Below are 131,273 nucleotides of genomic sequence, written 5' to 3'. Positions count from 1 at the left end.
TATGATAACCTATTTAGAAACATTTTTAGGAGAATCAGCGAAAGTTCTATGGGAACAATGGGTAGAAAATAACCCTAACCTTTATGAAGAATTGAAAAGAGCAGGCAGCAACCCAAATAATTTTGCAAACATAATATCAAACATCATAATAGCAGAAGACCCAGAATTAGGTTATTCTACATTACAAAATGAAAAGCTAAGAGAAATAGAAAAGTTAACATTAACAAAATGGAAAGGTATAAAGGAATTTTCGCAACATTATTTATATAATGCTACTACCGCAAAGCAAGGTTATAACAAGGGAGTAGTTGAACGTTATTTTAATAAATTACCTGATCCCTTAGGGAGCATGATTTTTGAAGAGTATAAAAAAGAAACTGAAGGGGCAGTTATCAATATATCTCAAGCCATAACTTTTGTTTTCAAACAACTGAAGAAAATATGCACGAATATACAAGCACAAAGATCCATGAAACACTCAGATTATAATTTTTGCAATAAAATAGTCCAAATACCATTAACCTATGGGGAAGAAAGGCACAAGAATAGAAGATATTATAAACCTCAACGAAAGAATAATAATAATTACAAAACCAAGAAAAGATATTTTCTAAGACGATCAGATAATAAACCTCCATTTTTACATAAGAGGAACGTAAGACGTTATAATCCTAGGAAAAATTACGACAAGACATGTAGATGTTTCATATGCAATTCACCTGACCACCTAAGTAGGACTTGCCCTAATAAAGATCAGAAAAGATATTCTAGTAAATATGAAGAACAAGAAAGAGTTTTAATAATAGATAGTGTAAATGAAAATATATTAGTTTGCGATGATGAAATCAAAGATGATGAGTCAATATACTCAATCATAAAAACTGATGAGATTGAAAACAATGAGGCTGACTGCGAGTCAAGTAATGATGAAATAGATCTAATAGACGAATTAGCGGGTCTAACAATAGAATTGATGGATCAAGCAAGTTGTGGTCATGATTGGATTAGAGGAAAGGGGGATTACAATATAAAATGTGCTTTTTGTATATACTACCCAAGTCAAGAAAATAGAGCTACATGCAGCATATGTTTAAAACAAGCATGTTTTGAATGCTTGAAAGCAAAAAAGCAAAAATGGAGAAAAGAGCTAGAGCTAGAACCAGATGAAAGGATAATGTCCAGCAGAGTAAGAACATTAGAAAACAGAGTGAATAAATTAGAAGTAGAACTAGAAGATCTTAAATCCAAAATAGACAATATAGATTTGAAAGAAGATAAGTTCATAGAAAATACTGAATACCAAGAGCAAACTATAGCGTTAAAAGATAGTAGAGGAGACAAGATAATCCAGTTAAAAGATGCTATAACAAACTTTGGAAATAAGTATATTGTTAAGTTACCATTTAAAGAAATATTAGGAATAAGAATTCCAGTAAAGGTAAAACTAAGACCAAATATCACCTATAAAATATTGACATTAGTAGACACGGGATGCAAAAAAATATTATTCATGATAAATACTTTGTAAAATGTCCCGAAATAGTACATACGATAGATGCTAAAAAAGCAGAGACATCCACTGATATGTCAGGAATAAAGAAGATCCATAACCAGTTAGCATACAATATTGAGGTATTAATAAATGGCACGGAATACATAATAGATGAAATTACAATACGAGACCTATCTATGATAAACGATGATATGATAATTGGATTAAGGTTTTTACAACATTCTTTACAAACCACAATCATACATGAACAAGGTATCACATTTATCCCACACCAAGACAATCTCCCATATATCTCAGAAGTGCGAAAGCGTGGTGGAATGCAACACCAAAAAATTATCAATCTTGATCTTGAAAATGAAAATCTTGAAGATAGTAATATAGAAGAAAACGAGCCTGATACAATCTTAGAAGAATATTACATAACAAATTTTTGTGTAGAATGCATAGGATTACAATCTTTTGCGCCAAACTGGTACAGAGACATAAAATCTAAAAAGGATATAGAGAAGATTGTACAAAGATTGGAAGATATCCAAATAATTGGAGAAATACCAATGAAATATTGGGATAAGAACTCTATTGTATGTAAAACTAACATAATAAACCCGGATTATATAATCAAAACATGCCCTATAGAAGCCACTCCGAAAGATATAGAAGAATTTAAAATGCATGTTGAGGAGTTATTGAAATTAGGGGCAATAAGGAAAAGTAGAAGTCCACACAGATCAACGGCTTTTATAGTAAGAAATCATTCTGAAATAGTAAGGGGAAAATCGCGGATGGTAATAAATTATAAAAGGCTAAATGATAATACTGTGGATGATGCATATAATATTCCAAATAAACAAGAATGGATTAATAGGATTCAAGGTAGCAGATACTTTTCAAAGTTTGATTTAAAAGCCGGATTCTGGCAAGTCAAGATGGCAGAAGAATCTATAGAATGGACAGCATTCACATGTCCTCAAGGACATTTTGAATTGCTTGTTATGCCTCTAGGCTTAAAAAATGCTCCTGCATTATTTCAGAGAAAAATGCAAAATATTTTTAATGAAAATCAAGAGTTTATATTAGTCTATATAGATTTAATATTCTCAAAAACCTATAAGAAACATATTGCTCATCTTGAAATATTTTTTAGAAAAGTTGAACAAAACGGATTAATATTATCTAAAAAGAAAATGGAAATTTGTAAAGAAAAAATAAATTTCCTTGGACATGAGATAGGAGAAGGTAAAATATATTTACAAGAGCATATTGCAAAGAAAATCTTACAATTCCCTGACCTCATGAATGAAAGAAAGGTTCTACAACAATTCTTAGGGATTGTAAACTATGCAAGAAACTATATAGATAATCTTGCTAAGCTTGTTGGGCCACTATATGCGAAGTTAAGAAAGAATGGTCAAAAGTATTTTAATTCTGAAGATATAAAATTAGTAAAATTGATAAAGGAAAAGGTTAAGGACTTAAAACCATTAGAATTACCTTTAGATGATAATTATTTTATTATCGAAACGGATGCCTCTAAAGAAGGATGGGGCGCTATATTAAAACAAAAACCTAATAAATATTCACCAAAAACAGAAGAAAAAATATGCAGGTATGCTTCAGGAAGTTACAAGCTAAAGACTGTAAATAATACTAATAGGGAATATTAGCAATAATATATGCAATAAATTCTTTCCGATTATATTTAGGATTAAGAGAATTTACAGTTAGAACAGACTGTGAAGCAATATGTTGATATTATAATCAAATCAATAGTAAGAAGAGTTCTACTAGAAGATGGGTTTTGTTTGAAGATATTATTACTGGAAATGGTTATAAAGTTATTTTTGAGCATATAAAAGGAAAGGATAATAAGTTGCCTGACCTATTTTCTCGATCATCTATTTTGCAGGTATGAAGAGATTCATGAATTTTAGCGGGTTTGAATCTTTCAGTTTTGGAGCTGAAAATAAGCTTAGAATATTTCCGCCAAATTCATATAAATTTAAGCCCAAGGATCATATAATCCTAGATGAAGTCCAAGAATGCATACTAGATAATTTCTGGTATCAATATAATAATAAACGAGAAGAGAAGGGATATATGCTTTCAATATTAAACAGTCTTGCTGAATATTTTCATATGATAAATGAATTACTGCCTACATCAGAGAATCCCGAGGTAATAGAGCAGAAGCCAATATATGTGGTATATGATGGCAAGGTACCGGGAATATATATATATCATTTGAAGAAATATTGACTCAAAAAATTGAAACAAAATTGACAGGAGGAATGTCATGGAAAAAATATGCAAATATTGATGAAGCTTTAAATCAAGCTCGAAAAATTTTGGGAGTAAATTATTATATAGAACCAGCTACAAAGGATTATATTCAGAAATTTAAAAGAGCAAAGAATAAAAAAATGACAACAGCAGCACCTTGTAAAATTATAAAAGAAGAAGGATCTTCAAAAAAGCCTATATATAAAGAATGTTTGTTGAAAGATGTAGATCCTTTGGATGGGTCATATATAGATTGGAAACTTGAAGAAAAATTTGAATCAATATCACCATAATGGAAGATAGAAATAAAAGAAGAAATTCTAAAAGAATTAAGAAAAGAGATGAATGATAAATTCGAAGAAATGAAGAAAGCATATGATGAAAGATTTAAAATTCCACTCTCGGATGAAGATATAATGGATATTGCTGGACATGGGCAAAATCCAAAATAAAAAGTATGTGTATAAATGTATTGATAAGTAATATCAATAATTGAGGCGTAGAAGACCCATGCATACAATACAGAAGACGATATATCTGAAGACACCAATAATCGAAGGCATTCAGATGAAGACGAAGACACCAATAAGTGAAGGCACTCAGGCAGAAGCAAACGAAAGATATTTTCACGTGGGTTCACGTGGAAACAAACGAAAAACACCTTCACGTGGGCTCACATGATTTTCACGCTCTGGTAGACGGCAGACGAATAAATTCCAGGGCTATGTGATTCCTGGCTATGATCTAGGCAAATTTAAATAAGGAGGAAAGAGCCCTCTTGTGGCTATAAAAGGCAACTTCAAGGACCAGACACGACCACCAGCCTTCAAGCATCCTCCAGAGTAGAGCGAGAGCATCCAGAGCACTCTCTCATTCCTAGTAATAGTCCACTTGTAAAATAGGCTATATTGAAGAAGGAAGTTGTGCTACTACCTCTGTAAGGTAATCCTCCGTTTGTAAGTAAGATTTTGGGGTTTCCGAAAGGGAAAACCATTTGTAAGAGATTTTAGGGTTCCCGAAAGGGAAAACCATTTGTAAGCTATGCTTATGAAAATGAAGTAGTGTTATCTTTGAAAATCCCTTGGTCTTCTAGTTTGTCTATATGAGATGAGTTTTTATGCTATGTACCCTATAGGAGAAACCTCTTCGATAGTTCTCAGGTAATCTCTGTATCTGGCATAACCATAATAGGAGAAGTGTTCCCTTCGGGTGGAACTACCTGGGGTGATGATATAAACTTATCACATATATACATGACTAGGATATCCAGGGAAAGGTTTGCTACTTCTGAAATAAGCTAGCAATAAGAATGGTGAGTACCGGGTAGGATTTTTACAACTATTGTGCAACTGGCTGATTTGTTGGTCTCGTCAACCTGCAAAGATCCTGATTAGCATCACTAAATACCACTTAATCAAAAGAGGTCACTTTCAATATTGAATATTCTATTATTGTTACTATTCGAAATAGTGTGCTAATAAAAATTAATCAACTCTTTACTGTTCACGCAGTGTGCAAACATTACTAAATAGTACCTAAATAGTACTAAATAGTATCTGAATAGTACCTCTGGAATAAAGAATTGCACACGAAATAGTATCTGAATAGTATTTCCAGAGGACTAGTTATTTCTATATCCTTACACCGTTTTGCACTTATATTGCGTGTCATTATCCTTTTGGTGAATAGTAACTCAAATTTGATTTGAATAGTAAAATACAATCGGTGTAAGGATATAGAAATAACTAGTCCTCTGGAAATACTATTCAGATACTATTTCGTATGCAATTCTTTATTCAAGAGGTACTATTCAGATACTATTTAGTACTATTTAGTAATGTTTGCACACCGCGTGAACAGTAAAGAGTTGATTAGTTTTTATTAACACACTATTTTGAATAGTAACAATATAGAATATTCAATATTGAAAGTGACCTCTTTTGATTCAATGGTATTTAGTGATGCTAATCAGGTGTATATATATATATGTATATATATATGTATATATATGTATATATATGTGTGTGTGTGTGTATATATATATACACGGCGAGGATATTCTGCGTCTATACGTAGTTACTATTCGCACTACGTGCATCCCATAGTTACAACCGAAACACTGTAAGTTACAACTTGTTAGTTAAACCAGTTACAACTTGTTAGTTAAACCAGTTACAACTTCACGTCTAGAAATGCATAATTGCAACACGAGAAGCTAACACTGTGAGTTACAACTTATTATTTGCACTGCACACATCCCCCAGTTACAACTCGAAACACTGTGAATTACAACTTGTTAGGTAGATCAGTTACAACTTCACGTCCAGAAATGCATAATTGCAACACGAGAAGCTAACACTGTGAGTTACAACTTGTTATTTGTCCTGCGCATATCCCCCAGTTACAACTCGAAACACTGTGAGTTATAACTTGTTAGGTAGACCAGTTACAACTTTACATCCATAAATACATAATTACAACACGAGAAGCTAACACTGTGAGTTATAACTTGTTATTCGTATTGTGCACATCCCCAGTTACAATCCGAAACACTGTGAGTTACAACCTAAAATACTATGAATTACAATTTATAGGACGTACACAAATATAAACTACAGTGAGTATACTGCAAAATATACCTACAGTATATATATATATATATATATCCCCTTAATTTCAATTAATTTATCTACATTTTGCACTAAATTGGAGTGGTTGCCTAGTACTAGTACAGCTGCAGAGAATGGCTTGACTTAAATGGCGTGGGGAAGAAGTCTCTGTGGACACCCACATTTTTGCAAGGACAAAGAAGCAGGAGCATGGGTCCACCGCTGCTGCAGTTGACGTTGACCTGGATGGACTCCACAACAATTTAGCAAGACACCATAATAATCACATGTTAGTTACATGCGTACGCGTTTAGAAAAAAATATGGAGTTGTTGTAATGTTTAAGGAAACAAACAAACAAACAAGGAATTGAAAAAAAGAAACGAGAAATAAACAAGGAATATTTCCCTCAAAAGTTTGACATGTCTCCGGTCTTCAACCTAACATGGTGAAGAACGCAGTTATCAATGTAAGATGTGTTGTAGCCTGCTGCTGCGAAGGAAGAAGAGATTTTATTGGATCAGTTTCCTTAAACATTACTAAGGGCATAACACGGTGTACATTTTACTAAATATCATCTTCATTTGTTCATGCTGAATAGATAGATAACCAAACAAAGTGTTATTTATAAATATAGTATTGAGGTGATCTTTAACTCGCAAATATGACAAGCTAGAAATAAATATGGATGGTGAGCTCTGCTTTTGGTGGTGGTATCTTTGACTCGCCTTCCACCTTGACCCACCCTTCAGTGCTCTGTGGCCACCAATACCATTATTTTGTTTTCTTCTCCTTGTTTGTTTGCTACCCTTTCTTCTCCTCCTCTTTTCTTGCTCTCTGATCTTTATTTGTTTATTACTCGAGTCATTTTGTAATAATTATTGTGATCCCTTTTTCCTGGTCATATTTAGTTGTAATTGGAGAAATTACTGGTCAATTTGTATCGTTTAATGCTCCTGTTCAGCTGTTCGGACGCGGTAAAATTTCCTCACTTGATTGCAAGTTACTACCAGCTGGAGTTGTTACTTCAAAAGGTAACTAGCAAGTTACAATCTCCCATTTTGTTTCTTGATTCGACTTCGGTCTTTGCATGTGTCATGTGTCAATGGCCGTAGATTAATGCTCTTCTTCTAAAAAAAAATGTGTGTGCTAGTTTAATTTATGCTAGCTCAATTATCAGCACAATTATCTGTGTCATGTGTCAATGTCATGTGCACTTTTAACACAAACAAGTTTGCAATATCTCTCCTGTTATCAAAAGAGAAAAATATAATATATGCATCTCTTTTTTTATCCCCATATATACTTAATTCTTTGATGTACAATTTGCAACAAATTGAAGTAGCTGTCTAGTGGTACAACTGCAGAGAATGGTTTGACTTCAATTGCGAGGAAAAATGTTTGCGTGGAGACCCACTTTTTTGCTAGGACAAAGAAGCACGAGCATGGGTCCAGATCTGAGTAATAAAAGCATAGCAACTGCTCCTGCGGTTGACGTTGGCCTGGATGGACTCCACAGCACAATAATCAAATGGTAGTTACAAGCATTTAGAGAAAAAAAAATGGAGCTGTTGTATAGGACTTCCTTCGGTCAAAAATACATGATGTTTTGGACATGATACGATCTCAAAATATGTATATTTATCACTATTTTTTTATTATAATATATTTAGAGATCTAATATATTCATGAGATTATGAAAGTATCTTTCAAGATAAATCTATTAATATAATTGTTATGTTTTTAAACTAAGTATTTTAAAAGTTATTGATAGTTTAAGTTTTAAAAATTTGACTAGATCTTATTTAAAATATCAAGTATTTGTGATCGGATCAGAGTGGGTATATGATTAGACAACAAACCAACCGGGAATATTTCCCATAGGTGAAGAAATCCGGAGTCCAATCCATGAAGCTCTTACTGCTTGCAGATGCAAAGAAAGAATAGACTATATTGATAAGTTTTCGTGAGCTTTTATAAGGCCATGTTTGGAGAGTGAATTAGGATCGAATTATTAGGGAACTTGAAAGAGGGCATGTTTGGAGAGTGAATTAGGATCGAATTCTTAGGGAACTCGAAAGATTCGTCGAACAATCCTCCGCATACAAACAAGTCCCAACATAGAAGACTGTAATTATTTTTCTCCCTTTGCAAACTTTTACAGTCATTTTCTTTATGTAAGTATATCCTAGTAGATATACTTGCAACACGTGGTGAAAAAGAAAAAAGTGTGTAAAATGCACAAGAAATACACATATGCATGTCTCTCTTTTTCTTATACTATCAATCATTTAAGGCTACCTTATTCTTTCCCCCTCCAATCACAAATACTTACGTTTTAATAATATAGTCAAACTTTTAAACTTTGACTATCAATAACTTTCACAATTTTTTATTTGAAACAGAAAAGTCAAATGTGTAGATTTATCTTCAAACATATTTTCGTAATAACATAAATTTATTTGATTTTATTAATATATTCTGGTAAAAATAATGATCGAAGACACGTCTTGGTAACCACATCATCTCCTAAAAGTATTTTCGACCGGAGGGGTACGTGTTTAATTTGTAGCGCAAATTTTCATAGAAAATATCGGCCGGTTTGGCCGGAGCTGTGGAGGGGATCAAGTGCAGAATGACGTGCTGCTCCACGATTGTGGAAATTTAACAACGGCCATGTCATTTTCATTTCGTCCATGTGAAATGACTTGCACTTTTTTAGATCGATCCCAAGCAACAAAATATTTCCTAGCCCGCATAACCAGTTAACCACACGATAAACAATCGAGTGATTTTCTTCTTCTTTTTGTCCTCGTGGGGTCCACCGGGCGTACACGACGACCTCTCTCCCTCTCTCTCATCGTGAGTCGTGACCTGTGAGTTGCCCGTTCCTGGGGCCCGCGCATCGTGCCGGCCACGCCAGCACGACAGCCCCGGCCCGACCCGACCCAACGACGCTGACGAGGCTCTCTCTCGCTCTCTCTGGGCGGTGGTTAATTTTGGACTGCCAGTATTGACTTGACTAGCCTCCTTGCAAAAGAAGAAAAAATAATAAAAGAAGAGAAAGGATACACGGTGATGATCTTTCTTTCGGAGAAAAATAAGCATCCGCTCGACGTCATGCATCGCATCCTTGAGAAATAAATATATGCCACGAGTGGTCCCTCTCCTGTTTGGGTCTAGATTTAGTAATTACTAGCAACAATGTTATCTATACGTGATACCAATAATATTAGAATGAAAACAAAAAAATTCATGAAAAAATAATTGAAAAATAAAAAGCTGAGGATGCATGCTATAGGTAGAATGAAATAATAATATATTAATATTTTTTAATACTAATAACGTCTTTTAATTGCAGATTTTTAAACTGATTGGAAGTTTTCAAACAATTAAGAAGGGATGAGATGGGGGATTAACTTTGATCGTGTAAATTTTGCAGTGGTGATCATTTAGATCTAACGTAAACTCGTCCATTTTATAAGAATATATATATATATATATATATATAGTTAAAAATTGAGCTAAATTCGTAAGGACCCTATATCGATTGCCCTCTTCTAAATAGATTATCCATGTATTTAGGCTTGAAAATGCGGTGGATATTTTTCGCTCCATATCTAAAAAAAAGGATACGACTGGTCTTATTCGAATACAGATATGGATATTTTTGGATCAGTTACGGATATTCCTTATCCGGATAAGGATACGGGAACAGAAACATTTTTTTTACCCGAATACGGATACGGAAGCAGATATTTGGTCAGATCCAAAACAGATAATATCCGTTTTCAGTTTTTCAGATTCAAAACTTAAAGATAACAAGATTCAAATGACTATATTTTTAAACTATAAGTCTGATTTACAATCTGACGGTATCATTACTATCCTTGTAATTAAATCTACAAAACAAGATCCCATTTGGCTATATTTTGATAGGAAAATTTTTATATGACAAGTGGGCCCTACACGTCATACTCTCAATTGCCTCAAATTTTGGTATGGTTGCAATATAAATTTATGCATAATTTAAGGAGTTTTTATCATTTGATAGAAATTCAAATCCGTATTTGTATTCTATTCGTATTTGCACCATATTTGTTTTCGATACTATTCGTATTTTTTCGTATTCGGGATTCCCGTATTAGTTTTTGTTTCCAATTAAAAATAAGAATAAAGATATAGAATAACCATTATCTTTCCGTATCCGATCCATTTTCACCCCTCCATGTGTTTGACTCACATAAAAAAACATTATCCCTTTTGCGGGTGGTGCACACCGTTGCCTTTAATTTATGTCTATTAGTACTGTTTCCTTAATGAGTATAATAGCTCTATAGTTCCTTTTTCTAATGGATGTTCTTTTTTAATGTATTTTGACCAGTGTTTTAAAGAAATAATATAGTATTACCAATCGGAGTACATAAGAATTGATATAGATGAACAGACTAGGGTAAGCACGCCCCAGCCCATCTCAACCCAATTCTGCACTTCTAAGCCTACCTTGATAAGCATCGTAGCTCAATGGGCCGGCCCATGCCCACAATCCTTAAAAGTGTTGACTCACCATTTGGATGCCTATTTGTGACTAGAGTGAGTATCTCCTTCATACGGTCTACATCAAACAAAGTTTATCACGATTATTTGCAATCAAATACGTCTTGGTTTCATGATTTGCTATTGAATAAGTCGTGTTTCACTCCATACCATCCGGATTTCAAATGTCTTGCGAGTGAAAAGAATTGAAACCCTGATTTGTAGACCACGTCCCGCCTTTGTAGAAAGATTATGTACTATTTAGGGTGTTCTGGTAGCTAGGTGGCCACACAAAAGACCGGATTCAGCAAGTTATACGAAGGGAATATATACTGCATTGCAAATCATGGTTTGTCAGCATGCATGCATATTGCCTAAACAACTCAAAAAAAAGAGGGACCAAGTCAAAGGTTGCCTCCATCGTCCAAGACTTGGCGCCAAGCAAGTGCATCTCCCTCCTCTCCTCTCCTCCTGCCTCTGCCTCTGCCTCCTGTTCTCTGTCCTACGCTATCTCTCTCCTCCCTAGCGCGTTTCTCTCCCCTCCTCTCCTGCAACAAACGCCTCATCTCGATCTCCTCCATCTCCATCTATCTCTCGTGCATTGCACAGGGAAAGGAACAAAGAAGCACGCAGCCATGGTGATACCTCCTCCTCCTCTGCATCCCCTCCCTCATATGCATGCATGCTCTGCTTCTTGATCAACGTGGGTGGGTTAATTAGTAGATCATCTCAGGTCATGCGAATGATGATGCCTGCAGGCGAATTCTGCGTCTGGTCTTGCGGTGAGCGACGAGTGCAAGGTGAAGTTCCGGGAGCTGAAGGCGCGGCGGAGCTTCCGGTTCATCGTGTTCAAGATCGACGAGAAGGCGATGGAGATCCAGGTGGAGCGCCTCGGGGAGACAAGCCAAGGGTACGGCGACTTCACCCACAGCCTCCCCGCCGACGAGTGCCGCTACGCCATCTACGACCTCGACTTCGTCACCGTCGAGAACTGCCAGAAAAGCAAGATCTTCTTCTTCTCATGGTGCGTACGTGTGCATCTCTCTCTCTCTCTCTCTCTCTCTCTCTCTCTCTCTCTCTCTCTCTCTCTCTCTCCCACAATACAAATCCCACAAAATCCCACAAAATTTTTTATGAAATTCCATGATTTTTATCATAATTTGCGTATATACTTCTTTTATGTATAAAAAAGAGTATATAGCAAAAATGAAAGGCTAACATTGAATTTTTTTCTTACAACTCATATTGGAGTATCTTAGAATTAGTATTAGAGTATACTAAAAATGATAAAAGAGTATAAAGTGTTTGTTTAGATGGTATATTGTATGTGGGAGTACATACTCCTAGGAGTATAGAATAGGTGTCATATATATATATATATGTGTGTGGGGTAAATGTACGTATCCTACTCACATGCACGCACGCACGCAATGTACGTAGGTCCCCTGACACGGCAAGGACTCGGAGCAAGATGCTGTACGCGAGCTCCAAGGACAGGTTCAGACGGGAGCTGGACGGCATCCAGTGCGAGATCCAGGCCACCGACCCCAGCGAGATGAGCCTCGACATCGTCAAAAGCCGAACCAACTGATTATCATCCATCACCACCACCACCAAGGCACCAACAACAAGAAAAGCAGCTTCAATATAATTCGCATGCATCTCAGACCCACCCATTACTGATTAATTAATTGCCCATGAACTAGTTTATTCAATTCGGACTAAATTTTCTTTCCCTACCATATACTTTGAGATGCTTTTCCTGATTGTTCCTTCCATGTTCCTTTTTTAACTCCTACTCGTTCAATTCTTTGTAACGATGGAGCATATATGGATGCAACTTGCTGGGCATATAAGAATGCATTTTGTTCGTGTGACATAGAAGATATTTTTATATTGGAATAGCGAATTCCATTAAAAAGCCATGCAAGTGAAAAGTCGGTGAAGCTCCTTCCTGAGGAGAAGAAAAAATGGTACCAACTAGCAAAGGTCAACCATATTCTTTATGGTGATAATAATATACACTATTTTCATATGATTGCAAATGACAAATATAAAAAACTACGTATCTTCAGCCTTAATTAGGATGAAGGAACAATTGAAGGAAAAACATAGTTACAAAAATACATAACAAAATACTACAAAGATTTATTCAGGCCACCTGAGATAAATCAGTTCCGTGAGGGAATCATGGAACGATGACATCTCCCAGATAACCAATATCAAAAATGACATACTCATAGCTTCTTTCACAGAAAAGGAAGTACGGGACGCCATGTTCCAAATGGAATATAATAAAGCCCCCGGCTTTGATGGTTTCCCTACGAAGTTTTATCAAATATTCTGGGACGTTATCAAAGAAAATTTGATGATATTGTTCCATGAGCTACACCCTGGAAGTCTTCAATTACAAAGTATCAACTTTGGGGCAATTACTCTCTTACCAAAAGTTAGAGAAGCATGTCACATTCAACAGTATAGCCCAATTAGCCTATTGAATGTCAGATTCAAAATTTTCACAAAGGTGACCACAAATCACATAAATAGTGTGGCATACCATTTAATCTACACCACCCAAACAACTTTTATGCGTGGTTATAATATCCTAGAATGGGTCGTAATTTTACACATTTATTCATGAACTCCATAAAAAAACTACATAGGGTTGTATTAAAAATAGATTTTGAGAAAGCTTATCATAAAGTCAAGTGGTCTTTTTACTTCAATGTCTTCAGATGAAAGAATTCTCATCTAAATAGTATTCATGGGTGGAGTAATTCATCACTGGAGGGAGTGTAGTAGTCAAAATAAATGATTCTATTGGTGGATATTTCCAAACTAAAAAAAGATTATGTCAGGGAGATCCTCTATCTCTGATATTATTTAACATTGTCGCGAACATGTTAGCTGTCTTGATAGAGAGCAAAAAGCGTTTGTTGGATTGGGGGGGGGGGGGGGGTAGTGCCACACCTTATTCAGGATGATCATGGAACATGATCTGGAAAAGGCAAAAAACTTGAAGCTGTTGATATGTGCATTTGAACAACTATTTGGTGAATTGAATTGTTCTATTTTGGTGAAGCATTGGATAATGCGAATCAATATGAAGAATTCTTCGGGTGTGCCAAGGGAGAGCTCCCTCTGCACTATTTGGGAATTCCGATTCACTATTGCAAGCTTTGAAACTTGGACTTGAAAGGAGTAGAGGAACAACTTGAAATGAGGTTGAGTAGCAGGATGGGAAAGTACTTATCAATGCGAGGTAGACTGGTCCTTCTAAACTCAGTTCTCAATAACCTCCTGACAAACATGATGTCCTTTTTCTTAATTCTACGTGAGGTACTTAAATGACTGGACTACTTTCATTCCAGATTCTACTAACAAAGTGACAGTCACAAAAAGAAGTATCGTCTTGCAAAATGAAGTGTTGTGTGCCAACCTAAAGATAATGGTGGCTTAGGGATACAAGATCTTGATGTTCAAAATAACTTGTTAATATGTAAATGGCCATACAAACATTTAATAGAAGACGGTGTATAGCAGAACATATTACAAAATAAATATTTGGGATCATCATAAGTACAATGGAAGCTAGGTGACTCACATTTTTGGGTAGGATTGATGAAGGTGAAGCGACATTTACTACGCTTTGGTACCTTCAACATCAATAATGATACTCAAATAAGATTTTGGGAAGATACATGGCTAGGAATTTCATCTTTGAGCAACCAATATCCTTGCCTATACAACATAATTCAAAACAAACAAGATATAGTTGTTCACGTATTACAATCTCACCCACCAAACATTTCATTCAGGTGGAACTTGATAGGATCAAAACTGATAGTGTCGAACGATTTGCTCCCTCGCCTTATCAACATCAATTTGATACAATAACCTGATGAATTCCGTTAGAAATTGAACAAATATGGAAAATTCTCAGTTAATTTGCTATACCGGGCTCTTATGCGCAGGGATATACCAATAATGAATAGGGAATTATGGAAACTAAAAGTACCTCTAAAATAAAAGTTTTCTTATAGTACTTACACAAAGGTGTACTTCTAACAAAATATAATCTAATGACAAGACAATGGAAAGTAGTCAAAAATGTTGCTTTTGTCACAAAAATGAGATGATTAGGCATCTATTTTTTTATTGTCGTTTTGCGAGATCTGCATAGTTTATCATTCAAGTGGCTTCGAACCTTTACCTATTGAGTAATGTTCCAAATATGTTTGGTAACTGACTTAATGCTCTTAGTAAGCATTGTAAAGCCAAAGTAATGGTAGCCGCGACGGTTTTTTGTTGGTCATTGTGGTTATGCAGAAATAACATTATCTTTAATAATAGAAAAATTAACTCTCCTTTACAGGTTATTTATACATATACGCTGTGGCTATGTACATTGGCGGTGCCGCAACGGCAGGAGGACCAACATATGGTGACATTGGCATGTACTACTCTGGAGTAGACGGGTCACGGATATCTTTACTTGGTTTGGGTGATAGTCTAAGCATTGGATTGAAGCTTCACAATAGTCTATGAGTTGTATCATTTTGTTACTTATAACCTCTTTTTGCTACTTACGATGGTATTTTTCTTCTTCTCATTTTTAAGCTGTGCGCATCTGAGCTATGTAGAAAGCAAAAGTGAACTCTTAATTGTTGTATCACCTTGATATAACTATAAGAGCCACTAAAACTTTCTTTATCGAAAAAATGAGATCATCGGCCACCAAAGCCTCAATGCCAGGCGGCGTTCCATCCAAATTAAGGACAATATTTTGAGGATAATTATAACATATCACAGCTAGAGTATGTGATACTCTATCACATCCTCTTGGACAGAAATTTACTAAAAACATAATAAAATTAAGAATGAATGATATGCTTTAGCTCACAAATAGTCACATATAATGTCTCCCGCCTTCGCCAGCCTGAGAGAACCACTCTTTTTTTTAAAGACCTGAAACGGCTTTTATTAATTAAGGAGGAGAAAGTTTAGACAACATGTAAGGTACATACTACAAACACACTCGAACCGAGCATTCAGCTGGTTTCACCAGACAGAAGCTCTACAACTCGGCCTAGATGCTATGAGGGATTACTCAATAGAGAAACATGCAAATAGAGCTAGAACAACTAGGACTTGAACATATGACTATAGGAGCTAACTCTGTGGAATGACCATCGCTGGCAGTAAGGAAGCCAAATCTAATGACCCATAGTCGGGCCTCCTCCTGTATTTCGGACATGATACTGCTTACCTTTTTTCTCTTTTGTTGAAGACGTGATTGTTTTGTTCCTTCCACACATCCTATACAGCAAGAATGCAAAGCGAGCGAATTTCCTTTGTTGTCTGGTCTGATGCGCACTGAGTGAGTGATCTGTACCAATCTGCTTTGCTTGACCCAGGTGACCTTGTGGACCAATTACACGACATAAGACTAGGGTGCTGCACCCAAGATGCAACCTTGTGCCAAATTTCCTGTGTAATTACATATCCCATAAACAGGTGATCCACCGTCTCAAGGTTTCACAAGCACAACTATCAGAAGTAGTAGTTCGGCCAACCATGTTGTTGTAAATGATCGGCAATCCAAATACGTCTTTGGAGGACTAACCAGAGGAAGAACTTACATCAGGGAGGAGCCCATGGCCACTATACTAAGATGTCCATCTCGGTCAACACGGTGCCTTTGAACTGGAGGAGGTATGCCGATCAGGTGGAGTATTCCCCGAAAGTAGTACACATCCAAGTGATCGTGTCCGGAATAGCAGCACTCATATTCAAGTGAACAGATTGTAGGAGGGTCCAAAAATCAACATAGTTAGCTTAGAGAGAAGTGGTAAGGTTATGATCCAGATCATGAATCCATCTATCAACCGTGAGAGCATTAGCCACTGTATGATTTTTGTGCCTACTATGTTGGTAAAGGGAGGGGAACAGAAAAGCCAATGATGAGCCCCTCAACCTGCTGGACATCCAGAAGGAAGCCTTCTTACCATTGCCGAGCTGGATTGAAGTGGCAGCGTTAAAGAGAGCAATGTCATCCGAGCCAACCGGTAGCTGCATGCCTTTCCAAGGGCGCATAGGCTACATCCACTCAAACCAGAGCCAACAGAGGCAAAGTGCACGGGCAAAAAATTCCAGGTTTGTGATCCCCAGGCCACCGTACGAAGTGGGACAGTAGGCGCGAGACCAATTCACTTTGCACTTGCCACCTGTGAGCTGTTGATCGCCCACCCAAAGGAAGCGACATCATGCCTTGTCCAAATCCTTTATGAATTGTTTTGGTGGCTGGAGCACCGTTAGAAGATAGGTGGGCAGTGAACTAAGGACGATGCGTACAAGCTCACGCCTGCCAGCCGGTGTAAGCAACCTTCCTCTTTGATCAGCTGTAAGAGGGCAAGGTGAACTCGGCCAAGGGTGTGAGGCAGTCCTAGGTAGGTAATCGGAAAAGGTGCCCGAACACCAGGGAAATGCTCAAGCATTGCCTCCATATCAAGGCCTTGGCATCAGATGGTGGACACTCGCTCTTACTGAGATTGATGTGCAGGCTGGTAGCTCCTCCAAAGCAGCGCATAATATCCATCATCATAGTAATGTCATGTTTGTTTAGGTCGTGAACACAACTGCATCGTCGGCATATAGAGACAACCGTAGTCTAGCATGCTACCCACGTAGAGGAGTGAGGGCTCGTGCCTCTATTGCCAGCTCAAAAAGGCGCTACAGAGTATCTATGGCGAGAATGAATAGCTAGGGGGATAAGGGATCGCCTTGTCGTAGCCCTCGCATATGTTGGATTTCTGGATCGAGGACTCCATTGAGTAGGACGGAGGAAGTCGAGGATGAGAAGAGAACAGGTAGCTAGTTTCTCCACGTTGCACTAAAGCCCCTATGCTAAAGGAGCTCAAACATGTATTCCCAGGATATCGTGTCGAAAACCTTTAAAATGTCCAACTTGAAAAGGCATGCTGGAGTGCGGCTTTGATTGTAGGCACGCGCCAGATTACGCACATACAAGAAATTGTCTTTGATGCACCTGCGCTTTATAAAAGCACTTTGCGAGTAGGTGAAAGGACAATGATGTCACCTAGAGGGGGTGAATAGGCATTTTTACAAAAATTCATTCCCTTTTACTGTTGATCTAAACTTGCAGCGGAAAATAAACTAACGGATTTTTCACAAGTGAAAATCCTAAATATGTTAGGCTCAACTAGTGCACAATAACCTTAAATAAGTGTGAAGGTTACAATACTGGGTGACAAAGATTACTCAAATCTAGCAAAAGATATGCAAGAAAACATTAATTGAAAATTTCTGAAAACACTATTCACCAGAAGACTCCAGGTTGACCTGGATACTCCGTGTTCAGAGTTCATTATACAGTATCCAAAGTTTCCGGGTTAAATCTAGAACCTCCGGGTTCAACAGAGAATGAACTCAAAACTGAAATTAAACAGCATCTAAAAGGTTCTAGCTCAAACCAAGTGAAGTCGTGTGTTGCAAGTGATGATTCGAAGTAGATCCATAAAGAACCTACAATCAAATGCACACGAACAAGTAGATCGAGCAAAATGCACAAATATTAAGCAAAAATACAAGAACATGAAAACAAGAGAGGAGACATGTGATTTGTTTTCCAAAGTTTGGACACCTCCTCTAGAGGTTCCTATGTCTCCATTGAGGGGCTCAGTCACACATGAGCTGGGTCTCTCTTAACCATTTTCCTCGCCAAGCTAGGTCACACTTGAGCTTGGGTTTCCACTCTTGATTTCTTTCCTTCCAGAGGCGAAATCGAAGTCTTTACAAACTTCCCACGGCACATGACAACCTTGAGTGCTCGCCGGCGACGCCTAGCCACCTAGGATCTCTAAGCTCCAACGGTAACAAATGCTTCACGCACTTCTTGCCGATGAACTCAAGTGCTCAAGAATATAGTTTAACTCACTTACACTCAATCTTTCAATCTCTCAACCCAACTCGCTTTTCTTCTCAAAGCACACACTAGATTAGAGTGGGGAGTTCTTTTGGCTCTAGAACATTTTTCTTTCTTGCCCAAGCAGCAGCAACAAAGAATAGGGGTGAGAGGTTATATATATTCAACCCCCAAAAACTAGCCGTTACACACCTTTTTTGTACTGACCTGAAGTATCCGGGTCAACCCGGAGTCTCCGGGTTGGCACTAGAACACGTAACCGAGAGCCTTGGCCGGAGTACAACGTGGAGGGTCCGGAACCCATAGTATCCGGGTGAAACACTTAGGCCCTAACAGAACACTCAGCTTGGAACCCCACCCGAAGATTCTGGACACTTGGAGTAGCCGGGTCAACCCGGAGTATCCAAGTTTAGCACAGTTGGCTCTTTGAAAAACGGCGATAACTTTTAATCTCGAAATCCAATTTCAACGATTTTAAACTTTATGGAAAGCTTATTCAGAGATCTACACATCCTAACTAAATTTATGACCTCAAACATATTGGATCAAACTAGGAACACTCCAAAACCAAATTCGGATACTTCCACACTTTCCACACCGGGCTCCTTAAGCTAACTCTCACTTTGGGTTGGTGTCACGTCCTGAATTCTTAATAACGCAATTAAGCATAATCATGCATGCAAAGAATTATTTTTAATTTTGCGTAATGGTAATTTGGAATGCTAATGCACTTCGTTAAAAGTTAATTGGATGAGAGAAAAGAAATACAGGAGGGAAAAGAATGAAATTCGCAGTCAAAACGGACCCTTTTCTCTAAAACATGGGCCCCATATGTGGGCCAACCACCCAACCACTCAAGTGGGCACCCCCACTGCTCTCTCTCTCTCTCTCCTCCCTCACTCCCCACACCTCCACCTTGCAGCTGCCACTGCAGCTCACCCCCGCCCTCTCACTCCCCTCTCTAGCTCTCTCACTCTCACTTGGATTTCTCTCTCTAGGAGCAAGGCCAAGATATGCATATGGTACCATTGCATTCTCTAGCTCGTGAGCTGCTCATATATCCAATTCATTTTCGTTTTCCCGAAGGATTCGAGCCGATTTTGATAATTTTTGGTGATTAGGGTTGAAACGTGAAGAACACCGGAATTCTTCGTCTCCCAAGCGTTTCCTCCATTCACCAGTGGTCACCTAACTCCACAAGCATCTTGGGTAAGTCCCTTAGGCTTCCCATGGCATGAATTCGTGATTTGGGTGGTCAATTTTGAATTGGAGAAAAGTTCGTGAGTTTTGAAGTTTTGGACCAAAATGAAGATTTAGATGAGATTTGAGTTGGGAATCGAGTTGCTAGGTTGATGAGTGAATTCTAGACTCCATAAACCATCTCAAACATGTTCCCCTTTGGATTGGAGAGGATTGCAAATCGATTTGGCAAAGTTTTTCCCCAAAATGGAGCTTTTCTGGAAAGTCCGGAAGTTCCGGACAATTTCCCAGAAGTTCCGCAGTCCGGAACTTCCGTAGAAATTCATGGATCTTCTGCAAAAGTCCGGAACTTCCGCAGAAATCTTCGGAACTTCCGCAGTTACAATTCATCAGGTGGTCCGAAAGTTGTAAAATTCATAATAAATTCTCTGTAGCTCCAAATATTATAAAACCAATTTTGTTGGTTTCATGATAACCTAATCTACCTACTAAAAATAAAAATGTCCCCAGCCATGAAAGAGTTAATTAACTTTCTAAGGTAAACTAATTAGGTTAAGGCTTCATTAATTCACCGTTGGTTCTTTGCGAGTCCAAAATTGATGAATCAAATTTTGCTAGTTTCCTTATGACTTGTTCTATCTAGGAAAAATGTTTTCAGCCATTATATGCATATTGTGGCATATATTTGCACTTCATTCATACTCATTGCATTGCACACATTTATCCTTTTTAGAGAACGCCAATCCGTCGATCCCGAAGGCTGAGGGCGATCCCGACGCGCTCCACCTATTTGAGCCAGTGCATCAAGGCAAGCAACTAAGCATATTAATCTATCTTGTGTAATTGGATAAGTCTAAAATTGATGAAATATGCTTATGTATGTACGCATGTTTAGTGAGTCAGTATTGGGTACCAATGGGTAGAATCTATGCCGATTGCATTCTTCTACTTTGAATACTTGTGTATTTACATTCCTTGTAGCCTTGAGATGTTGTCAATGTCTAGGTATGAGTTTGACTTATATGCTTAGCCATGCTTAGGTTATTTGGTAGAAGTCGAACGACGGCGCATCCCGTTGTTCGCGAGCATAGGACCTTCTTATGATTACATACACTTGTTGAGGTTGAGATGGTTGTATGAGTGGTGAGTATGAGATAAGGTGTGGGCGGTGCTAGGAGGTGTTTTGTCTTGCCCGGATGTGGAGTTCCCCTGGGTAGGTCGGTAGAGGAAACTAGACACCGTAGATCGCTTTACGCCGGTTAAGCATCGATCGTCGATGTTGTTGGCTTTAGCACTTACCTTACTCATCACATGCCGATCTAATGGTAAGGCGAGCTAAATACCTTCGCAACTGTGGCTTTTTGGGCGTGGACATCGATGGTGTGAGCGGGCAAGCTTATAGTTGTACTAGTTTGCTCCGGGAGTAGTTCTAGTACTGCCACTCCGAGCGATACATGATCCAAACAATTGGGGGTGGTTGGGAAAGGTTGTCATGAGTACCCCTTGTGTGCACTTTGGCTGGTGGCACAAGCTGTATGGTCCTCGGATCGTGTAGGTCCAAGAGTATCCCCCTGCAAGGTGTATAAACGGTTCGAACTGCCGCGCTCTCGGTCGTGAGCATGCTTCTGTCCATCTCCATCGGTCGTAGAGTTTCGAGTACGGTTTGTGGTTCGGTATGTGGGAGATGGTGATGTTGGTTCTTGTTACTTATTGATACACATGTTGGCTACAGTTACACTTGTTCAGTTGTTAGTTGCAAGGTAGTTTTCATATGTTTTGGTTAAGTTTCAGTCGCTTACACATATATCTAGGATGCTTAGTGCATATATTTTACCTAACCTATGGTTTATCCTTGCTAATGATTAATGCATAATCCTTGGAGTCGAGCTAAGTATATGTGCTCTGTATGGTTTAAGTCTTGCGAGTACCTTCGTACCTATGCCTGCGCTTTCAAGTACTCCTGCTGCTGGGGAAGAGACTGTTTTTGGCTACTTCGTTCCTGCTGATCAGGGTGGTGGGCAAGAGTAGTGCATCCTACTCTGAAGGTGGTGTGTTGAGATGGTGCCTAAGGTCATGTGGCGCCGTTCTCTTTTGTTGTTCCTAAGTTTAACTTTCCGCTGCATAGTTCTTTTGTAGTTAGGAGTTGAGGGGTTCTGTCTCCTCCTAGCTCGCTTTTGTTGTAAATTGTTGAAATCAGTTGCATGCTTAATACTTGTAATATAAATGTTTATTACCCGCTCTTTATTAAGCTATGTTGTGATGTATATGTTGGAAGACATGTGTTCCGATCCTTGGGCACAAAACACGTGCCGGGACTACCGGAGCGGTATTCTGTTTAATCGCTGAAGTCATGATCATGTCAGTGATCGACTTAGTTATTAATTAGAATATTGTTTGGACGGTTCCTCACAGTTTGTTAGAAAACTCTTGAGCACTGAGACACGACAAATAGCTCATGTTGCATCCCTCTTAATTGTGTGGTATACCTATACTCAATTTCAAAGATAAAACACGTTTGAATCACATTGAGCCTTTGAATAGCTTCAAGTAGCGCTTCTTTCCTTCAAACTTAGAGGGTTGCCAACTTTTATATCATTGTCACTCCATCTCTTCTTGATTTTTCATGTGATTGATGTGAATCACTGGTAGCTTCACATGACCTCGCACGGTATAGGCACAAAGCCTTCACTCGCTCTTCACCACTACCTTGGTCCTTCGGCGCCAAGTTATTTGCTTGCCCTTCACCACCGGATGATACATCGCAGTCGAGTCTTGCTTGCCCTTCATCGTCTTACCATAGAAAACCACTTTATATTCGACATATTCAATAAATTCACTTTGCCATATATGGAGTCCAATCTTGTTCTTCACTCTTGGCATATAGAATATCTCAACTCAACTCATGCTTTCTTATGGATCCTAACTCCAACTCACTCTCAAGCACAAATCACATAGGTTAGTCTATAAAACTCAATTGACAACTTTTATACCTTAAATTACTTGATCTACACAAGTAACTTATTAGCCTTCATGCATATTATCAATCTTATTGAGCTTCTCCTTGTTCTCATGAGCATTACCTAGCATCACTTAGAGCTCATTCATCTTAATGCACTTTCAGTTTCCCCATTTACTTAGAGTCATGCATATCTCTCCTCCATGCATCACCTATGGAACAACCAACTAACAATTCTCAACAACGTTGTTAGTCCATAGATAGTGCCATTAATTACAAAACCATATATAAGGGTTATATGCACTTTCAATCTCCCCTATTTTGGTAATTGGTGACAATCTCACTAGATGATTATATTTGAAAAATTTAAAGTTCTAAGTATATATATAATCCGAAGATTAATATATACAAAGAACAAGTTTTAGAAACATCAAACATCACAAAGATATTTGAGGTTACCAAAAACTAGTTTTACTAGCATCAAACACCAGAAAGGTTTTGATGTAGTAGTACTAAACATGAATAAAGCAAACTCACCCATAATCTATGCATGTGTGAATGAATCTTGAATATCATTGCATATATTGTTTATCTCAAATTTCGGACGAAGTTTCTTTTATACATATGAATCAAGTATGACTAATTATATATCAAGATAAAAAATGAATATGCTCATGCAAAGCAAAACTTTTTCAGAAAGGTTTCATGGATGTGCTTTTGAAACTCCCCCAATTGACATCTATATTACAAACATAAGGGATTACAAATTCTCCCCCATAAGCAAAAATCTCTTACAAAATATAACATCTAGTCCAAATTCTCCCCCAAGGTAAAATTGGTAAGAACTATAGAGGACTCACCAAAAGAGAAATTTTCTTCAAAATACGCTAGTTCTATCCCACAAAAGGAATCATCGAAATCTAGTGCAAGACCATATATAGTGTAAGCTCCTCATGATGTGTATTTCTCATAATTTGAGTTAAACCAAATACACTTATCTAATTATGGCTCATGTGATGAAATCAAGCTATACAATAGGTCAAAGGGGGTTTAAATAGATGCCAAATGAGATTTCGAAAAGAAATACCAATTTAAACTTCAAAAGATATCAATTAAATACTGACAAAAGATACCAATTGAAAATCAAAGCATAAGAACAAAGAACTAGGCTCAAATTTAACATAACAAAATAGTTGACATTATAACGAATATCTCGTAAGCATATATGTTCAATAGAGCCAATCAAACCGCACTAAAAACAAAATTTCATCAATATTGCATATAGGAGCAACTCAAGCATTTGATATCGATTCTTTTGCATATTTAGGATTGGATGAATCATAAACATGATTATAGAGATCCTATAAAAATATGCTACTTCGAATTGCTCATAGTTGCAATATAGAGATTTTTAAACATTTGCATGAAAAACAAATTTTCGTAAGTCATTTTCATGCTATGATGCAATCTACATAAGATTGAATCTTTAAAATTAAATGCATGAATTAAGAACAAACTATTTGATCTCGGTAGCTTGTTCATCTCGGTAACTTGTTCATCCTTGCTTGGCATTATTTTGATATGATCCTTCCTTTTGATTCCAATTGAAGTTGAAGGAGATGATCTTCTTTATAGATACCAATTGAAAGGTAAATATCATCTTCATGAATTCCAATTGAAATGATCTTCTACTTGAAAGGACTTCCATTATGATTAATCTAAGCATCCAATGCATCTTCATTGTACCTAAACTCATTTAAGTACAATTTAGTCCCCAAACTCATTGGGTCCGAAGAGGTTAGCAAAACTCACCATATAGAGCAAACTATACAATAAACTTGTGCATATTGATATGACATGGAAATGATAACAATTGAAGTTCGTACTAATAAATCGCTACCAATTGAAAATATATACCGAATGAAGGTATATAACAATTGAAATTAAATGAAAGCTATATGCACATTTTAGACAATAAAAGCACTTGGGAGAGGCTTACTCTAAATGTAGGATCAAAGAAAGCAAACATGCTATAGATTTTATTATTTAGGTCAAACAAGCATACTCGTCACTTTCAAGATTCGATAAAGATACAATTTGGACAAAAAAAAAGCATATGAGACTTAAAGATACCAAATGAAAGACAAATATCAAAAATTTGTCCAAATTACATCTAAGACCAAAGTATCAACAAATGATCATTCACAAAGTTAAACAAATGAATTACGTGAAGATTAAGGATATAGAGACATGAAGAAGTTCCAAACATGCTAAAAACATATCTCAAGCGAGTATATTAAACATGATACAAGTATTGAGATAACAAGCTTCTATGAACTCCAAGAGGAAAGTTTCCTTGAATAAACCAATATTCCTAACATAAGAGTTAGATAAAATCCTTCACAAAGAAAGAAGTTGCAAAGAAGCAAAAATTGAAACAAAGATGATCAACAAGAATTACCATTGTATTACTACCCATTGTAAGACAACAATGGTATGTAGAGATTTCACAAGTCGGTAATTGCAATAAGGCATGGATCAACTTTCTTTCAAGAAGTATGAGAAGAAGGATTTTAGAAATTAAACATCATGCTTCAAACATATTCTTTACAAAGTCAACTATTATAAGTAAACATATAAAAACCATAGTTAATTTGATCCGAATGAGAAATAATTCAAAATAAAATCTTGAGATTAAAATATCACTAGAGAAGTATCAAGAATCTCAAGTTTCAATTTAAGATCAAATATGGATTGATTAATAGATTCTTGCACAATTGAGCTTTATATGAGCTTGACATACCACATAGAAACTAGATAAACAATGATATCAATTCTAAGTGGTATTGCTCAAATACTCACACTTTATGAGTATTTAAGATGCACAAAGTATAATACTCCCCCATAATGTGGTATTCCATTAATTTCTCTAAAATAGCCAAAATAGAATTTAATAAGACGGATAAGATCAAATAAGGCTCCAAAACTACAATCAACATATGAATGTGCAATGCATCCTACACATACTAGTTATATGATTTACACATACTAATTAGTAAAAAAGCTAGATGCACTAGAAAAAAATTCATAGCACACTTAGCAAGCAATCAAGACATGTATGAATATGAAATATAGACATGATAAGATTGCAATAAGGTCTACACATGCTAGGATAAGCACAAGCTCTAAACAAGCATAGATACACAACCTATATATACAAAGAGCTAGAAACTTTCAGAATCCGGAGTTTCCGAATATAACCCAGAACTTCCGAGTTCTGGAGCACTCGGATATTTCACCCTAACCTGGAATCTCTGAGTTCTAGAGCACTCGGATATTCCGGCCTGACCCGGAAGCTCCGAGTTCTGGAGCACTCCAGAAAACTGTATAGAACAAAAATCTAACACAATGAACAAGAATATGAATTTAAGGCATTGTGATAGAATGTTACCTTCATATAATGACATTGGATAGATAGTAAATATATTTCCATATAACTTGACTCTTTAAACAATTAGATAGCTCTTCAAATAAATAGCTAAGTCTCCAATCCCAATTCTCATTGACAACCTTGAGGATATTCATTTCACAAAGAGACTAAACACAAATTTTACTTGAAAAAATATTAGTCTCAAAGCACAAAATATAGGATGAGCTCCCCCTAAATATGTGCATCCAAGTACTTGAATTACTTGTAACATACACATAGTTCATTCAAGAATTTAGAGCAGTTTACCTTATATTTTGAGTTAAGGCACAAAATAAATTTACAAAGGAAATACTTGTGCCAAGAATAAACTTACAACCATCAGATCATGTAGATTAGTTCATCTTTCATAGCCATCACTAAGTCCAAATCCTCTAATATTTCTTTTACCTTATATAGCTCACAAAGACACAAAAGGTAAAATTCACAAGAGATTGTAACTTGAGATTTTAGCAATTACCATTCCTTTTTCAAATGTCTTTTTGAACATCATTGACGAAGTGGTCTCTTGGACACTTGATGAGATTTTGACAAAGCACTTGAGGTGGAGGTCCAATTCTAACTTCTTTCTTCATCTCAATATACCTCCAACCTTCTGCAGATTTTGGAACTTCCGAATTTAGCCTAGAATGTCCGGTTTACAAAGACCAGAACTTCCAGATTCAATCCAGAATATCCAGATTATCCAAAAAGCTAAGATGCTTGGGGTTTTCATGAGTCTTGATCTTTTCTTGATATTTTTCCTGATGATCACCACCAAGTATTTATTGTATGCATCACTCATAAGACTTTGCTCTAGAGAGCATTATTAAACGCATCACTTTATAAGAATATAGACATTTAAGCAAAAACTACCTAGTCAACTTTAAGTGTTCACAATCACAAAAATATTGTGAACGACGCACACCTACACAAGGTTAAGGAGGCTAGATATTTGAAAGTAGGTACTTGTTACCGAGATGTTGTTGGTTTTTGATGTTGGATTAATAATCTTCATACTTGACGCTCTTTCCACAAATGATGAGAAATATAACTTGAAAGGAAACTTGATATGAGAAGTGCAAGAAAATTCTTCTCAAGTGAGCCAAGTCTGCAATACATCTCAGAGTACCTATTTAGCAAATTAGGCACTTTGTAGTACCCAAACTATGTTGGATCCTTTAAGGTTAGTCATGAGAGACTTAGGCATTCAAATGGCCCTTACATTAACATGAGGTGAACTAATCACCTTAGCGACACAAGTACCACTCTTAACCTTCCTAAGCAAATATTAATCATTATTGGAAGAGTTAGACTTAGGAATGTTACCCTTAGGACAATTTTTACCAAAATATCCCTTGGTCCGACAAATGTAGCAAATACGGTGCATGTCCTTACAAGATGTCTTCTCATCTTGCTTCTTGCTTGCTTCCTTGCCGATGAACCTCTTCCTAGATGATATAAGACCTTCATTGTTCATGTAGAGGCATGATGCAACTTCATGTTCCTTCTCATTGCACCCATAGAACTTCCTCTTGCTTCTTCTTGCTTTCTTGTTTGGAAGTGTGGTCTTGTCATCAATCTTGTTGGAACACATAGAGGCATAGTGTCCCATGATTGAGCACTTAAAGCACTTGACATGAGCTATCTTCTTAACTTGGCTCTTGCTTATGTCCTTCTCTTCCTTCTGTAAAGAGCAATTTCTCACATGGTGACCCTCCTTCTTGCACTTGATCTTGACATTGTTGGACTTGTTCTTCTTGTTAAATTTTACTTTAAATCCATGATCATTGTGCTTCTCATTTTTACCTACATAATCCCAGTCACATATAGTGCTCAGGTAAACATTTGCATGAGAGCAACAAGGGTTAGCACAAGGCAATTCAATATGAACTGGTGAGCATGTGCACTTGTGCATGTAGGGTCGGTAGGATTTTACCATTGTTACTATAGCATATAGGCCCATGGGTATGTTGTAAGTGTTTTGGTGATTAATGACAACTGTATCATTGTGACTAATAATTTATTTTGAAGGGAATAAAAAATCTTAGTTCACAATGATAAGTGGATATTCTTGGTCCCTAAGGAGATTAAATGGTCGATCAAAGGACATGTGCATCAAGATTGAGGATCTTCTAGTTCTAAGTGTCAGAAAGGAGATGAAAGACACGTAGAGTAGTATAGGTTCTATTTTCTTAGTCTTTTGACCATCCTATAAAGAGGGGCTAAGAGTGATAGCTTGACCTAGTTGAGTCTAGACTTGGTTTGATGCACACTTGTGAAACTCTAGCACTAGGTAGCTCATAGAAGCCCATGATTGAGATGTTGAGAAGGTAGAGCTCAAGATAAGGCTGAATTGGACGAGCTTAAAGTTTTTTCAGCGCACCGGATGATCCGGTCCTGCTAGAAGTGATCTTACGGGAGCTTTATTTGCACAAGTCAGAGAATCATCCTATATGTTCAGTATGATCCGGTGTTCAATTCATGTACCACCGGATGTTTATTTTTTGCTGACACGTGTCCAAAAATTTTAGAAGTGTTACACCGGATGGTCTGGTGTTAGTGTGGTGAAATCACCGGACTAATTTCAGCACAAGTGAACTTGCTCAGAAAAATGAAGTTGAACTCACCGGATGATCCGGTGATTGAAGTGTGGGATCACCGGACTAATTTCTTCAGAGGCAAATTGAAGATGGTATACTCACCGGATGGTCTGATGTGTTGATTGGAGACTACATCGGAGTAATATTTTCAGAGAGGGGTGTTTCGGGTGTTTTGAATTGAAACTACTCACCGGATGGTCCGGTGAGAGTCATATATGTACACCAGAGTATTTTCTTCAAATGAGCCTTTGATAGCAGAAGCAGCTCAACCCATCGGATAGTCTGGTGTTGGCTTGATGGGAGTCACTGGACTAATATTTCCAGAAAGGGTTACAACGGGTAGTTTTGGCTAGGTTACACTCATAGGATAGTACAATGTTGAGTGTGTGTTCACCGGATGGATACACCGGACTATTAATAGTACAATAGCTAATGACAGCTGGCACAGTGGAGGATTGAAGTTAGAACTCACCGGATTGTCCGATGTGAGTAAAGAGATACTCACCGGATCATCCGGTGTTAACAGAAAAAGTAGGTGGTTAGGAAACGGCTATGATTTGAATCTCTAGCCTATAAATACCCCTCCACTTGGTTTCATTCTGTTTGCTAGCGACCCAGAGAAGCTCATACACTGTGTGTGTCATCTAGAAGCAAGAGAGAGCACTTGAGTTGATTTATAAGTCCCTAATTGAAGATTAAGGATTTTATTAGTGCTTGAAGAGTAGCAAATGTGCATCTAACCGTAGTCTAGGCTTGATCTTGGTCAAGTGAAACTATTGGCTTGTTACTCTTGGTGGTTGGCAACACCTTGCCGGTCTTGGTGATTGGAGGTCTTCTCGGTGAGCTCTTGGAGTTCTTGTGGGAGCCTCGGAAAGAACTATGTACTTGGTTTGATGCCCGCCAATCCGGAAATGGATAAGTGGCAATCATGAGGGAGCACTTGAGTCTTGATGACTCAAGGGGAGCGATATCCTTGGTGAATTCTCCAACGAGGACTAGGGGGAGTGCCAACTCCTCAATACCCCGGGAAAAAAATCCGTGTTCTCTTGTTCATCTCTTTACTATTCTGCAATTTAATTTGAGCATTTATATTCTTGCAAGCTTTCAAATTCCACATTTTCTTAGTGTATTTGCTTGCTTATTTTGTTGCCCTCTCCTAGCTTGTTCGTGTAGTCGCATTTCCTTTCTTCTAGGCTAAGGTTGCTATTTATTCTAGATTTCAGTAGAATTTTTTAATTACCCAATTCACCCCCCCCCCCCCCCCCCTTGGCCCATTCGATCCTTTCAGTTACTATAACCTTATGAGTTATTTCTAGCATGGCATGTGAGTCCACAAGATTTTTATGAGAGTACACAAGTTTATCATGATTTTCTTGCAAATCCACATGCTTGCTCGTGAGCTCTTCAAGTTGAGCCTTTGGCTCAATATTTTCTTTCTCCAAAAGATGCTATATAAGAATTAGAGTTGGTAGCACAAGCATCATCAATATGAGAAATAGTGGATTTGTCTTTAGATAAAATATTTCAATTAGGACATGATTTTTCTAAATCCACTAGAGGCATAAAATCTAATTTATTAATCAAAGAAATATGCTTAACTTTAAGATCTCCATAAAGATTAGATAAAGAATTATGGGATTCTTGAAGTTTTTCATATTTCACATTTAAGGCCTTAAGCTCTTTAATTTTCTCAATGAGAAATTCCTCTTGCCTCTTGAGGCTTTCCTCATGGTCTTGTATTATGTGCACAAGTTTGATCATTTTAGGTATATCATTTTTGCTCAAAATACCAAACCCGAGCTCATCACTATCACTAGCACTAGAACTAGAATTAGCATTATTAATCTCACTTACCGATTTTTTTTTACCTTTTGCCATTAGGCACAATCGAGAATCGGTGTGAGGGGATGAGCACCTTAAAGAAGTGGATGCTTCACTTCCAAGTTGAGGACAATCCATGCTATGATGTTCGTGTTGGTGACAAATGTAGCAAGCTTGACTTGTCCTTTATCTTCTCCTAAATGAAGCTTTCTTGTTGATTTTTATTGTAGCTTTTCCACCTAGGATTTGTCTCCCATAGACTTCTATTTCCTTCAAAAATGTTAGTCTCATAAGTACTTAGTGGAAATAGATGCTTCGCTATGAGGACAAAGAACAATATCATCATGATAAATAGACATTTTTACACTAGATGATATGCAAGAGTTATCAACACTAGTAGATATAGAAATTTCATCGCAGGTGTTGTTAAAGTCCAAAGGAGGGATTGGACAATTGCTAATCCCACTCACCATTTTATTACCTTGCTCGGAGTAGTATGTTGGTGAGGTGGTTTGCGCGGCAAGACCACTTCGGTCGATGGAGGAAATAATTTGAGGCTCTTCATGATGTGTTGATGAAGTTGAGCAATCCTCGAATGATGCCTCCAAAAGAAGTTCTTTTCCATCACATTTGGAATTGTCATATCTTTCTTTGAGAGTAGTCCAAATGAGATGAGTATCCTCAAGCAGCATGATTGTGTCAAAAACATCTTCACTCAAAGCATTGAATAAAGTATTAGTAGCTTGAGCATTAAGATGTATGCATTTATCTTCCTATTTGGGTGCTAGCAAGGTGTAACTAGGAGGAGAAAAGCTTACATCTACAACTCGCTCTATTTAAGGACCTATTGCCCTAAAGATATTAAGCATACAAGTACTACACTCAAAGTAATTAGAACCATCTAATAGGAGTGCCTCTATGTGTACTAATCCAATAGTTGACATATTTACTCTCTATACGGTAAAGCCCTAAAAAGACAGACTTGGCTCTGATACCAATTGAAAGGATAATGATGTTGCATAGAGCAGGGTGAATAGGCATATTTACAAAAATTTGTCCCCTTTTACCGTTGGCCCAAACTTGCAGTGGAAAATAAACTAACGGATTTTTTACAAGTGAAAATCCTAAATATACTAGGCTCAACTACTGCACAATCACCTTAAATAAGTGTGGAGGTTACAATCCTGGGGTGACAAAGATTACTCAAATCTAGCAAAAGATATGCAAGAAAATATTAATTGAAAAATCCTAAAACCACGGTTCACCGGAGACTCCTGGTTGGCCCGGATACTCCGGGTTCAGAGATGATTGTACAGTATCCAGAGTTTTCGGGTTAAATCCAAAACCTCAGGATTCAACAAAGAATGAACTCGAAATTGAAATTAAACAGCGCCTAAAAGGTTCTAGCTCAAACCAAGTCAAATTGTGTGTTCCAAGTGATGATTCCAAGTAGATCCATGAAGAACCTACAATCAAATGCACACGAACATGTAGATCGAGCAAAATACACAAATATTCAGCAAGAACATAAGAACATGAAAACAAGAGAGGAGACACGCGATTTGTTTCCCAAAGTTCGGACACCTTCTCTAGAGATTCCTACGTCTCCATTGAGGGCTCGGTCACACTTGAGCCGGGTCTCTCTTAACCCTTTTCCTCGCCAAGATCAGTCACACTTGAGCTTGGGTTTCTACGCTTCATTTCTTCCCTTCTGGAGATGAAATTGAAGCCTTTACAAACTTTCTGTGGCACACCACAACATTGGGTGTTCGCTGGCGACACTTAGCCGCCTAGGAGCTCTAAGCTCCAAGAGTAACAAACGTTACGCGAACTTCTTGCCGATTAACTCAAGTGCTCAAGAATATAGTTTAGCTCACTTGCACTCGATCTTTCAATCTCTCAACTCAACTCAACTCACTTTTCTTCTCAAATCACACACTAGATTGGAGTGGGGAAGAGTTCTTTTGGCTCTAGAATTTCTTTCTTTCGTTCCCAAGCAGTAGCAACACAGAATGGGGGTGACAAGGCATATATACTTAATCCCCAAAAACTAGCTGTTACACATCTTTTTCTATTGACCCAGAGTATCCCGGTCACCCCAAAGTCTCTGAGTTGGCACTAAAATGCGTAACCGAGAGCCCTAGCCAGAGTACAACTCGGAGGGTCCAGAATCCGGAGTCTCTAGGTCAACCTGGAGTATCTGAGTGAAACACTTAGGCTCTAACAGACCACTCGGCTCCGAACCTCACCCGGAGACTTCGGACAACCCAAAGTATCCGAGTCAACCCGGAGTATCCGAGTTCACCACAGCTGACCCTCTAAAAAACGACGATAACTTTTGATCCCGAAATCCAATTTCAACAATTTTGGACTCTATGGAAAGCTTATTAAGAGGGATACACATCCCAACTAAATTCATGACCTCAAATATTATTTATAAAATTAGGAACACTCCAAAACCAAATTCGGACACTTCCACACTTTCCGCACTAGGCCCCTTAAGCTAACTCTCACTTCAGGTTGGTTAGAAAACTCTTGAGCACTGAGACATGACAAATAACTCACATTGCATCCCTCTTAATAGTGTGGCATATCTATACTCAATTTCAAAAATAAAACACGTTTGAATCACCTTGAACCTTTGAATACCTTCAAGTACCGCTTCTTTACTTCAAACTTAGAGGATTGCCAACTTTTATATCTTTGTCACTATCTCTTCTTGGTTCTTCATGTGATTGATGTGAATCACTAGTAGCTTCACATGACCTCGCACGGTATAGGCGCAAAGCTTTCACTCGCTCTTCACCATCGCCTTGGTCCTTCGGTGCCAAGCCATTTGCTTGCCCTTCACCATCGAATGGTCCATCGTAGCCGAGTCTTGCTTTCCCTTCACCGTCTTTCCATAAAAAGCCACTTTGTATTCAACATCTTCAATAAATTCATTTTATCATATATGGAGTTCAATCTTGTTATTCACTCTTGGCATACAGAATATCTCAACTCAACTCATGCCTTCTTATGGATCCTAACCCCAACTCACTCTCAAGCACAAAGTACATAGGTTAGTCCATAAAACTCAATTGACAACCTTTATACCTTAAGTTACTTGATCCCCACAAGTAACTTATTAGACTTCATGCATATTGTTAATCTTATTTAGCTTCTCCTTCTCCTCATGAGCATTACCTAGCATCACTAAGAGCTCATTCATCTTGATGCACTTTCAATTTCTCCATTTACCTAGAGCTCGTGCATATATCTCCTCCATCCATCACCTATGGAATAACCTACTAACAATTCTCAAGAACATTGTTAGTCCATAGGTGTGAGGAACCGTCAAAACAATATTCTAATTAATCACCAGGAGGATCATTATCCATAATCACAACCTCGATGATTAACCAGAATATCATCTCGGTAGTCTCGGCATGTGTTTTCTGCCCAAGGATCGGAACACATGCCTTCCAACATGTACATCACAACATAGCTTAATAAAAGTGAGTAATAAACATTTATATTGCAAGTATTAAGCATGCAACTGATTTCAACAATTTACAACAAAACCGAGCTAGGAGGAGACAAAACCCCTCAACACCTAACCACAAAAGAACTACGCAGCGGAAAGTTAAACTTAGGAACAACAAAAGAGAATGGTGCCACATGCCCTTAGGCACCGTCTCAACACGCCACCTTCAGAGTAGGATGCACTACTCTTGCCCGCCACCCTGATCGGCAGGAACGAAGTAGCCAAAAACAGTCTCTTCCCCAGCAGCAGGAGTACCTGAAAGCGCAGGCATGAGTACGAAGGACTCGCAAGACTTAAACCATATAGAGCACATATACATAGCTCGACTCCAAGGATTATGCATTGATCATTAGCAAGGATGAACCACAGGTTAGGTAAAACATATGCACTAAGCATCCTAGACATATGTGTGAGCGACTGAAACATAACAAAAACATATGAGAACCACCCTGCAACTAGCAACTGAATGAAAGTAACTATAAACAACATGTATATCAATAAGTAACAAGTACCAACATCACCATCTCCCACATACTGAACCATAAACCATACTCAAAACTCTACGACCGACGCAGATGGACAGAAGTATGCTCATGACCGAGAGCGCGGCAGTTCGAACCATTTATACACCCTACAGGGGGATACTCCTGGACCCACACGACACAAGGACCATACAGCTTGTGCCACCGGCCAAAGTGCACACAAGGGGTACTCGTGACAACCTTTCCCAACTAGCCCCAACCGTTTGGATCATGCATCGCTCGGCGCGGCAGTACTAGAACTACTCCCGGAGCAAACTAGTACCGCTACAAGCCCGCCCGCTCACACCGTCAATGTCCAAGCCCAAAAAGCCACAACTGCGAAGGTATTCGGCTCGCCTTACCACTAGATCGTCATGTGGTGAGTAAGGTAAGTGCTAAAGCCAACAACATCGATGATCGGTGCTTAACCGGCGCAAGGCGGTCTACGGTGTCTGGTTTCCTCTACAGACCTACCCAGGGGAACTCCACATCCGGGCAAGACAAAACATCATCCTAGCACCACCCACACCTCGTCTCATACTCACCACTCATACAACCGTCTCAACCTCAACAAGTGTATGTAATCATAAGAAGGTCCTATGCTCTCGAAAAACGGGATGCGCCGTCGTTCGACTTCTACCGAATGACCTAAGCATGGCTAAGCATATAAGTCAAACTCATACCTAGACGTTGACAACGTCTCAAGGCTACAAGGAATGTAAATACACAAGTATTCAAGGTAGAAGAATGCAATCGGCATAGGTTCTACCCATTGGAACCCGACACTGACTCACTAAACATGCATACGTACATAAGTATATTTCATTAGTTTAAAACATATCCAATTACACGAGAGGGATCAATATGCTTAGTTGCTTGCCTGGATGCACTAGCTCAAATAGGTGGGGCGCCTCGGGATCGCCCTCGGCCTCCGGGATCGACGGATCGGTGATCTCTAAAAAGGATCAACGCGTGCAATGCAATGAGTATGAATGAAGTGAAAAAAGTATGCCACAAAGCTTAACAACATGCTAGAAGTATAAGATATGCAAATCAATGCAATACTAAATGATCTAAACGAAAACCGGAAAATAATAGTCATCCGGAGTATCCGGATTGGTTCAGAGTATCCGGGCTCGGACCCTCCGGAAGAGGTGCTCAGTTGCTGCCTTTTTATTTGACTAGCCCGGAGTATCTGGGTGAATCCAGAATGTCCGAGTTCCGGAGTATCCGAGCCATCCTCCGGTGAAGGCTCTCGATTAGCACTATTCTAACTTGACTCGGAACCTCCGGGTTGGTCCGGACTATCCGGGATATACCGGACACTCCGAGTGAGGTTCCGAACGAAGCTCTTGGCTACACGACCACACAGTTACCTGGAGACTTTGGGTTTGTCCGGATAATCCGAGCGATACAGACTTGGGTTCTTCATGATTTTTCCCTCCAGTGATTTGACTCATTTTACAAATCTGTGCTACACAAACGTGCATATGCCCTATCCAAAAGGTTCTAAACCAATCTTGCACCCTAAACCCTAACCAATTTTGAACACAATTCAACGGACAACTTCTGTTGAACCCGGAGTATCCGGGTGAGTCCGGAGTATCCGAGTCAGCCCAGAAAAGTTGTTCTCGAGTGGATTTTTGGTTTATTTGAGTTGCGATATTTTCCAAGCCTAAAAAAACATGTTAGGGATAGTCTAAGGGTACTAGAACTTACTCATCAACTAGCAACACGACTCTAGAGCTTATTTTCGACCAAAATTTCATTTTTGCTCAAAAAGCTCAAGAACGCCAAGAACTTCAAGAACTACTCATTTCTTCCATGAAAATGAAAATGAATTGGATAGATGAGTAGCTCATGATCTAGAGAATGCAATGGTACCACATGCATACCTTGAATCCTCCACTTGAGCTCGGATTTTAGAAGAAAAGAGAGAGTGCTAGAGTGCTTGAGTGGGAGAGGGAGAGAGGGAGGGCTGCTGCTGCAGCAGCTTGGGGGAAATGTGGGGAGTGAGAAGAGGAGAGAGAGAGGGTAGGTGGGGTACTGCCCACTTGAGAAAGGGAGTGGGTGAGGTGTGGGGCCACATGTGGGGCCCACATGTTAGAGAAAAATTAGTATTTCTAATGCAATTTCCATTATTTTCTCCCCTAATTTTCTCTCTCTTACCCAATTGATTTTTAATGAAGTGCATTAGCGCTCCAAATCACCATTACGCAAAATTAAGCATAATGCTTAAGAAACATGATTTTGCTTAAATGCATGATTAAGAATTTGGGACGTTACAATAGGTACTGTCAATAATTACCAAAACCACACATAAGGGCTAGATGCACTTTCAGTAGGAAATCAAATGGTCAATGTGTGTTGAGACACGGAGGGCCAGCACCTTGGAAACCAATTTTTGCAAAAGAATGGATGAGGCTTATTGGCCTATAGTCTTTCGGTTGAATTGGCACATCCTTCTTTGGGATCAAAACGATAGTGGCCTTATTGATTCACGGTAGAGTAGATGTGTGAAGGCTGTGCAGGCTATTGAAGGCATTGAGAACCTCTTGTTTGATGATTATCCAACAATGCTTAAAGAAGGATGCTATGAAGCCATTTGGGCCTCGCGCTTTCTCCACCAGAAGCTGCACAATGGCTGTCACAATTTCTGTCTCAGAGAAGGGTTCGTCCAGATGAGCAGAAGCTGCGTCATCAAGCTTGGATTGGCCAAGACACTCCCAGTCAAGGGAGAATTGGCAAATTTCTTTAGTGACCAAAATGTCGTGGAAATAATGGTGGAGCTTGGCCTCCTTATCTTCATGAGCATAGACACAACTTCCATCAATTTTGGTGAGAGCAAAGATCTAGTTCTGCAAGCGACGTGTGTTTGCTCGCAAGTGAAAGAAGTGTGTGCAAGCATTGCCTGCTTTCAACCAAGTTAAATGTGAGCTTTGGCAACGTCTGGCTTGTTGTACACTAGTGAGCCCGAGGATACAAAGCTTAAGGTTTTTCTGCAATTTGCGCTCATCGTCCGAGAGTACCCTCTCCTCTTGCGTAATATCAATTTGTAGGATAACCTCTTCCGCAATATGCAATTGTTGGTTAGCCCGACCAAAAAGTGATTTACTCCATTGTCAGAGGGCCTTCGTTGTGGTTAGCATCTTCGCCCGCAGCACGACCATGTCCTGACCCTCCGCTGGCTTGTCACATGCTCCTTAACCGTTTCTAAGAGACCTGGCACCTTGACCTAAAATTCCTCAAACTTGAAAGTGGCTAGTTTCGGTGGGCTCTTTTGCTCAGCAAGGAGGACAGTGATCAGAGATCGATCAGGAGAGGGCCTGCAAGGACTGTGTTAGAAAAAGAAGGTCTCAATCCGCATTGTAAAAGATACGATCCAAACGAACCATAGTTGGACTCTCTCGCTCGTTGGACCAGGTGTATTTACGGTTGTGAAGCGCGATTGCCAGGAGTTCCGCTGTGTCCAAGGTTGCTCGGAATTTCCCCATAAGACGCCAGTTCAAATTGAGGTTGTTTTTGTCTTTAGCTTCATAGATTAGATTGAAGTCACCCATGATCATCCATGGTGTCACAGTCGAAGGCTTCAGCGACTACGTTTCATCCAAAAATTCTTGTTTCTCTGAGTCCTCCAAAGGACCGTAAGTAGTTGTAAGCTGGAAGGGAGCGTTGGACGCCGAAGAGCAACTGTTGCTGTGATTTAGAATTTTCTGATAGAGGGACTCGATAGTGTCACAAGGACACTATACCAGTCAAGCAACAACCCATCGCTGGTACCATCTGTCAGCAGATAAAGGAAGTCCAACAATCTATTGCCGAGAAAATCGCGGGCCAAATGTTGATCAACATTCGTTAACTTGGTTTCCTACAATGCGACAATATTTGGTCGAGCTAAATTTAGCACATCCAGGACAGCTTCATGCCGAGCTGGGTTGTCGAGACCCCGGACATTCCAAATCAGAGTAGAGAGATTTGCCTTATTCATCTATAACGAAACAGAACAACCAAAATGCAACTAGCAACCGACCAGCAAGGATACAAGGGCACAGTATTGACCAGCAACCATCCCCATGCACTTGTAAGGAGACATGCATGCAAGGGAAACGAACATCTGGCCACTTCATGAACCAGCAACAACCATGCAACTGACCACAGGTACACACGCCGAAACACATAGCCTGGAGAAGGGTAGCACCACTAGACCTTAATGAAGGCCAACCCAAAAACATGCCCTACCAGAATCTGACCACATTGTCGAACACATACATCACAAAAGGACTGAGCATGCTTAAACTGACGGAACACACACTAGTAGGTACTGGGAGAAGCCAAGACATAGGCACAGCAGAGCGACTGAAGACAGGGCGCTAGAGTTCAGGCCGTCGCCTCTGAGGCTACTTCAACGGCTTCAGTCGAGTCCACTAGAGCCATGGAAGCCTTAAGTACCATCTCAGTGTCAAGGCTGGTGATCTTTTGAATTGCCTGAATCACCATGGGTGGGAGTTTGTCCTTGTACATGTTGAGGTAGGCCTCCACCACCTGTTTGCCAATCGGTTCGCTAGTGCACACCATGCCGAGCTCACGGATGAGGCGATGCTGTGCCTGACACATCACCGAAATGGAGGAGGCGTTCTTCTTCAGGCACGCGCTGAATCTTGACGCTACCGTGGTGGTTGCTCTAGAGCGACGTTGTGGTCTTGTCGAGGACAGCGCTGGGAGCAGGGGCATTGAGGCAGGAGTGAAGGTTTACTCTAGGAAGCTATGCTGACTAGAGCCACCTTCAGCATCGAAAGCATCCTCGGCCTGCCCCTGCAGAGCGTGCAATGGAGCAGGGCCATTGTCACTAGTGCAGACTCGAGGACCAGTAAGATCTGGTGGAAGATCATCAATCACCATGGCCACCTGCAACAGAGTCGAAGCTGGCATGATGTTTGGGGAAGCTGAAAAGATGTCAGAGTGCGGAAGTAGCTCCATTGGTCCTGCAAGCATGGGCATAAGACAACACTCATCTAACATTGGGTCAAAACTAGCGACTGAGGGATGCTCCAACTTGGTAAGCACGACCAACTCGTCTAGCAGAGGAGAGGAGATGGACCTTTTCTGTTCACATGTATCATGGCCTAGAAAAGTGGCAATGGGCGAGGCAAAGCAGACTTTCCGTGAACCAGACGTCACTGAGCGGCCCTCAAGCTCTGTCGGTTGTTAACCGAGCTACGGCAAGGAGATAGAGATCTGTGTCGACGTTGTCTGTAGCTGTCCTAGCGACGACATTGATAACCCCGGTCAACGTGGCCCCTGACAAAGTCTGTCGAGTCCTGGCATGGCCTGGAGAGACAGGACCAGAGGGAGTGGCTGCGGTGTCTTCGTGTACCCTACCTTGGCTGATCATAGCTCCAGTCTAGAACACGCTCCCAGCGCCTCAAGGTGCTCGGTCCCCGCAACGGGTTGTCGGTGAGGAAGGCCAGGTCATGGACCACCTCTAGGTGGATGAAGCACAGGTAAGTTTGGCCCTTTTTGGGCCCGGTTGGAACGTCCTACCGGATTTCCACTTGAGGGAGAGGAATGTCAACGAAAGGCAGCTCCCGATCACAGTCCATAATGGAGAGCTAGACGATCTTGGGGATCTGGGACGTGTTCTTGCACCACACCCAGAGGTCGTAGGTTCGAGTTCTCTCTCCCTTCTGCGTGAGTGCTCTTCAACGTAATGGATGGTTGAAATGTACGAGATGTTGCCTAGAGGAGGGGTGAATAGGCGATTCCTAAAATTTAAAAACTTGACAGCGGATTACTGGATCCGGATACTCCGGGTTATTCAGAACCCAGATACTCCAGCCTTATTTGGATAGTTCAAATTATACAGAAAAACGAAACTAAACAACTGTTGAGTAAATCTAAGTGATTCTAAAGGTTACCACAGGTTCTAAAGGAGGTCTAAGTACCTTATCACCAACACCCTGCAGTCACAAGCACACAAACAAGTAGATGGGGAAAATCCCGAAATATTAACTAAAACATGTAAATGTGCAACAAAATGAAGTGGACAAGAATTTGTTCCCGAAGTTCGGCCACTTCACAAAGAGGTGCCTACATCTCCGTTGAGGAGCTCACAAAGAGCTGGGTCTTTCCCAACCCTTTCCTCTCCCAAGCGACCACAAAGATCAAGCGAGGCTTCTTACTCAAATCAACGAGGGTAATACAAACTTCCTGGGGCACTCCACAAATTTGAGTGCTCTTCGGGTGACGCCTTACCGTCTAGGAGCTCACAGCTCCAAGAGAAAAGAATGCGAATCAAAAGCTCGTTGATGACCTCAAGTGCTCAAGAGTGGAATTTTTGCTTTCTAGCACTCAAACTCACTTCCCAAAACCTAATCTCTAAATCTTGCACAAATTTGAGCTCTAGAGGAGTTAGGAGAGCTATTGAATGGCTTTGAAAGTATTTGTCCACGAGTTGGTTCAGCAGCAACCCAACAAAGGGGGTGAGGGGTATTTATAGCTCACATAAAAAAAACTAGCTGTTACAGTCTATTTTGAATTGACCCGGAGTATCCGGGTTCACCCAGAGACTCCGGGTAACACACGATGACTCGCGCAAATACACTGTCCGGAGCCTCTCTGGAGGGTCCGGAGACATCAAAACCTAGAGTATCCGGGCTAACCCGTAGACTCCGGGTTAAGCACTTAAGGCCTACCTGAGACTCTCTGGCGGAGTCTCACTCGGAGACTCCGGCCACGAACAGAACACCGGAGTATCCGGGCTAACCCGGAGACTCCGAGTTAAGCACACAAGGCTTACCCGAGACTCTCTCGCGGAGTCTCACTCAGAGACTCCAGCCACAACCAGAACACCGGAGTATCCGAGCTAACCCGGAGACTCCGGGTTAAGCACACAGGGCTTACCTAAGACTCTCTGTTGGAGTCTCACTCGGAGGCTTCGGCCACAAACAGAACCCTGGAGTATCCGGGTTCACCCACAGACTCCGGGTTGAGTTTCTTAAACTCAAACCGAGACTCTCTGGCGGAGTCTCACTCGGAGACTTTGGCCGACTGAACAAAGTCCGGAGTATCCAGGTTCACCCAGAGACTCCGGGCACAGACAACAAAAACTATTTTCCGGTATCCGTGAGTGATTGTATCTCTCATCTTTTGGTCCTAAACGGATATTTTGAGCACTGAGACATCTTCAAGACTATCAACATGCATCCCTCTTGATAGTACGGCTATCCTTAATTCAAATTCAAAATAAAATAAATTTAAACCTATTGAGTAACTATACGTCGCTTTTTTCTTCTTTTTGAGGGACGCCAATATCTCTTATCTTAACCAATGGAACTTAAAATCTATTCATAAACTCAGCAAACCATTAGTCCCTTAATTGTTTGTCATCAATAAGCCAAAACCCACATAGGGGGCCTAGATGCACTTTCAATGGTGCACTACTTGTCGATGATCTATGCAGCGATCTCCTCGAGGAAGGAGTGGGTTGGGAGGCCCTCGAGCCTCAGACAAACGTGAAAGTCGAAGTGAGTACCCTCCGCGTAACTTCGCTTGGTCCAGTTGGCGAGGCAGAAGTCTCTCCCACAGTATAGCAAACCATGGGAAGAGACAACTTGATCATGCTTATGACTGTTGTTGAAGATGACGAGGAAGTCCTCTAGGTGGTGCTTGACCACCTAGCACTCGTGAACAACAACACCAAACTCCACTGCAAGTGTGTCGATGATATGGGACTCATCCGAGTCTGGCTGTAGCAAAAATGGCCCTATTAGACAATGATTGTGATTTTGGTGATTAATGACAATATAGTCATTGGGACTAACATGTTTGTCAAGAATATATATTAGTAGGCCTCATGGATACAATACATCAAGAAGCTACTACAGCTGGGATAAAGTTTGATTGAATTAGAGAAGTCCTAGGATAATTGACCTCACCGGATAGTCCGATGCAGTAGAGTTTGCACTCACCGAAGCATTGTGCACAGAGGCTGATAGCCTCACCGAGTAGTCTGGTGCTCTGTGTGTTGAACTCACCGGAGTATTTCTAACAAGGGGGAGAAGGCTGAGGACCTCATCGTATAGTCCGGTGATCTGCACTGGGTAGCACCGGAGCATTTCTTGCAGAGAAGAATGTGAGTGCAAAAGACCGAAGATCAACCCACCGGAAGATCTGGTGTTTGGTTTGTGCACACTGGAGTATGGCACCAGAGCATTTCTTGCAAAGAAGAATGTGAGTGCAGAAGGCTGAAGATCAACCCACCGGAAGGTCCGGTGCTTGATTTGTGCACACCGAAGTATAGCACCAGAGCGTTTCTTGCAGAGGCGACTTCAAGTGTTGAAGAATGAAGAACAACCAACCGAAAGGTCTGGTGCTCTCAAGATCAATGCACCGGAGCATTTTACACAGAGAAAAAGTGGCACGGTCTAGCTCAAGATAACTCACCGGAAGGTCTGGTGATATATTTGAAGGCACATCGGAATGTCCGGTGTCCATAGAGGCTTTGAGTGGAGTTCCAATGGATAGTTTCTGAGTTCGTACTCACCGGATGATCCAGTGTTAGTACTACTGTTCTCACCGGATCATCCGGTGTTAACAGCTTTTCTGGGTCGTTAGGAAAATGGCTAGTTGGCGGGTTTGAGGCTATAAATACCCCTCCACTCAATCATTTGATATGTGACATGTTGCTGGAGTCTAGATAAAGTTCATACATACTTGAGAAACATGTAAGTCACCAAAGTGTTTAAAGTGATCATCCAAGGCAATTAAGCACATGATTAGAGAGTGTTTAATGCTTATAGGCCTAGAGTGAGTTGTAGCTAGGTGTTGCAGCTTGAAAAAGAGATCAATGAGTGATCCTAGCTTGTACCGAGTGGTACGTCGATGCATTGGAGTCTTGGTGACTCACCGGTATCTTGGCTTTAGTGGCTCAAGCTTGTTGACCCTCCGACTTGGTGTGGAGCAGCGGTAATACACATGTACGGGGACGCGGAGATCTTTACCTTGGTGGCTTAAGCTCCAAAGTGATTACGACGGCAAGTGACCGGAAGAGAGGCTAATGGTGGGACCTTGCCTTAGTGGCTTGGTGGCTCATCGTGCTTGAGACATTGTCTTGGTGACTTGATAGCTCAAGAGTCGTGACTGGAAGAGACTTGGCGACCAGGATCATATCCTTTATGGAGCTCCAACGTGGACTAGAGGTGGCATACATGCTATCGATATCACGGGATAAAAATCTCTTGTGCCGAGTTTGTCTCTCTATCTTATTTACGTCTCCGCATTTACTTACTTGTAATTTACCTTGCTAGAGTAGGTTATAATCCTCTTAAGTGGTAGAGTAGATACACTAGATAAACCTAGAGCACATTTAGATAGAAATTGAGATACATTTATCTTGTGAAGTTTTTGGAGCCGAATAGTTTCTAAGTATCCTAATTTACCCCCCCCCTAGGACGTCACCGTTCCTTACACTGGCCTGGTCCCGGCCAGCCAAAACACTACCACGCGGTCACAGAGCTTCTCCATCCTTTAGTTCACTGCGCCCATCGCGGAGATAGACATCTCAGCATCAAGTGGTCTGGCTGCCGGGTCACCAAGGAAGGCTGCCATAGCAGCATGGTCACCTGGGGCTTGGGAGGAGGAGTTTCCTAACATAGCTTCTTTGTAAGATGACCAAGGCTGAGATTTGGCCAGGTTGGCTGTGGGCAAAGGTGCATGAGGGGGCGTGGAGAGGAGCGGACTGAGAGAGGAGGAGCTTTAGCTGAAGATTTGCTACGGCACTCAAAGGATCGGTGACCGGACCACTTGGATTTCAACACTGAGGAGGGTCACGGTAAGAAGCAACTTTGTGGTCCAGGGAGAGGCAATTGAGGCACCTCCCTTGGGCTCTCCTTAAGAAGGCCTTCTTCCTCCGCAGTCTATCTTTTGCAAAGATAGAGGAATCCACCAGAGAACAGGGCAATGAATGAGCCCTAGATTTTCTCCACCAATGCTGCGATCGGACCAAACACCACCCCTCATCAATGGCTTATTTGACATTGCCTCGAGCCCCACGAGTGAAAGTAGCTGAGGATTTCGCATTGGAGCAAGCCGAGATGTTAGACTGACCCCCAGGTTGGTTCGGTTGGAGGAAGCCTATGCCGCTTGAATGCTGGGAGCAGAAGGCACTGCACTATATCTCTTGTTTGTTGGCACTTGACGACACGCTTGAATGCAGGGAGCGAAAGGCGTTGCACTGCATCTCTTGTTGTTGGCACTGGAAAACTGAGGGCACCCTGTAGTGATGGCGAATTGAAGGAGAGGAAGATCTTGAGGTAGATCCAGCTTCTTGGCAGCAGTAACTCCATCCTGTCACCTTAGGGAAGAGTTCCCCGCCGAGAAAACATTGATGGAGGGTCTTTCCAGAGAGGAGGACTGTTGCGAGATAGCTGGATGACCTAAGGGTGAGGCGACAGAGCCGCACAACACACTGGGAGCAGAAAAGCCGACCAAGGGGGCTCCATGACCTGTAGCAAGCAGATCCAACGTGCCAGAGATCGAGCTGTTTGGACTTGAAGGAAAGGGCACCAAATTGCCATGGGAAGTCAGGAGCTCTTGTGGAAATTGGTGGATTAGAGGGGGAAAGCACGAAACGACTGGATTAGAGGTGGATCTAGTCTGAGGGAGGTGTGAATTTGGGGCCAAAGGTGGAGGGGGCAGAGGAGTCACCCCATGGTCGCCAGAGAGAGGCAACGGCTCCATACCACTTTGAGAGAATCACTCTCAATTGCTAATTTAAGCATTGTTGAATCCTTTCCGTCACCACATGAACCACACCGCTTTCAATTGCATCTTTGATACCTGCCATACACGCCATTGCCTCAGCTTGGAAAGCATCTCAAACTTTTGAAGCAATGAGATATACTAACGTTGCTCCTCTTGTGAACAATTTTGTATAATACTTTAAACAAGGGTGGAAACTCTACGCCATTTCCTTAATATAGACAAGAGGATATAATCACCAACCCGAAATAGGGGACGCACCTCATAAACACTGCAACAATAAAGAACGACAACACAACAACACTGCAGATACCACAAACCACCGAATTGTCCAAGGGCACCAAATGGTACAAAAGGCAGAGGAAATGAAAAAAAAAAAACCAGAGAGAGATCAAAACTATGTCTTTACTAGGTATGGGGTACGGCGCAGTTTAGAACCCCCTCCTCCAGCGCCTTTCTGTATGCTGACTACTCCATTTCACAACATTTGTCAACAGTCATCATGAGCTATCAAGAAGGCATTAAGTCTAACAAAAAAGTTCATGCGAAACAATTATTCGTCGTCCTGTTTTGGTATCTTGAATCATGATGCTGGGACGAGCATCACCTGACACTTGAAAATGTTTGAATTGTATGATTTCCCATTTCAAATCTGGGAGATACGACCAACGGTAAACAAATATGCATCCAGATATAGCAAAAAAAAAAAAAACAGTATACCCACCCCGCCTCTTGATACAGCAATCTAATTAATGCTCAATGCAGGCATTAAGCTAGACTCTGTACTTCATATACCAACGGAACATAAGGCGATCATAGCACCGATGTACAGAAATGCCAATTTTTCAGTGGCAGAATGAAGAAATAAAGGTTGGCAATCCAAAATTCTCTTCTGCCAAATGTTCATCAAATAGCTGCATTTACACTTCTTGCCCAAGAAAATGCGGGACAAAACAGCTACTGCCCGGACACGAGGCCTGTATACAGGATTATCAGTACTTTCTCATCAATAAGAGACAGGTACATGCTGTCTCAACAACAACAACATAGCCTTTTGTCCCAAGCGAGTTGGAGTAAGCTAGAAATGTAACCCAACGGTACATGCTATCTCAAAGCAATTTTATTTGGATGATATCTTTCTACATACTTCTACATACACTAACCTACAGCATACTGAGCATAATATTATACAACTATGGTTGCTATACAAACCAGTGGGAACAAAATAAACAAAAAAGCGCTTATTACAGGAACCAAGAGTGTTTTGACACCCAGGCTCGTGTTTAACTATACAGCCCTTTCATATAAGCTTTGCCAGTAAACATCATAGTTATATGTTGTATCGCCAACTTATCTACTATTGCATCAGCAGGAGATTATTCACAGTAGCATTTATATTGTTCGTCCTCATCAAATCCTACAGTGAGAAATGAGAATGAACAAGGAAAAGCATCAGTACATGTCAAAATCACAAGAATAACAACCAGAGTTGTGCTAAACAGACATGTATGTACCTCTATAATTAGCTCGTCAGGGATGTGAGGTAAAACTTCCCGTACTCTATCTACCATGGTGAGTACCTCCGAAATACTTCCATTTCTAGCTCCTGCAGTGCCTCGGAGCCGCAATCCAGCACCAGATGCACTATCAGACATCGCAGAAGATGATGGAACAAGCGAGGACCCAGCCACTGGCTCAGGCCATAGGTTCCAGGTGGCATCAGCATGCCCATAATTGTCGGTCACAGAAGCCAACTGCCTCATCATCATCTGAACTCCAGTAAGACCTACTGATCTCACTGCAGTAGAGGAACTGGGATCGTCCATCCCAGGGTTTGACCATGGTGGAACCCAGCTAGCATCAAGACCAGCACCTCTGCATCACCCGGAAGGAACAATTAAGGAATCAAAGGTTGACACCTGTCATAACTCATAACCCTCAACTAAGTAGGTTATCATAGTATGATCAAAAGACAGTACTTCTTCTATCAATGATGCAAAATCAACCATATTTTCCAAGACATTTGAGTGAACATGTTAACTAGAGATCTCATCGATTGTATTTTCGCTAATGGGGACACCAGAACCCTGGTCACCGACGAATTTCCCTTTTTAAAACTATGGTAAGTTGCAGATTGCAGTATGCCCTGGTAAAGTAACTGCTAAGGTAACTAACGGCTGTTCACATCATTATCAAGGTGAATACAGTTAACATACAAAATAAGATGATAGAACGATCCAAGTTCATCGATGCATACCTCCAAACAGCATCTGAAGGGTTCTGCTGTCCAATGGGATGTTCATTACCAGGAACCCTCTGCTGATTCAACCCCATATTAAGCTGTTCCGCAATTCGCTGAACATTTGCTACCTCGGTGGTCGTAGCCCTCGTATGTACTTCAGATGACAGAAAGAGTGGTCTTCGACAAGTTGGACAAGAGTAACCTTCCATTAGTCCTTGATCCAACCTACACATATCAACGTACAACAACAACAACAAAGCCTTTTAGTCACTAAGCAAGTTGGAGTAGGCTAAGATGAAACCTACAAGATCCAATTAAAAAGATGATGAGAAAATAACAATAATAATAAAGGTACTAGTAATAGTAAAACATAGTAAAAGTAATAACGATACAAGAAAACCGATACATAAGTTATGGTTCTGGTACGTGGATTGCTACCTTCCATGTGCTTTTATCCATAGATAGTTCTTTGGAGATATTCCATTCCTTCAAGTTTCTTTACAAACTTATCCCATGTAAGGTTTAGTCGACCCTTGTCTCTCTTTACATTATCAACACGCCTTAGTACCCCTCTATGCACAAGTGACTCTGGAGACCTCCATTAGATATGTCCAAACCATCTCAACCAATGTTGGACAAGCTTTCTACAATTGGTGCTACTCCTCCCCTATCACGTATATCATCATTTCAAATCTGATCATTTCTTGTATGACCACAAATCCATCGCAACATATGCATCTCTACTACACTTAACTGTTAGACATGTCACCTTTTAGTTGACCAACATTCTACACCATACAACATAACGGGTCAAATCACTGTCCTATAGATGTTACCTTTAGGTTTTGTGGCACCCTCTTGTCAAAGAGGATACTAGAAGCTCAGGCCCATTTCATCTATCCAGTTTTGATTCTATAGCTAACATCTTCATCAATATCACCATCCCCCTGTAACGTCAATCCCAAATATCAAAATGTATCCTTATTGAGAACCACCACTCCACCAAGGCTAACATCTTCATCAATATCACTATCCCTCCGTAACGTCAATACCAAGTATCAAAAGGTATCCTTATTGAGAACCACCACTCCACCAAGACTAACATCTTACCCCCATGCCTAATAGCACTGAAATCGCCCCTCATGTACTCAGTTTTGGTCGTACTAAATCTAAAACATTTCGATTCTAAAGTCTGTCTCCACAACTCCAATTTCCTATTAACCCCTACTATCATACTCTCATCAACTAGCACTACATCATCAGCAAGGGATATCTCCTTGTATGTCCCTTGTGACCTCATCCATCACCAAATCAAATAAATAAGGGTTCAAAGCTAACCCTTGGTGTAGTCCTATTTTAATCGAAAAGTCATCAATGTTACCATCACTTGTCTGAACCATAGTCACAGGGGTCGAGGTTGATGCCGCAACCTAGGACACCAGGACATTGACCCAATTTGAGGGTCAGGGTCGATGCCGCGACCCGCGAACCTAGGACGTCGACCTAATTCGAGGGTCAAGGTCAAACAGGGTCAACGTCCTGAATTTGGATGGGTCACCGCACCATTGCCGATGGCGACAAGGTAGAGCGGGAGCCCCTTGAGGACGAGGACGTCGTCATCGTAGTCGCCACTGGGGAAGTGGTCGAGGAGCGCGACAATGTGGTGGAAGAGACGGCGAGGAGGGCATCAGCCTCGCAACAGGCGCTGACGGCATCGTGGACCTCCTTGAGCACAATTGCGGCACCGTCGGAGCAGAAGTGCCCTCAGTAGACGTCGGTGTAGGAGCTGAATCCAACGTGGCCGAGGATCCTTGGGGTCACATACCGTGTTGCGAATTGTCGTCCCGAAGAAGTATACCTCATTCGTACCACACTTTGGATAGGTGTCGACCCGCGTCCCGTGATCTAGTTTCTCAACTTGGATTTCTGGTGACTAGTCTGAACACTTGTCACAACATTATTGTGCATATCCTTGATGACGGTAATGTACTTTGTTGAAACTTTGTGTTTCTCCAAGACCCACCACATGACATTCATCGTTATTTTGTCGGAAATCTTCTCCAAGTTGATGAATACTACGTGCAAGTCCTTTTGTTCTCTGTATCTCTCCATAAGTTGCCTTGTCAAGAAAATCACTTCCATAGCCGATCTCCAAGGCATGAAAACAAATTGGTTTTTGGTAATACCCGTCATTCTTCTTAGGTGATGCTCAATAACTCTCACATAGTTCATTGTATGGCTCATCAACTTAATTACACGGTAATTAGTACAGCTTTGAATATCTCCCTTATTCTTGAAGATTGGTACTAATATACTTTTTTTTTTCAGGCATCTTGTTTGACCGAAAAATGAGGTTGAAGAACTTAGTTAGCCATACTATCATTGTCTCCAAGACAACTCCACACCTCACACAAGGCCCCACCTTGACTTGCCATCATGGCTACACTCTTTTCATCAAAGCAACTCTTCTTAAGAAGACCCCTTGGTCCCCCCTTCATCAGCTCTTTGATAGGGATACTATAACCTAGGTCCCTAAACCTAACAGGGAGCGCATTCGCACATAGATAGGATCGGCACACATCAACTGATATCTTGATTTGTTAGAAATTGGACTGGTAAAGAAATTTCTGGATGAGTTACGTAAATACCTAAAAGATGGAAGTTCCATTTTCCCAGAATGTATCCTAATTTTTGGCCTTTTTCTTTTTTAGGGATAGGAAAATCTCGGGGCTGATTGCAAAAGATATCTGAACAGAAAGATAGATCCATCCATCTATCCAGATATCCTGGGGATACTATTAGGGCCTATTGTCTTGCCTCCTTTCATCCTTTCTAAAGCTTTCTTGACCTCAGTTCCTGAATCCTTCGTACAAATCGTTTGTTGGTATCATCAAAAGAGTCATCCAGCTCAATGGTAGAGCTCTCATTCTCCCCATTGATACCACATACACATATCAATGTAATTAAGAGAAAATCAAAAGGAAGATGCAATTTATGGTAGATAACACATACTCCCTCTGATTGCAAAGGTAGGTCGTTTTAGCCTCCTCAACTATTCTCTAAATATAAGTCATTCTCGAACTTCTATGCACTTTTCTCTCTTTTTTCCCTTCTTGTCCTTGTTTAATAAATGCTACTACTCTCACATATGAATGAGTTATCTTTTCCAATGCAAAATAAATAAAGGGCAACAAGGTCATTTGATCTACTTTCTTAATCCTTGTGCACAAATCTAAAACGACCTACATTTGCAATCGGAGGGAGTACATTTGATGCTACGACATATAGAACTCTTAAGCCAATGTTCTGTTCTTTACAGGCTAATCCTCCAACATTGCTCTTTCTCATAGTCATAGCTAAAGCTACTACATTTTTCCCCCTGTTATTATACGTACAAATTCCAAACTCACTTTGATAAAGATCATCCAACTTATTCTCAAATATGCCCAGCTCAGAAATATTAGTGCTCATTCAAATTATGCAACGTCCTACCCCGACAAATATTGGCTAGAATTGGGTCACCAATGTTTTGGCAATACAATTCATGCCCCTAGTTGTGTCAATATTTTCGCAGGAATTGAAAGGGATGACAAAGAAATTCATGGGTAAGCCAAAACTTTGGTAGCAAACCAAGCTAAAACCGAATACACTAGACATGACCGATTTTCAAAAGGGAAAGTTGGAGTATGCAACCAAACACACCCTGGAAGGTTTTCCTTCTTCACACACAGATACCATTATAGCAAGCTTAAATCCACAGCCGAATTAGGGCACTAGTCTAAGCTAATTTGGACATCATAACATCAGCTCACCAATTAATATGAACATATGTATTCACAGCTATGGTGGTACTTCCACATGCAAGCAGTAGGAGCAACATTTCGAGATAACATAGAATACTGAATCGAAAGGTTTCGTTTGTAAGAATATGAGCTACGAACTGTACGGCAGGCTATCAAGTGAATTGCGCTACAGTAAAAGAAAGTCAGGACATACCAAGATCGCAAGCAAGCTAGATGAAATAGATGGTTGCAGGACAACTTTTTAGCTCGAGCCATTGGTCCCTACAAGTTGTAGGAGCAACTAAAAATTCAGATACAAAAGCAATCACGAACCACTGTGATTCTTAATATCTAGGAAATTATTTACCCTGCAGATGGCACACTCATCATCATAAGCGCAAATTTCATCATATGTAGCATCTGGAAGTGCTCCATCAAGTGAACTAAGTGCCTTCCGTAACTTGATGTAAGTCTTAATGCGCTTCAAAAATGAAACTATAAGAGCCTGTAATTGTTTTAAAAGAATAAAATCAGTACATCAACTAAATGTTTTTCATGTAAAGCTCAAAACATAATCAACAAGTGCAGGTCTCACTTACACGCAAGTTCAATAAGAGAACTGCATCAACCAGATGAAACACCATACCACGGAGCCAAAAGATCATTGAGTAATGACCAAGTGACATCAACAAACTTATCAAATCAATGGCAAAACTGAAATTCCTGATAAGCTTTCCTCTCCATTCAGAAAAAGATCCTGCAGTTCCGAAGTATGATTAGGTCCTGGAGATGAAATAGAAAGACTTCAACAAGGGCATGGGCTCGATGTTTCAAAAAGAAGTGCAACACAGTTCCTTTGGAAATGGTAAGTCCTTTGGAGCAAGAAGTGGTGAGTCGCCAAGGGTGTGGAGAGGGGATTAAAAAAACAAAACAAGTATCAGATGTGCGAATGAAACCACTGTTTTTTTACTCACTCCAGTCACTCAAGTAACGTGTTTGCCATATATTTGTAAAATCTAATAAATTAAATCGTATGAAACTATCTTTTAGACAAATGTACTCAGTATTTTCAAAGGCAATCTAAATTTCCAAAAGATGTTGGTTGAAGTATAAACAGATTGACTAAATGCATTCTACGACATCACCTTTCTCTAGAGGTAGAATTCGTCTCTAGGTTACTACATTCAGCAACAAATCAACCAAAGAATTGTGCTTGCACCACATTTGTCAACTAACTGTAGTAACTGAGTCATCAGCTAATCAGAGATGAGGAAATAGTCGCTTATCACCTGCTGCTTGCTTATAAGATTTTTGGAAATCAAGAAAGTCTGCACCGCTGTCCATTAGATGTCGCTGCCAAATGTCAAACAACTGAAACCCATGCACCATGATAGACTGCCCAAAAAAACTATGTGAGATAAGGCATGATAAGATTGAGAAATACCAATCACATGCAGATAAGCATACAATGTAGTTTTTAGTTCACAGTTTATCTCTGCTACTTAAAAAATATTGATTTGGTGGTCATGGTACAATCTACCGCCTCCACCTTGGAGGATTTTGTGCCTTGATGTGCATGCATGAGTTATGGAGGATCCTCTGTGGAGGATGTGATTATCTGCACACGGTTATAATCATGAGGCTTATAATACTAGTCTTTATGGTTTGGTGACCGGTTGGAAGCTTTACAGTAATTTCTAGATTTAAAGATAATTATTTGTGAATGTCTATAGGTCAGCGAAAGAGTTTAAGATTATTACAATTATTTATTTGAGATCCGTAGATGCACACAGGGACCCACCTAATATTAACAAAAATCAAGCTTCCAGGCTAAATGATCAAAGAAAAGAACTCAAGGAGTGATAATTCTGACAACCCTGGTTGAATTACCTGCAGCGTCTCAAAGGCAATACTAAGTGGCTCAAAGAACAGGAGGCAAAATAATTTGGAATTACAGGAGCTGCAGAACCCTACACAGAACCTCATCCTGGAGAGAGAAGTTAGATAAATAAAGTAAGTACTGAGTCCATTGAATAGAAAAAATATCATTCTTGAATAAATTGGCCTATAAAAGCTTGTAAATATACCAAATGTATAGCAATAGGAAATATCAAATATGGTAATCTCAACATGAAAAATTGTCTATCAAGTAACTGCATTACTTTCTGGGTCATTGGGTCGACCCAAAACTCACTCATTTGAACTAAAGATGCACTTCCACCTACTTAAAGTGGGAAAGTAAATGAACTAAAGCAGTGATGTTATGGGCGTGAGCCATGGGAAGTCACTTAAGGGGCAGCAACTGCAAGGAGGTTAGGATAGATTAATTCTCAATTTGTTAGGCTATTATCTTATCTAGAGTTTGTTATTCAAGTTGTTAGAGTTAAGCCTACATAAGACACACGGTTGCTATCCCCTGTAATCAAGCAAAGAAGAATTAATGTAAGTCTCCCCGATGGTCTAATCCCCTCCCTAGCAGCTAACACCCGGCTATCCTCTCGGCGGTGTTTACCCCCCTAATGATCCTAGGATCATAACATCTAGTATCAGATTTGCCAAGGATCCCTTCCCATGGCTTTCTGTTGCCAATCAATCTGCGCCACCGCTGGTTTCGCCGTCGCCATCCCCATGGGCGACGCCACCGAAGCCAACCGTGACGCGGCCAACATCAACGCTGATTTCTACTGCCAGGATCACAGAGCCTAAGTCATGGTTGGATCCGAAACTCAAAGACATGTGCCACAAGTTGAAGATGATCATCTCAGAAAAGGAGACTGCAAAGCGTGCAGTGGCGGCCATCACTAAGGAAGAAATATTAAAGATATTGAAGGAGATAGATGCCTAGCTAGATCGCATATTGGGGCCGTTGCAATCGCCACTGCTAGTGGCAGTGTCACAGCAGTCTGCCACTGCGCTATCGGAGTCCACCATGGTAGACATGGCGTTGTCAGTGCCTGCCACGGTGTTGCTGACGTTTGCCGCACTACAGCCAAAGCTTGCAACGGCGACAACAGTACTGTCGGAATCCGCTACCATGTTGCAGGCAGCCATGGTGCCGCCGAGCCTTCCGCAGCCTTGACAATGTCTGCCTCGCTGCCGGCCAAAGCCATGTCTGCAGCAGTGCGGAGCGCGGCGAACGTGCAAAAGATCACAACGACGTCATGCTCCTACCTCCACCAATGCACGATGTGGCAAGGACATTGCTGCTGTCCCATGTTGGTTTCTCAAACCATTGGCTACCTCTTCAACATCACATAGCATGAAGGGTCCACCACAGCTCGAGGACGTGCTGTCTTGCAAAGAGGGAGAAGTTATGGGTGTGAGCCACTGTAAGTCACATAAGGAGCAGCAGCCGCAAGGAGCTTCGGATAGATTAATTCTCAATTTATTAGGTTATTATCTTATCTAGAGTTTGTTCGGATAGATTAATTCTCAATTTATTAGGTTATTATCCTATCTAGAGTTTGTTAATCAAGTTGTTGGAGTTAGGCCTATATAAGACACACAACTGTTATCCCTTGTAATCAAGTAAAGAAGAATTAATCTAAGTCTCTCCAATAGTCTAATCCCTTCACTAGCAGCCGATATCCCCCGGCTATCCTCTCGGCAGTGTTTATCCGCCTAATGATCTTAGGATCATAACAACTGATCCAGAACTACCCATTGGGTACCCAATCACATCCCTATTATACAAGAAATAAAAAGGATTTTGCATTAATGCATGATTATGCTAGTTATGAAATATTAAAGGGTGTGTACTGCTTAAACAGATATATCTTTAATTGAAAAAATTAATCATGAATTGCTTCGCATGCAACCAATACGGATTACCTTGTGCATATCACATGCTGTGCGACGTACTATATGCAAGTTATACAGGACACAGGTTGCTTATTTGATTGCTGTTTTTTTTGTTCAACTGAGTTCTACATGATACATATAATACTACCAACAACGGTTCTATTCCTGAACACTGGACAAATCCCAGAACTCACTAGCAGGCCAGTTTCCACACCACTAAGGTGCCTTTTTTCCTTATATATTCTCCTTGTGTTTTCTACACCTTTTCTGTTTAGCTCAACCTTCAAACAACATTAGTTCTTAAACTCAATTAAAAAAGCCTCTAAAATAGTCGAAACTGTCATCATTATGAATCCCCAGTACCCATAGGGTTTCCTCTTTCCAGTTCTAGATGGTAACCAGCAGGTTACCCCAGGATTTGGGACCCAGCTCTTTGCAGTAACATCGATATTCACAAATTCCAATCTAACATAGGAAGTAAGATATAAACAAAACCAAAGAACTAAACTGTAAATTGCTATTTGCTAGTTCTGACAGGCTATGCATGTATGAAAAATATATTGTACTGCACTCGCTGTCCATTGAAACAATGATAAGCAAAGCAAATAAAAGATTGATGGGCAACACTTCTGTAAAATAAGTGGCTAAATGCAGAAAAAACCGGGACTATTACCATAGCAGATCAGCTGATAAAACCAGCAGCAATGCAGAGTACACACGAAAATATTTTGATGGAGTTGCTGAAGGAGAAATATTGAGCTGCTCAAGACGTTCTCTGACCAATGATTGAAACATCTGGATGTGACATACATTTCAGTTAATGTGCTGGGTAGAATTTAAACAAGCAGAAGTTGCACACAATACCTTCAGTGAACAAAGAAAGAGCAACCAAGTTGACCAAAGGATCATTTGTTGAGAACTAGGAGGCACAACCAGTGGGAGAAAAGTTCCCTGTAACACAACGTAGATTCATCACATCACAAAAGACGTCCTTGTAATTTAGTCCAATTGCAAACCACAAGCACATAAATAAATGAATAAATACATTTCTAATTTATTTATTAAAAAAGGATGACAACAAAGCTAACAAAAGGTATCCGAAGGGTCACTGTAGCTTTAGATTAGGAGTTGTGGGGTATAAAGAATTTAAGAACAGTTGTTAAGACTTAAGATCGATCACCCTCATTAATTATAGGAGATGGGTACATCACATGTAGAACATTAGGAGGGCCTTTAGCAGTCTAGAACAATCAGTTGAACATTTTCTGATTAATCAGCAACCAAACCCATTTAGTCATCATAAAAGCTCGGTTTTTACTCTTTTGTTACAACGTCTTGGTTCATAGCATGAACTATGAACATAATTAATGCAAGGTGTCAACTGACCACATTATAAACATGGACCTTCCAATATTAGAAGTACAAAATAGTAATCAATTTTTTTAAAAGGAAAAAATTAAAAAAATTGAAAGGAAAAATAGTAATCAAATTATAACTGGTATTTCAAATGGCAATATGATCTAAACAAAAACTTAAAAAATGCACAGTGATGATAACATCATCAAGAGTCTTGACTCTTGACAAGTAAGTTATTTTGAATAAATTGTAAATCAGACAAGGTTTTGTTATACTACCGATACACACACTATTAGGAACGCACAAATGTGCTGCTGAATTTTATTTCGTCACAAAAGTAAAAGTTCATTATCCTGCTGCTTGAATCTCACTAGGGCATTAGATGAAAGTGACATCATTTTAAACATACTGAAATGGTTGTAGGAAGTGATTTCGGCATAGTATATAAATGTAATGTTAAACTTCTGTGCAGAAGACTACAAGGTTAAGTAGAACAGGTTGGTTAGCAGGAAGATTACTGGAAGCGGTAAAAACATTCAACTAAACCATTGCAAGAAATTTTCTTACAAATCCAAAAGAGAATAAAATTTAGGGAGACAGAAACTACCTTGTAAATTACATAGTTAATGATGTGCTCCAACACTTTCCTGGTCTCTAAAGAAGTTAGCTGAACAAAAAATAGAGTCTGCGCAGAATAAAAAAAATTAACACTGGTGCATTGTCAACAATGAGAACACAGAAATATGTTTGATATATAGCTAAGTTGCAGCATCCACATGAAATATGTACAGAGGTTTTTTGCATTACTGAAATAACTAAAAGAAAGATGTCCAAATGCTCAGTTTTACGTCAAAGTCTGCTTAATATGAAATAAACTTAAATCACGAAAGGCCTAAAGAGGAGATAGGTTATGCTGCATCAAACAACTGATGCTCCATTTTTTTGTTTTTACTTTACTCCCGCTTTCCTGAAAGGCCGGATTAGTGGTTTTGTCCTAACTCCTAATATAGCAATATGTAGCATACCACTGTTTGTTTGGTAATCACTATAAGACTCTACTCGGCTTATCTAGTATGGTGGGCCAGAAGTTAACCTTCTTTATGAAATGAGAATTAAAAAAAAAAGCAGTTTACGTCGTACACCATACAGCATACATGGCAGAAGAGCTTACCAACATAGAAAATGCTTTTATTGAACTAGAATAGAAATCAAAATCATCCCTCTTGGAGGCATTTTCATATTGTAGAATGCAAATTGTAAATAATTGAGCGAGCCAGTGCTAAAGTGTAGTGGGCACTAATTTGTAGGAGGAGGGTAGCGGAGATCATAGTCGAAGGAGGTTGTAAGGCATGGCTTGGGGTCCTTCCTGCGTCCCGTGGTGGACGCTGTAAGGAGGCGAGGAGATGGCGGCGTGCGGCTGGAGGTGGTGGAGTGTGGTACCGTTCATTATGCAATGTCTCTTTTCTTTCTTAATTCCAAAGGATACAATACCTCCCATTATATAGAGAGGACTCAACTTTGAATACCAAGCAAACTACTATCTCTTTCCTAATTTAAATCCAAACTATTCCTTATCTATAGATAAATTATTCCTATTTAAAAGATACTTATTTCCTAATCTGAAAATGACTTGATGATGACTTGATCTTGACACAGTGGCTGCCAGCCCTAGGGTGCCCGCGAACCACACACGGTGGAGGTCAGCGGCAGCCCTAGCCCTGGCTGGTGCCGCCTCTCTACTGGGCCGGCCGAACAGGCTCATATGGGCCTAACCCATGACATAAAGTTACAAAGTTTAATAGGATCACTCCATAGCGATTACGAAAAAATCTTCCAACAGGTGAATTATAAGCCCTACAATAATGTGTCTTTAAGCAAGACACCTACCAAAGCTGATATTTAGAGGTCTTTCATAGAAATTCTTACATGAAAACTCAAAAGACCCGGCAAATGAATCTGAGGGGAACACGAGTATTAACTTTGTTCTTACTCTCTAAGAACCACTGAGCAACATAATGTGGCCACAGAGGTAGAAGTACAAAAGCATCCTCTGAGAGTACATAACAGAATGGCAGGTAAGATTCATGCTATTACTGCTATACATCCTTCCTGACAATCCAGTCCACTACGGCACACCATTTGATATCAAAGTACTGCCTTAAGCTTAACATTTACATCAACATTTCTATCCGGGGGTGTGACCGGGGGCCGGGGGCCGGCGGCGGCGGCGGCAGCACCGGCGGTGAGGCCCGGCCTTAAGGCGTTGGAGGAGGACCAAGATGCTCCCACTTGAGGCGGTGCGCCGACCAGCGATGACCGGAATCAGGACGACGCCCAACTTGAGTGGCAGCAGGAGAGGGCTCACGGTGCGAGCTCTGTGAGACGGCGCAAGCGAAGGGAGCTATGGAGCTGGCTTTCTTGGGCCTCCGTAGAGCTCACTGAGGCGATGATTCGGACGACGACGCGTTGAGACGACCGGCGACGACGGGTGACGCGGCGTCGGCAGGCGCTGGTAGGCAGCTCTTCTCGGCCAGTCGCAGCTCAAACCGGCGGCACGGGCGGGCTCCTGGCACCACGTAGATGGTGCCAGAGGAAGGAATCAGGCGGCAGCACGTCCTAACGGCCCGACGACGACAAGCGGCGATGGCGCAAGCAGCGCTACGGTGACGGCTCTCCTCGTCCGTGCGCAGCCCAAATAGATGCTTCGGGGAGCATCACGAAGTCCTGGAGGTGGTGTAGCCGAGAGGAATCCGCCGGATTCGCTTTGGGGAGGTGCGGCGGCCACAAAAGGGCGGCGGTGTTGGAGATGGGCGGCGACGCTAGAGGAGATGGACGGCGCGTGGGGCTTCTCGGGTCAAGCAGGGCTGCGCGAGCCTGCTGCGCCAGAGTTGCGCATGGACGAGCGACGTGGCGAGCGACAGCACCGGCTGGCTGAGCGGCGCGTGCGAATAGTAGAGGGCACTGCACAGACGGCGGCAGGGTGCACGAGCGGCTAAGCACGGGCGGCAGCGCACGAGACGGCGATGAGCGGCGACGGGCGCATGGGCGTGGCAGCGAAGAGAAGGGAGCTCAGCGGCGGCTTCTCGGCCGAGCAGCCGGTGGGGCTCGCGGACGGCTCGGAGCCCGGCGAGCTCAATGGCAGCGTGCGGGACGGCTCGCGTGAATAGTGGGACCGGGTGGCATTTGAGAGTGAACACCCGATAAGGTGGCATTTGGGAGTGGACCACTCGGTAGGGTGGTAAAAAAGTTAATTCCCCACCTCCATGAGCTCCATCAGTACAACCCTCCATTCGAACCCGCAGCAGCATCAATAGCACGCAGGTAGGCTCCCACAGGGGGAAGGAGAAGAGAAACCGAGGCAATCACCTTGAGCGCGAGAACGAGGACGAGGAACACCTGCGCCGCCAGATTCGCCAGCAGCGCGACGGTCACCCGCGACCGCAGCACGGCCGCGATCCAGTCGCCGCCCCCGCCCACCCGGGCCTCATCGTCGAGGAGCGACGCCGCCCACCACTGCAGCGCGGCCACGCTGGCCGCCGCGGAGGCGGCCGCGACGTAGAGGTAGTTCACCGCCGCCATGCGCGGCGCATCGGCGTCGGGGCCGGCGCGGGGACCGAGCCGAGCCGAACCCTAGCCCCGACCGAGGCGGGCGTCACGTTTTGGCGCGTCAGAGGGAAGTACCGGGGCCTTTGCTTGGGCCGCGCGCCTCCGGCTTTATTCGCGTGGGGTAGGAGAGGGGAGGGGCGGAGGCGATAACGCGACGGCGAGGGCGGCGCCGTGACGAGAACGCGACGGGGAGGAGGAGGGGGGCAGAATAATTGCGGCAGCAGGGGGGATATTTTGGATCAGATTAATTGTAGTGTAGAATAGATTAAGGTAGCAGTATTTATTTGACGGGGTTTAATCTGGGAAATTTACACTGTTTGTTCCTCCAAATTATAATTAATTACGGTCAGGGGCTTGGTTATGTTCTGAAGTAGGTACAGCACTACGGTGTACTGTAATAATTAAGTAGATAGAGGTGGTTTGCGTAAAGCGGCTGCTTCTGGAAGGAGTTATCGGTACGGCGGCCTCGTGCTACGCCTGCGCGCGGGTGCGGGGCCGTGGAGGTAGTTGACGCCAGGCGGGCCCGGTTCATCAGTGGGTACCGGAAATGGTGGGTTACGTTCGGTCCACGGGGGAGGTGGGGCAGGCGCGGTCGCGAGTCGTGGCCCGGCCAGGGTCGCCGCGCGCCGACACGGGCGGTGTTGCGCGCCTCCGCTCTGTCAGGATTTTTTTTTTATTTCGGTCCCCTTTGTCAGGGCTCTTTTTCTGGCTAATGGATAAGGAAGGGGCATTTGAATAGTCCATGACCGACCGCATCATTGCCTAACATTCAATTTGTCAATAGCTCCTCTAAGTTTCATCCAACTTGTTTAGATCCTCTTTGTTTCAGCTGTAGATTGTGAAAAGCAGCTTATAGATTGTGGATTGTAAGAAGCTGGATTGTAAAATCTGGATTGTAAAAAGCTGGATTGTAGATTGTTAGAATCTGGTGGAAGGCAGATTGCTGTATTGTTACAATCTGTATGTTGGATTGTAACAATTCAGCTTTTTCAACCAGCTGTTTGTTTCAGCTTTTGGATTGTGATCAGAATCCAGCTTTTACAATCCAGCCGTTTGTTTCAGCTTTTGGATTTTGATCACAATTCAGCTTTTATAATCTGAAACAAACAGGGCCTTAGACTAGTGGACAATTGTTTGGTATAAGTCAACTGTACCTTGGGCACTGGATTATCTAAGATTGTTTAGAATTGAAAAATGATGTCACATGTTACCCATTTCAAATTTGAATTTAGAAATACATAAAATTTTCTCAAAAGGGTTTAATTTCTCATGCCTCCTAGATTTAACTGAAATCTATGAGTTGTTGATGACAAATGAAGCAGCTACCGGTGAGGTTAGAGGTGTTGGGCTTTGATTATAGGGTTTTCTATGATCCCCAAGCTTAGAAGGAAGGCCTAGGGTGACAGGATGGGCCGACGGTGGTGGCAGGCGTAGGGGTGGGACGATGAGATGGTGGGGACACCACCGGTCACGAGTGGCATTAGATAGCCAAATAGGTAGTGTCGAGGCGAGGGTGTAGCGATGCCGCATTAGCGCGAGAGAGACGTGTAGTGGGCATGCCGTTGGAGACAGAAGGAGGCTGACGGGTGGGGGCGAGCGTAGCTACACTAGAGAAAAAGAGAGAAGATCAGCGGCTACTGGAGGTTGAAGATGATCTTTGAGTCGTCCGACTTAGATCAGTCGCCTGAAGAGAAGCCCAATTTCAGGCAGTTGAAGGATATGAGGTCCCTTAATTTCTACCTACCAAAGCCACCAAAGCATACCCCCGTGAGCTTCTTAGGCCCTGCTTGTTTGGCTAGAGATTGTGGATTGTGACTTTACAATCTCTAACACAAACAAACAGGCAACTTCTTACCATAGATTGTAGTAATCTGGATTCTAAATTGTCATAATCCACTAATCCATCTCCCACTAGGTTGCAGCAGATTGTAAACTGTGAAATAGCCATTATGCCCATCATAGTTTCAAGAAAATTACTTCCCCCTTCCACCCCACTGGTCGCCCCCCTCCCTGCGTAACCCGACCAGTCGATGGCTCTTCTCCCTTCGCTGCTCCTCTCTCCCAAACCCTAGCCGCCACTGCCGCCAACGCGATGATGTGGAACTCTAACTCCAACAATGGAGGATCTATGGCATGGGCTACAGCGGGAGGCGACGTGACACCAGTGTCGCGCCCTGTCGCGGTCGTGTCACGTCCCAAATTCTTAATCACGCATTTAAGCAAAATCATGCTTCTTAAGCATTATGCTTAATTTTGCGTAATGGTAATTCAGAACGCTAATACACTTCGTTAAAGGTCAATTGGATGAGAGAAGAAAATTTGGGAGAGAAAAGACTTGAATTCGCAGTCAAAATTGACTCTTTTCTCTAATACATGGGCCCCACACCTCACCCACTCCCTCTCTCAAGTGGGCAGCACCCCACCTGCCCTCTCTCTCTCCTCCTCTCACTCCCCACGTCCCCACCCAAGCTGCAGCAACAACAGCTCCCTCTCTCACTCTCTCACTCAAGCTCACTCTCTCTTTTCTCCCAAAATCCGAGCTCAAGTGGAGGATTCAAGGTATGCATGTGGTACCATTGCATTCTCTAGCTCATGAGCTACTTATCTATCAAATCCATTTTCGTTTTCGTGGAAGAATCAAGTAGTTCTTGAAGTTCTTAGCGCTCTTGAGCTTTTTGAAGTAAAAATAGAGTTTTGGTCAAAAATGAGCTCTAGAGTCGTGTTGCTAGTTGATGAGTAAGTCCAGGATCCTTGAACTATCCCTAACATGTTCCCTTTAGGCTTGAAAAGGATTACAACTTGAATCAACCAAAAATCCACTCGAGAACAGCTTTTCTAGGTTGACCCGGATATTTCGGACTCACCCGGAGACTCCGGGTTCAGCAGAAATAGTCTGTTGAATTGTGTTCAAAATTGGTTAGTGTTTAGGGTGCGAGATTGGTTTAGAATCTTTTAGATGGGGCATATGCACGTTTGTGTAGTAAAGATTTGTAAAGTGAGTCAAATCACCCGAGGGAAAAGTCGTGAAGAACCCAAGTCTATATCACTCGGATAATCCGGTCAAACCCGGAGACTCCGGGTAGTTACATTGTCGAGTAGCCGAGAGCTTCGTTCGAAGCCTCACTCGGAGTGTCCGGCACATCCCGGATAGTCCGGACCAACCCGGAGGTTCTGGGTTAAGTTAGAGTAGTGGCTAACCGAGAGTCTTCACTGGAGGATGGTCTGGATACTCCGAACCCGGATATTCCGGATTCACCCGAATACTCCGGGCCTATCAAATAAAAAGCAGCAACCAAGCGCCTCTACCAGAAGTTCACCCGGATGGTCCGAACCCGGATACTCCGAATCAATCCGGATACTCCGTATGACTGTTATTTTTCGGATTTCATTTAGATTGTTTAGTATTGCATTGATTCGCATATCTTATACTTCTAGCATGTTGTTAAGCTTTGTGGCATGCCTTTTTACACTTCATTCATACTCATTGCATTGCACGCATTGATCCTTTTTAAAGAGGGCCGATCCGTTGATCTCGAAGGCCCAGGGCGATCTCGGCGCGCCCCACCTATTTGAGCCAGTGCATCCAGGTAAGCAACTAAGCATATTGATCCCTCTTGTGTAATTGGATAAGTCTAAAATTGATGGAATATGCTTATATATGTATGCATGTTTAGTGAGTCAGTGTCGGGTACCAATGGGTAGAACCTATGTCAATTGCATTCTTCTACTTTGAATACTTGGGTATTTACATTCCTTGTAGCCTTGAGATGTTGTCAATCTCTAGGTATGAGTTTGACTTATATGTTTAGCCATACTTAGGTCATTCGGTACAAGTCGAAGGGTGGCACATACCGTTGTTCGCGAGCATAGGACCTTCTTATGATTACATATACTTGTTGAGTTTGAGATGGTTGTATGAGTGGTAAGTATGAGACGAGGTGTGGGCGGTGCTAGGAGGTGTTTTGTCTTGCCCGGATGTAGAGTTCCCCTGGGTAGGTCGGTAGAGGAAACTGGACATCGTAGACCGCTTTGTGCTGGTTAAGCACCGATCATCGGTGTTGTTGGCTTTAGCACTTACCTTACTCACCACATACCGATTTAATGGTAAGGCAAGCGGAATACCTTCGCAGCTGTGGTTGTTTGGGCGTGGACATCGACGGTGTGAGCGGGCGGGCTTGTAGAGGTACTAGTTTGCTCTTGGAGTAGTTCTAGTATCGCCGCGCTGAGCGATGCATGATCCAAAAGGTTGGGGTTGGTTGGAAAAGGTTTTCACGAGTACCCCCTTGTGTGCACTTTGGCCTGTGGCACAAGTTGAATGGTCCTCGTGTCGTGTGGGTCCAGGAGTATCCCCCTGCAATGTGTATAAACAATTTGAACTGCTGCGCTCTCGGTCATGAGCATACTTCTATCTATCTGTATCGGTCGTAGAGTTTCGAGTATGGTTTGTGGTTTGGTATGTGGGAGATGGTGATATTGGTTTTGGTTACTTATTGATACACATGTTGGTTACAGTTACATTTGTTCAATTGTTAGTTGCAGGGTAATTTTCATATATTTTGGTTAAGTTTCAGTCGCTCACACATATGTCTAGGATGATTAGTGCATGTTTTATCTAACATGTGGCTCATCCTTGCTAATGATCAATGCATAATTCTTGGAGTCGAGCTATGTATATGTGCTCTATATGGTTTAAGTTTTGCGAGTACCTTCGTACTCATGCCTGCGCTTTTAGGTACTCCTGTTGCTGGGGAAGAGGCTGTTTTTAGCTACTTTGTGCCTATCGATCTTGGTGGCGGGCAAGAGTAGTGCATCATACTCTAAAGGTGACGTGTTGAGACGGTGTCTAAGGGCATGTGGCGCCGTTCTCTTTTATTGTTCATAAGTTTAACTTTCCGCTGCGTAGTTCTTTTGGGGTTAGGGGTTGAGGGGTTTTGTCTCCTCCTAGCTCACTTTTGTTATAAATTATTGAAATCAGTTGCATGCTTAATACTTGTAATATAAATATTTATTACTCGCTCTTTGTTAAGCTATGTTGTGATGTACATATTGGAAGGCATGTGTTTCGATCCTTGGGCACAAAACACGTGCGGGATTACCGGAGCGGTATTCTGTTTAATCGTTGAAGTCATGATCGTGTCAGTGATCGACTTAGTGATTAATTATAATACTGTTTGGACGGTTCCCCACAGGTCGCTGGCAAGGAGGGCTCCCCTGACGGCACCGCATCCACCACCGAAGAGGGTGGCGGGATGGGTAGAGCGAGGAGCCTAACAAACGATGACCTGGAGGAGCTCAAGGGGTACATGGATCTAGGGTTCGGCTTCAGCTACCACGAGATCCCCGAGCTCTGTAGCACGCTCCCCACACTCAAGCTATGCTACTCTATGAGCCAGCGGTTCCTGGACGAGCACCAGCAGCTAAGCAAGACTGAGGAGACTTTGGCGGTGCCGGCCTCGCCGTCACAGCCCATTGCCACCAATGGGAAGATCTCCAGCCCTAGTAAGCACCAACTGTTCAACCTGTGCTTGTTGATGATTAGCTGTTCTTGATTTCCGATGTGGACAAAAAAGCAAATATTTGAAGATCCTATGAACCTTAGCAAAAACTCATTTCTTGATTCATGCCAATCTTGTAGAAATCAGTCCAAAAATTTTCTAAAACAATAATTGAACAATTTGATGATTTGTTCAGCCTACTCTAGAAACCAGTCCAGAAATTTTCTAAAACAATAATTGAACAATTTGATGATTTGTTCAGCCTACTCTGCTCTTCGATGGCTTCAAGCTCATGTGTTATTCAACATGTTGTTGTAGGGGACAGCCCGGATGAGGTTAAGGTGAGGCTCAAGTACTGGGCACAGGCGGTAGCGTGCACCGTGAAGCTCTGCCGCTAAGCAATGGCAGCATCATTAATGTAATCACAGGAAGATGAAGAAAGGACCTCATTCTGCTGGTTCATCTGCTGAAGTTACAGGAATCGCGACAACGGATTGGATTGATCATCAATGAATACAAGAGCAAGCAATCTATCAAGTTGCCAGGAAATCACATCACATCAAATCATCATCATCACCATGATCATTAGAAGCATACGCACATGTCATTTTGTCGGATCATGTAGACATCACTCGGAAATCTTGGAGAGTCATGTGGAAGCAAAGAGGAATGTAGATGAAGAGGAGGGATTCAAGGTATAGCAATAAATTGCACCAACAGTTCCTAATTTTCTACTCACATGTACTCAAGTTTGCTACTATGTATTTCTTAAATTTTATTTATGCATTTTCGTATTCATGCACAAATATTCAAGTTTGCATGAATAATATATCTTTTCATTTTTTTATTTATGAATTTTATTATTTCAAAATGAACCACAAGTCCAATCGAATGTTAAACATGTCAAAAAAATAAACAGTCCACCCAAAATAGTTGAGGGCATTACACACTATTGACATCCAAATGTAGCAATCCACTCACATTATAACCCAGGTTGTCAAATAACTTCAGATTGGAACAATCTAAAAGCTGTTTTCCACAATCTCTAGCTGAACAAACAAGACCTTACTTTTTGCTGTATTGAGTATTTGGCTTCTTAAAACGGACAAATCCATCACAAGCTAGATATCTAGTCCATAGATTGCCTTTTTAGAATTGACAGCCCCTTTCTTTTGCAATTTTTTCTATAGATTAGGAAATCTGTCATATGTTACTATTGTCTATTTTGTTATTCCTCTCTAGTTAGATATTACTTTGGCAAGATCTCACCACTAGTCTCTCTTGGGATTCCTTGCCGCCATGATCACTTCGGAACTTGAGCCAGCAAGCCAATGGTCTCCATGTCCCCATACATGCTTCTCATTGCCTCTCCACACCAAGTCAGAGTGTCAACAAGCTTGCCGACGAGTCACCAAGACTCCAAAATATTGGCGTACCACTTGGTACAAGGTTGGATCACTCCTTGATCCACTCTCTAGCCAGCAATCACCTAGCAACACTCTCTCTATGCCTATAAGCACTAATCACTCACTAATCTTGTGCTTAATCGCCTTAAATAATCACATTAAGTACTTTGGTAGCTTAGATGTCTTCTTAAGTGCGTATGAGCTTCTTCTAGAATCCAACAGCATGCCCTCCTTCGAATGACTGAGTGGAGGAGTATTTATAACCTCAAACATGCGTACTAGCTGTTAACTCAATGGCTCATAAAAATTGTTAACACCGGATGATTCAATAAAAACAATATACTAACACCGGATCACCCGGTGAGTATACTCTCGCAAACTAGCCGTTGGAACCCCACTCAAGCCTCTGTGAACACCAAACACTTCGGTGTATATTTCGTCTCCATCACTGGACTATCCGGTGAGTTATTCTGAGCCAACTGCATCCTCTCTGTGTAAATTGCTCCGGTGTTAGCATTTAGTGCACATCACTTCATCACCAGACTATCCGATGTCTTGAACTTCGTTATGCCTCTTTGCATTGTTCGCTGTCCGGTGTATTTTTCGGTGTAGCCTTGCTTCATCACCGGACCTTCCGGCGTGTTGATCTTCAATCTTCCACGATTGCAACCTTCTATGGTGGAAACGTTCCGGTGTGTATCTTCCTCTGATCACCGGATTATCCAATGGGTTGTTTCATTCAGCCTTCTGGACAAAAACACTCTGGTGTTGCCATACTTCGCACCGGATTAGCCTTCATTCTTCAGCATGACACCCTTCTCGAGAAGAATTGCTCCAGTGAGCACACTTACTGATCATCGGACCTTCCGATGAGGTCTTCAGACCTCTCTCCCTTTGTCAAATATGCTCCGGCAAGTTCAACACACAGAGCACTGGACCATCCGGTGAGGCAAATCTTCCTAAGGCTTCTCTAACTTAGTCCAATTTTATCCCGGCTGCGGTGGCTTGTTTATGTATTGCATCCATGAGACTTACTAATATATATTCTTGACAAACATATTAGCCTCAATGACTATATTGTTATTAATCACTAAAATCATAATCATAATCTAATACAGTTATTTTCGTTACATTGTCCTATGTAGGTGTTAGTATTTTTCTTTGATTTGGATAGGTCTGAACAGCAGATAGGTCCCATATGGAAGTCTCTCCCTATTAGTGGATATAGAAAAAGGGAGCTAAAAGGTGTTGTGCAGGCTGGGAGACTTAACTAGATGGGTATGGGTGATAGGAAAATGCTAAAGTAGCAATGTGTTGCACAATGAGAACTCAAATATATGTCTTACATGTGGGCCCTAAAGCAAACAATAATATTTGAACTACTATCTCCATTTCTATTAGTTGGTATTAAGTGAAATTCTAACGTAAGAAAGACATGGTTACCACATGTGGGCCATCAACTAAATTTCTTTGTATAATTAATACATGCAATTTATTTTGCTAATCAGGTTTATTTTATTTATTAATTAGCTGGTGCTCACATTTGAGCCCCGATGTGATTCCGGATGTTGATCCCACCATTTGATTTTGCAAAAAGCCATAACTTGTAGAGGCAAATATGCCATTTTTGTGTTTTTGCTTTCCCCTTTTGCTACAGTAAAGAGAAGGTGACTTCTCACTCATGTTTTCGCTGGTGATCTACGATGGTCCCCCTCGCCTTTGATAGCTCTGGCGTTCACACCAAAGTCATGAGGAGAGGGGGATCCCGATCTCGCTGTGCAATTTCTGTATAGGCAGCTTGTAGTTCTACTATAAGTTGTAGTGTGTTGTCTTTGTTGAAATATGTGCGATATAAATAGCATATATATACATATTCCTCTAAGAAGATAATAAAAACAGTAGATCAAATATAACAAAGACAAGAATATAAAATACATGTCTTTCATACCATAAGCACTGAGAAGGTAAACCATAAATAAAATCTGAATTGAACTAGATGACATATTCATATGGCTCTCAGATTGTTCATATCAGCTGGCTCCAGATCAATAAAGATCTGCTCCCAAGATGACCTCTAAATCATATCACTAATTAAGCTAGAATATGAGATCACACCTAGATGACAACCTTGATATACAATTTCACAAATTCCTGACTAGAACAGCAAGTATATCTTTACTGAAAATCAGAATTCAGCACATAGCCGGCATCATGCCTTCTCAGAACTAATTAACAAAACTTTAAAACCTTTCTGCACAAGGGACAGAAAGTAATCTAGAATCTATTCCAAGCTGCTGAATGCTGAGCAATCTCCACAATGTGCTGAATTCAGAAATACATGCTACTCAAGTCCAGGAGTGAAAACTAACAGGCAGTGACAGATAACTCAAGCAAAATCAGCACACAGGAGATCAGACTCCTTCTAATCAAAATTGAAGGATCATATCACTGCTCATGCAAATTGCAGACAGAGAATCAAGGTTGTATCTATTGTACTCAACATTCTAACTCAATTTCAATGAAGTTTATCATCACAGAGCAATTATACCATGCATCTAACAGTTCAGATCAGTGGAATAGAGAGAGCTCACAGTGAATATGTTGGAAAGGCTGGAGAGTGAGGCAAGGCACAACACGAATGCCGCAGTCCCAGAAATCCAATCAACCTACTTTGCCATCGGATGGAGGGATGACGGAGATACAATACCTCAACCGCATAGCCTCTGCAGTGCGGGTGAACCTCGGCAGCGCAGCTCCGAGCACCAACAATATGCCTCCAGTGCTGCAAGAGCTTAGGCCAAAGCCTCGGTTGGAGTCCAAGCTCTCAACCCCAAAGCTCAAATCACAGAGAGGAAAAGAGGGGAAAACCCAAAAGTGTGAGATGCCCCCGGTGTTCTCATCTGCTGAATCCAAGCCAAGGCTCGGTAGAAAAAGGGGAGAAGGCGGCGAGAAACTCACGGTGCAGAGGAGCCTCTCCGAACCCTCCGCGAGCCCTTCCCTATCCGGTCCACCAGACGGCCAGCACACGCCAGGAATCTCCCAGCCGAGATGCATCGCGAGAAGAACGGAGAGGTGGTTGCAGCCGCCACCGCCAAATCCCCCCGAAGGTGATTCTTTCTTTCTCTCCCCCTCATCTGTTCAGCCGACACCCTTTTAGGGCACACCCGCTAGGGCCCATCCAGATGAAGGCCCAGAAACAGCAAAGATTCGGTCCAGAGAAGCAAAATCACATTGAAATTTCTAAAATAAATACAGCAATCCCCACCAAATTTTAATGTTGGTAAGTTCGGTTTTATATACAGGAATTGAGTAAACTTTCGGGTTTGAACACAATACCTAGTCATATAGAGATTAGCTCGAACAGACAGAGGAGGACTAAACCTTGATCCTCTATCTTGGTGTAAGAGCTTCCACCCATACAACACCCTGTACTTGGCTCCTAAGCCTTTAGCTCTCGGTTTGGACGTTATGGTCATGTCCGAGTACCTTTGATTCATGAGTGCCACTCAGAGAAGTACCCGGCTTCTCTGTGATTGCGACCACACAATCACACTCACATAGGTGAATTCTCCTAGATGTCCGTAGGACGACATCTAATGCCATTCGGCATTGAATTCATTAAGAGCTTGCAGCTCACCCTCTCCTACAGAAGAGCATAGCAGCAAATGGGATTGATATGCTCTTATATCCACACAGCTTGTTTTCCCAGAGCCTAGTTCACGGGATCTCCGATCACCTAGGATAGGTTACTGCCGGTGTGAATCTTATCATAGGGTAATAATCCCATTCCTCTTGATGCCGCTTGAATGACTGTTCTAGCCATTCCTTTTATGAAAGGATCCGCAAGGTTCCTTTCAGACTGAATGTAATCCACAGCGATTATACCCGTCTCTAATGCATGCCTGAGCGACTTGAGTCGTCGTTTTATATGCTTCGAAGACTTCATATTGTCCTTTCTACTCTTCACCTTAACCAGAACGGTTTGGTTATCGCAGCAGGTGAGAACAACAGGAATTGGTTTATCCAATATCGGGAGATCAGAAAGGAGTTCTCTAATCCATTCTGCTTCTACAGCTGCTGAATCTAGTGCCACTAGCTCAGCCTCCATCGTGGAGCGAGTAAGGATGGTCAGCTTTGATGACCTCCAAGACACTGCTCCGCCTGCTAGAGTGAAAACATATCCACTCGTAGCCTTCATATCATCCGAGTCACTGATCTAGTTGGAATCACTAAATCCCTCTATGACTACAGGATGGCCAGAATAGTGAATTGCAAGGTTCTTTGTCCCCTTTAGAAACTTGAGAATCCTCTCCAGTGCTATCCAATGATCATCTCCTGGGTTGGACGTATAACGACTCAACCTGCATACTGCATATGAGATGTCAGGCCTAATTGCACTGGCCAAGTACATTAGGGAACCTATCACCTGTGAATACTTTAACTGGTCTTTTCCATGGCCTACATTTTTTCTCAGCTTAGCATTTGGATCATAGGGCGTGGCTACAGGCTTACAGTCTATCATACTAAAACGTGTAAGCACCTTGTCCACATAATGAGATTGACAGAGCGTTATCCCATTCTCGCCCTTAATGAGCTTGATGTTTAGAATTACATCAGCTTCTCCCAGGTCCTTCATATCGAAGTTCTGAGATAGAAAAGACTTTGTCTGGTTAATCATTTCCAGATCTGTCCCAAACAACAATATGTCATCCACGTATAAACATAGGATAACACCTCGATCCCCACCAAAGCGATAATACACACACTTATCAGCTTCATTAATACAGAACCCGATCGAGGTCAGTGTAGTATCAAACTTGTCATGCCATTGCTTGGGGGCCTGTTTGAGACCATACAAGGATTTGATTAGCCTGCATACTTTACGCTCCTGTCCTATTACCACAAATCCGTCTGGCTGATGCATATAGATCTCCTCGTCCAGCTCTCCATTAAGGAAAGCGGTCTTGACATCCATTTGATGCACAATGAGATTATAAGAGGCTGCCAGTGCCAAGAGCACACGGATAGTAGGTAATCTAGCCACAGGGGAGTAAGTATCAAAATAGTCTTCTCCTTCCTTTTGCGTAAAACCCTTCGCCACTAAACGGGCCTTGTACTTTTCTATGGTACCATTGGGTCTGAGCTTTCTCTTGAAAATCCATTTGCAACCGATCGGCTTGTAGCCAACTGGGAGGTCTGCTAACTCCCAGGTTCCGTTAGTGATAATCGAATCCATCTCACTACGGACTGCTTCCTTCCAGTACTCCGCTTCTGGAGAAGCGTATGCCTCTGAAAGGTTTCGTGGTTCATCATCCACGACATAGGTAACAAAATCATCTCCCAATGATTTGCCAGTTCTTTGCCTCTTGCTCCTTCTAAGTTTCAGATTAGGAACCGTGTCATCAACACTCTGAGGAACATGGTCATTGTTTAAAAGATCATGGGAAACAGTCTCACTCGCTCGCAAAGGAAAGATGTGCTCAAAGAATGTCGCATCCCGAGACTCCATTATCATGTTAACGGTAATGTCTGAGACCTCAGAATGGATTACTAGGAATCTATAGGCAGTGCTCTGGTGTGCATACCGTAGGAAGACACAATCAACAGTCTTTGGTCCTAGTTTCCTTTTCTTCGGCAGGGGAACATGCACTTTCGCTAAGCAGCCCCAGGTGCGAAGAAAAGATAGATTTGGTTTCCTCCTCTTCCATCCTTCATAAGGGGTTACCTCGCGATTCCGAGGAGCGACCCTGTTCAGGACATAGTTAACTGTGAGAACAGCCTCACCCCACCAAGAGTTAGCCATACCAGAACTTTGTAACAAGGTGTTAACCAAGTCACAAATAGTTCGGTTCTTTCTTTCGGCTACTCCGTTGGCCTGTGGTGAGTATGGTGGCATAAATTCATGGATTATGCCACTTTCTTCACAGAATTCGGAGAAATCCCTGGGAATATATTCCCCACCTCGGTCAGACCTCAGTCTCTTTATAGTCTTCCCCAGCTGGTTTTCCACCTCGGCCTTATAGATCTTAAAGTATTCTAATGCTTCATCATTTGTTCTCAGCAAGTAGATATAGCAAAACCTAGTGGCATCATCTATGAGAGTAAAGAAGTACCTCTTGCCACCCTTGTTTAATATTCCATTCATCTCACAAAGATCAGAATGGACCAGCTCAAGTGGCGAGGTGCTTCTCCCCTCGACCATATGAAACGGTTTACGGGGCTGCTTTGCTTGCACACACACCTCGCACTTATGGCTCTTATCATACTTATATGAAGGAATAAGATCCATCTTTCTCAAACGCATAATTGCTTCATTATTAACATGACACAAGCGAGAATGCCAAATATCAATGTTCTTATTAGAATATGAAGAATAGAAAATGTTTGTAGAGCTATCAAGAGTAGAAATGCAGAACATGCCTCCGCAGTCATAGCCTTTTCCTACAAACGACCCACACCTGGTCATCACTACTTTATTCGACTCGAAGACTAATTTTATTCCTTACCGACACATCATCGATTCACTGAGTAGATTGCGGGTCATGGCAGGCACAAATAGTACGTCCTTCAGGACAAGAATCTTGCCGGAAGTCAGCTTCAGGCTCACTTGTCCTACTCCACGCACTGCTGCCGAGACCCCGTTCCCCATCAGTACGGATCCACCATCTGCGCCCTGGAGAGAAGTAAAGCATGTCTGATCAGCACAAATATGCCTTGTAGCACCTGTATCAACCCACCAACTTACTGGTGAATTTGCCATAAAGGCCTCAGGTACATACCCACTAGTGGCGTCGCCTTTACCGGTATTATCGATCGTTGCAACTGCCACATGTACTTGGGCTTTGGCTACCTTCTGCTGGTCAGGAGTTGGCCCCTTGCCCTTACGATCGCGACATCTGTTGGCCTTATGATCCAACCCACCGCAGACGTAGCAGACAATCTCGGGCTTCTTCTTCTTCTTCTTCTTCTTCTTCTTCATAGTGTTAGTCTTGGGTCCAGAGAAACCAGGCTTGGCCTTTTCTTTCTTCACATTTTTTCCAGGATGGTTCTTGTGCTCAACAAGATTAGCTTGAGCAGGCGCCTTTGCCCCACCATAACCTGCCTTTGACTTCTCTTCGACATTTATAGCAGCAATGAGCTCATTAAGAGTCAATCGCTATTTTAAGTGTCGACGTGCAGTGATAAAATCACGCCAAGAAGTAGGCAGCTTGGCCAAAATAGCATTAACCTGAAAGTTCTCCGGGAGGACACAACCATATTGGCCTAAGTCCCGCACGATCAGCTGTAACTCATGAATTTGTTCCATGACTGATCTGCTATCTCCCATACGAAAGTTCAGGTAGCTTGCCACCATGAAGGACTCATTGCCATTATCGCTTTCAGCATACTTGTCATTCAGCTCCGTCCACACCTTCCGTGCTTCCCCGAATCCCACGTAGACGTCGAAGAGCCTGTTCGACAGAACGGCCAGGAGACGTGCAAGGGCTGAGGCATTTGCCTTGTCCCAACAGGCCCTTAACGCATCGAGACGCGTTCTTTCGACCTCGTCTAGCACGGCTTCCCCTTGAGGAGCTGGCGGTTCTTCGGTGAGGACCCAGAATAATCCGAGCTCCATCAACCACAACCTCATCCGCTCCTGCCAGCGCTTAAAGCCGGTTCCATCGAAGCTCTCAGGCTTAATCGCATCCGAGGACGACGGTGGTGGAACAAAGGAGCTAGAGCTAGCAATCACAGAAGCTATTGGATTTCTGGATTGTTGAAATATGTGCGATATAAATAGCATATATATACATATTCCTCTAAGAAGATAATAAAAACAGTAGATCAAATATAACAAAGATAAGAATATGAAATACATGTCTTTCATACCATGAGCACTGAGAAGGTAAACCATAAATAAAATCTGAATTGAACTAGATGACATATTCATATGGCTCTCAAACTGTTCATATCAGCTGGCTCCAGATCAATAAAGATCTGCTCCAAAGCTGACCTCTAAATCATATCACTAATTAAGCTAGAATATGAGATCACACCTAGATGACAACCTTGATATACAATTTCACAAATTCCTGACTAGAACAGCAAGTATATCTTTACTGAAAATCAGAATTCAGCACATAGCCAGCATCATGCCTTCTCAGAACTAATTAACAAAACTTTAAAACCTTTCTGCACAAGGGACAGAAAGTAATCTAGAATCTATTCCAAGCTGCTGAATGCTGAGCAATCTCCACAATGTGCTGAATTCAGAAATACATGCTACTCAAGTCCAGGAGTGAAAACTAACAGTCAGTGACAGATAACTCAAGCAAAATCAGCACACAGGAGATCAGACTCCTTCTAATCAAAATTGAAGGATCATATCACTGCTCATGCAAATTGCAGACAGAGAATCAAGGTTGTATCTATTGTACTCAACATTCTAACTCAATTTCAATGAAATTTATCATCACAGAGCAATTATACCATGCATCTAACAGTTTAGATTAGTGGAATAGAGAGAGCTCACAGTGAATATGCTGGAAAGGCTGGAGAGTGAGGCAAGGCACAGCACGAATGCCGCAGTCCCAGAAATCCAATCAACCGACTTTGCCGTCGGATGGAGGGATGACGGAGATACAATACCTCAACCGCACAGCCTCTGCAGTGCGGGCGAACCTCAGCAGCGCAGCTCCGAGCACCAACAATATGCCTCCAGTGCTGCAAGAGCTTAGGCCAAAGCCTCGGTTGGAGTCCAAGCTCTCAACCCCAAAGCTCAAATCACAGAGAGGAAAAGAGGGGAAAACCCAAAAGTGTGAGATGCCCCCGGTGTTCTCATCTGCTGAATCCAAGCCAAGGCTCGGTAGAAAAAGGGGAGAAGGCGGCGAGAAACTCACGGTGCAGAGGAGCCTCTCCGAACCCTCCGCGGGCCCTTCCCTATCCGGTCCACCAGACGGCCAGCACACGCCAGGAATCTCCCAGCCGAGCTGCATCGCGAGAAGAACGGAGAGGTGGTTGCAGTCACCGCCGCCGAATCCCCCCGAAGGGGATTCTTTCTTTCTCTCCCCCTCATCTGTTTAGCCGACACCCTTTTAGGGCACACCCGCTAGGGCCCATCCAGATGAAGCCCCTGAAACAGCAAAGATTCGGCCCAGAGAAGCAAAATCACATTGAAATTTCTAAAATAAATACAACAGTCTTTTGGCGATGGAGTTTAGAGCTCCCCCAGTGGTGATGTTGCGATGGCCATCTGGTCTTTTGTCCCTCCATGGCGATCTGGTGAAGGAGACAATGGCAACGTCGGCGTCTTTGAGTTCATCAGCATGGCTACTTGGAGGTTAGTATGTCTCCTTTTTACGAAAGGGAGGGAGTTTTGTTCATCCCCTTCTGTGGGTTTGTTTTCCTCATCGTCACCGGTGCTACTGATGACGGTGGAGGAGTTCTCTGGGTGCTTTCACTCATGTCCCGTTATGAGTGATCACACCGGTTTGTTTCCTTTGTTTCTATCGGCTCGGAGATGGCCGATTTACTTTCATCAGTTCAGATGCGTCTTGGGTGGAGTACCAGGGCGTTGGATGTTACGGCTTTATCAAGGTTTGGAGTCCCCCATCGATGGACCAAGAGGATTTGGTTCGGGTGCTTCTCTGTAACGGGAGGAATCAGAGCGAGCGAAGAAGATGAACAGGACCCACAAGGGCTTTTTGTAAATTTACTTTTCTTCAGGGTCCTTTATGTAACTTGGGATGTGCTGTGCTACCTTTTAATATAATTCCCAGTTCCTCGCAAAAAAAAAAAATGCCATTTTCAAATTGTGCGGAAATGGTGGGAATTTGGTGTCGAAATGTAGCTTAGCCTGCTACTGTGATGGATTATGGGTTTAAAACTTAGGTTGGTGTGTGTGAATGGGAAAATAGATATTGACTATTAGTAATTTGTGTGCTTGGAGATTTTGTAAAATGAATCAATATATTGGGGAAAATAGAGGAAGTTTTTCTCTCGTGGCTTTTTTTGTGTTTGATTCTAACCTCGTAAACCAATTTATTTTGTTCAATCTGTTGGTTACAGATAGCTGGTCTCTAACTGTTCATTGAATTCATATGCAGAAGATAGTTGAGCGGTCCGTGAAGCAGCAGGGGAAGCTGCAGCACATGCTTGCAAACTTTCCTTCTGGGATGCTTTTGGATGTCTTTGCTACTCCTCTGTTACAGAACTCATCAAGGTATTCGTTGAAATTAGCTACATCGGTTGTTTCTGGCTTCATTTAGCGACAAGGATCACGCTGTTTGTGTTCCAGGATGCCGTCTGAGTGCTTCAATTTCAGCTCAGCTGTTCCAGAAGTTATTCAATATGATTTCATTTAGTGACAAGGATCATGCTGTTTGTGGCGGATCTAGGATTTCATCGCCGGATGTTCCTGGACATTATAACATTTCGAATCTAATATAGAAATAACTTTTTGTCAAAAGTATAATATAAATATATTAAAATAATTCTAAATATGAAAATATGAAATAAAGTCTTACCTAAATAGAAGATTACAATACTTGGTCTAAAAATAAAGTCTTAAATAAATATAAGATTACAATACTTGATCTAGGATTCTACTTTACGCTTTCTCATGGACATAAAAGTCTCGATTATGTCATCCTCATTTATCTTGGAGAAAACATCACACTTAATAAATATGACTAAATAATCATTCAATAACTTATCGCTCATATTATTTCTCAACTTTTTCTTCACTAGACTCAATACTGAAAATACTATTTTAACACTTATCGTCGCACCGGTAAAATCAATACCAATTTAACAGTAAGTACACCAAATCATAAAGAACATGCTTGTTTGTTTCAACAAGCCTTATAGATAGCTCACCAAGACTGTTTAGTCATTTTAATCTATCATCTTTTCTCATGTCATTAATAAAGTTATCAAGTTGAAATTTAAGTCTTATCAAATCTACATTTGATATATCCTTGAGATAAAACTTGGCAAGTCTAAGTATTTTATGTGCATCATATGAAGCAAATAAATTGAACGGATTCAAGGCCGACATGCAAAGAAGCAACTTCATATTAACCTCATCAAACCAATTGTTAAGCTCTTGCCGAATTTTATCAATAACACGAAGATATACCTCTCTTCTATAATAATCATAAATTGATTGTACAGAGTAAAACCGTGAGGATCTTGCATAAAGTACATATTTACCATCCAATGGAGGAACTTCGATGCTATGTATAATGCAAAATGATGTAACCTTTCCTTGAAAGAATTCTTCCCACTCATGGGACATCATTTCTTGCATTCTTTCCTTTGCCAAACTCACAAGTGATATTGCATTAACAATATCTTAGTCTCTCTTTTGCAAAGACCGAGACAACTCATTTGTGTATTAAGAATGACAAGCATCAAATGAGCATTGAAAACAAACTCAAATGACTCAAAAACATCAACCATAGCATGTATGTTCAGCCAATCACCCCTTCGTGTGGGATCTTTTTCAAGAGTTATGAGTATTTCTCAGATCGTGGAATACATATCAATAATATGTAAAATAGTTTTGTAATGAGAACCCCACCAAGTATCACTGGGCCTAGCTAACCCCATCTCTTGATTTAATCCACTACAACTTTTTGTTTCACCCAATTCAAATATTGTCTTTAATTTTTGAGCTCTAACATCTCGGAGCATGTTACGACGCTTACAAGAAACTCTAAAAATATTCAGCAAGCGAGAAACTTGAGCAAAAAACCACACACAACCATCATTTCCCTTGGCAATAGCAATAAGAACCAATCGAAGCTGATGTGCAAAACGATGAATGTAATAAGTAGAAGGAGACTCTTTCATAATCAATGTTTTCAGCCCACTAATCTCTCCTTTCATGTTACTAGCCTCATCATATTCTTGTCCACGAATTTGAGTAAGAGTCAAGTTGTGACCAATAAGTAAAGATTAAACTACTGCCTTAAGTGACAAAACAGTGGTACCAGTTACATGAACTACTCTAAGGAACCTTTCACATATCCTTCCAAGTTTATCAACATAACGTAAGCAAAGGGCTAGTTGTTCTTTATGTGATAAATCACTAGACTCATCAGCTAGAATTGCATAGTGATCGTCACCAAGTTCTTCAATTATGTGTGTAGTAGTTTCCTCGTTACAACATTGAATAATTTGCTTTTGTATGCGAGAGGAAGTCAAAATGCAATTTCTCGAAGCATTTTTTAGAACCAACTTATTAACTTCTTCATTGTTTGCTGCAAGCCATTTCAAAAGTTCAAGAAAGTTGCCTCTATTGCTAGATTCTTCACTTTCATCATATCCACAACATGCCAATCCTAGATGCAAAAGAAACCTCAAATATCTAAATGAATAAGTCAACCTAGCCTTGTAAAGATGTAGATCCTCTTGTGACACCTTCACAAGAACATTATCAATTGGTTTACCTTGCACAAATGACTTGTATTTCTCTAGAGCTATATTGTGAGCACTAACTATACCCCCCACATGTTTGTTTAGTGCGTCACTTTTATTCAATTTCTCCAACCACCCTTAACAAATTTACCACTTTTCTTGCAAAACAACTAACATGCCATGCAAAATGTTGTATTCTTCTCAACACTATATTCAAGCCAAGGGAATTTATGAAATCAAATAAGACTGAAGCAACAATCTTTACCGTATATTTTTCTAGTTTTGTACTCATGAGCATAAGGTTAGCATGGATCTTTTAGAATATATCATCTCCGAACTGCATCTTGATCATTGACATCATAGCTTGCAATAGACACCTTTAAGCCTGGATCATATTCGAGATGATTAACATCATAAACTAGAGGTAGTTCTTGTTCTTGAGTTCTCCCTCGAGCCACAACCGGAACCAAAGGTGGTTCTTGTTCTTGAGTTTGCCCTTGAGCCACAACCGGAATCGAAAGTGGTTCTTGTTCTTGAGTTTGCGCTTCAGCTACAATCTTTTTTGCCTTTGCTTCATGTTTACGAAAAAGCGACGCAATGTCTCCGTTCCTCTTCATGTCTTAACAATTCTACAACAATTTCACAAATTTGCAATCAACAACAAGTATAAACCATATGCATTATGCAATTGTAATTTGTACATCAATTCAAAGCACGCAAATGACAATTGACAAATGTCACAAAACTTACTGCAGCTTACGGTTGGAAAAGAACATTTCATCAAACACCGGTACAGATCAGAGACAACAAACACTGTGGTACAGGTCAGACATTGGGTTGCACATGACTCTGTCAATATTGGGTTACAACTACAAACATGATTCTTCAATGTGGAAAGACATTGACTAAACTTGTATAATCACTTTGTTTACCAGTTTAATAGTAATTTTTCTTACTGCAAAAAAAGTTATACAAGGTACAAGAATTTACACCCCTAGTTCACCATTGCAGGTACCTACTGTCTCCCAGAATAGCATCACAGTATACTATGCTGAAGACAATAATCCCATACACATCTAAAAAAATTCAATCAGCTTCTTTGCTATCAAACATATGATCAAAGGTTTAGGTAGGGTAGTTTCAGGAATTATACCAAAGAGAAAGTATCTCTTTTAGGCTGTTGAATCATAATTCAATCAGCTTTTGAAAAGGGAACAATGAAAACAAAAGCAACAGACGTAGATAGAAGGAAGAGTGTTACCTTTATAGATATGTTGCTCTTATGTTTCTTTAAAAAATTTAGAAGAACTCTAGTCCAATAACCTCTATAACTAAGCAGACCAAGATCGGAAAGAGGGCGCTCCGGTGTCCCGACTTGACCTTCCTTCTTGGAATTTGGAAAGCTCATATGCTGCAATAGTGAAGACAGTTCCTTTGTGAACAAAATACTAGAGTACAAACATAGTTTTGGTCCACAATAGAATAAAAATTGAGCAATTAGATAATGGAATATATATAACATTAGAGGCTGAACTTGCATAAAGCAAACATGAACTTTCCATATCCTTTTCTTTGGTATGGAGGGAGAGTGAGAATGCAAGCCAGATTATAAGATTCCTCGGAGTGTTTTTCCTGCAAAGGGAACACCCATTCAACCAAATGTGCCTATATATTTTCTAGCATCGAATGATTAATCTCTAATGATGCAAATCATATCTTGCATATAAATTATTGAAGCAGCCTAACCTAATAGAATTGTTGTGAACTTTACCACTCACCGGCCTGTCACCCCAGCGCCCACCCTTGGTCCGCCACACGCTCATCCGCCCACCGTCACCGCACTCTTAGGGCTAGTCGGGGTTTGAACGTTCGGACGTTCGACAGTCACCAGTCGGAGTGCGGGCTTTTACTTATTTCTCTGGGCCTAAAAATTTTTAGATCAAAAGTCTGGATAGTCCTATACCTATCCGGACTACCACTGGGTCCGCTCCATGCTATTGGTCAAAGTCTTCCAGCTGTTACTATGACTGGACACTTATTAGGTATTCTATTGTCACTGCAGCTATGTGAAGGGAAGACTGACTTTGAAAAATGTTAACATGCAATAAATGAGGTGGCTTCGTATGCAGATGCCAATGCTCGTCTTGTCACATGTCCTAAGATCATCTCCAACCATATTCCTTTCATTTCATTCCCTTTCCGATTTCCCTCCCTGTTCCCATTTCTTTTATTTTCTCTCATCTCTGACAGCTTCTCTTCAAAGGGATTCGTGAAGTGAAAGGAGAGAGAATCACATTTTGAAGGGATGATCTTGAGAATTTATTCGTGACAGAAACCATGAAGAGAAACCGTTGGAGCGCTGAAGAAAAAAAAATCCTTTCGTGAAGGAATTTTAGGCCTGAAGAGAATTAATTGGGGATAGTCTAAGAAAAATGTTTGTTTCACTCGATTCCACCTTTTGACTGTGAACACTTGTTTCTATTGTATGATTGGCTGTTGAGTGCTGTCAATGTTCTTGCAGTTGTCAGAAGATACATGGGAGAAAGCTTTGGTAAGCTCTGTCCAGATACCATTAATCAGGTTTATTTCCTCATTTTATTTGAAAATTTATTCATCTGTAACTAAGGGACATTGCGGCCACCGAAGCACTAAAGGGGAAGCATTTCTTCCTGGAAGCCGACATAGTCTAAAACTCGACAATACCGGCAAAGCTATCCTTACTGTGAGTATATACCACTTTGACCACTTACTGTGACAAAACGAAGACCATGTGTTCAAATGATATTTTTTATTTAAATCGTTTATCCTTCATGCAAGCTGTTTTTTAGGAAATTAATTCTTTGCATAATTTTGAATAAATAATCAAAATAACCTCAATGTGCGTTATCAAACTTGATCAGTCACTGAGCATGATAAGATAGAGGAGACAATACATTGTAAATTAAGCACTAGTTGAACAGTTGCAGCCATCTTTTTTTTTTTGGTTATGGCTTCATACAAAATTCATTGCACTTTTAACGAATTCATGTGCTCCAAACCATGTGGACCCTTCTGGCCAGTCTGCTAACCTACGGAACAGCAGACTATAAGGTGCAACAGTATGGCTACAAAATGTTAAATAGATGTTGCAAGCAAACTTACTGGGTGTTCCATGCTCGTTTTATTAAGCAATGTAAATTGCTCTCTTACATTCACTGCTACTTTCCTCAGGTGCTTCGTCATCTTGGCCGCATCCATGAAACTCGGATCGGGCTCCATCGGGTTTTTATACTCTCGAAGCAGACCTGAAGGTCCCTCATTTCATTAGAGTTGCTGTACATTTCCCAGCCCCTCTGTATCCAATAGCCTCTTTGCAGGATATTGCAAAATGCATCTAGCATGCGCTTCATACCTGGATGATCCAGAGATCGCCGTGCTTTCATCATGGTCCAGTTGGTGGTGTGCTTTCATTTATAATGTGTTTGCTGCGGTGTGCCTGCCTGATGTTTACCGAAATTCCCATGGCATATATATGTTGCCAGCTTGTCCGTTGCATTAGAACCTCTATTTACCTGAATGAAGAGTCATGCGAGAGCAATCTGAAACAAATGCTTCCTTTTGCTCCCTTCTTGGAGCTGGTGGTTCGCAGAGTACATGTGTGCAAAGATGTCTGGATGCATGTGATATTTGGTAGATGATGTGCAGAGTGTTGCAGACGGCAGAGCATCAGGTGCCTGATTTCTTGGTAGTTGCCTTCCATGGGAAACTTATACGATTCTTGTAAAATTCTCTTGCAAGCGAGGATTCAGCACTAGGCTTACAGCGGCATCAGAAACGGGTTGCATCTGATAGAAAAGAAGTGGTCAAACAGCGAAAGTGAGAGGAAATGCCCCTTATCTTTGGCACTTTTCGTGTGTGCGTTTGGGTGGTCTCTTTCTTCAGCTGTTATTTTGGCTTTGAAGGTAAAACTTCTGACCAGCAATCTTTAGCTTTGCATTCAAAGCGAGAGAACGAAAATTGGCAAACAAGCCGAAGGAAGCCAGAGGTTATCTATGGTTCGCTGCAAGATGTTTTCACCGGGTGTTCTGAGTCTACGACATGGGTAAGGCGATCATTTGACCGATCATGAATCACAGATAGTTGGGGTGCAAGCAGACGCTGAGTCATGACAGGCTGACATGTCAGCATAAGGGCGAATTGGGACAAGACAGCAAATCTGAAGCACCAAACTGATCTTTTGTTGAACACAAAAGACGAGTCAAATTTTACTGCTACTTTCAGGTATAAATCGAGAATTCCATGTTGGGTCGTGCAAGTCTAGGTCATGTTTGTTGTTGGACGAAATGTCTCTCCACATTAAGGAACATGTAGCCCAGTAGTCCACGGTGGCCCAACATTTGTGAAATATTGATCGCCGCTGTGATGGACGGTAGATATACATCTTCGTCTAAGGAAGTAAGGAGAACAAAACTCTAGCCTAGCTTGTTTCAGCGTGAGAGTAAGATTAACAAATGAAGCATAGGCGGATCCAGGTGTATGGCAGCCTGGGCTTTAGCTCCAGGCATAGGAACAAAAAAGCCCATAGAATTTTGACTAACAAATCTTTACTGTATAGTATATGAGTTGGTTTTTATGTCATATCTTTTCCTATTCTCTTAGAAACCCGTAAAATTCGAATAATTTATTATTTTTATCATCCACTCTCACCTTTCAGGCTCCTTGTCTCGTTACCGGTTACGGATATAAGACCGATTTTGCTAATAAAAATAAATAAAGAAATTAGGAGGAAAAATTAGTAGATAATCTCCTCGTCTTTTTTCAGATCCCATATAAAATCAAGCTACGATATTGCTCTAAACATATTCGTTCAGTGACACTCCCATAGCACATTCATATCTTCATATCTTGAGTTTGTATTTGATGTTACCGCGTACAATATTTGTGTTTTCATTGCAATACACGGACACTTAGCTAGTTAGAATTAGTTCACGGATTAAAGAGCTGAACCTGAAGAAGACACTACCTAGTAACCTGGCCCTAAGCTTGAGTTGATTCTAGTTCCACACCTAATCTGTCTAGCTCGACATGTACTGTACAATCTACATCAAGCATTTGGTCAGAGAAAAAGGTTGTCTTTGATGATTGGAATTACATGTACAAGAGAAGTTGCTCTTTGATCTGCAAGAAGGATGGTGGGTCTTAAGCCCTACTTGGTACCGCTTATGCTTGTGCAGGATCCAGCTTGTAAGAAACTGATGAAATCATGAAGTGCAGCTTTTGCTTTTCAGTTCAACTCAGAGCATGCGGCTACTCATAAACTGTTGTAGAATCATGTCATTTGGCACGACTTCTATTTTTTTTCCCTATGAAAAAGCTGCAACAGAAGCTATGCGGAATAGGGTTTTGTTGAACCTGCAAACGTTAGGCAAATTTGGCTGCCGAGAGGAGACATGGAGCCAGACTCGGCTGTGGTTCAGGGTTGCCTCCTGAACCTGAACGTCATTCACAGTTGTATGGAGTGTCAGCGGAAACAGCTCTGCAACGGCTAAAGCCGCCCAGCGCGCACTCGCCCCGGCTCAGCGCGCACTCGCCGCGACTCCAACCGATCCACCCGGTCTCCACGGCGCCCACGCGATCCGGTCTCCACGGCGCCCACGCTCCCGCTCTGCGCGCTCGCCCGCTCGCGTGTAACGTCCTCGCCTGTACAGGCTTGGCCAAAGGCCTTGATGTAATCTATATATGTACATGCCATGATCAATAGAAGGTTGTCCAGTTGATCAATACAATTCTACATGGTATCAGAGCCCACGGTTCTCACAGAGTTTCCCTTCGCCACATCTCCTTCCGCTGCTCCAATGGCGCCCTCCTCCCACCACTCTGATTCCTCTTCTGATGGCGAGTTCTCCGTCGCCCCAGCCACCGCTTCTGCAATCCAGGGCATCTCCATCCGCCACCACGTCCCTGTCATCCTTGACATGGACGACGGCAACTACGGCCAGTGGCGCCATTTCTTCGATTCCACCCTCGGCAAATTCGGTCTTGAGGGCCATGTCCGTTCCCCTACTCCGTCCAAGGACCGCGATGGCGAGTGGCGCCGGGTTGATTCCTGCGTCGTCAACTGGATCCTCGCCACCGTCTCCACAGGCGTTTTCGACGTTGTTCGCCGCGATCGCCACGACGCTTTCTCCCTGTGGCACGCCGTCGAAGGGTTGTTCCAGGACAACGAGCTGCAGCGCGCCGTGTATCTCGAGACCGAGCTGCACACCCTGCAGCAAGGCGACATGTCCATGAACTCCTACTGCACCAAGCTAAAGCGGCTCGCGGATCAGCTGCGCGACATCGGCCATCCCGTCTCCGAGCCGAGTCAGGTGCTCAATCTCCTCCGTGGCCTCAATCCCCGGTATCGCTACGTCAAGCCGGTGATCACGTCCAAGTACCCGCCGCACTCCTTCCAGAGCGCCCGCTCCTTCCTCATCCTCGAGGAGCTCAGCGCTCAGCACGATGCCAATGCCGAAGCTGGCCAGGCCCTCGCCGTGACTCACGGCGACAACCCCAGCGGCTCCTCCAACTCGACGTCCACCGTCCACAAGGACGGGTCTTCTTCCTCCACAGCGCCTCGATCCAACAACGGCGGCAACAACCGTTCCAACAACCGCCAAGATCGGCGCCGTGGCCGAGGTCGCGGCAACGGCGGCGCGCCGCGCTCCAACAGCTCCAACAACTCCAGCCCGCAGTCCGCGCCATGGGCCGCGAGCTACAATCCCTGGCAAGGCATGGTGCAAGCCTGGCCCATGCCCTTCCGCGCCCCCGGAGCCGGCGTTCTGGGACCTCGTCCGCCGCTCCAACCGCAGCAAGCCATGACGATCACGCATCCGTCCGCATCTTCGCCTGGCGGCCCATTCGACACAAGTGCCCTCTACGCAGCACTCCAGTCCGCCGGCGTCCCCCACCATCCTCCGAGCGCGTCTGAGTGGTACTTCGATACTGGCGCGTCATCGCACATGTCGTCATCTCCTGGTAACTTCCCTCCCTCTTCCCTGCGATCATCATCTTCTACTATCACAGTAGGCAATGGTGCTCGTATGCCGGTCACACATCAAGCACAAACATTCATTCCTACTGCCACCTCCCCTCTCCGTTTAAATGATGTTCTTATTTCCCCTAACCTCGTTAAGAACTTGATCAGTGTTCGCCGCTTAACCCGTGACAACAATGTTTCAATCGAGTTTGACCCCTTTGGTTTTTCTATTAAGGATCTTCCTACCAGGGCGGAGATGCTCTGATGTGAAAGCAGCAGCGACCTATACCCCATCCGCCTTCCACAACACCAAGCACTCACTGCTTCATTGGCAACATCTCTGTGGCATCAGCGGCTGGGACACCCCGGACACCCCATCACTTCTCAAATTTTACAAACTTTTCCTTTTCAATATAATAAATCTGATGCTCATTCATGCTCTTCTTGCCGGCTGGGGAAACATGTTCGTCTTCCCTTCGCTGACTCTGCATCACGAACATTTTTTCCTTTTCAGCTAGTTCATTCAGACGTATGGACGTCTCCAGTTCTTAGTCATTCTGGTTATAAGTACTATGTCGTTTTTCTTGATGATTATAGTCATTACTTATGGACAATTCCACTTCGAAATAAATCCGATGTTCTTCCCACTGTTCGTTCCTTTATTTCCTATGTCCACACTCAATTCCGTCTACCCATCGTCGCCTTCCAGACAGACAATGGACGGGAGTATGACTCTAACGCCATGCGTCTGCTCCTCTCCTCTCTCGGCACACAACTGCGTCTATCATGCCCCTATACTTCACAGCAGAACGGGAAGGCCGAGAGAATCCTAAGAACTGTTAACGACTGTATTCGCACCATGTTAATTCACAGTGCAGCACCACTGACGTTCTGGGCCGAAGCGCTGGCCACGGTGACCTACCTGATCAATCGTCGTCCATGCTGCGTCACAGGCGCCGCGACACCGTACACCATGCTCTTCGGCGTCGCGCCTTCGTACAATGATCTACGCGTCTTCGGCTGCCTCTGCTTCCCCAACATGATCGCCACGTCGCCTCACAAGCTCGCCGCGCGATCCTCAACATGTGTCTTCATCGGGTACCCGGCTGACCACCGCGGCTATCGTTGCTACGAGCTCGCGACGGGTCGGGTCATCACGTCGCGTCACGTGGTCTTCGACGAGTCTGTCTACCCCTTCCGCGATACCACCACGCCCGTCGCTGCCTCATCGTCACCGGTGGCAGATGATCCGCAGCTCATGCAGCCGGGCCAGGCCGCGACTGCCGCGCGCCGTCACCTGAGTCCGCCCCCGTCGCCGCCTCGCCTCGACATCGATCTACCACAACATCCGCGCCGCGCGCGCACAGCGTGACACATCCATGCACCGATGCCCCATGGTGCAGACAGGGGCTCATCTTCAACGCCAGAACCCAGATCACCACTAGCGCCCGCGCCTGGATCCGCCGCGACGTCGCCCATTGCATCACCAAACGCGACTCCATTGGCTGCGGCGCCCGCGATCGCCACTGCAGCGCCACCAGCAAATGACGACGTCCATCCTGGACACCCGATGATCACTCGTGCTCGAGCTGGAATCCACAAACCCAATCCGAAGTACGCCATGGCAGCCTCAGCGACCATCTCCCCGATCCCCCGGAGCGTCCGCAGCGCAGTCAAGGACCCCAACTGGTATGCTGCCATGAAATGCGAATTTGCTGCGTTGCAGGCTAACAAGACCTGGACTCTCGTGCCGCGACCACCCGAGGCTCGCGTCATCACCGGCAAATGGGTCTTCAAACACAAGATGAATCCCGACGGAACCCTAGAGCGATACAAGGCTCGATGGGTTGTTCGTGGGTTCAACCAGCGCCCCGGCGTCGATTTCGGCGAGACATTCTCACCGGTAGTCAAGCCGGCCACGATCCACACCGTTCTCACGCTCGTGGCGACGTACAACTGGCCGGCTCATCAACTCGACGTCTCCAACGCCTTCCTCCACGGCAACCTTCGCGAACGTGTATACAGCCAGCAACCCACCGGGTTCGCCGATCCTCAGCGCCCGAACGATGTCTGTCTCTTATCGCGGTCCCTCTACGGTCTTCGTCAAGCACCACGGGCATGGTTCGAACGCTTCGTCGGGCATGTCACCAGCTTGGGCTTCATCCAGTCCAAGGCCGACTCCTCCCTCTTCGTCTACCACCACAACGGGTCCACGGCATACCTGCTTCTATATGTCGACGACATGATCCTGTCGGCATCCTCGGCGTCGCTCCTTCGCCATGTCATCGCTCGACTTCACGACGCATTTGCCTTGAAGGACATGGGGCCAATTCGACACTTCCTCGGCATCAACGTTCGACGTACCAAAGATGGCTTCTTCCTCTCCCAGTCGGCGTATGCCGAGGATCTCTTGGAGCGCGCTGGCATGGCCAACTGCAACCCCGTCGCCACACCTACGGACACCAAGCCGAAAGCATCTGCTGCTGACGGCAAGCTCATCAACGACGCCACCACTTACCGAAGCATCGCTGGCGCACTGCAGTATCTGACGATCACACGTCCAGACATTGCGTACGCTGTGCAGCAAGTGTGCTTACACATGCACGCACCGAGGGACGTGCACCAAACGATGCTGAAACGCATCCTACGGTATGTCAAAGGGACGACGAGCCTCGGCATCCAACTGCGCGCAGCTCACTCACCGACGATCACTGCCTACAGCGACGCCGACTGGGCCGGTTGTCCAGACACACGACGTTCGACTTCAGGATTCTGCGTCTTCCTCGGCAATTCACTCATCTCGTGGTCATCCAAGCGACAAACCACGGTGTCAAGGTCGAGCGCCGAAGCTGAGTACCGCGCCATCGCCAACGCCGTCTCGAGTGCTCTTGGCTTCGACATCTTCTTGGCGAGCTCCTCTGCAAGGTCCCCTCAGCGACTGTGGCCTTCTGCGACAACATATCTTCAGTTTACATGTCCAGGAACCATGTCCACCACCGGCGAACCAAGCACATTGAGCTAGTCATCCACTTCGTTCGGGAAAAAGTGGCTATTGGAGAGCTTCGCGTCACGCACGTTCCCAGTGCGCGCCAACTCGCTGATGTGTTCACCAAAGGGCTACCTTCAGCGCTGTTCTTCGACTTCAGAGACAGCCTCTCCGTCACCGCGCCCGACGTCGAGACTGCGGGGGGGTGTCAGCGGAAACAGCTCTGCAACGGCTAAAGCCGCCCAGCGCGCACTCGCCGCGACTCCAACCGATCCACCCGGTATCCACGGCGCCCACGCGATCCGGTCTCCACGGCGCCCACGCTCCCGCTCTGCGCGCTTGCCCGCTCGCGTGTAACGTCCGCGCCTGTACAGGCTTGGCCAAAGGCCTTGATGTAATCTATATATGTACATGCCATGATCAATAGAAGGTTGTCCAGTTGATCAATACAATTCTACATGGAGCCATTTTAGAATGTTAGCTTGTATATGAATCCTGATCCTATCTCGTTTGCATTTTTGTAAGAAACATCAGTGAAGCAACAAGTGAAAGCATGATGCTGATTCAGAATGTTAGTATTGCTGCGTTCAATTGCACGTAGGGGCTGTTTGACTAGCCTTAGCTTCAAGCATAACAGAGCAAAACAGAAAAAAAGAAGAGAGGATTTGTCTTGCTGAATGTTGGCAACGAATGCGGCAACCTTTCTATTTGAAATATGGAACATGCGGCTAGTTGGAAAACAATAAGATAGTTTTTTTTTCTATTTCAAATAAGATAGTTTCAACGAACAAAGTCATTTCTAATTTTGTGTAAGCTCACCACGAAATGTGGGCAGTTCATTTTTGTTATATTGTGTCATTTAGGACTCTAACACGGCTACATTTGACATCTTAGGTTATTGTATTAAGTCCCGTGCACCAACCAGTTCATCAAAAATCGAAATCAATAAGAAGATGTGATCAATGGACTCATAAATACACATTATCAAGCAATACTTATCCCAAGTTAAACCATTTTAACATCTTAATTAGAAGCCACGTGAAGGATCAAGGCGCCCAAAAAGGAGGGGGTGAATTGAGTTCTAAAACTTTTCCACCTCTAAAAATTATTGCAAGGAAAATATCAACCTTAACCGAAAGAAAAAATTAGATAGATACCATTGCAAAGATACCTATATTGAAAAATATTACCACCTGCGAGGATGACATGTGGGTCCTGGGACTACATGTCCTAGAAACACCAACGATATTTTCCAAATTAGGTGATCTTTATGATGATATTTTCCAAATTTACTCCTGAAATATGCACTAGTTTCTAGGTGATAAACATGCAAGCTCGATCAATCACTACCCGTGTTCTAACAAAGCAACCCTAGTAGAAGAAATTGCAAGATTGTAATTGCCAAAATTAAATGCTAGAATTAAATTGCTCAAAGTTGTAGTGATTGGTGATGTCTTAAGAGGAGGTGTGAATTAGGACACTTCTATTCGACTCTAAAAACTACACAGGATAAACTTATATCAATTTCTATCTAAATGTACTTTAGTTTTATCTAGTGTGTCTACCCTACCGATTAAAAGAACTTGCAACCTAATTAGGAAGATAAATTGCAAATATGTAAATACAGAAACGTAAATAAGGTAGAGAGAGCAAACTCGATATAAAAATTTTTATCATGTGGTATCGATGGCATGAATACCACCACTAGTCCACGTTGGAGCTCCACCAAGAATATGCTCTCGGTCGTCAAGACTCTTCCGGTCATGTCTCTTGAGCCATTAAGTCACAAAAATAAGACCTTAACTTGGATGAGCCACTAAACCATAAAGGCGAGATCTCACAACTAGCCTCTCTCCCGATCACTTGTCGTCGTCTTTATTTCGGAGCTTGAGCCACTAAGGCAAGGGTTTCCGTGTCCCCGTACAAACTTCTTGTCACCGCTCCACACTAAGTGGGAGGGTCAACAAGCTTGAGCAACTCCATCTCAAAGTGCCGACATATCACGAGATACAAAGTTTGGATCACTCCTTGATCCACTATCTAGGCAACAACACCTAACAACTCTTCTCTCTAGACCTATAAGCACTAATCACTCACTAATCTTATGCTTAATCACCTTGGATGATCATTTTAAGCACTTTAATGGCTTGGATGTCTTCTTTGGACTCCAGCTACCTCAAATGATCGAGTGGATGGGTATTTATAGCCTCAAACTTACCAACTAGCTGTTTTCCTAATGACTCAGAAAAGTTGTTAACACCGGATGATCTGATGACAAAAGTTGTACTAACACCGGATTATCTGGTGAGTACAACCTCAGAAACTAGCCATTGGAACTCCACTCAAAGTCTCTGTAAACACCAGTCATTCTGGTATACCTTCAATTCCATCATCGGACCATACGTCATGTTTTCTTGAGCCTGATCTAGCCACTTCATGCTTCTCTGTGTAAAATACTCCGGTGTGAGCCTCTGGTGCACACATCATTGATCACCGGACCACCTGGTGTCTTAATCTTCAATCTTCAACTCTTGAAAACTTCTCTGCAGGAAATACTCTGGTGGAAGCCTTCAGTGTTCACACCTCTTTACATCAGACCATCTGGCGTATGACTTTTCTCTTTCCTCCTCTAACAAACTTTATCCTAACTTGGGTGGCTTCTTCATGTATTGCATCCATGAAACATATTAAAGCATATACTTGACACACATGTTAGTCTCATTGACTATGTTGTCATTAATCGCCAAAATCACATATATGTCCTAAAGTAAATGCTACAATCTCTCTAAGTGCATGTTTCCTACAAAAGTAAAGAGAAGGGACAATGGGACTTGATTTTTTTCTCGAGGTATCAAGGAATATTCACTTCCCCCTTGTCCTCATTGGAGCATCCGCGAAATGGTATAGCTCCATCTTGATCCCATGTAAGGCACCAAATGCTCTCTAGTGGCGGTCATTCTCCATTCCGGATCGATGGACTCCAAACTGTCACATAATCATCTTTGGGCTTCAACGATCACTTCACCATGAAGCTCTTTGAGACCAAACATCACCAAGCCATCTAAGTGACGTCAATCACCAAGAGTAGCAAGCTAAGAACCTCACTTGACCTAATCTAAGTCAAAGAGATAATTGGATACATACTAGTTACTCTTCTAGCACTAATGATATCCTTAATCTTTGCAATTAAGGAGCCTGGAAATCACTCAAGTGTTTTTTTCTCCTCTTTGACTCTCTAAGTATGCAATTGAGATTAACCACCAGCCAAGAGGGCCTTTATGGCGCAGAGGTGGTGTATTTATAGCCATTAGCCAATCACCACAAACTAACCGTTATTGTACGGCAACACTCACTGGATGATCCGATGATGTTTGAACCCTAACATTGAAACATCCGATGTGTATGCTGATACAATACCTTGAAATTAGACTACTCTGTATAATTACACAAGTGATTCCTCCGATGATCAATGGAACTTCTAGTGCATAATCTTATGATGCATTCAGTGGAAATTCCGATGAGTATAGCTTTAAGCTTCTACTCAGAAGTGCTCTCTATATAATTCCTCTGGTGAAACATTATTCATCTTTCGATGTTGACCATCGGATCATTCATTAAGCATAACCTCAATTTTCCACTGAAAATTTTCTCTCTATATCAATCATATGGTGTACATAAAAAATCTAGACTCATCCATTTCACTCTAAAAATTGATGCGTCTTCGATCATTTCGTTTTTGGGCTTCCTCTTAGCTAGCTAGTGCTATACTTGATTATGATACATCATAACTAACTCTCTAACTCTAACTTAGATCAAACTACTATCCTCAACTCCCATTAATAATACGTTCAAAGGAAAAACAAAGACCTATACTACTTTAAATATCTTTTAGAACTAGTTAGTCATTAATCTTCACACATATTCTTTTAACCATCAACATGAAAACCAATAGAGGCTGAGAATACACAAGAATTATCACCTTACTTAACTTTTAATAATTCCTACAAATCACACGTTAGTCATGATAATCTATTCTCATTAATCACTAAAACTCAAATTAGAAATCTAGAGGCTTACACCATCCAAAAAAGAAAGAAACAAAAAAATCTGTGGACACAACCTTCGCTTAAGTTCTCTCTCTTCCTTGCCCCCCTCTCTCTCGTTATAAATGGCCACCTCGTGCGTACCTTTTTCCTCTCTTTTCTCCCGTTTCGTTGATTGCTACATGCAAGCCTCTCTCTCTCTCTCTCTCTCTCTCTCTCTCTCTCTCTCTCTCTCTCTCTCTCTCTCCAAATTCTAGTTCTGCCCTCTCCAAATCAGGTAAGAATCTCCTAACCTTCTCAGGCGATTAATTCGATTCATAACTATATGTTTGCACACAAGCGAATAAATTCGGCGCAAATGCATGCAAAATAAACTCCCATTCGTTTAAGTTCATTAGGTTTTAATTTACTGCAATTGGTAATCAGATCAGGCACGAATGGCGGTCTGTTGCCACAGAATGATAAATATTATGGCAGATTAATCAAATGTGTGAATGCATGCAAAATATTGATCCATTTGATTTGGTTCTCGTTCTGGACAAAATATGTAGAAATCATTCGTGGGCATGGAGCTGTTAATATGTGCTATAGATTCTAAAATTTTAGGTCCAAATTCATCGAGGCCGGTTCATGTTTATTACCTTGTGCATCAGTGCATGCCTCTTTCTATTTTGATTTCTTTTTATCCAGCTTGCTTCTTGTAATGGGATACCGATATAAATCGGCAATAGATGACAAGAGCGGGATATGCCCCATATTAGTACCTAACTCCCTTAATTGTTACCCGAACATACCATAGGATTCAAATTAGGCGCTATCTTTCTAGTAATCATAGGTGTAGTCACTTTTTCTATTCGATGAGTGTTCTATTCTTTGATCAATGGAATGGCACAGTGCAATTGTCCTTATTTCAAAACAAATTAGGCCCTATCTTGAACGGAGGAACTACATCTGAAATATTCAGTAAATGGAGCAGATCCTTCATAATCCTTGCTTTTCATCCATTCTGAGCAAGGCCTCCATTCACATATCTCACGGCACTCCTTCCCGAATTCGATATTTTCATGATTCTCTGACTTCAAGATATTTGCCTTTACACTAGTCCTTTCTTGGCATGTTATTGTTACGGTCAACTGTGGCCGTAAACTATATAATCATGAGAAATATTAAACGTATGACAAAGAAAACATTTTAGAATCAATCAAGAAGACTCTAACCCTGCAAACTAGTATATTGAGTTTTTGACTTACTTCCATTTTGTTGTTGTATCAAGTTTCAAATGTTGCCACGTATATCAAATTATTTTGATGCTCTCTCACGCCATCTTGTAACTTGTCAAGCGATCTTTGCGTCATTCTTTGACCAAGCTGCAATTTGCTTTGTTGCTTGCAATTTCCCCCAATTGTTGTACTGCTAATAGTCCTTTGAGTTTTGCTTCATCTAATCAAATGCTTATTTGATTGGTAAAACCATTGTTGTACTACTAGCCTGTTAAGGTTTCTCGGAGAGGACCCTTTTTAAGGGTGAAAATGACCTCCTAATTGAGATTGTTTAATGTACGTGAAGTTTCAGACCCTGACATGACTTCGTTGTTGATGTGCGTCCACGTTCCTTATTTTCTGTGACTTTTTCTTCCACGTTCTTGTGACAAGCAATCAAGGTAGGTAGAATCTTAATTTCTTTCTTTTGTTGGAGCTATGTCTCATTTTCCCTTGGAGACAGTTCCAAAAAGTTATTTCACCATTAGAAAAAGGACATTATATGGTTTGCAAACAATCACAACTAACTCACATGATAGATTTGCCTTGTATGACTCTGCAAGAACATTAGAGAACACATAACAAGTCTGGTTCTTGCCCCCTAAATCGGGCACCAGGTTGCCTTGTGCGAGTAGAATTTCTTTAGAGCATACCAATTGCCAAAGTTACAGAAGATGTCAGTGCTTACTGCACAGTCTTCCTGGACAAGCATACAAGGAAGACCTGGCCGCACAATCCCAAATCCCTCATTGACTTTACCATCGATCTGCCTTGGTGTGTCTAAAAACTTGTTTACTCACAGTTGTTGCTTGCTTGATTCTTTCATTAATATAAAGTATACTGTATCAGTAGTCTTCATGGCTGCGCACAGAATATTTTTATGCAGCCGACCATGTCGTCTCCAAATCCTAATTGATTGTGCTTACTGGAGTAACATATGTTCCTGATGTGTGTGTACGGAGGATTCTGCCGTTCTTCGTAAGACTTTGTCTCATTGGCTGTTGTTGACTTGAAGCCATCCAATTCAGCAATCCCTGGTAGCCAGCGTAAGCCTTTTTGACTTCCAAACCAATAAGTTGCTTACTGCATCAGTTTCCTCCGCAAGTCACTACTTTTCGCTGCCTTGGTAAAGTGTATATAAACATTGTCACCTTACCTTTTTGCAATGTTCATTTGGAGATTCAGGGGCTTCTTGCAGTATGTATATGAACATTATTTCCTTACTTTTGCATTTGTCTGACAGGGGGCATGTATCTGATTGCACTGGTTCTTTCTTTTCATTGGAAACGGGCTGTGATGGCAAGAAGATACTGAAGATAGGTTGTTCTTCATACAAAAGGATAGTCTGACTAAGTTGTCGCTAACAATAACAAGGCCTTCGGCTGTTCGACAACAAAAGATCTTCATGGGTTCCTATGCTAATGGTAGAAACTGCACTCATGATGATCCTTCAGTCGAGGAGCTGAAAGAACTGGCTTTGCCTCTGAAACCGATGCCATTACATGCGAGTGGCTGGCTGAATGACATGAAGATATCCTCGCCTACTTCTATTTGTGTGAACATCGGTAACCCTGGCGCATTTGATCCGATCTACCGAGCTTGGACTGTGAGTTTACATCTCACTTATTGAAACCTTGTAGCTGTAGCATTGGTATGGTAAGAGTTGGTGCTATTGCGTGTCCCTTGTATTTGCAGAAGAAGTATCCTTCAGCTCTAAATGCATTTGATCGAATTGTTGCCTACGGCAAAGGTAAAAAGATAGCATTGTTCTTGGACTATGATGGCACCCTCTCACCTATCGTCGATGAACCTGACAATGCCATCATGTCTGATCAGGTAATTTCATTTCAGCATCTAAGAGTTCCCTTCTCTTTGCCGTGTTGTGACTGAACATCTGCGCAATCATATTTCACATATACAGATGCGTGAGGTGGTGAAAAATGTTGCATTGCATCTTCCCACTGCGATTATCAGTGGAAGATCTTGTGATAAGGTGCATATGTTATCGATGAAATTTCGACATGGATTGTTTTTTGCTTCTTAATTTCTTTCTTTCTGGTGTTTAACTGTACTGCTTTGCATCAATTTTTAGGTGTTTGATTTTGTTAAACTAACAGAACTGTACTATGCTGGTAGCCATGGAATAGACATCATGAGTCCATTGGGGAAATCTGGTTCTGTTACTGGCCATAAAAGCTGCACTAATTACAGTAACAAGCAGGTGAGGAAATGGCTTTAACCATCGTCCAATAAGAAATATATTTATCACTATTTGGTACGTCAAAGTACAATTGATGTTTCTTCGACTGGGACGTTTTTTAAAACAAAGTTTTCATCTTGCAGGATAAGGAGGTGAAGATGTTTCAGGCTGCCAGTGAATTCTTACCGATGATCGACGAGGTAGAAAGGTCTCAGCCTTCATGACTCTATATTGCGAGCTTGCTACTCATCGCAGCGTCACGCGGTGCAGGTTTTCAGATTGCTTGTCGAGAAGATCAGGGGAATACACGGTGCAAAAGTTGAAAACAACAAGTTTTGCCTGTCGGTGCACTACCGCAATGTCGACGAGAAGGTGAGGTTTCACTGGCTGAAAATGTTTTTTTTCGGGGAAGAACCACTATGATCTGATAGAATGTCTTCAGTCACATTACACTTCCTTGCTTCTGATTCACTTGACTTTCAGGATTGGCCACTTGTCGCGGAGCACACAAACGACGTCCTGAAAGCCTACCCTCGCCTGCAACTGAGTCATGGACGGAAGGTTTTAGAAATTCGTCCAGTGATAGACTGGAACAAAGGAAAGGCTGTGGAGTTCTTGTTAGACTCTCTAGGGCTAGCTAATTGTGACAACGTACTCCCTATCTACATTGGAGATGACCGTACTGACGAGGACGCGTTTAAGGTGCGAAATTCAGTTTCCATGCTGAAAAAGATCCATGCTTTTCCATGTATAGAATTCACTTTATGGTTTTAATCCGCAGGTTTTACGGGAAGACAAACGGGGTTTTGGAATTTTGGTGTCATCTGTACCGAAAGAATCTCATGCATTGTATTCTCTGGTAGACCCATCTGAGGTAAATTCATAATATGTCTAGAGCTGCTATCATTTAATGCACAGTTCTATTGCAAATTATATAATTGGATAGTTTTGGTCGCCATTATATATTGAGCTGTTACCGGTTGCATTAGCTTTCTGCTAAGTTGGTTTGCATTCAGATATTGAACTCTACCAATTCAATTGCAGGTGATGGATTTCCTGAAAAGGTTAGTGAAATGGAAGGAAGAAGCTTCACGAATAACAATGAAGTAGTAGTTGATAATATCTGTTGATGATTTTAGGGTTAATTTCTGGCAAAGAGGACTAGAGAATTGAATTGCACATAATGGACTTTTCTATCCTTTTACCTTAGCTTGGCAATACATTGCTAAATTGTTTTAATGTAAAAGAATGCAAGGCATTCTGTACCAGTCGGTGCTTTGAACAATGTTGCTCAGATATCTACATGTTTGGCCAATTAATTCAACATTCTTTCTGGAGCAGTTTCTTAAGTCTTTTAAGTTGTAAACCATTTGGCGCATCATCTTCATAGAACACCCCCAATGCAAATTATAACACAAAACAAAATATATTGGCTTTTCACTTGAGCAAAAGTCAGGTGGAGGAAACTTCAATTGAGCAAATAAGTGTACAACGTGTTTTTACATCATGCGAAAAAGAAAAAGAAAAAGGAAAGGAGGCTTCCATTGATCTGCACCTTCAAACAGATTATTCCTCCAAGCTATAAATTCTTACTTTAGAAATCCCAGCACAAAGTGGCCTCCCTAATCCAGCATCATCTCAGTTTTATGCCCTCTTATTAATCAAGGGATCAGCGATGACTTGAGGTTTAAAATCTGGTTTCAAGTACTCTGAAAGCAAGGAAGCATACATCTCATAACGAGCAGTCATGCGGAAGGCCCACTTGTCTTTGATCTGGCGGCATAGGTTGAGGTCCATATCAGAGATCATCAAGCCATCTCGATAGCGAGATAGTGATGGGGTGCAAGAAGCATCAGGTGCTGAGAAATGGCTAGATCCATAGAAATGGCCGAAGTCTGCATGCTGAGGTTTCCCGTCACCAGATGTGAAAGGATTTGGGAAGACTTCTGTGCCAACCCGGTTAATTGATCCAACAAAGTAGCTGTTTGCAATTGCAGCGTTCCTAGCCTGAAATGGCACCACAAGTTAGAGAAAAAAAAATAGAATTAAGTACGCGTCCCAAAGTCTCCAAATGCATTTACTGGAAATATGTGCTATAATGCAGAGTGCAGGTATTTCTCTGACCTCAATAGGCCACATTGGTTCACTGAGTTCACCAACGGTTGCAGATGGGTTGAATACTATTTCAGCTCCATTGAGGCCAAATGCAAGCCAATTAAGGGGATGATGTCTTCCATAACAAATGTTCACTGCTATTTTGCCATAAGCTGTTTCAAACACTGGGTGCCCAGTGTTACCCTCCATGTAGTATGTACTCTCATTAAAATCGCCAACTCTTGGGATGTGATTCTGTAGTAGTGTTTAGTTAGACACTGCAAGTGCTTCCTGACAGAATGGAGGAAAAGAAAATGCAGCCAAAGAAAAGGAAAAATGAAGTAATGCACATACCTTTCTATGAATGCCAATTATGTTGCCATTATTTCCAATTACAACAGCAGTATTCCACACAGTCTCCCCATGGTTTACATCCCTTTCAAGGATTGGGCTCACAATTACCATGTTATATTTTTTTGCAAGTTCTTGAAGGAACCGAGTAGATTCTCCATCAACCGGCTCAGCAAACTCACACCATCTTTTCTCACGTGTGCAGAAGGCAAAAGGCATTGTCCAGGCTTCCTGAATTTTGGGGTACGAATCATTAGAAACAATCTGTTCTTTGGGAATATAACGCAACATCTATAGAGAAGCTTCCTGAATCTTGGCGTATGATCATTTCAAATGTACAAAAGAAAGTACAAGGTACTCACTTGTAAGCACAAAATATTGACACCAGAAGCACCGGCTGCATTAATGATGGGTTTTATTTTCTCCATGATAGCCTTCTTTTGGTCAGCAAAATGATAAGTAGTGGGAACAGAAATTGAATTCTGAATTAGACCAACTCGAACAACTCGTGGTTGCCTCATGAACTCTTTGTCTGCACCGAAACAGAAAGCCTGTAGCACAAGTATATCACTGTTTAAATCTGTCACAAGAGAAGAGGAAAAGTTTCCACAAAAAAAAAAAACAGAAAATAGGAAAATTAGCTACTGTTTGTTAACTGCTGATGTATTTCATATCTGCAAATTACACAATCAGTTGGCAAGCAACAACTGCTAATAAATGGGTTTTTTTTAGGAAATAACCTGCACATCAAAATTATGCGTTTCTGCAAGAGTGGTTGCAGCTTCAGGCAGTGAGATTGCATCAAGAGGGCGTGCGCAATTCAGTCCCAACAGCAATCGTCTTGCTTCCTGTTAATAAGCAAGAAAAATGAGTTGAAAACATCAACAAGTGAACCTAATTATTTTTTTGAAAAGAAGGCATGAGGCTTGCCAATTTTATTAGAGAAGGAATAAAAGCGGATACAAAACAAAAGTTCACAGTAGCGGGAGGCACAACACGCCTATCCCGGCCACACCGGCCAGAAACAAATTCACGTAAAAACAACAGGCTGCTACTACAGTACCGATCAAATTGGTAGTGCTCTTTGAAACTCTTCTACTTGCTCCTTGGTTTTTTCCGCTACCTGCACGGCGTCGCATTAGACGTTCTAGAAAGTTCGAAGGTTTCTTTCTTTTCATATGTTCCACCAAAACGCGATGACCACCCCGTCAAAAGTTCTTCATAGCTGTTTGTCAATACGGCTCGACGCTGCGTTCCTTCAGCCTCTAATTGTGCAGTAGGAAGTTAATGGCGGGATATTATGCAGCCGCGACCAACGCGTCAGTTGGGTCCAAACTTGCCATGTGAACACGTAGTCTTTGCATGTGTGTTGATGTTTCCTTCGCTTTATCGCAGAGGCGATATGCTTGGTGATGAGGCCATCCCTTTTTAGCGAGGTTGTCCGCAGTTAGGATCTTATTTTGAAGGTGCACCCAAGAGAACGTCTTGCATTTTGGTTCCACCCTTGCGTTCCAGATCGACTGATTCTTGCATTTGTTTATTTTTCCTACGAATTGGATTTTGTATGCACTCTTTGACGTGTATGTACCGCTATCTGTCCAGCGCCACGTTATTTGATCGAGCTCTTCCGGGCGTAGATTTTGTTCACGTAACATGCTCCAGAGGTGCGAAAATTGGAGGAGCTTTGCCTCGGTGTCTATCCGACTGATGTAGCCCAACCATCTGTTCTCCGTTAGTCCTTGTTTAACAGAGAATTTTTTCTTGAGGTAGTGGAATAGGTTAGGGGAGCAATGTTTTTTGGGGCTTGCCCATGGAGCCAACTCGAGTACCAGAAGGAGGCCTTTTCGCCGTTGCCTATAGTGACTGTCATTGCCTACCAGTGAACCTAAATGTCATCAAGATATATGCTTGGGGTGAAAAATCTGAGTCCCTGAAAACTAAAACCACGACGCACCCCTTCTGTCAGCACAGTTTGGAGAAAATTTTCCACTTTTTTTTTGGGAAAAAGTTTGTATAAAAATTGGGAATCATATCTCTATGGACAAATGGAGTGTCTCAACTGGGCAGTGGGCAATCAGCTCTAAAGGGTTTAGCACATACTCTCTGTAATCAGACCACGGTTAAAATTCAGAGACTCTGATCTAGTCGGCTGGTTAACAGTACCTCTGACTAGAAACACAACACTGAAAGGAAAATAATTAACACACACGCAAATTTCATCGACAAATGGGTGGAAAATGCCTACAAACACGGCTATGACCGACCCATATGTAATCCATCAGTGTCAGCATTTATGTTACAAGAAGGATGTTTCTGTCCAAATGAAATAGTTAATTAATTGGTATATCACTAGTGGAGAAAGTGAATAGTTGACGCACGACACAACTGTTTCGTCATAGAGCACCTGAATTGTCCATGAAATCGAAAGTTCATCCGATTTCTCGGTATTCTCCACACAAGAACACGCACCGGCGCACACGGCTAGCAGAAGATTGAGACTGTAATTCCGAGATCAAACGGCGTTGCTGTACCAGGTAATAGAGCTTGCTGGCACATACAGACTCAGATGAACTTGGATACGGCATCCACGAACCAAGAAACGGGCACAGACGACGGCGACGACAGGGCAAGAGAGCCAGAGACAGGGAACGAATCTGGGCGGTGAGCGATGGAGTGAGAGAGTACCTGGAAGAGCTCGGGGGAGAGGTTGGCCTCCAAGAGCCTGTGCAGAGACTCGTAACCGCCGATCGATCCCTCCGCCGCCGCCGGCTTCCCCTCCTCCCCCTGCGCCGGCTTGCCGTTGCTGCTCTCCATCGGATCGGATTGACTTGGGAGAGAGAGAAGCGAGTGGGACTCTTCAACTAGAGGTGTGACGAGATGACAAACTGCAGGCAGAGTTTAAAAAAAGGACGATGCTACCGCCGGACGTCACATCCATCGGACGCTCTAATAATCCGCTAATAGTCCGCTAATAGTCCGTTACAACATTAAAAATAATGTTTGTAATATTTAAAGTTAACTTTTGCAACATCGAAAAAACACATCAAAAATAGCTCGTTGTATGCATCCGATTTCGAAAGAAAAATTCTTACCACGACATCCCATCATGTTACACGCAACATTTCAGACAAAACTAATGTGGTATAAAATTAGGTGCAACATACAAAAATAATTATAGCAACAAATTTACATAACGTCTGAAACATTAAATTTAAACATCTGAAATATTAGAGGTGCGAAAATATAGAAATTAACTCAAATGGATAATTTTTTCGGATCTGGATCTGTATGCAAGAGATTCCGAGATGCAACATACGAAAATAACTATTGCAATAAAATTTCATAACGTCTGAAACATTAAATTTGAACATCTGAAACATTGGAGATGCGAAAATATAGGAATTAACTTGAATGGATAATTTTTTCGGATCTGGATATATAGGCAAGAGATTCCGAGATGCAGCATATGAAAATAACTATTACAGCAAATTTTCATTACATCTGAAACATTAAACATACGAGGACACATAAGTAACTCAAAAGGATAATATTTTCAGATCCGAGTACATAGGCCGCCCTAATCAAATGTCCGAAGCATCGGACGTCTGCTTGCCAGCATTTTCGTTAAAAAAAATACGACAGTAACTGTTATCGTAGTTACCGTTAATTCGGTCTGTACCGTATTTAGAAATTGAATGATTATCGATTACACTTAAATTTAAAATTTAAAAAATTAAAAAGTTAACAAAATTCAAAATTCGATCAATTTCTATCAAAATTCATCAAATTACTGTATAATTACCGACTCCAGATGATTTTCGAAGGTCTTTCGAATTTATGAACACTGAATGCGGGTGATCATCTGATTGGCTTCTTACTTCATCATAAGGCTATCTCTATCAGATACTCTAAAATTTTGTCTCCTATAACACTATTACAGCATCCCCTAACACTATTACAGCATTCCTTATTTTTTTTATCTCCAACAGCTACCCTATTTTCTACCTTCTACTACTCTTCTCCTCCCTCCGGACCCACAGTCAGCCTCTATAAACAGTGGTGCTACAGTGTTGCGGCTGCTACAGTAATTCGGAAAATTTAGAGTCCCCGATTCCCTTTGCAACACCGTAGCACTTGATACAGACTCTGCTGAAGAGAAATTTCGAGTATTACAGTACTTTGCGGGGTTCTATAACACTTAAATATAGACTCTGCTGGAGATACCTAAGATAATGCGGCATGTGATTTGATTGGCTTCTTGCTACATTGGATAATCATCGCTTGTGCAGTGATCATGCGGTCCACTGATCTGCATAACAACATTTGGTTATCGTGTCACACCTTCTTCCTATTATATTTTTATCTAATAATTTTTTTAAATTTTTTAATAACTTATCTACTTTTATTATTTATTATTGTTCTACTGCCTTATCATCTTGGCTATGAATATAAGACCTGATTTACTAATAAAAATAAAAATAAATATTAAGAGGGAAATTTATAGATAATCTCGTCCTCCTTTTTCAGATTACATCTAAAATCAAACTATAACATCACTTCTAAAGTATTCTGTATACATATCTTTATACTTAAATTTATACTTAATACTACCATACTTAATATTTTTATTTCTTTACAATATATAGACACTAGTTAGCACTAAGGACGTGTTTAGATCGTGGCCTCAATATACTAGGCCAAATTTAGGCCTTGCCGGTAAATTTGGCCTCCCTTTAGTTAAGGGCCAAATTTTGGTATACCAAAAAGAATTTGGCCGAGCCCTGCTACAGAAAACATCGAAGCTGGACACTTTCCGGGCGACCGATTCGCGCGCCGCGGGTTTGGCTTGGCCGGATGGCCAGCCATGATACGTGGCAACACGTGAATGGTGCAAATAAATGTATTTTTTTATTATCAAGTTTCTAATAACTGTACATTCGATTACAAATCCGTTTATATTACTGTATTTCTTATAATTAAATCTACAAAATAAGATCCTATTTAAATATATTTTGATAAAAAATTAATAACACGTAGATCCTACCTGTCATATCACAGTTTTAACATAAACTTAATTTGCTATAAACAAAACACTACTTTTTTATAAATTTGACCTTGCCCAAAATTTTATCAGCCCTCTAAAAACGGACCAAAACAAAAGGAGGTTTCCACGATAAATACGTAACCGTAGGACAATGAATACGTAACCGTTGAACGGAGGCGGTGTTCAAAGAATACACAAACGTCCTCAGTAGGCGTATTCACATCTCGATCATAAGCGGACGTCTCTCCTAGGCGGAGGAACCGGATAGGCCGCCGCGATAGCTTACATCCCCGAGTGACCTGCGCCGCCTCGCTGCCGATGGCGGCCGCCGCCGCCTCCCGGTTCCTACGCCTGGCCCCGCGCAGGCTCCCGAGTCCCAAGCGCTCCTCCCCGCTTGCCGCGCTCTCGCTCCCGCAGCTCGCGCCGCTTTCCACTACCCCCGGGCGGCGCCGCTTCTGCGCCGCGGCGCAGGCCTCCGCCCCAGCCACCGCGGCGGCGGGGGTGGCGGGGGAGGCCGTGGGGGAGTTCCGGAAGCGGCTCCGGGTCGCGGACGTGAAGGGTGGGGAGGACGAGGGCGCCGCGTGTGTGGGGAAGGAGCTCGCCGTTCGCGGGTGGGTGCGCACCTGCCGTGCCCAGAGGACCGTCACCTTCGTCGAGGTCAGGAACTTGCACCTTTGTTTCTGTAGTTTACATGGAGTGGGATGGCGTCGTGGTCGTGGTGATGCGCGTGATTAGCTGATTTCGTTTTTGTTGAAATGCTGATATATGTGATTGGCAGCTTAGTTAAATTGGTGACCTGAGACTATAAATGGTGGAGAAAGGTGCTGTATTTAGTGCACTCTTGACATTGCTTACCATTCTGGTGGATTTAGTTGTATGCCTTGCTTTTGGACTAGGGTGTTGAAGAGGATGATCAGCTAAAGTTTTGATAATGGTTATCAAAATCGTTATAATATTGTGCTAACTACTAGAGTGAAATTTAGTGTTCCATGCTCAAAATGAAACAGCGTATCTTCTTTGCTTACCAGATCACAACACTATGCACATGAGCCAGTTGAACAATTATGCTTATGCTTGTCATAAAGAAATCCATGATATAATGAACTCAAGCAGATCTTATTCTGTACATATACATAGATTATTATGGGGGTTTGCTATCGGAAGGGATGGGTATTATTATTTTTCCTTCGAGATTCTAATGCATTATGCATTCTGAAATTTCAACTTTTAGGTCAATGATGGTTCTTGCTTGTCCAATATGCAATGTGTATTGACTCCTGATACAGAAGGCTATGACCAGGTACTATGTTTTACCCATTTATAAAGGTTGCAATTTGTTACGTTTCTTGCACTTCTTATATTGCTTTGCATTGTTTGCAGTTAATTGACATATGGCTATAATACATTTTACTTGTCATTCTTTTCAATGATGGCTGTCAGATAGACTCGATCACTACTGGAGCATCTGTACTAGTGGAGGGAGTTGTTGCAAGCAGCCAAGGTGGTAAGCAAAAAGTGGAGTTGAAAGTTTCTAAGATCACTGTGGTAATTGCTTAATTCTTTATAATTTGTTTTTTTAATTCATGCATTCCTATGAAATGAGAAGTCTGTAATTAACTAGCTTAATGTTAAGATCTCAAGAATTTTTCTTTCTGCTTTTGCATATCAGAAAGACAGGGAAATACCTATCGAGTAGTGAATATATCTCCCTTTGCATGCCAATTTCTATAGTCAATTGAGGCCTTCTATGAGGAGAGGTTATGTTCTATTGATCCTTAGTTTCGAGTTGTAATATACAGGGCACAGAACTTTCTTTCCTATGTTATCTTTAGACAAACTGGTGATTACCTTTGATTTGTCAGATTGTAGACCAACTACTTGCTCAAATTGAAAAACATATTCATCGTGCCTTGATTTCTTTTGCGTGTGTTCTAATGTTTATTTTTTTCTACTTTTCTTCTTGTAGATTGGGAAAAGTGATCCTACATCTTTTCCTATACAGAAGAAACGGGCATCAAGAGAATTTCTTAGAACTGTAGCCCATCTCCGTCCTCGGACAAACACTTTTGGTGCGGTATGGTCTACTCACTGCTGGCCCTTTTTTCCTCCCCTTTTCTGGTATTCTTAACTTCAGAAGTTGCGAATTTGATATTTTTTTAGTTCCTTCCAGTATAGAGGTGCATAGCTTCTTAGGCCATGAGTTTGGAAATGATAGATGTCCTTTCCTTCCATTACTCAACCAGAAATTGAAAAGCCCTTTATCAAATGTTATCCTTTTTCTATGCGTATTATTTGTTCCCCAGGGTAACTTATGAGTTAGTACACAGGGTAACCTATGCAAATTTCTAGAATAGGCAATGATATGCTTATAGAGAACTTTATCCATTTCTCACAAATGCGGGCTACTCAGACATTGGCTTGCCAAGGTAATGGGTATGGTTATCATGTTAGCAACAGTCTATGCTGAAGATCTAGCTACACAGATCACTCTTAAAAAATATGCAACTTGTGATAGTTTTACCTTAAAAAAAATGATTTTCTGCGAAATATTTTCTTTACCATAAGTTTTTTTTTTGTTCCCTAATTATGCAAGTTTCTCATGTGGATTGCTTACTATATCTGCGGGTGCGTATTTAGGTGGCAAGAGTGAGAAATGCTCTGGCATATGCAACTCATAAGTTCTTTCAAGACAATGGATTTGTTTGGGTATCAAGCCCTATTATTACTGCCTCGGATTGTGAAGGAGCAGGGGAGCAGTTTTATGTGACTACTTTGGTTAGTAGTTCTTCAATATGCTTGTATAGACGACTACTTGATGCAGTTTAGAATTTGATTGCTGTATAGAAAATGTTCTGCTCATATATTATCAAACTGAATCTGCCTTTCATATGTTTACTCAAAAATCTTGACTGGACCCTATGCTCCGAATCAGACACTATTTCGTCTGATCAGCTGCCTGATTCAGCTGTCCCCATTTTCGAAGTGCACATGTTGCAATTTTCTGTTATTTTTGGACCCATGTGGCTAATAGAAGAACTCCCTGGTATGGAGGTCATAGACATGTCCTCAACAGGTTTACTGTTAAACTAGGTCGCATGTGTTATTTGGTAATTCAAAATTGTAATAATTGAAGTTATACCATAATAGTTATATTAGAATCGTACTATCATCAGTCCATATAGATTTTCATGCATATAATTTAATAAGATTCACAATTACCAGTGGCGTTTATTATCCTTTTACTTTACAGTAATTTTCCTTAGAATGATAAGTCGATCTTCATTTTGGCTTCTTGTTTCTGGGTCTTCCTTTATTACATTCGGTTTTGAAGGTTTTGATTTTCTGTCCCCTTCTGTAATATAGATTTCAAACAGTGGTGAAGGTGGTTGCCTAGTCAACGATATTCCTGCTACCAAGGATGGAAGGGTTGATTGGTCACAGGTAACCTTCAGTTGTGATGCTTCAATGTACGATTTTTTATATTTAGGGAGACGTTAAAGGCTCCTTTCCCCTTGTGAGCATGTTACCTGTTCATTCTGGTTATATGATGTGCTGCTATATCAAATATGGTTTGGTTTCTCAAAACTGTTTGAGTAATATGAATGTTTTCAATGTTACTTATGCTAGGATTTCTTCTGCAAACCAGCATTTCTGACGGTGTCTGGACAGCTTAATGGCGAAACATACGCTTCAGCTCTATCTGACGTAATTTTTTGCCAGATTCATTTCAAACAGTTTACCCTGTCATGTTTGACAGCTGTAATCAGTTTATTATTTCCTTACATCCATCTTTCTTCAGATTTACACATTTGGTCCCACATTTAGGGCTGAAAATTCAAACACTGCAAGACATTTGGCTGAATTTTGGGTATTTGAATTCTTTACATTTATTTTTTTGAGAATCCTACATTTTAGGGCACTGAATTCACAGTTTCTTTTGCTGTTTTGTGTTCTGAGTGAAGATGATTGAACCTGAACTTGCCTTTGCGGATCTAAACGATGACATGGCTTGTGCAACTGCATATCTCCAGTATGTAGTAGGTGCCCTCTTCTACAAAATTTTGCTTGATGCTCAAGTCCTACCCGTAGTCATTTCTTTGATGCAATCTGGAAATTTCGAGCAGTGGTCTAGACCCACCTTTAACCTAATTACTGTTCCATTTCATGCAGGTAAAGTATATTCTAGAAAACTGCAAAGAAGACATGGATTTCTTTAATACATGGGTTGACAAAGGCATAATAGATCGATTAAATGTATACCTCCTACCTATAGCTTTCTTCTGTTGTCGCATCTATTGTGCTTTCGACTCAATGCCATGTTTTGATTAAGAGAAGTGCTGAAATAGTCAAACCTCTTCTGCTTGTCCCCAGGATGTAGTAGAGAAGAACTTCATTCACCTGTCATACTCTGATGCTGTCGAGCTACTTCTTGGGTCCAAAAAGAATTTCGAATTCCCGGTAATGCAAACTGACAACTTCTACGAATAATTTTCTCATCTTTATCACAGTAAAACGTTCTGATTCACTTCTTTGCAATTGACTTGTATTTACAATCTAAAGATTCAAGTATATACTTATGCAAGTGGAATGTCTATATATGTCTTTGCTCTTGAGTGTTGGATGGCATATTGTCTTCGTGTTGACTGAGAACAAATGCTGGTTGTTTTGATATGTGCGAAATCATTTGTGTGCCTTGCACTGAGTTCCACATACCAACCTTCTTTCCCTGAGTTAGCAAAAGTGAAAGACAGAATAAGTGAATTGTTTTGTTTTTAAAAAAAAAAAAATCTACAGGTAAAGTGGGGGTTGGATCTTCAAAGTGAGCATGAGCGATATATCACAGAAGTTGCTTTTGGTGGGCGTCCTGTAATAATTAGAGATTACCCAAAGGTTTGCATTGTTCACTTTTTGGTGTTGGACAGGTTCGGAAACAAAGTTATCATACCTTAAGACCTCTTTTCATTTTTGTCAGGAAATCAAAGCTTTCTATATGCGACAAAATGATGATGGGAAGACAGTTGCTGCGATGGATCTGTTGGTTCCTCGGGTAAGCACATATAAGTGATACATCATATATAAAATCGTTAGCATATGAATGAATAACATGGAAGAAAAGCTTTTAGCTATTGCCAATACAACTATGTTTCTGTTCAATGTTAGGTTGGTGAACTTATTGGCGGAAGCCAGAGGGAAGAGCGTCTTGATCACCTTGAAGCTCGGTTGGATGAGCAAAATCTTAACAAGGATAGCTACTGGTGGTATTTAGATTTACGGCGATATGGATCAGGTTAAATACCTTAACCATGCTTGCTAAAATTGAGGCAAAAGCTGGATAATGTGATTTTCTTGGTTTTTATTATGAATAGTTCAAACCTTTTTTTTATTGTCACGAGCCATCACAAACTTCAACTTTCTCTGTTCCAGTTCCTCATGCTGGTTTTGGTCTTGGATTTGAACGGCTTGTACAGTTTGTGACTGGAATAGACAACATTAGAGACGTCATTCCATTTCCCCGAGTTCCTGGCTCAGCCGAGTTTTAGCGCTCTGAAAGTGCCCGCATATATACTCTTACCTGGGATATGAAGAAATACATACGGTGTATTGTTCGTTGTACATAGTTCATCTCATTCATTGCTAATCTGGAGCGAAGCAATATTTTGGCAAATTTCACTATTTGGTGTTACATAAATGATAGCATAAATTTTATCACGATTGTAATTTGAGGATGACTTGTAATTTGAACATAACAATTTTGGCAAGGATGATTTTGTGGGGTGGCTTTTCACCCATGCAAGTAATTACAGAAGTTACTGCATCAAGTTGGTCAATTTGGCACTTCTCTTGCTCGCTGGTTCTTCCCTCGTACAGATTCAGTAACCACAATTTAGCAGCGATGTTATGTTTCTGGCCCATTTATTACTTCGCCGACGGCAGTAGCCAACCACACGCTGGCCGCGCGCGCCCCGGAGCAAAGTCTACTCGTCTCCCGTCTCCTTGGGTACAAATACAAGTATACAACCCACACCTCCACCCAGAACGCCTGCTCGCCGGTGAACTGTGCTGCGACCGGAGGAGGACGACGCCGCGACCATTCCATCCTCCGACGATCAGGGTACCAATTCCTCTGCCTCACTCCTACTTGTTTCTTGATGTTGATTAGTTGCCAAACGAACTAGTTGCAGCTGTTGATCCTTTCCCACTTGGTTAGCCAGACATGAGTGTTGTTCCTTTTGTCAGTTCTGTGAAGATGAAAATTTCCAGAGCGTTGTAACTAAGATAATCGCGATGCTAGATTGTGGAAATTTCAGCATTTTAGTAGACTGTAGAGAGGATCTTTCTTCAGTAGTACTGTGTACATTTCGTGTGCTGCGTTGATGATTTCTTCCTCTGCTCCATTTTCTAATTTCTCTCGTCCTCCACACCTTGTTTGGTTCGCAGTTGAGTTTCCCAAGCAATGCAGCTCCGGTCAGGCCATCGCCTAGTCTTGCCACCGCCAGCACCGCAAGAAGGAAAGTGTCGTGGCCGTCTTCAGCACTACCCTCAGCGCTGCCTAGAGGGCGGCGACAGCAACGACAACGGGAGGACCGGATCAGCGGCCTCCCCGAGGAGCTGCTCCTCGAGGTGCTTGGTCGTCTCGGATGTGCTCGTCAAGCTGCGCACACCAGCGTCCTCTCTAGTGGGTGGCGCGGCCTCTAGCCGTCTTCGAGTTGAACTTCAAAGGCGTTGACCTCAACAATATACTGCCACCGGCCAATGAGTTCACCTCGCTCGAGCAGTTGACTCTCAGGCACTGTGTTGTCGACCTCAATGTCCTCCTGCCCCAGTGCCCGCGCCTGCGCAAGCTCCAGGTGTGTTGCTATAGGATCTCGCGTTAGAGTATCTGACTATTATGGTAAGATGGGATTAGTTAGGATTGATTGTAATATCTCCAATACGATTTGATTATCTCTAGGATTGTCGTATGATCCAAGTCATGTAGTCTATATAAATGCACCCATGATGCTCAATATAAATCGTTTATTGCAGTACATTCATCCTCTTACATGGTATCAAATCGGCATCGTTCGTGGCCTTCACAGCTTTTGTCACGTGCCCCTAGGAGATGATATGATCTCTATGATATCTTCCGGGGACTATGCAACCCGAAGTGTAGTCATATTTGATCATCCAATCAGTTACCTCTTAGAGTTTTTTCTAGTCCTCTTTAGATCGGGAAAGAACAATGTTCTTTCCCGATCATAGATCGGTTTGTGTCACCCTGCCGATTCGTGATGCTCTATGCTCCAAACTCTGCCTTAGCTTCTACCTCTCCAGCGCCTTCTCTCCTCCGATGGCGTCGTAGCTAGACGCAGCGCGCTCGTAGACACGGCCCCTCTACTTTGTGGCCTTTTGCCCGATCGACATGTCATCATCATGCCTCATCATTGCCGTCGCCCTATCGCCCGTGAACACGAGCCTCACACCATCGAGAATGAGGCTGTCGTTGCGTGCCCTCCCAAGCTGCAATGCCGACGCTCATGGTCACGCCATCATCGCTGGGTCACCACCTCTCCGGGTAGTGGTTCCACCCCATGCTTCTTGTCCTCATCACGCTAGCTATCGCTCCAAGTTAGCACCTTCCTCTAACAGCTACAGGCCATCGCCACCTCCAGTTGAGGTCCCTAGGCGGATCAACCAGACTTTGTGCATGCGTGTGCTCATATTGGTGCTTTAGACATGTACATTCCAACATGGCTACAACCACGGTCACCTCACTCTCAGCTTACCTCGGCAACAAAAGGACTATCATATGCTTGAGCAAACTTATTGGCTTCTAATCCAGTCTGAGCGTTTGCGATGCTCACGCTATGACTGTGTAGGGTTGTTAGAGTATATCCAACTGTTATGGTAGGATATGATTTTGTTTTTAAACTAAAGGCAGGAGCACTGTTGTTTCATATAAGAAGAAGTTGCCAAATACAGGGAAATAAGGCCAAACTATAGAACACCTTGTTAATTAGAGAAAATCAAGCTAAAACCACAAATACAAGGCAAACTACCTAGCTAAATTAGGTACAGAGCACCGCAGAATGACACAAACCGCAACACCTAACTAACTACCTAGCTAAATTAGGCCCGCAGTGGTCAATACTGGAACCAAGCTGGCATCCACCCAAACGCAGGGAAGGGCCTCCAAGGATGACACGACGTCAAAGACATCGCCATCTCCCACCCGGGAAACTGGAATAGGGTTTTCACCCGGTGAGCCCCCAGGGTACACAGGAAGCACTATGACAACACCTCCAAGGAGGGGAGTGGTGCCCAATGGCATCATTTTTGCTGGCACTAAGACGGGCAAGGCTTACGCCCGGTGCTCCCGCACCCAACCACACTAAAGGGAGCCCAACAAGGTGAACACGCGCACAGATTGTAGCGGCATATGACGATGCTACTGACTCCTTGTGCATGCACCTCCCAAGGAGCCACCTCCAAGTCGTAGAGCTCTCTGCGGGCCAAATCTAGGAAAGGGGACAAATCTGGCAATGGAGGAGCCCATATAGCGCAATAGTGACCCCGTGCGCGGTACCACAACAAGGAGCAATGCCACCAAAACATCACACCGGCCTCAACCATTGGCAACACTGGACTCCCAGCCCAACTGATAGTAGCACAGAAGTTGGCCATCGACAGCAGCAGAAGCGCGACCACCGCATGCCTACCATCAGTGCCACCAACACGAACACCACAATGCACCAGTTGCTGATGACAGTCTCGATGAGTAGTAGCAGCTCGGCGTCGAGGACCAATACTAGATCTATGCCCAAGAGGTTGGATCAAGTTCGGAGAGGTCTGGCAACAGCTTGGTGTCAATGGAGGGGACATGGAACATGTGGCGGCAGGCGGGCAGCATGCACACCATGTCCCCTTCTTGTATGGCACCAAGTTAGATGGTGCACTCAGTGCAGCCGCCCATGTCGTCCACCTCCTTCCCGTATGCCGTTGTTCTATTGATCTTGGCTGTTGATGTGTTTCTGGCTAGTCGTGTTCTAAAAAAGTATTACATGTAAGGTTCCTTCGACCTCGTCTTTTGTTCCACTTGTATAAACCTTGAAAAGGGAGAACTTTTGTGCTTATTTCATAACTTTTTATTTTGTGCATATGTAAAGGGTGTCAATCTACCCAATAGTGATTATGGCTTTCCTACCATTCGTCAAGTTGTGACTTTAGGGTATGGCTACTTGTGGACTTACCTTCAGAGATGTATGAGGGGTTTGTGGCAGTTTAAGTTGTGATAATGAATACACACTGCACAGAAGGCATGTGTCCCCTGTCTACTTTTGGGTGTTGAGGCTGACTCATCCTGCCTCTGAAGCGACTAATTGATTATCCACCTTATACTCCTTTACCTCTCCAATATAAATCCACTCGGGGACGACTATAGGAAAAGAGCAAGAGAGTATTACCTTCCCAAAATAAGTTGTGGCTACGTTTGAAGCTTCTTGCCACCCCGGTGTGATGTGAACAAGGGCCTTGATGAATAAATATTGCTCCTGAGGTTTAGTCACACAAATTGTGGGCGGTGGAATCTCAAAGGTGTTCAAGACCCAAAATCAAGTTCAAGTCCAATCAATGTGCAAAGACTCGATGAAGGTCAATTGTTCAAAGCACCCAAATGAAAGTGTCACCAAATCAATGTCCTCCCAACATCAAGGAAGATGTGCTCAATGAATATGCAATTGAAACTATCATCAATATGTAGCATGAAGATTGCAAATGCTAGAGAGTGACCATCGTCCACCAACATCGCAAAAAATGGAGGCAACAATGCCATAGCCTGCTTCTTATCCATATGAAATCCCTTTTTCCCACATATATAGCCCCCAAGTAGTACAGGGTTGTCAACGTGCTCTAGCCGAGGAGGTAGTTTGGGGAACCCTCACTGTTTTTACGGATATTTTCAAATATGTGTTCTTCATACACGTGCACTGAAACATCATACAATTAAATGCAATTGTCGTAACTCTTCATCGTCTTTGGAGGGAAGAGTCTCTTGTGGTTGTACTTTGGGTCACCCTATAGCTCAGTGATAAAAGGGAAGCCTATATTTCAACATCAAAATCCAACAAATTTGTTTGTTCGTTTGCATATTCTTTATCATTATCATTTATCCTTGTCTTCTGTAGCTATTGCAGCTCATCAACGCAATTCCAAATTACAGGAGTGCATCAAGGTGGTATGTATGAATCTGCCATGCTTTACTACTTCATCGGGTCGGTACCTTTTGGGGTCACGATGGGCTTGGTTCATGTTATGTTGACACCAGTTTAAATACCTTGATTGGTCCTGGTGAAGTTCCTTTATTCCTCAGCTACACTTGTTTAAGTACCTTGATTGGTCATGGTTGAGTTCCTTTATCCTTCAGCTATACCGGTTTAAGTACCTTGATTGGTCCTGGGGGAGTTCCTTTATCACTCAGCTACACCGGTTTAAGTACCTTGATTGGTCCTAGGGGAGTTCCTTTATTCCTCAGCTACACCAATTTAAGTACCTTGGTTGGTTCTGGTGGAGTTCCTTTGTCCCTCAGTGACACCGATTTAAGTACCTTGATTGGTCCTGGTGAAGCTCCTTCATTTTATTGCTCCACTGGTTGGCACCTTGATTGGTCACAGTGGGGTTGTCTCTTGTGTTTCAGCTACGTCAGGTTGGTACCTTGATTGGTTACGATGGAGTTTATTCTCATCTTGGTTATGCCAGGTTGGTGTCTTGATTGGCTACAGTAGAGTTGAGATTTGCCTCGGAAGTGGTATATTGTTCGCCACAACTGAGGATTGTTGGGAGCAATGAAGCATGCCAGTGCGGTCCATATGGATCTGTGAAACCCTTTAACCCTACTGGTTGGTACCCCCTTTTAGGTCGCAGTAGAGTTGATAAATTCCCTTTGAGGGGTGCTATGGTATTTAGCCACAAGTTAAAGATGATCATCGCTGGTTGGTTCCATAAAGCGGACACAACGAAAGCTCTAGGGTGATGCTCGACAGCTGATTTTTCTTCAACCCTGTTGATTGGTACCTCTTTTTGGGGCGCAGTAGAGTTGACAAGTTCCCTTTGAGTGGTATGGTATTTCGCCACAAGTCAAAGATGATCATTGCTGGTTGGTTCCGCAAAGTGGGCGCGTTGAAAACTCTAGGATGATACTTGGCAGCTGATTTTTCTTCAACCTTACTAATTGGTACCCTCTGTTGGGTCGCAGTAGAGTTGATAAGTTCCCTTTGAGGAATGGTATGGTATTTCTCCATAAATCAAAGATGATTATCACTAGTTGGTTCCACAGTTGTAAGATGGACGCAGCGAAAAACTCTAGGGTGATACTCGGTAGCTGATATTCCTTCAAAGTTCATGAGCACCAAGTCACGTCATGCTCGTCTCTCGCAGGGGCTTAACTTGGTGAGGGGCATTTGTATGATGGCATTTTCGAAAGCAAATAAGTTATATATATATATATATATGCATATATATGTTTATATGTGTGTATATATACAAGTAATTTAATTTAAAAAAAGGAAAGAAAAAGCAGCCAAGACCCCTCCTTATCTCGGCCCACGCTGGCCTACACTCATTTTCCTTCCCCTTCTTTCTTTTCTCTAGGCCCAGGCATCGAGCCGGACTTTCTCCCTCTCTTCTTTCTCTCTGGGCCTCGACAGCACGGGCTGCCCCAAGGCTGTCCTTACTCTTCTCTGCTGAAGCCCGGGCCGGCCTAAGGCCTCTCTCTCTCCCTTTCTCTCGGTCAACCAAGACTGCCGGGGGCGGCCCGTTTCCTCTCTTCTTTTCCCCTGCGTCACAAGGCCCGACCGCCGCATAGGCTTATCTCCTACCTGTAGTTGGCCGAGTTTTTTTTTCTTCGCCTCAATCATCTGGCTGTGGCAAAGATTTTCGCTTATGATGTTGATATACACAAAAGAACAACATTAGCAGAATTCTCATTGCAAACCATTGCATCATTACTTATGTGCTTGCTGTGTTTAGAGAGGGAGAAAGGCCGGCTCGGCATCTGGGCCGAGAGAAAAGAAAGAAGAGGAAGGAAAAGGAGGAGTTTTTTTTATTTTTTAATCTAATATTTAAATAAATAGACTTCTGATGGCAAGATTTGTACAAATAGGCGTCTACCGCCCCCTAAAATCTTGCCATTAGGAGTCTATTTATTTAAATATTACAAATAGATTCATTTCAGGAGACGGTAGACGTTTATTTGTGCAAATCTTACCATCGGGAGTTTATTTATTTAAATATTAGATATAAAAAATATAAAAATAAAAAAACTAGGAAAAGGAGTGTAGGCCAGCCTGGACCGAGATAAGGAGGGGTCCTGGCTGCTTTATTCTTTCCTTTTTTAAAATTCAATTACTTGTATATATATACACATATAAACATATATATGCATTTATGTATAACTCATTTGCTTCCAAAAATGCCGTCGTACAGATTGGATATCTGTATACCAGGAGTGTAGGAGGTTTCATTGTGATTTTGATGGGGCACGCTTAGGGTGATCCAGAGCGGTGATCAATCTTAGGCTCAAAGTATTTGTTTGCTTCCGATATAACTCTACAAATTCTTTAGTAATGTGTGTGTGTGTGTGTGTGTGTGTGTGTGTGTGTGTGTGTGTGTGTGTGTGTATCCCTTGTAGCCTATACGTGTACCAGAACATAGTTCCTTCTTGCTTTCTTTCTCTTGAAATCTGCCACTAAATCTGCCAAATTATTTTTAAAAGTCCGAAATATTGCTCAAATAGCTTTTGTGAAATCTTTATATGTTCAAAATGTTGATTTGTTTCCTCAAATCTGCCGCCAATGTTTAAATGTTACACACAAAAAAACAAATAATCTCGACACACCAGAACTCATTGTAGCCTTTTGCAGTACTGCTTTTTCTTGCTTGCTCATGTTGTACCAGACTACCAGTATTCAGTAAGCACAATCTGATCAATTCCTGCCGAGCTACATACAATCACATTACAGTATTCGTTCACTACAAACAAGCATCCAGATGCTTCCTAACAAAATTCAAATGGAGAGGACTATACCACTATAGCCTATACATTCCTTGCAATTTCTGTACCTTGACTGAGATATTCTAAAGCAGCATGATATTAGAAAGAGAAGCAAAGCTAATCTCGAAACAGCAGCGGCTTCTCCATATCGTCGTCGTTGTCTTGTTGATCCGTCGCCATCCTGTCTGCAGCAAGAACCTGCCCTTCTTTTTTCTTTGCCCACAGAACCACATATAGACCGGAGAAAAGGAAAACCATCCCCAGCATGCTGCATCAAACATCAAGGCATCTATTCAGTGTCTGCTATTTGCATTTGGTTTGGAAAACATAAACCCAGAGCTCAAACTTAGCCAAAAATTATGATTCATGTTATTTCAAGAGTTCAGGTTATGGTCATGCATGAGCTTTCTTTCAGGGTATGTTCAGAAATGGCATCCCTGCAATGCTTCTCTTGCATCATCAGGACGTGAGGTCCAGCCAGGGCATGGATGAATTTGGACTGTTCTAGTACCTTCCTGTCTGCATGACCCGCCCGAGGAAGATCGTGGAGAAGATGGCTGAGCCGACGGTCTGCGTTGGGCTGAACATGGAGACCATCACCGGCCCTTTCTTCTCCAGCGCCCACGTCTGGAACGTGATGCACGCCGAGCTCACCAGCCCGCCCTGCACCACCAACATTATCAGCAACACTAGTAAAGAGGCGCAAGTGGCTGAAAATGTTGCATCGTTATGCTAGTACCACAAGAACGAGGGAGAGGACGATCTCAAGGCTGATCTGGGGCGTCCCGAGGCTGAGCCTCCCTGTGGTGACCACCTGGAACGCCGCCGTCAGCACCGCTCCGATCAGCGACGTCACGGAGCAGAGCGTGAACGGCGAGGGGAAATGGAGCATGGTTACAGCCTGCATCAGCGCGACACGAAAAGATTCGGAAAATCGATGAGAGACGCCAAGCAATGCAATGCCGTCAGGATAAGCATGTGTGTGAGGACCTGCAGGACGATCGTGCCCGAGAGCACGAGCACTGCGCCCAGGAGGCACAGGCAGCCCACGACCCAGTCCCGGTGCGGCCTTGCGACGGCGGCGCGGTCCATTGATCTGTGCAGCGCGTGCCCTGGTGGGACGGCCGGGCTCTGCAGGACGCTCATGGCGACGGCGCCCCCCAGGCAGAGCACGGTCCCGAGGATCTTGGCTTTCGTGTAGCGGCACTTGAGATCAACCCTCTCAAACCTGCAGACATCTATGGATCAATATCGACTAATGGAGATGTCAGATGTGCTGTAATTTGTTTCGAGGATGGTCGATCGGCTGGCCGCCAGTACCCGAGGCAGCCAGAGATGACGAAGATGAAGCCGGGTGCGAGGTTGGGCATGGCAGAGGCGATGGCCGGGGATGTCATATTCATGCCGTGAAGCATCAGTGCCTGGAATCCAGTCACCCTGAAAGCAACGTATACATACAATGATACAAGTGCGGAGAACATCAGAGTCTCCCAAAGAAAGAAGGCAATTTTAGAATTTGGACACGAAATTATGTATCCTTGGCATGGATCACTGGTACATTTGAGCAGTACTTAATTGCTAGAGCTTCTTCTTACCCTCCCAGAGCCAGCAAGACAAACTGGAGAAGCAACCGGTTGTTCAGCTCCGACGGCCATTTCTTCCTACTCCGTCCATGCACGCACGCATCGATCGTTCCCAGTCACATCAGATTTGCAGATCGATCAAAGGACGTGCAGAAATTAATGAATAATTCAGGGCGACGCATGCATGATCCGTGCGTGCATGCGCGATTCATTAGTTCATACCTCTCGACCTTGAGGGCGAAGGGGAGGGTGAGGAGCCCAGTGGTGAGGCTGCCGAAGGCGACGAGGAAGAGCGGGTCCAGGCCCAGCGCCAGCACCGGCGTCACAACCACCATGTACGCCGCGCCGGCCAGCTGCACCGCCACCAGCCCCAGCGAGATCGCGCCGTCCTCCCAGCACCCGCGGCCGCCCACGCCGCCGTCGCGCAGCGCCGGGAGCGACGGCACGACGGCAGCGGCGGTGGTGGCCGGCGCGCCGGCCATGCATGCGGTTTTCTCTTCTCTGGGGTGTGCGTTGCGCGCGCGCGCGCTGGTGTGGTCTCTCCGCACGTCGCGCGGCGCGTGAGCTTTCGTGTATGCTATTCTGAGGGCCGAGGCCGACCTTCCTTTTTCCCGCCACGGCCGCTCTGGCAAGTCGTGGTGGTTAACCGTCCACCACTGAACTGAAGTCGAAATGGCACGGACTACTAAATTGAAGATGAGAAGGATCCGTAGAGCTTGGTTGGAACGCAGGAATGAACTCAGTGATACGAAATGATTTGAATCTACGGCGATTAATTTCAAAGTATTTGTCAAAGTATTTCTGCATTCGAACGAGAACGTTTGGGATTCGGGACATGCCTGCTCGGCTGCTCCTGCTGCTCCTTCAAGTTGCGCACTTAGGGACTCGCCATTGCCTACTACTCACTGATACTGCCCTGATCTCGCAACTTGGAGAAAGACACAGATGTGGCCGTAGTTGTTTCTCCTATAAGTTGGACATCAGACTTACAGGACATGGACATGAACACTGAGGCCTGGCCTCTTGTCTCCAATTTGAAACAGGACTGCTACAGATTCGAGACTGCCCACAACACCTTGCCTAGTCCGTCATCAAGGATTTGCCATCGGGAACTACTCACTGATAGTGCCGCAATGTCCCACAGCACGTCAAAATTCAGAAATCTGGATCATCTACAATGCAAGAACCCAACACCAAAGAAAAATTCGTTCTTGCCAATGCTAACAACCTTGCCAGAGTTTGTTTGACACAAAAGCTAACATTTATACAGGAAATTCCAAGGACCATTGTGGTTGAACAGTTGAAAGGTCAACCCATCTGATACTTCACTTCAGGGGGCTGCACAAGCTCCCCAGCCTCCCATGTTGGCTTGGGTTTGTCCGTAAGGCTGACGAAGGACTTCACAGTGTCAGCGCCAAATCTGCCCGCAAGGGCGCCTTTCTCAGCAATCACAAGTGATTTCTCCTTGACAAAGCTTTGCAGTTTCTTGGTATCGAAATCCAGACGCTCCTGGTCTGCACCATTAGAAAATGAAACAAGCAATTGTAAGTCATCTGTATTGCTTGAGGAAATGCCAAATATCCATAATTGGACCACAAGGACACATAAGTTTCCTTGTGCACAGAAAGGGAAACAATAGCTTCAGCAAAACTTTTTTGAAATCTTCAAAAACGAAGGAAAAACATTTCAAGGGCCCACATGATTGTAAGATTTTGGATGCCAAAATATAGCACTGGTTGGAAAAAAAAAAGTGCCGGCATAGAATTCTTACCCCCAAAGTTGCCTTAACATACTCATTTTAACAGTTTGAGTGAAAAAAAAAACTGCAAGAAAATGCAAGAGTTACAACCCAAGCATGATCCTCCTATATTTCAAATCGACAGTGGAGGCTTGGTCCATATATCTATCAAACCTACTTCAGCAGTAATTTCAAATGCACTGATTTTTATGGACCAAGGATCCAAAAGGTACCTTTATCCAGAGCAGTGTGTGCTACATGAAATGGAAGACGAGCAAAAATATCTGATCCAGAAAACATTAGCCAGGTATGTTCTTTGGGGTCATGATCTCCACAAGTCGGGCATATCTCCTTTATCAGCTGCTTGCCAGAGCTTCCTTCCATTTCTTTCATTATGACCTCAAAGGGAGATGGCACACTAGTTTTGGTTGTCCTGGCTTGTTTCCGGAGGGCTGTCAGGGCCTCCCTGTTAGCATTCCTTACCTTGTCATTTTCCACCAACTGATAATCATAGAGAACAGTAAATTAAATGAGGTCAATATTGAGACTTATCTGATATGAGCAAGGCAAACCAATAATCACATACAGACCTGATGCCTTGCGAGAAGAACTTGCTCTGCATCCATCTCAATGTCAACCAGAGCCTCTTGAAGCTGCTTCATATTGGGATCCATTATAGAGCTGAAAAGTAATGTCAATTATTTTTTCATTATGTCAGCAAATTACTTAAGAAAAACACAATCTATTGCATATCATAACCAGTATCTTAAAATGCCCTATGGAATCTTGAGAGTTTCTATTTCTAGCTATCCATCTTCCATGATAGAAGCTACGAAATTATGGAAACCTGAAACAAACAAAGAAAAATGCTTTATGCAAAAGTAGTGCTTGAGGTCAGGTGGCATGTCAAGAATCTCTTTAGTACAATACATTGATTCCAGTGCTCCTATCAGGCGCAACAACACACCTCAGGTCTTTAGTGTGATACTCTAACTACTTCTCTATTAAATGTGAAGCCACAAATGTTATACAGATAAGTAAAAAGACTTTGGCATACACAGGTTAAAAGCCCCTAGACCCTGACCCATGGATTCCCGCACTGCATCTACTCGGCCGACTGCCCAAATGCGATCGAAATCCAAAATTTCAGAATCCCAGTGATTGCACAATTCATCCTAATATCTTCATTGACAACAATCAAGCTATCAGGGTAAGTGAATCAGCGAATTCTACAGCATAATCTATGGAATCAAAGAACATTATGACCCATTGACCGAGTTGGACTATTCAACACATGCACCTTCCTCAACTCACTCTAGTTTCATTTTCATACTCAGCAATCAGTCTGCGATTTGACTGATGAGCAAATGATTTTCTCAGGACTAAAATAAAATCCATCAGAGTATCCTTCTTGTTGAGCTGTGCTACTATTAGTGCGTAGAGCACTACCTCTATTGCTTTAAAAAACATGTATGCAAATCAACAGACAAATCATGAATACTACCTCCGTTTTTATTTACTTGTCACCGTTTTTACTGTAGCAATTTTGATCTTATATTATTTTCTACGGAAGATTTATAAATAACTAAAACTTTCATATCATTAGATTCATCGTGAAATGTACTTTATTAGTATTAGATACTTTTAAGTGTTCGTAAATTTTTCGTAGAAAAAAATGTAAAGGCAAAGTTGCTAGTTCAAACAGAGGTTTTAAACTGCAAAATCACCCTTCTCTACATTACAAGGAGTCGGTCTAGTTCAAACCTGCGGGGATCTGGCCCTCAAGCCTGAGATCTCACTGCTCGGTCGGGGCCTGGAACTCGCCTCCTGTGGCTAATGCTCCGCACGACCCAGAGGCCCGTCCCCGACTGCAGTATGCCGCCTGCCGTGACGCCGTCCGCGGCCACTACCTAGGGCAGCTCCCGGTGCTGGTTGTCCGCTTCGTGGCCCCGCGCCCGCTGCCTGGTGCCGCCCCGCCGCAAGCGAGGAAGCGCCTTGCCCGCTCGCCGGCCGCCGCTAGGGCTAGATAAGATCTTTTCTTCCCTTCCCGTCTAGTTGCTTCGGTATGGTTTGTTTGGATTTAGGGCTGTTTGGTATCAGGCCGCCTAACGAAATATTGGTATGGCCAAAGCGGGCGCAATGCTAAATTTTAGCCTGATTTATGGTGTTTGGTTTATGATTCAAGAGTTATGTCGATATTTAGTTTGGTTGCTTTAGTAATCTTTGGTTTGGTGCTAATCTTTCTGTGGTGTTTGGATGGAGTATAGGAAAGTGAAAGGAAAATGAGATGGGATAAAATAAGATGGGTATAGAATAGGGTTATAAATTTTATTCCTATTCTTTTGTTTGGTTTGCTATGGAATAAGAATATGACAAATAAATTTAAATAATCAAAATACCCTTTCAAAATAATGAAACAACCAATGAAGAGTAACATAAAAAGACAAATATATAATTTCACATGTTTTCTACATCTATCTCGCTTATTTCTCAACACTACCCTAAGTTTCAAATGGTGAAAAATAAAATCTTTATATTCCATTCTCAATCCACTTTCTACTTCCAAACTCATAAACCAAACATTATAAATGTTTCATGCCACCTCCCATTTCCCAAACTCACCTCACATTTCCAACAATCCAAACGCCACCTCTATTCTAATGTCCGTAGGGCACATTGGCTGATGCTTCCTCGCAGCCAGGCCGTCCAATGAATGTAGTGTCAGATTGTGAGATGTTTTTTTTCAGCTTGAGCCGGTTCCCGCAGCTTCATGACTTTTCGGTCGCCGACCGAGCCTTACGCCCCTCCTCATGGACTCACCGCTGCCGGCCCCGCCCCCCAGGCTGCTGCTTCCGCTCCCTCCACCCAATCCAAGCAATCAATCCCCTAATGGCGTCGCTACTGCGCCTCCCCTCACTACTCTCCCCGTCCAAGCGCTCCACTAACCCCCGATCCCATCGCGCGCTAGACGGCGTCCTGGTCGTCCACGGTACCGCTGCTCCCGCATCCTTGCTCGACACGACGCACACGGCACCGAGCGCCCGCGACAACCGACGTCGGGTTGTTTTGTTAACCATCTCCAGCGAGGCTCTCAACTCTGGCGTCACACATCTGCTCCTAACTCTCAGCTCAGATGCCGGGTTGTTGAGCTGCGGCCTCCCCAGCCTTCCCACGAGCTCAGCGAGCACATGTAGAGGAGCAGCAGAGTGCCACTAAGGTATATTTTGAGGATTCTCAGTCTCTCTACAATCTTTGCTTAAAATTGCTTTTCATCTCCACTGCACTGTTGGTCTGATTTGAATCGCAATATTTCAAGGATTCTCATCTGAGGTATATGTTGCAGAAAGGATTCAACCTGCTTATCCAGGCCAAGCAACCCAAGGTGCATGCCACACGCATTTTCCTCCTTGCACTTTAGTGTTTTTGCCAATTCGGTGTGCAAATGTGGCCACATACTGATGAACCGAAGATATGAATTCCTTGATTTCCACAAGGTTCGGACATAGTTTTGAATTTATAAGTAGTCCTGTAATATTGGCTTTATTAGTTACATCTCCTTTGTGGTATGCTTAGTTCTAGGTTTTAATGCATTTAAAATGTTTCCCGAAATGCTAAAATAAATTTTAAAAATAATAAATTGTTATTGTACCAACAAGTGACATTTTGAATCATTTCTTTTTCAGTTTCAACTAAAAAAGACCTAATGACATATACAGGATCACTGGGCATTTTGCTCTATAAAGAAGGCGGCTCGAATTCAAATATTATGGCAAACCATGAGTAAGTTGTGCATAATTTTTTCAACTGATGCCTGTGTATGAACATTACCGTGGTTGTTTTCTCTCTGGTATGCCTAAAGAATATATTTTGGCTATAAATTCATAGAAGATCTGACCCTCTTTCTAATCTCCAATTAATTTAGTTGGCCTAACTAAGGCTCTTGTGCACAAAATAATGCCTATGTTATTGTAGGTTCGCTGCAGCTTTGATATCATGGAATATATTCTTCTTTAGCGACGACGTTTCAAGTGTGTGTGAATATGATTCATACCATTTAATAAGAACATCGCCTGATGGTGCTAACGATTATCATCCAAAAATCGTATCTTAATCACTTTACTAATTGATTCAGGCTACTATTTGAGCGGTCAAGTTCATAATTAGAGAGGACAATCATATTTGCAATGGAACTATGCATTCACCAACATGGGTTCATTTGTGATGATTTTTCAGAACTACTTGATTGAGATGTTGTTTTTTGGATATGGAATATTGACCACTATTTACGACTTGTGTGAACTGGAACTCACTAGATTATGGCAAATAGCAATAGTAGTGTATGCAATTAGTAAAGGATCTATCTTAGTATAATTCGGAGTAACAAGATTGAACTTTTTCCCCTAAAGATCCTATACAGCATTGCAAGCAACTTCTTACGTGCGGTATTTGTTTTATAACTGCTTATATGCAAATGGCATTTATACCTTAGTAGAGATAAATCCTGGTGAGATTCATTGCACACTATGCATCAAAGTGTCAGGATAAAGGAATTATGTGCTCTATATAACTAATCTTTTGCTTATGCATGAATAGGTAAATTCAATATTTTCCTTTCTAATACTCTGTTTTTACTACCACTAATTGGCCTCGTACCTATTGATGACTATGTTTGTACAACGGTTGCTACTAATATTTCAATACTAATTTATATATGACTATTTCGCTTACATGATAAAAATGGATAACTATGGTATAGAAACAACTTTTTTTTGTCTCAGAACAAGCCTGTGTTTGTACTCGTTGATGTCTATGTTCGTTGGGTTGAGGTTAGCAATGTGGATCTAAAGAAGAAGAAAGAGTGGTTACGGGTGCTGTTGCCTCGTAGTAAAGCTCTAATATTTGTGTAACTCAATTTACTTCTGTTAGCATGTATTTGTGCAGTTTGATGAGTAAAGAGTTGTAGAGTGTACGCTTTGGTTCCAACGTAAGTTCCATCCCCCGGCGTGGCAATCCTCTCATCTTCTCTAGCACCCCTTAGGAGCCCTTGAATAGTTGTGCTTTGAGCATCGATGCTTAATTGTTTCATTTTTGTCAAGTTACTTTGAGAAATGCAGTTGTTTACTTGGTGTCCTGCTGTTACAAACTGAACATTAACAATGTATAGCTGATGCTGGTGCGCTACCTCAGCTGGTGAATCTATTGAAAAGGCAGAAAAAATACTACAAATTCGAGGGTGGTTAACAGTGTTATCAATAGAGCAGCTGATGCAATTACCAATCTCACTCATGAAAATAGCATAAGTGTGAGGATATCCAAGCTCCATTTATGCATCCTTGATCTGGAAGTTGTAATTTAAGTTTTATTGAAGAGATATCCTGAGTTAACTGATGCACATACACCCAACAAATTTGTAATACCTACTTCTCACTCTCTCATTTTGATTACTCTTATCATAGATAAAGAAACATCATAATCAACCTAGCCAATGATTATGTGGACTATGCATTTGGATCTCTTGTGTTCATTGTCAGTGCTTGGTATATGCTTATGCTAATTTTCTAAAGTTAGGACTGGACAAATGTTCAGGCTTGTAACTCATTGATATCTCCGGTAGTTAAAGGATGTATTTTTTTCCCTAATTTGTTCCTTTCTTGCTATTTTACAAGTCTGAAACTGACATAGTAAATGTTGTGGAACAAAGAATATGGCACTCAATGGAAGAAGGGCACTTTGAAAATCTACCAGGGAAGGGCAAACCCCTAAACCTGAACTCAAATCCTCACGCCGATCCTGCCAAGGACACCCTTTGCAGGATACTTTCGAAGAACGGTTGTGCCCCTGAAGGGGTTGAGCTGAGTAAGGAAATCCATGGCATGATTGCGTGCTAGAGGTCAACATCAAGGAAGGCTTGGGCAAACCGCTCTGAAGACGATGGTTCTAACTGGATCGATGATTGCATGGTTCTCTAGGAATAAATTCACCAAATAAATGATAACGTCCTACTTGGCACCATCTGCCATATGTATCCTGATTAGTACATATATCAAAATGAACTAATATGGAGTTCCATTTTGCTAGATATGTTGCAGGTTTTCCGATATAATCTGATAGTGCCATTTGGACGCCAAATGTTTCCTCTGAGCTGGGACAAGGAGGTGGCTAAATTGAAACTAAAGTAACAACAATGCACTACACTTCTAGAACACAGTTTTAGAGGCTTGTCCTGGATTTTGTAGGATTGACCTGTAACTTAGCATATTGAGTATTAAGAAAGTATAAATAGTCACACTTAGGCCCATGAAGCACTGAGAATCTATATGTATGTCACATGCACAACCTAAGCTGATTTTCTTCAATGGAGCTGAACACTGACTACTGAAATTCTATGCTATGATATGTGAGCTAGAGTGATATAGATAGGCATAGGCCATTTCAACAACCACAATGGAGCTTGCATTGTATGTTTTCTCTATCTAACGAAGGCTACTAGAATTGAAGCAAGAGTAGCAGTACTCTCGAAGCGCTACTGTCAACGGGGTTTATCATGTGCACCAATTGGTGCGCCATATTTCTAATGTAGAGTATGCTAATATCTACCTTCCATTTGAGAGCCAAACACTTGTACTTTTAACATCATGGTAAGATTTGGAGAGTAGACTGTGGTGTGAGAAACAAACATAAATACAAGTGGCTTTTGAAAGGGTGGAAGACATTTACAAATGACAACAATTTACAACTCGGGAATCTATGCCTTTTTTAAGCTACTGCAGAACAAAAAAAAATACATGTTCCATGTTCTTATCATCCGTGCTAGCTCCACAAATGGTATAAGTACTATTTCAAAATTTTATACACGGCTTATTTCTCTTCTATACACACTGTAACCTCATTTGCGATTTATCAAATATTTTTAATAGGACACCCATTAACTTCCACTCACCGGCTGATTCGCTAATGCTACTAAGGGTAAATCGCTAATAATTATTACATGATATTTTCACGTGTCTATTTCCCATAATTTTATACATATTGTCAAATAATTAACATAACATTACCTCTATTCTAGGATCCAAACGGTGTTACGTTACCTACAATCCAAGTACAATATATATATTGTGTTCTACTATGTGTAATTATATATCATAAACCTTAAATATTCAGTAAGCATGGATGTAATATGTACTATCCTAATTCTATCCACCTGCCATTTACTACGCTTTTTCACTACTTATGTTCTGTAACTTGATACTTATGATTGGATCTATATAATTCCACTTCTGGTTTGTTGGTCCTGTCATTAATTTTTTATTCTACCTGTTGTTCTATAACTTGATAAATCAAACGTGGTAGAAGGCTACATTTAGCGACATTATATTGATGTCGACATATTGTGGTGCATATGGACATTGCCAGCGCCAAGTGCGCTGATGAACAAAATATCAAACCAGCCGCAACCACAACAACGATCGTTTTTACGCTAAAAAAGCACAGCAAAACACTGGTTCCTTGCTTATAATATAAAACATTCAATCTGAATCCACCATCACCTATGAACCATTTATTATAATACCTCAAGAGTAACATCACAATGGGTCATCTTGTAGAGGGTTGCCGCGCCATTTTTTCTAATTACATCGTCCAAATTTTGGTAGCTGAATGTGGTGCTACTTGGCTTGCTGCCAAGTTAGAATATGGTTACCTTGCCAAATTTTTAGTGAGCATACCATTTTGTTGAGCAATACCTTTCCATCTAGATCTAATGAGTTATGCACCATCATAAAAAAGAAATAGTGACAATCTAAATATGAAGTTCCCAAATACTAAGTGATTGCTAGGTTATACTAGCACCTGATTGCAAGTTAACAAGTTCCTACAAATACCAAGTTGTGCATCTATAATTTAGACGCATAATTGGGACATGAGGTACAAACATGCCACGTAAACAAACAACTACTTCCCGATCACTTGGTCATGACACATGAGTGACACAAGATCAAAATTGGATTTATAGCATTTGCGCACTAAAGATTATGTTCTCTCTTTAACTGAAAGATGGAGGTTTGACCCTAATTAGTTCGATGTACCACTCAAACATGAATTATGCCTGCTGTTCAACCCAAACCACAGCCATCTGGCAAACATAATATGAAGATACAACTTTAGAACAAATTGATTGATAGAGGAAGGGGAGAAAGGGGATCCGGGCATTGCAACATTAGTAAGTTGAAATTGGAAGGAAGAAAAATATAAATCATATGACAGAAAGCTAAATAAATAGACCATGGAATGCATTTGCGCTACTGCAAAACCTTCAATGCCAAAATTTGAACGGTGTTCCCCTTCTCAATGCAACCTTCTCTGTTTCGGTCCGGTATTCGACATTCTCCCCTCTATTCCTCAACTCCAATCCCACAAGATTACTACTCCATAAGGCGAAGAAAGGAGCACGGGAGGATGGGGGAGACGACGAGATCTGGCTAGCAAGGTCGCTGCTCTCGATGGGCAGGGGCGAAGCTAAGGGTGGTGCTATGGTACCAGATGAAAAAAAACTTTACTAGTAACTTGCTCATATTGACCATATGAATTTATATTGTTACTAGACGCATAGTGAAGTGGCACCAGGGTCATTTTGGCTCAAACTTCGCCCATGTCGATGGGGATGGGAGGAGACGGTGGTGGCTGCAGGTGACCGCATCACACGAGACTCGGCGAAGCCAAAATTTGGGCGCTTGATTCCCTCGCCCCATATATGGCAAAGATTTGGCTCAGACCAATATATACAATGCCATTTTCTTGGGCCTTGCCAAATATTGGTCTCTAACCAAATGCATGCCATAATAGCTCAGCAAGGCCAAATTTTTACTTGCCATATGGGGGCCTACAACCAAACACACCCTTAGGCCTTAGCTTACGATAGGTTTATCAATGCCCTATTTGTTTAAAGTTTCACCTTAAAAGGAAATAGAAACATAAACCCAATCAAACAAGAGGCATTTTAACCATTGTTAGGAAGGAAAGAGTTTACTATTCAATGGTGATATTCGTAGGTACATGAGAAATAACAAGGGGCATTTTAGCTGGATCTTTCAAAAAGCTTAAGCCCCTCTGCAGAGCCATAAGCCACTTTAGGGATGCTTTTCTTTTTTGGCTTTTGTGGGGGTGTGAAGTGCTATTGGTGCTTAACTTCTTGAAAATTCCCCACTAGGGCCAACAAAGGGGCGGGCTGGGTCGGGTCCCTGTAGGTTTTACACCCGACTGGGGCGAGGGCATGTCCAAATTTTTGCGTGCGGGGTCATGGGTTGGGGCCCTGATTGCAGGTTGGGTCAGGGACGTGGGCCAATTTTTGCCAGCGGGCCCTCGGTGGGCGGCCGAAAAGTCCACCCATGCCCACCCGCCTCCCAGCCACCGTCGGCCACCTGTGTCCGCCTCCCACCATTGCTCGCCCGCTACTGGTCACCCTGCGTTGCCGCCTCCCACCTACGTCCACCTCCCAGAGGTAGTTTTGCCTCACCAGATGGTCCGGTGTTCAAATAGGTTAAAGCATCGGAGCATTTCCAGACGAAGACGCAGGAAGATGACCTCACCAGATGATCCGGTGCACGAGTTGTACTCACCGGAGTATTTCCTGCAAAGAAGGTTACAGCCAGTTGAAGAATGAAGATCAACTTACCGGATAGTCCAATAATCACAAAGATAGTTGCATCAGAGCATTTTCAAGGAAGAGAAGAGAAGGTTCAACTCACCGGTTGGTCCGGTGTGAATGGAATGAACACCGGATGAATGCACTAGAGCATTTGACACAGAGAGGCTGCAAAGGCTTGGATTGCTCAAGATAACTCACCGGAAGGTCTGGTGTTGAATTTTAAGGTATGCCGGATAGTCCGGTGTTCACAGTGGATTTGAGTGGGTTTCAATGGCTAGTTTCTGAAATTGTACTCACTGGATGATTCGGTAAGAATAGTAGTACTAACACCGGATATATGAAAAAGCACGGATCATAATTCATAAAACTCACATAATATGATTTGAACCCCCCCTATAAGTGTGCATATATATGATGAAAGAGAGACATATGTACAATTAGACAATTATGTCAAGATGGAAGTTTTAAGCCATATTATACATTAA

General features: G+C 42.2%; 8 protein-coding genes across 8 annotated transcripts; 4 read left to right on the top strand and 4 right to left on the bottom strand.

The window, feature by feature from the left end:
- The first annotated feature begins 11,445 nt into the window (after positions 1–11,445).
- LOC133893195 (actin-depolymerizing factor 2) lies at positions 11,446–12,543 on the top strand. The gene is made up of 3 exons (XM_062334169.1): positions 11,446–11,575; positions 11,696–11,961; positions 12,378–12,543. The coding sequence occupies exons 1-3, from the start codon at positions 11,573–11,575 to the stop codon at positions 12,526–12,528; spliced, it is 420 nt and encodes a 139-aa protein (XP_062190153.1). The 5' UTR covers positions 11,446–11,572; the 3' UTR covers positions 12,529–12,543.
- Positions 12,544–46,715: 34,172 nt separating this feature from the next.
- On the bottom strand, positions 46,716–60,768 carry LOC133892346 (E3 ubiquitin protein ligase RIN2-like). The gene is made up of 12 exons (XM_062333054.1): positions 60,281–60,768; positions 57,522–57,599; positions 56,423–56,509; positions 56,232–56,353; positions 53,648–53,744; positions 53,047–53,152; positions 52,357–52,514; positions 52,125–52,262; positions 51,972–52,039; positions 47,991–48,200; positions 47,248–47,608; positions 46,716–47,150 (listed from the first exon to the last, which is right to left on the bottom strand). The coding sequence occupies exons 1-12, from the start codon at positions 60,491–60,493 to the stop codon at positions 47,091–47,093; spliced, it is 1,698 nt and encodes a 565-aa protein (XP_062189038.1). The 5' UTR covers positions 60,494–60,768; the 3' UTR covers positions 46,716–47,090.
- Positions 60,769–61,067: 299 nt separating this feature from the next.
- Positions 61,068–66,413, top strand: LOC133892132 (uncharacterized). The gene is made up of 3 exons (XM_062332863.1): positions 61,068–61,178; positions 65,710–66,019; positions 66,334–66,413. Exons 1-3 carry the CDS (start codon positions 61,068–61,070, stop codon positions 66,411–66,413), a joined length of 501 nt encoding a protein of 166 aa, XP_062188847.1.
- Positions 66,414–95,761: 29,348 nt separating this feature from the next.
- LOC133892750 (probable trehalose-phosphate phosphatase 10) lies at positions 95,762–98,624 on the top strand. Its single transcript, XM_062333693.1, has 10 exons — positions 95,762–96,154; positions 96,352–96,714; positions 96,804–96,944; positions 97,030–97,101; positions 97,201–97,329; positions 97,452–97,508; positions 97,579–97,680; positions 97,792–98,010; positions 98,090–98,182; positions 98,353–98,624. The coding sequence occupies exons 2-10, from the start codon at positions 96,514–96,516 to the stop codon at positions 98,416–98,418; spliced, it is 1,080 nt and encodes a 359-aa protein (XP_062189677.1). The 5' UTR covers positions 95,762–96,154; positions 96,352–96,513; the 3' UTR covers positions 98,419–98,624.
- Positions 98,625–98,737: 113 nt separating this feature from the next.
- Positions 98,738–102,633, bottom strand: LOC133892749 (beta-ureidopropionase). Its single transcript, XM_062333692.1, has 6 exons — positions 102,439–102,633; positions 100,494–100,601; positions 100,116–100,304; positions 99,757–99,984; positions 99,433–99,657; positions 98,738–99,315 (listed from the first exon to the last, which is right to left on the bottom strand). The coding sequence occupies exons 1-6, from the start codon at positions 102,565–102,567 to the stop codon at positions 98,953–98,955; spliced, it is 1,242 nt and encodes a 413-aa protein (XP_062189676.1). The 5' UTR covers positions 102,568–102,633; the 3' UTR covers positions 98,738–98,952.
- A 2,403-nt stretch (positions 102,634–105,036) lies between these two features.
- Positions 105,037–110,625, top strand: LOC133892718 (asparagine--tRNA ligase, chloroplastic/mitochondrial-like). The gene is made up of 15 exons (XM_062333655.1): positions 105,037–105,454; positions 106,029–106,097; positions 106,238–106,342; positions 106,764–106,871; positions 107,435–107,572; positions 108,161–108,238; positions 108,425–108,502; positions 108,597–108,665; positions 108,760–108,834; positions 108,968–109,051; positions 109,169–109,255; positions 109,592–109,687; positions 109,770–109,844; positions 109,958–110,084; positions 110,222–110,625. Exons 1-15 carry the CDS (start codon positions 105,116–105,118, stop codon positions 110,335–110,337), a joined length of 1,644 nt encoding a protein of 547 aa, XP_062189639.1. The 5' UTR covers positions 105,037–105,115; the 3' UTR covers positions 110,338–110,625.
- Positions 110,626–117,789: 7,164 nt separating this feature from the next.
- Positions 117,790–119,889, bottom strand: LOC133892131 (WAT1-related protein At5g47470-like). Its single transcript, XM_062332862.1, has 7 exons — positions 119,630–119,889; positions 119,420–119,485; positions 119,145–119,261; positions 118,815–119,052; positions 118,564–118,725; positions 118,336–118,487; positions 117,790–118,092 (listed from the first exon to the last, which is right to left on the bottom strand). Exons 1-7 carry the CDS (start codon positions 119,887–119,889, stop codon positions 117,942–117,944), a joined length of 1,146 nt encoding a protein of 381 aa, XP_062188846.1. The 3' UTR covers positions 117,790–117,941.
- Positions 119,890–120,355: 466 nt separating this feature from the next.
- On the bottom strand, positions 120,356–123,297 carry LOC133893538 (uncharacterized). Its single transcript, XM_062334578.1, has 4 exons — positions 122,910–123,297; positions 121,736–121,826; positions 121,379–121,646; positions 120,356–120,921 (listed from the first exon to the last, which is right to left on the bottom strand). Exons 2-4 carry the CDS (start codon positions 121,817–121,819, stop codon positions 120,716–120,718), a joined length of 558 nt encoding a protein of 185 aa, XP_062190562.1. The 5' UTR covers positions 121,820–121,826; positions 122,910–123,297; the 3' UTR covers positions 120,356–120,715.
- Positions 123,298–131,273: the final 7,976 nt, after the last annotated feature.

The sequence above is a fragment of the Phragmites australis genome, chromosome 15, assembly GCF_958298935.1.
Source record: "Phragmites australis chromosome 15, lpPhrAust1.1, whole genome shotgun sequence".
NCBI classification, from domain to species: domain Eukaryota; kingdom Viridiplantae; phylum Streptophyta; class Magnoliopsida; order Poales; family Poaceae; genus Phragmites; species Phragmites australis.
This window is presented reverse-complemented; position numbering and strand designations above follow the sequence as displayed.

Bases quoted from the DNA above. Each gene is read 5' to 3' on its own strand.
- LOC133893195 (XM_062334169.1), top strand. The intron at 11,962-12,377 runs GTGCGTACGTGT...CAATGTACGTAG, and splicing joins AAGATCTTCTTCTTCTCATG to GTCCCCTGACACGGCAAGGA.
- LOC133892346 (XM_062333054.1), bottom strand. From the start codon at position 60,493: ATGGCGGCGGTGAACTACCTCTACGTCGCGGCCGCCTCCGCGGCGGCC. The intron at 53,153-53,647 runs GTAATTCAACCA...TTTTTTGGGCAG, and splicing joins TTGCCTTTGAGACGCTGCAG to TCTATCATGGTGCATGGGTT. The intron at 52,515-53,046 runs GTGATAAGCGAC...TCGGAACTGCAG, and splicing joins ATCTTATAAGCAAGCAGCAG to GATCTTTTTCTGAATGGAGA.
- LOC133892132 (XM_062332863.1), top strand. From the start codon at position 61,068: ATGGTGGGTTACGTTCGGTCCACGGGGGAGGTGGGGCAGGCGCGGTCG. The intron at 61,179-65,709 runs GTCAGGATTTTT...GGTTCCCCACAG, and splicing joins GTGTTGCGCGCCTCCGCTCT to GTCGCTGGCAAGGAGGGCTC. The intron at 66,020-66,333 runs GTAAGCACCAAC...ATGTTGTTGTAG, and splicing joins TGGGAAGATCTCCAGCCCTA to GGGACAGCCCGGATGAGGTT.
- LOC133892750 (XM_062333693.1), top strand. From the start codon at position 96,514: ATGGGTTCCTATGCTAATGGTAGAAACTGCACTCATGATGATCCTTCA. The intron at 97,330-97,451 runs GTGAGGAAATGG...TTCATCTTGCAG, and splicing joins CTAATTACAGTAACAAGCAG to GATAAGGAGGTGAAGATGTT. The intron at 98,011-98,089 runs GTGCGAAATTCA...TTTAATCCGCAG, and splicing joins CTGACGAGGACGCGTTTAAG to GTTTTACGGGAAGACAAACG.
- LOC133892749 (XM_062333692.1), bottom strand. From the start codon at position 102,567: ATGGAGAGCAGCAACGGCAAGCCGGCGCAGGGGGAGGAGGGGAAGCCG. The intron at 100,602-102,438 runs GTACTCTCTCAC...GCTTATTAACAG, and splicing joins TCTCCCCCGAGCTCTTCCAG to GAAGCAAGACGATTGCTGTT. The intron at 99,985-100,115 runs GTGAGTACCTTG...CCCAAAATTCAG, and splicing joins TCAATATTTTGTGCTTACAA to GAAGCCTGGACAATGCCTTT.
- LOC133892718 (XM_062333655.1), top strand. From the start codon at position 105,116: ATGGCGGCCGCCGCCGCCTCCCGGTTCCTACGCCTGGCCCCGCGCAGG. The intron at 106,343-106,763 runs GTAATTGCTTAA...TTCTTCTTGTAG, and splicing joins AAGTTTCTAAGATCACTGTG to ATTGGGAAAAGTGATCCTAC. The intron at 109,845-109,957 runs GTAAGCACATAT...GTTCAATGTTAG, and splicing joins TGGATCTGTTGGTTCCTCGG to GTTGGTGAACTTATTGGCGG.
- LOC133892131 (XM_062332862.1), bottom strand. From the start codon at position 119,889: ATGGCCGGCGCGCCGGCCACCACCGCCGCTGCCGTCGTGCCGTCGCTC. The intron at 119,053-119,144 runs GTACTGGCGGCC...AGATGTCTGCAG, and splicing joins GTCATCTCTGGCTGCCTCGG to GTTTGAGAGGGTTGATCTCA. The intron at 118,093-118,335 runs GTACTAGAACAG...TGTTTGATGCAG, and splicing joins CGGGTCATGCAGACAGGAAG to CATGCTGGGGATGGTTTTCC.
- LOC133893538 (XM_062334578.1), bottom strand. From the start codon at position 121,819: ATGGATCCCAATATGAAGCAGCTTCAAGAGGCTCTGGTTGACATTGAG. The intron at 121,647-121,735 runs GTCTGTATGTGA...TATGATTATCAG, and splicing joins TTCTTCTCGCAAGGCATCAG to TTGGTGGAAAATGACAAGGT. The intron at 120,922-121,378 runs GTACCTTTTGGA...CTAATGGTGCAG, and splicing joins ACACACTGCTCTGGATAAAG to ACCAGGAGCGTCTGGATTTC.